Here is a 134,486-nt window from a genome sequence, read left to right on the forward strand (position 1 = left end):
GAGGATGGGAAAAATCTCAACTCCTTCCTTGTTAAGAAAGGATTGATTGCCTGTGGGTTCTGGCAGCTGGGAGGTGGGTAGGAAGACACAGAGCACAGATGGAGCTGGATATCTAACAGGGAGAAGGGGGACTTCCCTGGTGGTCCAGTGACTAAGGGTCTGTGCTCCCAATGCTGGGGGCCCGGGTTTGATCCCCAGTCAGGGAACTAGACACCAAATGTCCCAACTAAGACCCAGCGCAGCCTAATTAATTAATTAAAATATCTAAAATAAATAAGTAAATAAAGGCAAGGGAGGGGACAGGACAGGCCCCAAGGGGAACCTGAAAGTGACCCTGAATTTGGTCCCCTGGAATGAAGAGAGGGGAGGTAAAGTATCGGAACACTACTTTTTTTCCTTTTTCTATTTTCTCTGAAAAATGAACCAGGAGCTGCTCAGTACACAAAACCTAGAAATATGGAGGGATAAAAAGGAAAAAACATATCACTCATTGTCTCACCGCTACCCAGAGACCATCGTTACTGCATTTTGTTGTTTCTGTCCAGTTTTTTTTCTCCATATCACTTGCCGATGTGTTTTTAACAAATTATTTTGTCATACAATTTTATATCCTGTTTTTCATACTTAACTATTATATCATTAAGCATTCATGTTTTTGCATAAGGTTTTTACAAACATTTTCTAAATTAAAGTTTATTGGCTGCATAATATTTTATGTCAACTTATTTTAATTCCCTCTCACTAGATACTTGTTTCTCTTTTTGCTATTATAAATAACATCGTGGTGAATCTTCACACACTGCTTTGTCTGCATTTGGAGATTTCTTTCAGAAGGATTTGCTTATATGGACGTGCCAGGTCAGAGGGCATAAATATTTTGTTAATTACTGATACTCATCGCTGAACAGCTTTCAGAAATAGTAGAACCCATTTCAATCCCACCAGGGCCTGTCAGTCAGCATTTCTCAAAGTCCTCAATAGCCTCCACCCTTGCCCCTGTGGCTTTAGGAGGAGAAACCACTTATAATGCCCCAGAAGTGAGGGCCAAGGGGGCTGGGCAAGGTGGAGCCGATCTTATGATTCTAAGGAAACTCACCAGAAAGTGGCAGCCAGTGCAGGGTGGGAGTGGCGGGTGTCACATGGGGAGCACATCTTACCTTTTCCAAGTGGAAAGGGAGCCCCAGGTCTGAGCTCTGGGGACTCTGCCCAGGATCCTGGCACAGTGTGTGCCCAAATATTGGGGGAGATAGGAAGCAGTAAGTTACGGATGGTCTCAGAGAGACCTCAAAATTTCCTCCAAAGCAGGCTCCCCCCCATGATAAATCCCTCAGCTAGAGGCTGGTGAGAACGGGGGCTTCTCAGGAGGGAAAGAACCTTCCTGCCCTCTCAATCTGTCGCCTACAGCAGCCAGAGCTTTGGTGGGGACTCAGCCAAGTCATCACAGGCCCACCCCTTGCCTACTTTCAGACAGTGTTTCCACTAAAGAGATTTTATGTTTTTAAAAAATTACTTATTTATTTGGCTGCACTGAGTTTTAGTTGTGGCATGCAAACGTTCAGTTGAGGCATGTGGGATCTAGTTGCCTGACCAAGAATCAAACCTGGGCTTCCTGCATTGGGAGCTCAGAGTCTTAGCCACTGGACTGCCAGGGAAGTCCCAGACTTTATGTCTTTCAGAGGTAAAACTCTCTCCAAGGTAGCCTAGGATTGACATCCTCAAGATTCCAAGTTTCTATGGATTTATTAGAAACTTGAGCATCCTTCACAGACCCTGCCACACTGACCTAGCTCCCAGCACTGTCACAGAGCCAGCCTGGGCAGGGGAGGAAGTCCAGCTCCTCACCAGCTGTCACTCTGCAGTCCCTCAGCTTGATATAGCTTGGTTCTATATTTGTACACCCAAATCTTCAGCTCTGTGAGCTACGAGAGGCCCTTGAACAAAAGAATTGCAACAAGCCGCTGTTCACCCATCCTGAGAGGAAGAGTTTCCAGCCTGGGAACCTGCTGAGAGGTAAAAATTAGGGGAATGTCAACATGGCTCATGTTCTGTTTTGTCAAATTGGGACATTAACTATAATAATCAACTATCCTTTATCATCTCATTTGTTTCTTTCAGAGAAATATTTTAACACCAAAAAGAGTATTGATGGTGAAAATAAATGATTTAAGATTTAGGTCCTTCCCTAAACTACCCTTCTACAAAGATTGAGATGCTGTGATCCTAATCCACTGAAGCCTGAAGAGATTTTCTATAGTCTTTCTGTTACAGAAGGGGAAGGGTGAAGAGAGATAAATTAAGAATTTGGGATTAACAGATACACACTACTATATAGAAAAGAGGTAACAAGGATTCACAGTATAACACAGGGAACTATGCAGCGTTCAATATCTTATAATAATCTAGAATGGAAAAGAATCTGAAAAGAACATATATAATATATAGGAAATTGATGTTATACAGGGAATCCAAACACCTTCTTCCAACAACACAAGAGAAGACTCTACACACGGACATCACCAGATGGTTGACACCGAAATCAGATTGATTATATTCTTTAATACAGTCAGCAAAAACAAGACTGGGAGCTGACTGTGGCTCGGATCATGACCTCCTTATTGCCAAATTCAGACTGAAATTGAAGAAAGTGGAGAAAACCACGAGACCATTCAGGTATGACCTTAATCAAATCCCTTATGACTTCACAGTGGAAGTAAGAAATAGATTTAAGGGACTAGATCTGATAGACAGAGTGCCTGATGAACTATGGATGGAGGTTCGTGACATTGTACAGGAGACAGGAATCAAGACCATCCCCAAGAAAAAGAAATGCAAAACAGCAAAATGGCTGTCTGAGGAGGCCTTACAAACAGCTGTGAAAAGAAAAGACAAGAAAAGCAAAGGAGAAAAGGAAAGATATACTCATTTAAATGCAGAGTTCCAAAGAATAGCAAGGAGAGATAAAGCCTTCCTCAGTGATCAGTGCAAAGAAATAGAGGAAAACAATAGAATGAAAAAGACTAGAGATCTCTTCAAGAAAATTAGAGACACCAAGGGAACATTTCATGCAAAGATGGGCTCGATAAAGGACAGAAATGGTAGGGATCTAACAGAAGCAGATAGATATTAAGAGCCAGCCTGGGCAGGGGAAGAAGTCCAGCTCCTCACCAGCTGTCACTCTGTTAATAGATATTAACAGAAGATATTAAGAAGAGGTGGCAAGAATACACAGAAGAACTGTACAAAAAGGATCTTCACGACCCAGATAATCACAATGGTGTGATCACTCACCTAGAGCCAGACATCCTGGAATGTGAAGTCAAGTGGGCCTTAGGAAGCATCACTATCAATAAAGCTAGTGGAGGTGATGGAATTCCAGTTGAGCTATTTCAAATCCTGAAAGACCATGCTGTGAAAGTGCTGCACTCAATATGCCAGCAAATTTGGAAAACTCAGCAGTGGCCACAGGATTGGAAAAGGTCAGTTTTCATTCCAATCCCAAAGAAAGGCAATGCCAAAGAATGCTCAAACTACCGCACAATTGCACTCATCTCACACGCTGGTAAAGTAATGCTTAAAATTCTCCAAGCCAGGCTTCAGCAATACGTGAACCATGAACTTTCTGACGTTCAAGCTGGTTTTAGAAAAGGCAGAGGAACCAGAGATCAAATTGCCAACATCCGCTGGATCATGGAAACAGCAAGAAAGTTCCAGAAAAACATCTATTTCTGCTTTATTGACTATGCCAAAGCCTTTAACTCTGTGGATCACAATAAACTGTGGAAAATTCTGAAAGAGATGGGAATACCAGACCACCTGACCTGCCTCTTGAGAAACCCGTATGCAGGTCAGAAGCAACAGTTAGAACTGGACATGGAACAACAGACTGGTTCCAAATAGGAAAAGGAGTACGTCAAGGCTGTATATTGTCAACCTGCTTATTTAACTTATATGTAGTGTACCTCATGAGAAACGCTGGGCTGGAAGAAGCACAAGCTGGAATCAAGATTGCCGGGAGAAATATCAGTAACCTCAGATATGCAGATGATACCACCCTTATGGCAGAAAGTGAAGAAGAACTAAAGAGCCTCTTGATGAAAATGAAAGAGGAGAGTAAACAAGTTGGCTTAAAGCTCAACATTCAGAAAACTAAGATCATGGCATCCGGTCCCATCACTTCATGGAAAATAGATGGGGAAACAGTGGCTGACTTGATTTTTCTGTGCTCCAAAATCACTGCAGATGGTGATTGCTGCCATGAAATTAAAAGACGCTTACTCCTTGGAAGGAAAGTTATGACCAACCTAGATAGTGTATTAAAAAGCAGAGACGTTACTTTGCCAACAAAGGTCTGTCTAGTCAAGGCTATGGTTTTTCCAGTGGTCATGTTTGGATGTGAGAGTTGGACTATAAAGAAAGCTGAGCGCCGAAGAATTGATGCTTTTGAACTGCGGTGTTGGAGAAGACTCTTGAGAGTCCCTTGGACTGCAAGGAGATCCGACCAATCCATCCTAAAGGAAATCAGTCCTGGGTGTTCATTAGAAGGACTGATGTTGAAGTTGAAACTCCAGTACTCTGGCCACCTGATGTGAAGAGCTGACTCATTTGAAAACACCCTGATGCTGGGAAAGATTGAGGGCAGGAAGAGAAGGGGACGACAGAGGATGAGATGGTTGGATAGCATCACTGACTCGATGGACATGGGTTTGGGCGGACATGGGTTTGAGTTGGTGATGGACAGGGAGGCCTGGCATGGTGCGGTTCACGGGGTCACGAAGGGTCAGACACGACTGAGTGACTGAACTGAACTAATGCTGAGAAGTGTCCCTCATCTTCAATTTCCTGGAAGAGTTTATGTATAATTGGTACATGTTTTATATGTTTGGTAGAAATCATCGTGAAGACATCTGGGCCTAGAATTTTCTTTGTGGGAAGGTACAAACTAGACACTATTGCTCATCGCTATTTTACATAAACAACATTAACTTGGATTCTTACATATTAGCTTTTCTTTTTAAAACATCATGTAAATGGTAAAATCTGTCAGTTTTTATCTGAAAAACTCTATCAAAATTCTTGGAAGGATTTTGTTGGGTATACAGTCCTAGGTTTACAGCCATTTTCTCTCGGCATTCTGGAAATACTATTGTTTGGTTTTCTAGCTGTAAGTGTTGCTGGTGTCAGACTGAGCAATGTGCTCTTTTTTTTTCTCAGACTGTTTTTCTATTTCTTTTGGTGTCCTGAAGTTTTACTCCTGGCTGCAAACTTCAAATTTTAAAAATATGTATATTTACTTATTTGTTTGGCTGAGCTGGGTCTTAGTTGCAACACCAGGGATCTTTCTTGTGGTATGCAGGATCTTTTTAGTTGTGGCATGTGGGATCTAGTTCCCTGACCAGGGATTGAACCCAGGCCCCCTGCATTGGGAGCTCAGAGGCTAGGCCAGGGGCCACCAGGGAAGTCCCCAAATTTTTCTTGTTTGGTACAAATCCTTACATCTGTGAGTTCATATATTTCATCTGTTCTTGAAAAATATTTATCTTCAAATATTTTCTGTACTTCATTCTTTTTAAAAATGTCTCCATTGATCAGGATAAAAAATTTTAGACCTTACCTTTATACCTGCTTTTACCTTCTCATATTTCCCTTCTTATCTCTCTGTTATTCATTCTATTTTTTCAGCTCTATCTTCTAGTTTAGTACTTCTTAAACTTGAAAATGCCTATTAATTGCCAAAGAATCTTGTTAAACTACAAAATCCCTAAAAATATATATTTGTTTGGCTACACTGGGTCTCAGCTGCAGCACTCAGGACCTTCGATCTTCATTGGGGCACACAGAATTTTAAGTTGCGGCATGTTAGCTCCTACCTGTGGCACGTGGAACCTAGTTCCCTGACCAGGGATCGAATCTGGGACCCTTGCATTGGGAGTGTGGAGTCTTAGCTACTGGACCACTAGGGAAGTGTCTAAAATTCAAATTTGATTCAGTAGTTTTGGATAGGGCCTGAGAGTCTGCTTTTCTAACAAGTCCCCAGGGTGATGATGCTGCTAATCCAAGGACCATACTTCAGGGAGCAGCTTTTTTATTCATTCATCTCTTTTCAGCTGTGTTTGATTTGCTGTTAGCTCCCTCCGATTAGTTTTTGTTTTAATCATTGTATTTTTTTTTATTTCTATAAGTTCTGGATGGTTCTCTTTCAAAATTGACCATTCTAGTGTCTTGTTGCTTGTTAATTTTTATAATGCCATCTTTTATTTCATTAAACATTTACACACATGTGGTTAGTTTACATTTTGTGGCTAATATCAGAAGTCCTTGGACCTATAAATATATTGTTTATCTTGACTGTTGCGCATGGTGGTCTGTTTCTCTGTGTTTTGTGATCTCACGTTGTTGAGCTTGTGTTTGGATGAACCTATGGAAAATCTGGAGGCTGAAATTGAGGATACTTTCTTCCAGAAACAATTTGCATTTGCTTCTGTCCAGAGAGGTCCAGAATAGGATAGCAACTTGGGACCAGGTCCCTAACATACCAGAATCTTAGGTTGCCTTACCTTGACCCTGGGTTAATATCTAACTTACCAAATGTGATGCTAATATTGGCATTTGCCTTTAGCACAACTCCACCTTTCCTGTCCATTCACCATGCCCAAGAGGATTGTTTTGTTTTGTGGCCTCTTTGAGATTTCCCTTCCCACAAGTCCCAGCAATGCAATGAAAATTGTTTCACATTGGATCTCATTGTTTAAAAGCATAAGGCTCCCCTGAGTTTTGATGTCTTAGTGATTTAGGGCATAGAAGCTTAATTCATATTTTGAAGCAGATCCCTAAAACCTTGTCTGTATTTTCAAAACAACTGAGGATTTGTAGATATGAAGATACATGCAGAAGTGTACATGATGAGTCATGTCTGACTCTTTGTGACCCCTTGGACTGTAGCTCTTCTGTCAATGGGATTTCCCAGGCAAGAATACTGGAATGAGTTGCCATTTCCTCCTCCAGGGGATCTTGCGAACCCAGAAATCAAACCTGCCTCTCCTGCATTGCCGGCAGGTTCTTGACCACTGAGCCACTGGGAAACCCATGAAGATAGGTAGGGACCAGTCTGTAGCAGCAAGTACAAAGGGAAGGAAGAGCAGCTGGAGAGTGAGAGAAGGTTATTTTTTGTTTGCTGTGCTGGGTCTTCGTTGTAGCATGTGGGCTTTGTTGCCCCAAGGCATGTGGGATCTTAGTTCTCAGTTCCCGTACCAGGGATTGAACCCATGTCCAATGCATTAGAAGGGGGATTCTTTACCATTGGGCCACCAGGGAAGTCCCAAGAGAATTTGTTTTGCACATAACTTCTAACAAATGCTTGTGAACGTGCCTTAGCCATGCCCTGTAAGTGTCAAAATAAAGAGCACTCTAAAATTTAAAAATTAAATAAATAAATAAAAGCACTAGGTACCTTATTCACTCCACCTGAACTAAAACCCTGACTCATTTTCCAGGCACCACGTAAGGTCCTTTAATTTTTGTGCAACTCTAGGAAAGTGAAGAAACTCTCCAAAATAGGGTTGAGATCTCATTTCTTTCCACTCTGATGAGCAGGGATTCAGGGAAAGATTTTATTCAGGTTAGAAAAATAATGCAGTGTTTCTTAACATTAGTGTGTGATGAAATAAAATTCATAATCACCACAACACAGTAAAGGATAATCCTTAAAAGTAGATATATTCAGCTTAATGATAAACTTTCCTTTTGTTCTTAATTTTCTCATCTTGCTGCCAGTGAAATGGTCCACAAACCAACACTTGAGTACTAATACTACACAGCATGAGGGCAGGTTTATGGGAAACAGCAGAGAGAAAGGAAGACCTCTTTCTGGAAGGGAAACCAAGCCCCGATAAAAATAAAAATGGGTGGGAGCAGGCTGAAACACTCAGATTATTTGTGAAATTGTCAGGCACTGTGCCAAGACTTGCACACATGAAATAAGAGAGGAGACAAATATGAACACCCAGATACTGCCTACTCCTTGGTTGGGGACGGTGGTCAGAGGTGTACACTCATGCCTCACACCTGGCATATTTGGTCCCCACAGTGCACTGCGGCTCCAGGATGGCATTTTTCGAGGACATTCCGCTGCTCCCACGAGCTAGACTCCTGCCAACTGAAAGATGTCCTTGGTTAAGTGGGTTCAATGAACCCTCTTAATCGTCAGCTCCATCTTCAGGCAACTGTCCATACACCTCCCCCCAGGGCTCCCTTCCTGATGGCTTTTCTGCTTGATTCCTTAGCCTAGAATAATTTTTCTAATTCACTCATGGCTGAAGTCCTGAAAATGGCTATTGTTATTCATAACTATTACAGTCATTATTGAAATGAACAAGTAGATTGAAACATCTCTCTAGTTGACTGGACCCCTCCCTGGTGTGGGGATGTAGCTGGGAGTGTTTGTATGTGCCGTTAAAGTTTACCTAACTTGGGCCAAATGTAACTTTATCCTTTTGTGTTGTCCCAGAAAGGTCATACTTCAAGGTGTTTCTAAGTCCTTCTTCATGAATTTATGCTGAAGTTTTATTAAGTTATATGGTAATAAAAATAATGAAGTCTCTGTTCCTAACCAGTTTCAGAATTCAGAACTTACACACCCCGGGTCTACTTCCTCCCTGTAAAAGAGAGACATCACACTGCATGTTATAAAACCCTTTCCTGTTCAAAAGGACAGAGATCATTGCCCAACTCATAAATATTTAAGGGAAGAAAATGTCTACAGATGTCAGCCGATTGTTTTTATTTGTTCAAAGAAATGGTTTTCGCTTGATTATAATTGTATATATTAAGGCTTTGTGCCAAAGGACAAGAAAGCCTGGCCTCTGCCCTCTAGGAACTCTTAGTTATGGGGAAGCCAGAAACCATATAAACAATGACCACAGAGTCCAGATGGAGTGGATGGGGTTCTTGGAGGGTCACAGAGAAAGTGAACAGCAGGCACTTGAAACTGTGGCTTTGGGTCTTGGAAATTTTCTAAGGGACTTAGAAATTCTAAAGTTCTTCCAGGGACTTTCCTGGAGGTCCGGTGGTCAAGACTCCACACTCTCAATGAAGGGGGCATGAGTACAATCCCTGGTCGGGGAAGTAAGATTTCACATGCCACTCGGCACAGCCGACAAAAAGAAAAAAAAGAAGTTCATGTACGTGGAGATATGTCTCATGAGCAGTTGCAGATAGGGTTTGGGAGTCTTAAAGTATAACTGAAGCACACAGGGTAACTGCGGCTGTGGATCCACTGGCCCAGGACCCCATGTAGCAGAGAAGAAACGAGAGCTGAAGGCAGTATAACATTTCAGGGGTTGGTTTATGGGTAGTCTCATTTCTTCCCACTGTCTCTCTTAGAAGAACACAGCTTCATCTTCTGCATTAAGTAAGTATATGGAGACACACCTTAACCCCAACAGGCCATAAGAGGGGCAGTATCTTAATCCAGGAAGTCTGGGTATCTTAAGTCTGGCCCCAAACCAGGGTGGACTGACAAACGGGGAGGGACACTCCCTAACTGGGACGTTTGTGACTGGAAGGTAGAGGGGAATCAGTTCAGTGACCTGTGCCTTAAGCAAAAACTCCAGGACCACCATCCTCCCCTCACATATGTGCATACACACTCGGAGCCAGGATTCTGGAGTAGAAGAAATTCAATATCAAAAATACCAAAATACTTATCCTTTTCCAGGGTACAAGCATTCATTCATTCACTTAGTAAACATCCCCGTATGTTTAAGAGTTCACTCCAGCATCAGCACCTCTTGGAAATGCTTTTTGATGCCCCCATGGGTTGATTGAGTAGCCATTTCTTGGTGCTCCCATAACAGCTTCTCATTACAGAGTGCTAATCAGGACCTTCTTCCTATCCACTGCCTTAGACTCTGGGCCTCTGGATGTAGGGACCCTGTCTTGATCAATGGTTCTCATTAGATGGTTGTTGAATGAATACATCCACCCCAACCTTATCCATGGTTTTGATTACCTGTGGTCAACCATGGTCCAAAAATATTAAATGGGAAGCTCCAGAAATAAACAATCTTCAAGTTTTCAATTGCATGCCATTTTGAGAAGAGTGATGATGCCTGTCCCAGAGTATCTTAGCTGATAGTCATTAAGTAGCCTTCTAAACTAGATCGACTGTCTTGCTACCACATTGCTTGTGTTTATTTTTCTCCAAATCACCCCAAAGCATCAGAGAAGTGATGCTGGTTATTCAGGTTTGCCACAGAGAAGCTGTAAAACATTAATGCTTCCTTTAAGTGAAAAGGTGAATGTGCTCAACTTTAAAAGGAAAGAAAAAAAACAAACACTGTGGTTGCTAAGATGAACCTTCTATCCCAGAGATTGTGAAGAAGGAAAAAGAAATATATTCCAGCTTTGCTCTTGCACCTCAAAGTACAAAAGTTATGGCTACACTGCGTGATAAGTGCTCAGTTAAGATGGAAAAGGCATTAAATTAATACAATAAGATATTTTATGTATATGAGAGATCACATTCACATAACTTTTATTACAGTTGTTGTTAAGTCACTAAGGTGTATCTGACTCTTTTGCAACTCCATGGACTATAGCCCTCTGTCCATGGGACTTCCCAGGCAAGAATACTGGAGTGGGCTGCCATTTCCTTCCCTGGGGGATCTTCCCAAACCAGGAATCAAATCTGTGTCTCCTGCATTGGCAGGCAGGTTCTTTACCGCTGAGCCACTTGGGAGGCCCATTAGGATGAGTACAACTTCCCAAAGTGGTTTTTAACATGCTGAGTTTGAGACCCTCTGCTTTGAACACTTGCTAATTCACATGTGTTCCATGAAGAGTAGCACATGGGCGTGACCAGGAACTGTTTAGATATGCAAAATCTCTGGTCCCACGCAAGATCTACAGAATCAGAATGGACATTTATTACAGTACACTGATAAAATCATTTTACTTTATTATTATTGTTGTTGATCTCTTACTGTGCCTAACTTATAACTTGAACTTTACCATAGGTAAGTATATATAGGAAAAAATAGTATATATAGGGTTCAATACTATCACAGTTGCAGGCATCCACTGGGGGTCTTGGAACGTATCCCCCACAGATAATGGGTGACCACTGGACTTAACGTTCATGCTATAATTTTTAAAGGAACTGGATAATTTATTAGAAGGTATAATAGGGGGGAAAGTCTTGCACAATAGCAACCCCAGTGCAAAATACTCAGCAAAACGCAGGACACATATATAACTAAACCTAGCAAGGAATCTAATTCAAACTTTGAGATTTCACAGATCAGCAAAACTTCCAAAATATACATTATCAACTTGAGCATTCAGAAATAAGAAAATAATTCTAGGGACTTTCCTGGTGGAGGAACTTCTAAAAAAATTCTAATGTCAGAGCCCTTTTATAAAAGGAAGACCATTTTAACCCCAAAGAGTAGGGAGAGGAGAGAGAATCTTGAGACAAAGGGCAGTTTGTGTTGTTGTTGCTTCTCTGGACACACAGTGAGGCTGGTGGGACCTTAATTCTCCCACCAGCGGTTGAGCCCAGACCCGTGGCCGTGAGGCCACCGAGTCCTAATCACTGGACAACCAGTGAAGTGTTAGTCGCTAAGTCATGCTCAACTCTTTGCGACCCCATGGACTGCAGCCCACCAGGCTCCTCTGTCCATGGGGTTTTCCAGGCAAGGATACTAGGATGGGTTGCCATTTCCTTCTCCAGGGGATCTTCATGACCCAGGGATTGAACTTGGGTCTCCTGCACTGCAGGCAGATTCTCTGGACAACCAGAGAATTCCCAAAATGGCAGTTCTTTGAGAGGAATGAATTTCCTTTAATAAGAAAGTCACCATGTTGTCCTTTTTATCACATTGCCACTGCCTGGAAACACGCCGATCTAAACAGCATTGCCTAGCAGACAGGCCGCTGGCGACCCTGGGCTAGAGGGAGGCCTGAATATGTGGAGAGGCAGAACACAGTCCTGGATGGCAAGATTAAAGAGCCCTAATTCCTGCTAGATTGTTGTTCAGTCACTAAGTTATGTCTGGCTCTTTGAGACCCCGTGGGCTGCAGCACGCCAGGTCCCTCTGTCCTCCACCATCTCCTGGAGTTTGCTCAAATTCATGTCCATTGAGTCAGGGATGCTATCTAACCATCTCTTCCTCTGCCACCCCCTTCTCCTTTTGCCTTCAGTCTTTCCCAGCACCAAGGTCTTTTCCAATGAATCAGCTCTTCACATCAGGTGGCCAAAGTATTGAAGCTTCAGCTTCAGCACCAGCCCTTCCAATGAGTATTCAGAGTTGATTTCTTTAGGATTGACTGGTTTGGTCTCCTTGTTGTCTAAGGGACCCTCAAGAGTCTTCTCCAGCACCACAATTTGAAAGCATCAATTCTTTGGCTCTCAGCCTTCTTTATGGTCCACCTCTCACATCCGTACATGACTATTGGAAAAACCATAGCTTTGACTACAAGGGTGTTTGTCAGTAAAGTCACATCTCTGCTTTTTAATACCCTGTCTAGGTTTGTCATTGTGGATTATTTTAATGCAATTCCAGTTAAGATTGGAGAAGGCAATGGCACCCCACTCCAGTACTCTTGCCTGAAAAATCCATGTATGGAGGAGCCTGGTAGGCTGCAGTCCACGGGGTCGTGAAGAGCCGGACACGACTGAGCAACTTCACTTTCACTTTTCACTTTCATGCATTGGAGAAGGAAATGGCAACCCACTCCAGTGTTCTTGCCTGGAGAATCCCAGGGATGGGGAAGCCTGGTGGGCTCCTGTCTTTGGGGTCGCACAGAGTCGGACATGACTGAAGCGACTTAGCAGCAGCAGCAGTTAAGATCCCACTTGGAAGAAGGAATACTCTGACAAAATGAACCTGGAGCTTCCTCTTCTAGAATAAACAAGCAAGACTAAGAAAAAAAAATTAGAGAGTATCTTGAAACATTCCTTACGATTAGGTTGGTGCAAAAATAATTGTGGATTTGCATTGCTGAACTTTGCTGCTGTTTGACATTGAAATGCATTCTTGAATAAATGTGGTTATGTTACACATCATTTTAATGTGCATTTCCCATTTTGTGGGTCTTTTTTTTTTTTTTTTGCTAATGACATTACTTGCTGTTTATTTTACATTTGTTTTAGGCTAGAGGAATGATGTGAGACAAAAAACAAATTCAGGAAATCTTATCTGAGTTCAAACTGGGTCACAGAGCCTCAGAGACAACAAGCAACATCAACAAAGCACTTGAGCCAGGAACTGCTAATGAATGTACAGTGCAGTGACGGCTCAAGAAGTTTGGCAAAGGAGGCAAGAGCCTTGAAGATGAAGATCGCAGCGCCCAGTCATCAGAAGTTGGCAACGACCAATTGAGAAGATCATCGAAGCTGATCCTCTTACAACTACACGAGAAGTTGTCAAAGAATTCAGCGTCGACTGTTCTTTGGTCGTTTGGCATTCGAAGCAAATTGAAAAGGTGAAAAAGCTCCATAAGTGGATGCCTCATGAGGTGACTAAAAATCAAAAAAATGGTCATTTTGAAGTGTTGTCTTCTCTTACTCTTTGCAACAAACCATTTCTCAATTGGATTGTGATGTGCAATGAAAAGTGGATTTTATATGATAACTGCTGATGACCAGCTCACTGGCTGGACTGAGAAGAAGCTCCAAAGCACTTCCCAAAGCCAAACTTGCATCAAAAAAGTCATAGTCACTGTTTAGTGGTCTGCTGCCTATCTGATCCACTACAGCTTCTGAATCTCGGTGAAACCATTACATCTGAGAAGTATGCTCAGCCAATCAATGAGATGCGCTGAAAACTTCAATGCCTGCAGCTGGCCGTGGGCAACAGAATGGGCCCAATTCTCCACAACAACACCTGACCACACACTGCATAACCAAAACTTCAAAAGTTGAACTAATTGGCCTATGAAGTTTTGCCTCATTCGCCATACTTACCTGACTTTTCACCAACCGACTACCATTTCTTCAAGCATTTTGACAACTTTTTGCAGGGAAAACATTTCCACAACCAGCAGGAGGCAGGAAATACTTTCCAAGAGTTCACTGAATCCGGAAGTAGGGAGTTTAATGCAACAGGAATAAATAAACTTATTTCTCTTTGGCAAAAATGTGTTGGATGTAATGGTTCCTTTTTTGATTAATGAAGATGTGTTTGAGCCTAGTTATAATGATTATGAATTTCCCAGGTGGTGCTGGTGGTAAGGAATCCACCTGCAAATGCAGGAGACACAAGAGATACCAGTTCAATCCCTGGGTCAGGAAGATCCCCTGTAGTAGGAAATGGCAATCCGCTCCAGTATTTTTCCCTGGAAAATCCCATGGAGAGAGGAGCCTGGAAGTTTACAGTCTGTGGGGTTGCAAAGAGTTGAACACAACTGAACAACTGAGCATAGCACACGATATGATAAGAATCCTTTCTTCCCTTCGAAGCACAGGCTACTGTGCCAAGAGGGGAAAAGGATTAAAAAAAAAAACTGGCAGCAGAATTCCCTTTAGAAATTCAACTGTCAGGCTTCCCTTGTGGTTCAGCTGGTAAAGAATCTGGCTGCAATGTGGAAGACCTGGGTTCGCTCTCTGGGTTGGGAAGTTCCCCTGGAGAAGGAAAAGGCTACCCACTCCAGTATTCTGGCCTAGAGAATTCCATGGACTATACAGTCCATGGGGTCACAAAGAGTCGACATGACTGAGCGACTTAAAAAAAAAAAGAAAGAAATTCAACTGTCTTTATTAGGAAAATACTTTGGTGCCAATTTGGAGCTAAAAGGAAATTCCCTCCACCTGAAGGGTATGGGCAAAATAGACGGGCAGCAGCTGGCAGATTTGGCTACACATTATAATCACTAAATGGCAACCCACTCCAGTATTCTTGGCTGGAAAATCCCATGGACAGAGAGGAGCCTGACTACAGTCCACAGGGTTGCAAAGAGTCGGATACATCTGGGCAGCTAACACTTTCACTTAGAATCACTTGGGGCACTTTAAAACATACTGCATCCCAGGTTCCACTCTCAGCCTCAGAGAGGCTGGTTAGACCCTGTTTCCTCTTCCAGAGCACTGAGAAAGACTACATTTCCCAGCTTCCCTTGTAATAACCCAGGAGACTAGATCCCTGAATCATTGTTAGGAGTGCCACCCCATTTCCATCAGATGTGATGTGGACAAGAAAGGAATAATAAAGTTGTTAAACTATTAAGCTGTGATGTTCTGATTGTTAGTTACAGCTGATAGCCTTTCTTGAATTTCTGATTTAATTGCTCTGGACTGGCATCCAAACAATTGTGGTTTTTTTGTTTTTTTTTTTGTTTTTTAACTCTCCAGGCAATTTTTATGGGTAGCCAGTGCTGAGAACCACTGAGGTGGAGAGGAATACAAGTGCAGAGTTGCTGGTATAGTAAAGGACTGAGTTTCCAGGGGTGCCCCAGGAGATGGGATGAAGTTTGTCCACAGTGAGAGAAAGAAGCAGGAGAGGGACCAGCGACATGAAGGGAGGACCCAAGGAGGAAAAGTTGGCTAAGAAAACATTCCCTGAGCTGGCAATGGTCAACGGACATTTTGGAACTGGCGTGTTTACTATTCGGTTCTCAGTTCTCGTCAGAGCTGTTAGGTGGGTGACGTGAGGCCCCATGGCTGCCTCCAAATCACCAGTCAAGCTGTCCCCACACTAGTCCCTGGGTGAGTGGATGCTTTGGAGATATCAAAGGAAGGGAGCCAGTTCAACATTTGGTTGTCATAGAAGGGAACAGCCAAAGCCCTTCTTGAAAATGTTCAGTGAGCATCCTGGGATCCCCTGAGGAACTCAGGTGGGAAGGAAGCTGACCCCTCAACCACACACCCATGGAGACACTGGGATGATATTTTTTTTTTTTTTTTTTTGCTGGGTTGTGTGGGATGATATTTCAACCACTCTCTATGGCCCCTACTGCTGAGCACCTAGAACCAATCCTAGCATTACCCCGGGAGAAGCCATGACACCTTACAGAGGATGAACCTGAGGTCCAGAGGAGGAGAAGAACCTGCCTAAGACCACACAGCTAGTCCTGGGTAAAGCTGAGTGGATTAGCTATGGATTCCCTGAGTTCCCCAGCCCTCATGGATGCTCATAGACTCCTGGATACAAGCCTTTAACAAGAGCATCTTCTGGGGCTGGGGAGTGTGGAACAGTGGGACATCACAGAACACAAGACATGTCACTCCAGCTTCCATTCCAGAATCATCTATGCTGCGCTCCCCCAACTCTACACCTTTCCCGAAGCCATCCACTTGATCCCAACAAAAGACAGACAGAGCCTCGAACCTTTGCTTTCACATTTAATCAAAGGAAAGAAAACCAGTCAGAGAGAAAGCTCGGGAATTAGATGGCTGAGGGATGGGACGGGGAAGGATAGCTGGGCTGGGACTGGGTATGGACAGGCGGACGGGGTCCTCATTATCCTGAGGTTCCTCAATACAAGTGTCCACAGTGGGAGGGGGGAGGAGGAGCACACACACCTGTTCCAACCCAGCCCTGGTCCCTCAAGAGGGGCTGAGGCAGGGGAGGAAGGAAGCTGTTCAGAGAGGGATGGAGACAGGAAAGGAGGGGCCCAGCCCTGACCCTCGGGTGTCACCAGAGGTGAAGATGGAGATTCACCCTGAAGAACCAGGTACCAGCTCCTGGGCATGATGTCCAGTGCCCATTCCCATTCAAGAGGATGGTCTTCTAATCAGGGTGCTCTGGAGCGTTACCAAAGGGAGGGGGGTGGCTGCCTCTATTCCCAAGTCTTCTGGGTGAGGTGGGGATGGATGGACAAAGGGCACCATGGCCCCAGGCCAGCAGGAGAACACCCATTTTCCTCCCACTCCCAGTCTCCTTGGGCTAAGGGTGAGGGGGAAGCAAGGAAGAGCTAATGGAGGATAAATTAAAAGAACCGCTGACTACGGGAAAAGAGGAAAGCAGAGGTGCATAGTGGATGCAGAGCTATGCAAATGAGATGGGAGCAGGCTTGACCGGCACATCTCACTTGTATACCTAGGCAAATGCAAATGAGATCCCTAATATAATAAATATATTTCTAACTTTGTAATAAATATTCTGTTTCTTCTCCCTCCCCTTCCCTAAGAAATGGGCACACAGTGGTTCAGGGGCCAGCTTGGGCTGACACTGCAGCGAAGACAGACTAGACACTCAGAAGAACTGGGGAGCACAAAGGCTGGGGGTAGGGATAGTGGGGGAGGTCCCCTCCAAGGACAGGTTCACCCCAGGAAAGGTCACAGAGAAGGATGAGGGATGAGATGCCGGGGGAAGTCGAGGACAGCATTCTTTTCTTAAAAGGGATTCTCCTATTTTACACAATCGCCCTCCCAAGGACTGGAGGGCAAGCATTTAGGATCAGGAGGCCAAGCCTCTGGAATCCGGGATAAGCGTCTCATAAGAAATGGGGGCTGATGGTGAGCCCCAAAAAGGGGGGCCCCCAGAGAGTAACCTCCAAAGCAAAACTACCTTTTGCTTCTCCCTTTCCCAAAACAAAGCGTGACACACACACACACACCAGTGGCGGAAACAGACCAGACACCGCCGCAAGGCGAAACAGAAGCCGCAGACTACAGGGGGAATGGCGCCCCCTGGAGTCACGCAGGGAGCCTGCTGGGGCACGAATGTCCTCCGAGCCCACACCGCATGGCCCGGCCCTCACCCCGCCTCAGCCCTCAGGCAGCCCTCATGCCACCTGGACCCGGCCAGAGAGACCAAAATGGACAGCAACGACGGACAGGGGGCCCGGACATACCCCAGCCACGGGCCACGGAGGGCTGCGAGTTCTCCCGTCACAAGTTGCAGGCTCCTCTCCTCACAGGGCTTGGCCTCCAACCCACCCCAGGGGCCCATGGCCCCTGCCAGCCTTGCCCTGCAGGGAGCAAGAGCTGCCCTGTCAGGGTCACCTTGGAGAAGTCCGTGGAGAGACTTCGGCAGTGAAAAGCTGTGGATGAGGGAAGGACAGGGACCCAGCCCCGTTCCGAGGGGGCTGAGAGCTGCACGGGTCCCTGGCTGTGGCAACTAGCTGGTGCTTCGGCTCCTTCAACCTTTGGGATGGCACCAGGATGGCACCCCCACCCGGGCCTGCCTGGTTGCCAGGGAGTCATGTACTCCCCTTGGTCACAGGGAACCAGCCTAAGACCGGCTCCTAGGCTGCAGGGGTGAGAAGTAGGAGGAGCCTAGGAATGGGGAGGGGTGGGGCCAGTCCGGAGGAGGAAAAGTGATTGGAGAGGGGACTGGTGGGAGAGGGGCAGGCAGTGTACCTACGACCACGTGTGGTCCCAAAGTAGCTTTTCTCTCCTCTGGACTGAGCATTACGGAGGTGACTCTGACACCCTCCTGGGCACGGTCTGGCCCCCAGAGAGGGACATCTGGTGGCCAATGGATGAAGGGAGTGGGCAGCACCTGGGCACAGGGGTACCCCATGAACACCCACCTCCCTGGCAGTACTCGCCTCTGCGCTGAAGCCAGATGAAGGGCCGAGACCCAGGGAGAGCCAGAGAGCCAGGGACAGGAGCTGAGGATGGGGGCTGGGGGTCACGGGTGAGAAGGGGACGGATTCAGGGTTTGGTTATGACCCAGAGAGCGGAGGTCCAGGTGAACAGGCTCAGTACACCCAGCTGACAGGCACCCACTGGGGCTCCGTGCGCAGCTTCTCCATGGCGGCCTGGAGCTCACGGAAGGTCCTCTCCAGGTTGCTGTTGACCAGGCAGAGGTCGAAGTAGTGCCCATAGCCCCTCTGGATGCGGCTGCTCTCCTCCACTGTCCGCCTCAGGTCCGCCTCCTGCCAGCACAAGCAGGCCTACCACCCGTCAGTGTCTCCCAGACACCCCCCCCCCCCAACGTAGGGGACCCAGAGCCTGTATCATCTAGGCCCTTCCCCAGAGCCCAAAGTACCAACCACTGAGGCTCAGAGCCCCTGGCTTGGGAGACAGCAGCTCCTCCCTGCATGCCCCATGGCAGCTCTCCTGTAACCATGGACAGACAGGTGGGTAGAAGGAAGGAAGGACATAACCTTCAGGAAGTGACAAGTGCAACACTGAACACTTGTAACTTGCATAATCTTCACTACAGCTCTGCAAGTAGAACTAATTATTCCAATTTAAACAGAGAAAACTCAGACACACAGAGGCCACACAGACAGCCAGTGGCCGCACAGGGTCTGCCTGACTCCAAAACCAGTCCTCCCTTCAGTCTGACTAGGCCCCCTTACCTAGGCAGCCTGAAGGGCACATCCCTGTGTGGCCCAGGACAAACCTGGTCCCAGACCCAATCCAAGTTGGTGGGGCAGAGGTGGGAGGAGAACTTGAATACTGACTTAAATAACCCCAGGCAGGAGCTCAAGGACTGGCCCAGCTTTGTCTGAGGGGCTCCAGTAGGCCTTGCTTGTGTCCGGCGGTGGAGGCGGGGCAGGGGCTTGGTGCTGCAGCCCTGGGGAGCCCAGCCCAGACCTTGCTCCTGGGCCTGCATAGTGCTCCAAACTGAGTCTGGGAGCTGCAGTACTAGATATGGCCAGCAGAGGGACCCCTGGGTTCAACTCTGCAAACCCTGCACCTGAAGAGGAAGACTGTTCTCAGGGGTCCCTGGGAGCTGAAGGGTGCCCCGGAGTCGTGCAACACCTGACTTGAAGCCTCTCCTCCATGCACAGCCTCCTCCCTGATGCTACCTGGTCCCTCCAGCCAGCCTTCCAGTCTCTAGCTTCCTCCCTCCCTTCAGCCTTTTCCCCAGCTGTCAACAGCCCACCTCTGCCCTCCGGCCCTCTGGGCTCCCTAGAGTCAGCCTTCTGTTCCCACAAAGTGGACTGGGCAGGGCCTGGCAGAAGCTCCCGTGCCCCGGACTAGCTGCGTCCCTTCATTTCCTTGCTCAGACCTCCATGTCCACACTTATAAAGTGAGAATTGTTAGTCCTACCTCACTGGGTGGGTGCCTTGGGTGGGCGCCTCTCCCCTTGCAGACACCATCTCCTTCTCTTCCTCAGCTCTGGCTGGCCCCTACTCCCAGGCAGCCACTAGGCCCCTCCCACCATACCTCAGGCCCTCACCGTGAGCTGCTTGGTGGACACTCCACTCTCCAGCGCCGCCCGGTTCATGGCCCGCAGTGTCTCAAAGTCAGGGGCCTCGATGAACACCACATAAGGGACAAACTCAGCTGTTCTCAGCACCTTTACTGCCTGCAGAAGAGGAGGGCCAGGAGTATATCCCCATGTACATCTGGGGTGATGGGGTGAGGACAGGTACCTAGGAACAGAGGAGAATGAGGTACCTGGGCTTCTAGAACATGAAACCTGGGAGTGAATGAAGAACAGCTGGCTGGTGGCTGGGATGGGGTGAACTGGAGGAAACTAGAAGAGTGGGGGTGCAGGAGGCTGAGAAAGGGGTTCTGGGTGGGCTGTGGCCCTAGCAGTAATTGAGGGGTTATACTAGGATGTGTGGAAATATATGGGGAAATACTGGGGGCAAGCAGAGTACCCAGAGAGATACTGAGCAGGCTGGGAAGGAGCGGGCCAGCAGTACCTGGGGGTTGACATCCAGCACGCACACCCGGCCAGCAGCCACCACACCCCGGATGGAGTCGATACGTGTGCCGTACAGGTTGCCCTCGTATTCACCATGTTCCAGGTATCGCCCAGCACGGATATCGGCCTCCATCTCCGCACGGGACACAAAGCTGTAACCCTGGCCTTCCCGTTCTGAGTCCTTGGGCCTCCGGGATGTGTCTAGGGGGAAGGAGGGGCCGATGGGCACAGGCAGGATGCATCATCTCAGACATAAGGGCTCGTGTTCTCTGAGAGCCAAGAACCCCTGTGCCCTCTTGCACACCTGCCCCTAGCCCTCAGCACTGGCACCTACAGACTCAAGATGTCCATATTGAGAGGACCTGCAGAGATCACTGCTCTAACCCACTGTTCATAGATGCAGAGCTGAAGCCCAGAGAGGGCAATATGCAGCCCAAAGCCACACAGCAAGGCCAAGCACACCTGGGGTCAGCACTCAGGTTCCTGCCTCTAGGAGCCAGGAGCTTTCATACCCCAGCTGCCTCTGTCACCAAGAAGCCCTGTCTTATACAAGCCCATGCACAGCTCATAGCTCTGTTTCACTATGGGCTTTCAGCAAGTGAAACGTGAGGGAAGAGGAGGCAAGGCTAGCAACGTCCACCTGGCCAATGGGTCCTGAGACAGCTCTCTGCGCCCTCCCAGCCTGCAGTTCCCACACTCACCCATAGAGGGCGCACACCCTACACCTCGCCCAAAGGTATCACTTCACCTAGGGCAGATGCCCATTTAGAGGACCAGCCCTGGCCCCCAGGGCAGCCCCTGCTCCCTCGCCCCCAACCCCCTACCAAGCAGGACCCGGTTCCCACTCACAGGGCACTGTGGTGCCGTAGCGATCTGGATCCCACATGATGAGTTTGTTCTTCAGGCTGCGGCGGCCCACGCCCTGAGCCCCAATCAGCACCAGGGTTTTCCGGCGGAAGGGGGGCATGCGGGCCACCTCCTCATAAATGAGCAGCTCATGACGGTCAAACTCTGGACACAGGGAGATGGCACTGCTCATCAGATGGAGGGGGTGCGGTTGGGCTCTCAGGGAGGCTGAGAGTAAGAGGGCTGGGGCCAACGCAGCAGGGAGAAACCAGGCAGGGCTTAGGGACAGGACTGGCAGTCTCAGAACCAAGAGATGCACCAGTTATTGATGGGGAAAAGAGGGCATTAGAAGCGGACAGGGAGAAAGGGGCGCCCAACACCCACCTGCATTCTTGGTGGTCAAATACATCATTCGCTTCTTTTTCTTTCCTGAAAGGCTGCCACATAGGGTCCCTGGCCGTAAGGAGATGGACCAGTGAGGCCAGGCAGGGCCACGTCAGATCTCAGATTTGGGGTCTTGGGGAAAGACTGTACCTGAGGTGGGTGTCAGTTCCAGGTCCCGCTTGACAAAGGCTTTCCGCTTCTCCTCCAGCAGCTGGCTGGGAATGAGCCCTGCACTGCCCCCTTCCACATGGCATGCCTAAAATGACCACGGACAGAGATCTGCCTAAGTGAACCCTCACCTCAATGACACACTATGCCTGGGGAGACTACATGGGCGACCAGCACTCACCTGCCACCAGTTGGCATCGTCCTGGTTTACAATCTGAAGCAGGTCCCCAGCACTGAAGCGCAGGCCTGCCTCCTTGCAGGGGATCAGGCTGTCTCGGGTCGGGTCATAGTCAAAATGGCATTTCACAAATACCTGGCCAGGGATTTGCCGAGAAGAGTTAAGGGCAGAAGCAGGGGAAAGCTGGAGGGGTCGGAGCCCTGTCCCGTTGCCATCCCCTATGCCCAGAGTAGGAGCTGGGAGTGTCACACAGTCCTCCTCTTTTCACAAAGATGAGAGCCTGGCACTGCCCATCTAAAGGCATGATGCCTGAAGGCCTGCCCAGCCCACCCCTAGTACCTCCCTTTGCATCCAGAACAAAAGGACTCAGAAGCACAGGGGATCTGCTCGGGCCTGGGGTATGCATGACCCGAATGCAGGATCCCTCTGTCCCCTCTACACCCTCCCCTCCCCCAGAGGAGAGGGCTTTGACAAAAAGCCAGACAACCAATAGAAGAGATGGGCAGAGGAGCGAGACCTCCACAATCCACCAGCCAGGAGGCAGCTGTATGGGACACGGGACCACCCGACGCTGAGCACCCTCATACACATAGGCACATAGTGGGCTGCGGGCGATGCAGGAATTCACTTGTACACTTGGTACCCCAGGCTTTAGATGTGCGCATGTCCCTTGCACATGTGCATGAGTGCTCAAGACCAGGGCAAGCATGCAAGCGTGTTCACAAGGTGCACAGACCTGTATGTGGCTGGATCTGCCAGGTCCCGCCCCCTCTTGCCCTGAGCACACTGATTGGAGAGGAGCCGCTCCCACCCCGAGGCCGGTGACCCTGGCGGGTGGGAGGCTCAGCCACCCCCTGGGTCTTGTGCTGGGGGTAGAGCTTGGTGCAGGGGCCCACCTGGCGGGGCAGATGGGGCTCCTGGTAGCTGGGCAAGATCTTGAGGATGACGCTGCCGCTGGCGCTGCGCAGGAGCTCCTGCAGCGCGCGAGGGTCACTGCCTACCGGCTGCCCGTTCACCTCCTTGATGATGTCGCCCACGTGTAGGAGTCCTTGCTGGGCCACCATGCCCCCATGCAGAATGCGGGCGATCACCAACTCGCCACCCTCCACGCGGAATGTCACGCCCTGGGAGACGGAGGGCAGGCTCCAGGTCAGAATCTTCAAATGCGTGTCCTAGGAGCCCCTCCATTCTACCCTTCCACCTCCACCCTCATGGCCACTTTCTCTGCCATACTCTCCCCAAACTCTTCACCTCCAGGAGCACTAAAGGGCCAAAAGTGGGCAGAACAGAGATGTGTGCGCCCGACCCTGGACAAAGCTGACCTTGTCTTCAGACCTCCCCTGACCGGACTTGATCCCGCTGCTTACTCGTAACACCCTCCCCCCGAAGATTCCCTCTCTGGCGCGGCCGGGCATCCTCACCAGATGCTCTCCAGCTGTTTTGCGGATGCCCACCATGCGCACAGCGTCAGGAGGCACAGGCTGGTTGCTGAATGTGGGGTCCAGGCCAGGGCTAGGGGGTGGTGTCTCATAGGTCTTTGAGGCCACAGAGTCGTGCGTCTCCAGGAGGGACTGGAGAGATGGGAGGAAGAGGAGGAACCATGGGGAAGTGCCCTGAGGTCCCTTCCCATCCCAGTCCTAACTTCCCGATGGCCCCAGCCCGGGAACCTGGGAGAGGGCCAAACCTGGAAGTGGGGCTCCTGGAGGATGCGGGCCAGCTCGGCTGCGGTGCTGCTCTGCTCCGCCAGCTGCGCCAGGTCCCGCAGGATTTCCTGCACCAGCTCCAGGTTGTTGTCCCGCACTGCCTCCAGCTTCGTCTCCTCCAGCCGCTCATGGGCCTGGGGGTGGGGGTGGAGCAGGTGAGGTCTGATGCCTCCCCAAGGGCCCCAGGGTACCAAGCCATGCCCCATCCTCCATTCCCAGGCATCTTCCCACCCCCAGATCCGGACTTTAGACCCTACCGACAGTGCTGCTCGTGGTATTAGCCTCAGAGCCTCACTCATTGAGATATAAGCACACTCACAAATACGCACATGTGCCCTGCTATCTCCTTTCTCCCCCAAAAGCAATTGGGACCCAGTTTAGGGAAGAGAGAATCCAAAAGATAAAACCTCATTGCCATCTCTTGCCACAGAGAGCCATTAAAGTCATCAAACTGTCCCCAGCCACCAGAACTCCATAAGCATCTGAGTTCAAGGACACCTTCTCCCACCCAACATCATGGTAGGGTGGGGTGTTGGACACCCCATGGCCCAGGATAAGGAAGCCAGGGAAGTGGAGTAGCTTGTCCAGGATCACAGGGACTCATACCTGGGTCTCCAAGCCTTGAGCTCAGTGTTCCCAGTGAGGAAAGGGACAAGATGTCAGGACACGGCACCAGGAGAGGGCTCTGAACCTACTTGTTGCTCTACTGACTCTGGGCTCCATGAGAAAAGGGAAAAGGAAGTCTCTGCCAGTGACCAGCCCAGCAGGGAGAGTTATGTCAAGCGTGAAGAAAAGAGTCCCCTTTCAAGGATATATATGGAGACTTTCTTTGCCATCTGAATCATTTGGAAGATAGTTGCAGAGACAAAGTACTTCACCCCAAAGTACTTCAACATGCATCTCCTAAGAACAAACAGGAGATCTGGTATATAAACTATAATAACATTATCACAGGCAAGAAACTCAACATTTGCACACCAAGATAATATTATCTAATAGATAGTCCATGTTCATGTCACTATTGCCTTAAACATATTCTATAGGGCTTTATTTTTCTGATCCACAGTCTAATCAATATCAGATGTTAACTTAGGTTGTCATATCCTCTTAATTTCCTTTAACCTAGAACAGACCCTTTAGTCTTTCAGAACATTTTTAAAGAGTCCAGGTCAGTAGTTTGTGGAGTGCCCCACAGCTGGATTTATCTGTTGTTTCTACATGCTTAGACTCAAGTTAATCTTCGTGGCAAGAGTTCTATATAAGTGATCTTAAGGTTTCTCCACACTTTGAGACCATGTGACTATTCAGTTCCCAATAATCATTCACTGATGGATTTAGTCTCCATTTATGGCTTTTGCCTGAATCAATTGTTATTATGTCAGGGTTGCAAAATAGTCATTATCTAACCCCATTATTCCTTCCACATGCATTAGCTGGCGCTCTATTAGAAGAAAGAGCTTTTCCTTTCCCCTCCCACTCCTCCTCCTTCTCTCTCGTTCTGCATCACTATGAACTTTTTTATTCAGTGTGTTCTAATCCATCATCATTGGTATCTTCATTGTCTCAGTCTGCCCCAAATTTGTTCAGGGGAGTCTGCAGCGCGCCTTTTGACTTGTTCCCATTATGAGCACCTTCTTCCTTCCATCACCAGCTCACCTTGTACTTTCCCTACTCCAGATGTGGAATCAGCAATTTCCCCAAGGAAACCTGATTCCTTTTGCTGGGGAATGGTATTCAGAAGCCAAGATCTGGGCACTCAGTGCTCGCTGATTCTGGGTGTCATTACTTCAGTAGACGTTAGCTAATACTGACTGTTCTAATTAAAATCTAACTCTACCTGATTTTCCTTGCCTTCTCCTATTCCATATTTGTATCTCCCTTCTCCTTTGGTGAGAATTTTCTCCCAAGAACTTTAATATATTTACTTATTTATTCAGTCCTTCAATGTTCAGAAAGTTTCAGAATTGCTAAACTATTGCTACCTATCACCTTAGGTATCACCTTCTGTATATTTTACCCAAGTAAAAATCAAGATTTATCTGCATTCTTTTTGTCCCCAGAATAGTTTTTAAAAACTTACAGTGTTAATGTAAATATTCTATATCTGGGCTGTCTACTGTGGTAGCAACTAGCCACATGTGGCTGTTGAGAAATGTGACTAGTACAACTACGAAACTGAATTTTTAATTTTATATCAGCATTTTAGCTTAAGTATTTTAATTTAAGTAAAGTATTTAAATAAGTACCCACATGGGGCTGGCTAGTGGCTACTAATATTAAATAGTACAGGCTTACTAAATATCCCACTTAAGGCATATAGTCAGAAATTTGTGAAGTTACTTAATTCCTTTTTCTGTTCTGCTAACAATTTGATGGGAAATAGATGGGGAAACAGTGGAAGCAGTGTCAGACTTTATTTTCTTGGGCTCCAAAATCACTGCAGATGGTGACTGCAGCTATGAAATTAAAAGACGCTTACTCCTTGGAAGAAAAGTTATGACCAACCTAGATAGCATATCGAAAAGCAGAGACATTGCTTTGCCAACAAACTGTGAAAGTGTAGTCACTCAGTCATGTCCGACTCTTTGCAACCCCATGGACTGTAGCCTACGAGGCTTCTCCCTCCATGGGATTCTCCAGGCAAGAGTACTGGAGTGGGTTGCCATTTCTTTCTCCAGGGGATCTTCCCAACCAAGGGATCAAACCCAGGTCTCCTGCATTCCAGGTAGACACTTTAACCTCTGAGCCACCAGAGAAGTCCGACAAAGGTCCGTCTAATCAAGGCTATGGTTTTTTCCAGTGGTCATGTATGGATGTGAGAGTTGGACTGTAAAGAAGGCTGAGTGCCAAAGAATTGATGCTTTTGAACTGTGGTGTTGGAGAAGACTCTTGAGAGTCCCTTGGACTGCAAGGAGATCCAACCAGTCCATTCTGAAGGAGATCAGCCCTGGGATTTCTTTGGAGGGAATGATGCTGAAGCTGAAACTCCAGTACTTTGGCCACCTCATGTGAAGAGTTGACTCATTGGAAAAGACTCTGATGCTGGGAGGGATTAGGTGCAGGAGGAGAAGGGGACAACAGAGGATGAGATGGCTGGATGGCATCACTGACTCGATGGATGCGGAGTCTGAGTAAACTCTGGGAGTTGGTGATGGACAGGGAGGCCTGGCGTGCTGTGATTCATGGGGTCGCAAAGAGTCGGACACGACTGAGTGACTGAACTGAACTGAACAATTTGATATATGAATGGATTCACTTATCTGCACTTAATTTCAGGGTTAGATTTTTTTCACTTTTTAAATATAATCTTATTTTTAATATGTACAACATTCACATGGCTGCAATCTTAAATCTGTATAAAAAGTAAACTCGAAAAGTCTTATTTCCATCTCCATCCCTTCTACTACATTCATACCAACACTCTAAAAGGCATCATTTTCATTAGTTTCTGGTTTATTCAGTCTGCGTTTTTCCTTAAAAAATAAATAAATATTTCCCTTTCTCTCTTATATAAAAGCTATGTATACTCTTTGATACTTTGGGTTTTTTGTTTAAGAAGTGGTTTGGTTTGTTGTTTGGGTTTCTTTTTGCTGTTTGTTCTTGGTTTTGGGCTGCACCACACAGCATGCAGGATTTTAGTTCCTCAACCAGGGATCAAACCCATGCAATGGAAACAAGGTTTCTTAACCACTAGACCACCAGTGAAGGCCCTGTTTTTTCATTTAACAATATGTTCTGGAATCACTCTGTGCTGCTCCATGGAGATCTTCCTTTATTATCATCTTTCCATCACTGCATTTGCCTGATTTCATGACTGGAGTACCATAAGTTATTCAACGACTCTCCATAGGTATGGAGGTTGTTTCTAATATCTTACTATTGCAAATAAAACTGCAGTGAATAGCCTTGGCATAGCCATTCCATATTCGTGGAGTAGATCTTTCATGTAAATTCCTAGAAGTCTTGCTGGGTCAAGCAGTAAATAAATACGTGGTTTTGTTAGATACTGACAAACTCCCCTCCATGGGGCTTGTGCCACTTTGTCTTCCCACCAGCATTAGAAGAGAAACTTTCCTGAAGCCTTGCCACCAGAGTGTGTGATCAAACCCTTGAATTTCTGCCAATCACATAGATGAGAAGCCATCTCTCAGTGGGGCTTAATTTGCATTTTGCTTATTATGAGCAAAGCTGAGCATCTCTTCATATGTTTAAAGGCCATCTGTATATCTTTTTCTGTGATCTGTCTGTTCACATCTCCTGCCAATTTTTCCATCAGATCTTGTTTTTTCTTTTTCTCACTTCTTAAAACATTCTCTATATTAAGAAGATATGCCCTTTATCTGTAATACCTCTTGCAAATATTTTCCCCCAGTTTGTCATTTATCTTTTGACTCAGCTTATGTTTTTTTGTCACTGCAAAAACTATGTATTTAATTTAGTTAAATTTATTAATATTTTATGCATCCAAATTTCGAGGCATAGTTTAAAAAAAAAAAGGCTTTCCTTTACACACAGATCCATGTTATCTTCTAGGATGTATATAGTTTGTTTTTTCGATCTCTGACCTGCTTGGAAGTTTATTCTGATGAATGGTGTGAAGTATGGATCTGCTTTGACATCTTTCCAAATGACTGTCTAGGTATTACAACACCATTTAAAAAAAATCTGTAAGAAAATTATTGCTTAACTTTCTATGTGTAATAATGGTAGTGCAAATATTTTTGAAGAACTTTTAACTACAAATATTGAAATACAGATAAAATTATATCTGAAACTTGCTTCAAAATAATTCAAGAGAGAGAGAAGGAGGTGGAGGTATGGATGAAACAAGATTGTTCTTGAGTTGTTCAAGGTTGAAGTAGGGCAATGGATGATAGGGGTTCTGGAAACATTTTTTAAAATTTCTGTAACAGAAAGTTTTTCAAGTGCATAAGATGAGGAAATTTTAACATCTCATAAGGATACTCCGAGGAGTTGATGAGACGGACACAGTGCCTGGCACACAGCAGTTGCTCAATTAAGGCTCCTTTTCTGCCTTCTCTACCCTAAACAGCTTCCCATTTAGGGGGGCCCCTAAATCATCCTCCCTGGGAGGGCAGCCTTTCAGACTGACTCCCACAGCCCGGCTGGACAGAGCGTTCCTGCTGGGGAAACAGACAACTGAAGGGGCAAAGAAGTAGTACTCGGAGACCTGTTATGCCTTGATGATCCTCAGAAGCCAGAGGGCAGAGAAATGCCCCAGCAGTTTCTACCAAATGCTGTGTGATCTTCAGTCATTAACTCAGCACAGCCCACGGAGGACCTGGTTCTGTTACCAGTGTCTAGACAATGCTAAGAGCCCAGGACCCCAGGAACCATGTTTCAAGAATAAACGAAGGCACTCAGACCTGCAGCCCCCTCACCATGGCAACTCCGGCCAGACTCCTTCCAGTTAATGGGGGCTAGCTCTGGCCCAGGTGACATGAGCAGCCTAGAGATTGTCCATTTTAGCTTTAGCATCTTCTGCTCTATGGATGAGGGCATCAAGTTTCCCAAGGAGCCCTGACCTAACCAAGCAGGAAGCCAGTGTGTCTTCCAAGTCATTACCTCCCATCTTTTACTTAATGACCCCTCCCCCTAGGCTGATCCCTTCCTACCCCTGTGGCTGCCCCTGGAGATCTTCCCCACAGACAGAAGAACACAACTCTCCAAGCTCAGCCTTCATGGGCCAGAGGAAACTTGAAACATTTAATCATTCCTATACAAAAGAAACACTACCAGCAGGCTGATTGACCAATACTGAGGACACCCAACATATATCACAATTTGCAACACTCTTTCCGGGACTTTGAGAACTCAGAATTGGATTAATCATATCCTTCATTCATGACATGTTCTCATCCTTGGTTCCTGCATGACTTCTTTTTAGTTAGCTGCTATTAAACTGGCTTCCAGAAAAACATCTATTTCTCCTTTATTGACTATGCCAAAGCCTCTGACTCTGTGGATCACAATAAACTGTGGAAACTTCTGAAAGAGATGGGAATACCAGACCACCTGACCTGCCTCTTGAGAAACCTGTATGCAGGTCAGGAAGCAACAGTTAGAACTGGACATGGAACAACAGACTGGTTCCAAATAGGAAAAGGAGTACGTCAAGGCTGTATATTATCACCCTGCTTATTTAACTTCTATGCAGAGTACATCATGAGAAATGCTGGGCTGGAAGAAGCACAAGCTGGAATCAAGATTGCCGGGAGAAATATTAATAACCGCAGATATGCAGATGATACCACCCTTATGGCAGAAAGTGAAGAGGAACTCAAAAGCCTCTTGATGAAAGTGAAAGAGGAGAGTGAAAAAGTTGGCTTAAAGCTCAACATTCAGAAAACGAAGATCATGGCATCTGGTCCCATCACTTCATGGCAAATAGATGGGGAAACAGTGGAAACAGTGTCAGACTTAATTTTTTGGGGCTCCAAAATCACTGCAGATGGTGACTGCAGCCATGAAATTAAAAGACGCTTACTCCTTGGAAGGAAAGTTATGACCAACCTAGATAGCATATTCAAAAGCAGAGACATTACTTTGCCCACAAAGGTCCATCTAGTCAAGGCTATGGTTTTTCCTGTGGTCATGTATGGATGTGAGAGTTGGACTGTGAAGAAGACCGAGCGCCAAAGAATTGATGCTTTTGAACTATGGTGTTGGAGAAGACTCTTGAGAGTCCCTTGGACTGCAAGGAGATCCAACCAGTCCATTCTAAAGGAGATCGGTCCTGGGTGTTTTTTGGAAGGAATGATGCTAAAGCTGAAACTCCAGTACTTTGGCCACCTCATGTGAAGGGTTGACTCACTGGAAAAGACTCTGATGTTGGGAGGGATTGGGGGCAAGAGGAGAAGGGGGCGACAGAGGATAAGATGGCTGGATGGCATCACTGACTCAATGGACGTGAGTTTGAGTGAACTCCGGAAGTTGGTGATGGACAAGGAGGCCTGGCGTGCTGCGATTCATGGGGTCACAAAGAGTCAGACACAACTGAGCAACTGAACTGAACTGAACTGAACTGAAACTGTGTACTTTTGTAATAATATAACAAGGATGCAAGAACCCACCACTTAAACCATAAATAAGGATCTTGACACTATCCTACATCTAAGCACATGTCCCCCACACCCATCCACCCACCTCCCCCACTCAGAAACCACATCTTGATTCCCTGTGTTCATCATGCCCTGGCTTCTCATTTTATATAGTTTTATTGTATCTATAGATATTAAATATATTCCTAAAATAAGTACTGTTTTTAGTTATTTTTACCTTTTAAAAAAAGGGAATTGTGCTATATATAATTCCCAAAGGCCTGATTTTTTTAACTTATTATTAAGTAAAAAACTATTTCACTTACAATTTTTTTGCAAAAATTTGTTATTTTTCATATTAAGTGAAAACATATTCACTTAATATTATTTTCCATTTAATGTCATTTTGCTATGATCCATTCTTTTTGCCCATATCCCATTAGTTTGTTCATTTTAATGGCTATATTATATTCCATCATGTGCCTATGCCATATTTGATTCATCTCCTCTCTCTCTGAGAGGCCTCCGGGTCATTTCAGGTTTTTACCATTCCAAATGGCAATGAACAAAACTACTATGAATACTCTGGTCTGTGTCTCCTGTTGCACACATGAGAGTTTCTCGCAGAAGCAGAATTGCTGGGCCATAGGAAGTACTGACTGAAGCAACTTAGCAGCAGCAGCAGGAAGTACCGAGGGCTCAGTCATGTCTGACTCTTTGCAACCCCATGGACTGTAGCCCGCCCAGCTCCTCTGTCCATGGAATTCTCCAGGCAAGAATACGGAGTGGGTAGCCATTCCCTTCTCCAATGTATGAAAGTGAAAGTGAAGTCGCTCAGTCGTATCTGACTCTTCGCGACCCCATGGACTGCACCCCACCAGGCTCCTCCATCTATGGGAGTTTCCAGGCAAGAGTACTGGAGTGGGGTGCCATTGCCTTCTCCGCACATGGAATAGTCCCCAAAACAGGCAATGTTTGGGATCATAAAACAAATCTCAAATGATTCCATTTCTTAAACATTTAGTCATATCTAATATGTTCTCTGACACATGGAGTTAAATTAGTAACCAATGCTTACAATAGCCAAGACATGGAAGCAACTTAAGTGTCCATTAATAGATGAATGGATAAACATGTGGCACATATAAACAACAGAATATTACTCAGTCATAAAAAAAAAAACCAATGCCATTTGCAGCAACATGGATGAATCTAGAGATTATCACACTAAGTGAAGTTAAGTTAAACAAAGACAAATATTAGATGATGTCACTTATATGTGGAATCTTAAAAAATCTGACAAATGAACTGATTTACAAAACAGAAACAGACTCATAGACATAGAAAACAACCTTATGGTTATTGGAGGGGAAGGGGAGCAGAGATAAATTGGGAACTATGGGATTAATAGACACACACTACCATGCAAAAAACAGATAAAGAACAAGGATTTACTGCATAGCAAAGGAAACTATGTTCAATATCTTGTAATGAATAACTATAATGAAAAAGAATAAAAAAGAATTAGAGATATACATAGTGAGATAGATAAAACTGAATCACTTTGCTGTACACCTAGAACTATCACAATATTGTAAATCAATTATACTTCAATAGACATCTCATTTAAATGTCAAAATGATGGTAAGAGTAACAGTATAAAGGCCATTTTCTCAATAAAGAATCTGAGGCTTTAGCAGGTAAAATGAATTCCTTTTCACAAACTCCTGGGTGTAGAGCAGAGATGCAAGTCAAAGTTTCCTGAGCACCCCCACAGCTGTGGTGTCACTATCTGGGCGCCGGTTTTTAGAAAGTGTTCTCTTGCACAGCACACACTATAATATTAGGAGCACGAGGGCCCACACCAGGATAGCAGTTTTGAATTTCTGTGGTAACCATTTGCTTAATTCTGCTCTGAAAAATCACCCTCAGCACAGCACACCCTCAAGCTCCTTACAGACCAGAAACTTGGGCCAGGTTCATACCCGGCTGATGGAAGAGCTAGTTCTTAATCCCAAATCTGCCAGCTCCCCATGCAGAGCCAGATGTAAACTGCAAATGCAGAAACACGCCACAGCCTTTCCTTGGAAAACTTTTCCCTCCACCTTTCCACTCCAACTTCTCTGATCAGGAGACAGAATTCCCACTTGAAGCCCAGGCTCATAATTAAGTAATTCAAAATCTGAAAGTAATTCAAAATCTGAAAGCATGGTGAGCCAGAAGGTAAAGGGACTCTTCCACCTGAATTTGGTCACATGATTTGCTTTGGCCAATGAGATGTAAAAGCAGAGGCTTGAAAAGTGCCTAGGACTGGGGGCTGGTCTTTCATTACTGCTGAGACCACCATGTGAAGCAACCTGGGCCACGCTCCTAGAGAATGAGAGACCACACTGTCCCAGACAGTGCAGCCTTCCCAGCTGCGTCACCAGTCACATGACTGAGGCTGTCCAACCCCATCCCAACTGAGCAAGCCCAGACCAGAAAACCACCCAGTCAATCCACAAAATCACGAGACACAAGTCACACCACTATGCTGTGGGGTAGTTTGTTACACAGCAAAAGCTAACTGATGCACTAGGCTCCCCACCATGTCCCCTGGTCAGAGTCTCCATCTTGGTGACCCTCCTGGCCCCCCATTCTTTTAAGACCCTGCCTTTCTTTGCCAACTATCTCACCTTCCCACCACCACCACCACAGGACTGGCTCTTCCCTCTGAATTCCAGTCCAATGGCCAAACTCTTCCATATCCATGACCTCCCCTCTCCTGACCACAACTCTGAGAGGTAAGTATTGTCATCCCCATTTCTCAGAAGTAATGGCTGAAGCTCAGAGAGGTTGTCAGCCCTACTAAGGTCACACAGCTGGTCAATGAATCGGACTTCAAAGGCTGTTTATTTTCATCTTCATCTCATGTGGATAAGTTCACAGGCCTCCAAACTGGCCGCTGTCCCCACTGATAACAGTTTGCCTAAATTTCTGAATGTCATCTGCCTTTGATTCCTCACTGTGGCCCTGCCTGTTGCTGGAACACCTGCTACTGGGTCCACGTCAGTGCTCCCAGACGTCACCCACCTGCCAGGACTGCACCTGCTCTCTGTAGCCAACCCTCTGGATTTCCGAGCTGCCTGCCAGATTTGACTTTCTTCAGTGCCTGTAACTCTCTGGGCTTGTCCCCTCAGGGCCTGCTCCTCCCTGGTTCCAGATCTACCTAAGGCAGCCCCTCTCGCATTGTCTGGCACCTCCCCAGAGAGGAGAGGAGAGTCCGTGTCATCAGGGAAAGGGAAGGAGGTGAATAACTACCACATCGGTTTCTACTTGGGCTCTACTCCTGTGGGTTTCTGAGCTTCTAAAGCTTTTGCTGCTATATCTTTGATAAAATACTTTGTCTAATAGGTTAGAAATTGACCTGTGTATACGTAATCATTAAAATGGGTGAGAAGGAGTAAGATGTAGGTCTGGTAGTCCAAAGCAAGTCATGTGGTCAAGCCCAGATTGAAGAGTGGAGAAAGTTTACCTTTTGATGAGAGGACTGGCAAAGTTGTATTGCAAAGGGTCACATATATAGGGGTTGGAGGAATTTTTCCTGAGCTGACTCTTTGCAACCCCATGGACCATAGTCCGCCAGGCTCCTCTATCCATGGGGATTCTCCAGGCCAGAATACTGGAGTGGACTGCCATGCCTTCCTCTAGGGGATCTTCCCAAACCAGGGATCAAAACCAAGTCTCCCACATTATAGGCAGATTCTTTACTGTCTGAGCCACCAAGGAAGTCCTTACTGAGCTCAGATGCTCCCTTATGGAGATTCATTTCCTGTTTGTTTCACAGCTAGATGGAGAGAACATTCCTGGAGAAGGAAGTTTACTTATGTAAACTGACAGTGCATTGGTAGCTTTTCCATCAGGCTGTGGTCCCAGGACTAGGACATTGCTGAGCTCAGTGAGAAAACGACAGGCTCGGGGCTCCCTCAGGAGAAGAATAAACTATCTGACGTTTCATTGCCACCGTCCTAGCACTGCGCCTGGCCTTGGTGAGCACGCAAGAGATATCTGTTGACTAGAGGACGGATGACGGAATAACCAGGTGAACGACAGAGCCATCCAGCCATCAGCCTCACCTTTGGAGCGCTGCCAGGTGGGTTCTAAGAGGCCACTAGAGAGGAATGCTGTGGAGGTGGGGATGCGGGTGGGGGCGCGTCCCACTCTAGAGGGCTCTGGCTAAAGAACCTTCTAACCCTGAGGTTCTGCATCCCAAGAGAGCCTCCTTATTTCACTGGCTGTCACACTATAGAAGCAATAGCTAGCGTGACTCAGAGATGGTGTGGTTAAATAAATCCAACTGTGAAGTCAGCTTTGGAAGGTTATCGATGTTGAGGTTCAAATGCAGGTCCTCAGCAATTCCGCTGCCAAGTGTCCACCCTAGAGAAACTCTAACCCAGGTGTAGAAGCAGATGGATGTAAGGATCTTCACTGCCGCACTGTGCTTAACAGCGATAAGTCAGCAACAGTGTACCTGTCTCTCAGTAGGGGGACCAGAAAATGAATACACTGGGCTCTGTTCACATATTGGAGTACTACACAACAGTCCAAATGAATCTATATCTCTATGCATGTCAGTAACTGTATTACTTATATGAACTAGAGATCTCAAAAAACATAGCTGCTTCCACTATCATTCCATTATGTAAAGTTTAAAAACACATATAACAGGGGCATGTGGTTTACATCTAAATACATATGTAGTCAAGATGGGCAAATATTCAGGGGCATGGTATCATCAACTCCAGCCACTGGTCACCTGTGGGCAGGGATAGCAGTGGAAATGAAAAGGGGAGAGGCATTTACTGGGCACACTTTTTATTTCTTAAAAAGAAAGAGCAAGAACGAAAGCAAATGTGATCAGCATTCACATCCTGGAGGTGGGTACTTTTTCTGCACACTTTCTTGTATTCATTCATTCAACAAACATTCAGTGAGGACCTATTATGTGCCAGGCACCGTTCTAGGCTCTGGGGACAGAGTAGTAAACAAAGCCGGCATTGCTGTCCTCAAGGAGCTCATATTCTCTCTGTTTGAAACATGCATAACTCCTCGTTTTGATTTTTATTACCTAAGTCCAGGCCTTAACCACTGACTGAGAGGCAACCTGCCTTTTTCCAATCTCCTCCAATCTGCTCGGTTTTCTCTTCCCCAGAGCCTCCCACTAGCATCTGGTCCCCTTCCAAGCCCCATGTCAGGAAAGGCCACAGCTGTCCTGTGACAGAGTCCCCACCTCACCCTGGGGAAGGCCCACCTCCTAGCTGTACTGCCCCACCCCCCACCCTTGCCATCACCATCATCCAACTTCCTGGTCACACCCACCACCATTTACCGGAGACCCTGGGGCTGCCTCCAGCGTCTCCCCACCCTCATGGCCGTGTAGACACCCCATCCCACACTCGACCCATCCATTCCTAGAATTCTTTAACACTGATGGCCTCTTTGCCCCCCATAGCCACATTCAAAATGTCATCCCTAGAACTATCCTCCTTGGAAACCTTTCACTTCCCACCTCCCTCTCTGACCTCGGCCTTCTCCTCTTCCAGCTGTACACTCTCTCGCTACTGACCCCAGAGAGCCCCCAGGCCTTTGCCTCCATGTTCTCCCTGCCCTTCTGTTTCTTCCTGGCCACTCTCCCCTCCCCTCCCAGCCTCGGCCCCAGAGGTAGTGCTCTGAGGCACTCTCACCTCTTCCTGCACCTCAGCCTCCCACAGCCCCCATCTGGCACAAGCCCTGGACCAAAGCCACCCTCAGTGTCTCTGGACTGAATCATCCTCACCCTGGATTAATGATCTGGGGCCCTGTTGATCCTGCTCCCTGACTTTTGGTGGGTTCCCTCTCTCCTCTTTAGTAATTAATTATTAGTTGAACCTTCACTTCTAAATCCCACCCTCCACCCCCACTCTACTCAACCCCTGATCCTTAATTCTCAGCTGAAGACCGCCCACCCCCCTGAGAAACCTGAGCAATTAACACGATTCCCTGTGACTCCCAGCCTTGCCTCCAACACAGCTATTGGCATCATTCTCACCTCCTCTCCTCCTACTCAGCAAAGGGGTCGCCCCCTCCCCTGGTCCATCCTTGCTTGTTGCCTCAGTTGAAGGTGGCACCAGCCCTTCCCCAGTACAGAATCCCAGGTGCCTGGCTACCCCCACCCCTGACCGTCCACACCCGAGCATCAAGTACTGCTGATTTATTTCCTAAATATTTCTTTTATCATCCCCTCCCTCAAGTACTGTTACCACAAGTCTAATTCAGGACGATCACTGACTCCAGTCTCTCCAACTCCAGTCATGACCCTCCAACCATCCTCCCTGTGGCTACCAGAGGGAGGCTCCCAAAACACCCATGTGCCATCATCACACGCCTGCTTAAAATCCACAAAAGGCTCCAAGTTGCTCACAGGGCATCACAGGACGATGCCTAAACCCCAAGCACAGCTCCTAGGGCCCTTCATCAGCTGCCAACAGCTGCCAACATCTCCACAGCTCACACTCCCTGTCTCACACCTAAAGCTCCAGCCTCACAGCACCACTTACAGCCCTTGTACATTTCTAGCTCTCAACACTTACAGCCCCTGTACGTTTCTAGCTCTCTCACCTCTGTTCCTGTTGAAGTTCTTCTCGTGGCCTGCAATGTACTGCCCCTCCTCCTCAATCTTCAAGACTCAACACAAGTGACCCTTCCTCCAGGGTAGCTTCCCTGCCCACCCTGGGTTGGGTCAGGCGTCTGTCCTTTACCCTCCCCAAACACCTAGTGCATCTGCCTCTATCAAAGTCATTACCAAACCGGTTTATAACTTTCTCTTTCAGTGAGTCTGTCCCCTGCCTGGTATGTGGCAGGTGACCTTAGAAAGATGTCTGCACAAAATGTCCAGAGGCAGAAAGATAAGCAGGCTGAACTTCAGAGATTCTACAGCACAAGCATGCTCGTTCCCAACCAAGCATACCCTCCATAAGCTGGCAGTCACCAAACATCCATCCACATGGGCATGTCTCCGCACTCGTCAGGAGTGGAGGTGGGCCCCCACCACCTGCAGTGGTTCAGATTGATCAGCCGGGCATGGATGTCCATGCATATCCCCCTCCCAGGGTCTCGGATGCCACCTGTCCCATTCCCAGGGCTCCCTGTGGCTAACATCCCACCCCCGCTATGCCATCCCAGGCACAGCACCCTTGTGTCCACCTCCCTGGAGCACACTACCTTGGCCAGGGATCTCACTATAGGACTTTCCATAATGCCGCGAAGGAAGATCAGGTCCAGTTCGGCTGCTCCCGTGGCATTGGGGAGAGATCCTAGGTTGTCCAGGACTTGCTGCATGGCTGGAGGGAAGGAGCAGACAGTGAGACACACAGGTGCCAGCTGAGCACCCAAACGCACCATAGAAATCCCACCCCTCTTACCCTCCATCCCACAGAAGACAGCCCCTCCCCACAGCACATCCTTCCCTGCCTGGCACTCCAGGTGCTAGAATGCCTGTGGCAGAGGTCCTAAGAGGGGAAGGGCAATTTCCTTGGCCTGTTCTCTAGGCCCTAGGTAATACTAGCCTGGGCAGGTGGAAGGCTCCCAGCACCAGGAAGTGGACTTTGAGGTGGGGGAGGGGAGAAACGGAAGCAGATGTCAGGTTCCAGTTTCTGCCCTAAACCAGAGAACCACATAATTCAATCTCTGGACGGGCTGAAGCCCCAGGACTCAGCCACCCGCACGTGGCAGGCTCAGGGATGAGAGAGATGGCGCTTGGAACACGTCCCTGGAGTGTGAGCCTGGAGTCAGCAGGCAGCCATGCAGGAGGTCAGGGCCTACCCGCCATCCACTACCAGCTGTGCCACTAATTCAGGGTGATTTTGCACAAGTCACCATCCGTCACAGGCCTCAGTCTTTCTTTCCTGTAAAATGGGTGGATTAAATTGGGCAGTATCTACAGGCCCTTCAGCTCTGAAAGACAATCACCTGGAAATTAATACAAATCATAGGAAGCCAAAGCTGAGGCCCAGGACACTGGTAGAAGCTGGGGGAAATAGGCACTCTGGGGCTTGGGATGGCTGTGGACACCCAGGGGTAGAGGTCAGACCAAGTCACCCTAGGGATCACCAAACCCTCAGCTGGGGATGGGACATCAGCAAGGGGAGAGCACCTGAAGCTGGGCCACTGCTTAGGGGCTCAGCCTCAGGTAAGGGCTGTCTTCCCCCACCAGCAGAGGTGGGAGCTACTGGCTGTGGCAGGTTCTGGGGGAAGGGAGGCAGAAGCAGAGTGTGCCCAGCTGGGGGTAGAGATGGGCAGGGGGTATCATTACTCTGCCACCCTGCCACCCACGCCTACATCTGCATAACAGCACCCAAGCTGGGAAGGAGGAGGGTGGGTACAGTCCCTGGCACCTCTCACTGTTCTCAGCCATGCCCCTTCCTCCAGGAAGGAATGAGGGTGGGCTGCAGGAGGCTCTGAGATTGGAAGCTGGCATCCACTGGTCAGGGACCCTTGGCTTCCCACTCTCTTCCCTCTCATTCTCCCCACCTTTTCCACAAATGACATTCATGCCTGCCCTCCAGACCCCTCCTGCTCATGTCTGGGCTTGGCATCGGTCAGAAACCTGCAAGATCCTTAGTGGACTCAGAAAGAGGCCAGGGCAAGAACCCTTCAGACTCTGCCAGGATATCCTGGGACCCTTCCTCTCCTGTCATCTTCATACACAGATTCCCCAGCCTGCCAGCTATGGGAGGGGATTGAGCCAAGGGAGTTGGTGCCCTCAGTACAGGTCAGCCCTCCTGGGGGACCGCGCCCCGAGACCCTTAGGCTCCGGAGAGCCCGCTTCTAGGGTACCCTCTCCAGATGCCCTAAACCCCTCAGGACCAGACCCCAGCCTCGCCACTCCACCTTTCCCTACCTTCCCTCCGTAGCTCAGCTTCCTCAGAGGAGCCCAGGGATATACCCTCCAAAGAGGCCCCGCTCCCTGGGCTGCCGGCCATGGCTGACCCCGTCTGGGACCTGGGCTGTGGAGTAGCCTCCACCCCGCCGCAGCCTTCCCAGCCAGAGGTGGGCAGCGCTGGAGGAGGTGGGACTCAGGGAGCGCCCTCTGCAGGATCAGCCAATTGTAAGGCTCAGCAGCCTGACCGCCTTGTTGATTGGCCAAAGCCCAGACTGGGAGCAGACAGGCGGGAGGGGGCTGTGAAAGAGCAGGGAGGGGGCCGTGGAAGGGTCCTCGTCCCACGGTGGCCAGATTCCCGTTTGAATACCTACCACTAAAAGGCAAGGAGGCGGCTGAGGAAAGGTATCCGGCCGGGGGGTGGGGGTGGGGGTGTTGTTAAGCTTGCCCCCCATCAAGACTGGAGCGGTGCTCAGAGACCCTCCCCTCCCAGAAACCCAAGGTGGGTGGGGACTTGGCCCCATCTTATTCCAGTCCCTCTCTTCTAGAAGTCCCTCCTCAATTACACCGCCTGCCACCTCCTCCTCGAGACTTCCAACCGCTCCTCTCGGTCCCCTCACCAAGCCCAGTTTCTTTACAGTGACCCCCTCAGGGTCAAAGGAAGCCCCCAAGAACGACTCTCATGAGGAGGCAGTTGGCACAGCCCTCAGACCCCACATCTCAGGAGTAGCTTCTCCATCCCCATCTCCAATTGCGCCCCCCCTCCAACTTGCTTCAGGGGCGATGCCTGTGGGCAAGTCAGGCATCTTGGGACTAGGGTACTGGGGACTTGGGAAAGGTGAGGGAGTATTCATGCAGAAGAGACTAGCGTGGGCAGGAAAGGAGGGGTTTTGAAAGTTACCCCAGCCCAGAGCCACCATTCCTTCCCCTGAGACCCTGCACCCTTGAGGCCACCACTAGGCACTGCTGCTGCCACCAGACTGCCATTCCCTGAGGAGTGGCACAGGGTCACAGCACACCATGGTTGCCATGGCAGCAAGCAGGATTACACACTAGAACATTAACCCAGAGATTTAAAGGGACAGCTCCACCTGAAAGCCCCACATCCCAGCCTTAATTCAAAGAAAGGAGGGAACCCGGTGCTGAGGCAGAACTTCAGGTCTGGAGTCCAGGGGCAAGGCGTCCAAACTCGCAGCCCATGCCAACACCCACACATCTCCAACCCTCAGGGAAAGAGCTCCTCCTCCTTACTAGAAATGGAGTTAGGGTCTCTCTGCAAGAGGAAAACATCCACACCATCTCGCTCCCTTCATGATGATAGTGGCTATATTGATACGTGGATCAGGGTAGAAAGACCCTGCTAGCTTCAATCTCTGCAGAGGCCAAGGCAAGGATCTCCGGGGGAAGGTAAAGGGGAAGGGCGGGGGTGAACTTGACCTTAGAGGCAAGGGTACAGCTGTCTATCAGACCCATGGGAAGTGTAATGACCACCAAATGAGAAGGGGCAGAAGCCACCATTAGAGTTTTGAGGCCAGGAGCCAGTTCAACCCCGGGGCAGGCACAGAGGGCCACCTGAAGGAAAGACAAAGCTTCTGGCCTTTGAGTCGCCCATAACCTCTTTTCAGAGGAAGAAATGCAGCCTCCAAGAGGTTAAGCAACTTGCTTTGCTTAAGTTGCTTTAAGCAACTTTCTTCCTTTGGATACAGAAAGCCCGTTGGATACACAACACCCAGGGGAGCAGGTACCCCAGGAGTCCTCAGAAGAAGCAGACCCTCACACCTATCTCCTGAACTCCACTCCCTACCCTGTCCCCCACCCCACCAGGGCCCATCAAGCGGCCTGCAGCAGGGAAACCAAAGCGCTGGGCCTTCCCCTCCCTCTACACCCCTGCCAGGCACCATTAATGGGTTTACTGGACAGCCCCAGATTGACAGGCCTTTAATCACAGGCTCAGGGATGGGCTTAATTAACCCCTAAGCAGCTTACAGAGGGGCCCAGGCAGGCTGGAGCAGTGGGGAATGCACTGAACCCTCCAAGGCTGCAGCAGCTAGGGGACATTGGGACAGTCTGGCCACTGCATGGAGAAGAGGCCTTTCCTGGGGGGACAAGGGTGTCACAGTTTAGTTCTGGCCCCTCACAGCAGCCTTCACTTTCCTGCTTCAGCTTTTCAGAGGGGAGGGCACAGAGAAGTCACTCTAACTGAACTGGGAGGCCTGGAACAGCTTGCAGAAGCAATAGCAGCGCCTAGAGAGACAGAAGGGGCTACACGGTCAGGAGGCACCCAAACGGGGATCAACGAGAGAAAAACAAGAATGGTTCACAATTGTTAGGGCCCTCTGAGAGCCTGAGTACAGGGCACTTCACCTGGTGGGTCTCTGCATACACTCAGGGTGTGATCCCTGAACCCCTGGAGCAGAATGCAGACTTCGTGCATAGAAGTCTTTGTCTATGATTAAGGCCCTCGGTTTGCATCAGATTCTCAATAGGATCCAGGACCAATACAAGTTAAAAACGCTGATCCTGTCCTATCACCTCATTCTACAGATGCGGAAACCTAGGTCCAGGTTAAAGAGGTAACAACAACTCAGTAGCACAGCAAAGCTGTGAATATCCCTAATGGTAACATGCTTTCCCTATTATAGCCTTTGAGTTTCACATCACCTCTTGACAGAAGAAGAGACACAGCCTCCAAGAATCTAAGCAGATCATTCCTGAGGCGTCCTAGCTTGTCTGGGTGGCCCACAACCTTGCCCTAAAACCTCCTACAGAACTAAGCCAAGGCTTCCTGACCTGGCATTCACACAGTCCAGCACACACACACTCCCATGTGTTGGTCCACGTTACCTATCTGGGGGGCACTGCACTGTGGAAGTCTCCAGAGCATGCATCCCCCTCCATGGAGGTGAGTTGTGCCCTGTCTCCAGCCCCACCCTGGGGCAGGTGCAGCAGGGTGATAGAAGTTGCCCAGAGGAATGGCTGAGCAGCTGGATGGAACAGCTGCAGCAGGGTCAGTTTGCTCTTACAGGGAGCTGTGGCAGTGGCTGACTGTGCTCCCCAACCTGCCTGGAATCCCCTGAACCACTGATATAACTGACATCCCAACCCCCACTTCTTACCAGTCTCGGAGTTGGTGGCTGCGACCGGCATGGTGAAATCAGCAAGGGCTCCTGAAGAAAGGGAGAGAGGAGGTTGAGAAGGCAGAAGGGCAAAATAATGGGGAAGGAATTAGGAAGGACCTCCCCCTCAGGAGGAGCCAGTGGGGTAGGGGAGAGGGCACCGCCCTGATACTAAACTATCCCTTAGTTCTGGGAGGCAAGAAGGGCAGACATGACGCATCCATCTCTCCAAGGAGGAGGAGACAGAGGATCAGAGAGGTTAGTTGATTTGTCCAAGGTCACAAAGCTAATAAAGAGAGCTATGGGGACTTCCCTGGTGGTCCAATGGCTAAAATGTTGGGTTCCCGATGCTAGGGGCCTGGGTTCGATCCCTGGCCAGGGAACTAAAACCCACATGTCAAAACTGAAAATTCCACATGTATAAGTAAGACTCGGTGCAGCCAAATAAATGAATAAAAATATTTTTTTAAAGAAAAGGAGAGCTACAATGAAACTCCAGGTTTTATGACTCAAAAAAAATTTATTTCTGCCTACCATCTGTCTTTTTTATTTTATTTATTTTGAGAGAGAGAGAGGATGGGGAAAAGTCCAATGTGAGTAAAAAGGTAAAAAGTAAGAAAATGGGTGTTCCCTGACTTTAAGCTCCATGGGTCAAGAATCACAGCTGTTTTATTTTGCCTCTGGATCCTAGACCCAGCACAGTGAAGATGCTCTACAAACATCTGTTCATCTGTCTAGCAGAAATGATGTCATACCTCACTAGGGCCTCTCTTGCTTTCTCCTTCTCCCTTTACCCCTTCTTAGCCCAGAGCTGGGACAAGGAGAGCAGGGGGCTCTGGGCAAAACCCATCATGGAACTTATAGACCCAGTTTGCATCCCAGGTCCTCCTGGAATGGAGTTGGATCCCTTATTCTCCAAGGAAGGGTGCAGGTGGGTAACCCACCATCCTTCATCCCTTTGCCTTTCTGGGCCTGTGCCACTGGAGAAAACCCTAATTCCCAGTTGCCATGACAACAGGAGGCGCGGTGGCTCCCAGCAGGGGTGGGGGAGTGGAAGAAAGCATCTGGCAGTGCGCACTTTAGGACTGACTGCTACTGGGCCCTGGGGGTGGGGGAGCCACGATTTCACCTCCTCCCCCTAAAAAGGTCCCTAGAGGGACCACTACCTGATTTTAATGAAATCCTCTCTCTTCCTATCACCTTCCCAGGCCTGAGCAGGTCATCTGTGCTCCCTGCTACTTGTAATTTCAAGTAGCAGAAATTACAAAAGTGGAAGGATGACTCCCCTTCCTCCTGGATCTGCCCCGAGGACAAGGAAGAAAGGAGCTTTAGGGGAAAGGGAGGACATCCCCTGTCAGGCTAGCACCCAGAGTGGGAGCAATGCCCAGGATCCACTGTGCCAGCTAGTGCCCTGGGCACAACCCCTGCCACCCCTATTCCTAGAGAGCATCAGAGAGGGATCCCTTTCTCCCCACCCCCCAACCCCACCCCCGGCCCGCCCGGGTCCTGAGGACCTGGAGCCTGCAGCTCTCTCCAGCTGGCACTACTCTCCCAAGTCCTCCTTCCCCAGAGGGTGGAGGGTGGGAAGAGGCAGGGAGGATCCGGTCCCCAGAAGTCTTGCCCAGCCTGCCTGGGTTTTCTCCCTGAGAAGTCGATTCCCACGGCATCGGCTAGCTCTGCCCTACCCCCACCCAAGCCTCTGGGAGGGCGGGGCCAGCTGTGCCCACAGGAGAACAGCAGTGCCAGGCAAACCAGCCTGGCTCCGAGTCAAGGTCCAGAGCCCAGGCATCTGAGAACTCGCACCTCAAGCTTCCAAAACCCTGGGCCCACGTGCCCTCTCACCCCTATCTCCAGGCTACCCACACCACCCAGGGTCGGTAGCCGATGTGGGCCCACAGAGAAAGGGAGAGGTTTCCTCCGAGCTCTGTCAATACGCGTACAAAGAGATATAGAGGAGAAAGGTCTGACAAAAGAGCTTTGAAGATCTACAGGTCGTGGGGAGCGGTAGGCAGACTGCAGGATGGGGTCTAGTGGCCAGGAGGGCCTGCACGCACCGACGATCGGAGCGCCCCCGCCCCAAGAGCCCGGTCCTAAAAAGCTGGGCGCTAGGACCTGGGAGGAGGGGGGTGTGTTGCGAGCCATCAAAGAAGACTCTCTGCGTGCGCGCCCGGCGGAGACTAGGGGATGAGGTCACTGAATGGCTGCACACCCCGCACCCCCGCCCGCGTCCTCACGCTCCCCGCTCTGAGTTGACCTAACTTTCTGGCCCTGACTCCTCGCTCCTGTCACCGACCCATTCCCAGGTCTCCAGATCCTAGTCCTGGCCCCCGACCCAGACCCGCCCCCTCTACAACCTGGGAGGCGAAGCAGCAGCACACCCCCTTCGCAGGACCCTCTCCCAGGAGAGATTGAGGTGTTGGCCTCAATCTCAATCCCCCAAGGTGGCAGGGGAGCCAAGGGGACCCACACAACCTCCGCCTTGCGCCCCCACCCCCGGAAGAGCTAATAACACGGTTCTTACGTAATGCCCGGCTCCGAAGTCCCCAGAATCCGCACAGTCCCCGGAGAAGCCGCACGGACACTCGGGCCCCGGCACAGCTCACCAGGCTCTGTGCCTGACGTCACTTAGGAGCCCTCACCGCAGGGGCGGGGGTCCAGTGTCCACGGGCAGCGAGGTCTGATCTTTCTCTAGGAGCCCGGAGAAAAGGGGAGTGGGGGCGGGAGGGTGAGAGGGAGAGAAGGGGCGGGAGGGTGAGAGGGAGGGGAGGGGCCAGAGGGAAGAGGCCAGGAGAGGTGTAACGCAGAGAAAGGGCCCCAAGTGCCGTTCCAGGACCAAGAGGGCCCTCGGGTGGGTGCTGGCCAGGGGGCCGGGGGGCGCCTACCTGCGCCCGGAGAGGCCCCTAGCTCCGGGTGGCTCCCGCGCAGCCGGGCGCTCGGCGTTTATTGCTTGTCAATCGCTACTCCGGCTCTTAAAGCGGCGAGGCCTCCTCTGCGCGAAGGGGCGGAGACCGAGAGAGGAGAGGAAGAGGGTAAGGACGCCGCGGGACCACCCGCAGAAAGTACCCTTTCCGAGCAGCTAGTGGGTAGGCAGGGAGGTGGTGACTTAGGAGACACTACACAGCCCACGATTCTCCGACCCGCAGCTGGCTTCCTACCCGGGGAAGCAAGGACTGGGACCTGTACCCACTAGTCTCTCGGCGCCCAGTGATTCCCTTAAAAGGGCGATGGTAAGAGACCCGACCCCTTCTCTCAGCTTTAGACCCGCGTTCCAGTTCAAGGTTTGCCTCACCTTTCCTCATTATCCTGCTTCCCAACTGGGTAAGGGAGCAGAAGTTTAGGGAGACCCCTCAAGGAGCAGGAGAGCCACCCCCATAGGACCTCAAACTCAGGAGCAGCTTTTAAGAATTCTTTGGTGGATACCTGGATCCCAGACTCGCTAGGCGAATTTGCAAAAAAAAAGGCGGGGGGGGGGGCGGTGGGGAGCGGGGCGCGCTGAGACTCTATTTCAAGCCTGGACAGGAGAGCTGGTCCATACCCCAGTTTACGGAATACAGAACAAGGTGACTCGCCATCCTTCTTCGTAGTTCCATCTCAAGAAATAAAGACAAACCCAGTTGCCCGCCGTCACCCTAGCTTCTGGCTCCACTGTAGACCTGCACTTAGTTCTAGCCGTGGAGTACTGAAAGCTCAGCCGGATGACTATGACGTGCGCGGTGCACTCAGGGTCAGCCGAGGTACTACTCTGGCAGCGGTATTCCCCACCCTGCACCTTCTCCAACTGTTCTCTAGAATATGAAGGTCTCCTAAGATCAGAAAGGCACTGCATTCTGGAAACTTGCTTGGAAATCTCAGAAATGGGTTTGACTTGGAAATTGATCCTGGAAGCAGGGGGGACTGGTCCCCTTGTTGCAGGAGACTCAGCTTGCCCTGAGCTCCGGCAATCATACGTTTCAGTACCGTTGTTGTTTAGTCACTAAGTCTTGTCCGACTCCTTTCCGAACCCGTGGACTGTAGCCCGACCGGCTCCTCTGTCCATGGGATTTCCCAGTCAAGAACACTGGAGTGGGTTGCCATTTCCTTCTTCAGGAAATCTTCCCAACCCAGGGATCAAACCTGCGTCTCCTGCATTGCAGGCGGATTCTTTACCACTGAGCCACGGGGGAAAGCCAGGTTTGAGTATAGCTAAAGAGTTTGCCTGCGGTGCAGGAGACCTCGGTTCGATCCCTTATTACTGAGCAAGGAGAAGAAAGTTAGTTAGCGACCCCAGATGGCAGGGACTGGAATTACAGGCTTCTGTCTCCAACCAAAGAACTTGCTGGAACAAAATGCTTTCTGCCCTCTCTTCTGCCTTCAAGCCAAAAGATCTTCCTAATTCAATTTAGGAAGAAGTCCCCTGGAGTTCCCTGGTAGTCGAGTGGCTAGGACTCTGCGTTCCCAATGCAGGGGGCCCGGGGTTCGATCCCTGGTCGGGGAAATAGATCCACATGCTACAACAAAGAACAGGAGTAGCCAAACAAATTTTTTTAAAAAAGAGAAGTCTTCTTCCCATCATGAAAGTTACCCTCTACTCTAGCCTGTCCACCTGGCTATTTGGTGGTGGGGAAGTGTAAGCATCTTGAATCTCTCCATAGTATTACTTCTCAGTCAGGCAACTATTACCCCATAGCAACATACAGCAAACTTTTAGTTTCATTCAAGATCCCCAGAACAAGGATCCCTGATTTTGGCCCTCTAGGAAATGGAGCCCAACTCATTACTCTTACCAGCTGCCTCCTCGCACTCCCCCCACCCTGCCCCCTGCCCCATTAGTCAGCAAGCATCTCTCTTATAAGGGCCTTATAGAATGCCAGCTCCTCACATCTGTTCAAGACCTTACAATTGATAAATTGTTTAATTCTCACAACAGCCCCATGAGGTTACAGAGAGAGGAGAAACATTTCCTGATACAGAGTAGGATGCTCTTATTCTGGTCCAGATAGGGTGCCAGCCTCACTGATACCGTCAGATACCAGCTATGGGGCCAGCATCAGTGATTCCTGAAGGTGGAGGTCCGGAAGCGGGAATGTCAGACACACAAATCACTTTCTAGCGGTACAACTGAATGTCATAATAGACGTGCTGTGTTCTAAGCAGGGCCCCAAAGAATGAGGATATTACTGATGGGGTATAGGGTAGCTGGGGCAGGAAGCAGGTTGGAGGGGTCCACACGCATTCCATGGCAGTTAAAGGCTGCCCCCTCTGCCGGTGGGATGGAGGAACAGGGGGAGTAAGGAGAAATGAGGCGGTGGGGCTGGGGAGGAGGTAGGTGGAAAAGAGAGGAATGTGTCCTCTTCCTCTGAGATCTGTCTTCTTCCCTGCCTGCGCCCCAGAGGTCACAACGGTGTAGGCAGTGTCTCTGCTTACCCTCAAATCAAGATATTCCTCTAGTGGATATTCATTCCAAGGCGTTGGGATTCAACGCACAGAAAGAGATAAAACTCGGAGCTGCTGCTGCTAAGTCACTTCAGCCGTGTCCGACTGTTCTAAATTTTCAGCAGAAGTGAAGTGAAGTGAAATAAGTCCCTCCGTCGTGTCCGACTCTAGTCCATGGAATTCTCCAGGTCAGAATACTGGAGAAGGAAGCCTTTCCCGTCTCCAGGGGATCTTCCCCATTCAGGGATCGAATCCAGGGATCGAAGCCAGGTCTCGCGCATTGCAGGCGGATTCTTTACCCGCTGAGCTATCAGGGAAGCCCTAAAAGAGCCCGTGCTATATTGAGTGATGTTGCATTTCCGGTAATGACCAGCATGGGCCGCCAACAGTTACCCCGAGTCTCTGTTTCTTCACCCACCCGCTCCGATCTCTTAGCCCACTACCGCAGCAATTCACCAGTCTTGTTCTAGAAGCCTTTTCTACTGTCTGTATCTCTCAGTTAAAACAAAAAAGTTTGGAGCCATCACTGTAAGTATACTTATATTTATATATTATTATATGAAGTGAAGTGAAGTCGCCCAGTCATGTCTGACTGCGACCCCATGGACTCTAGCCTATCAGGCTCCTTCGTCCATGGGATTTTCCAGGCAAGAGTACTGGAGTGGGGTGCCATTTCCTTCTCCAGGGGCTCTTTCCAACCCAGGGATCAAACCTGGGTCCCCTGCATTGCAGGCAGACGCTTTACCATCTGAGCCACCAGGGAAGCCATATTATTATATATATGCTACTAAATAATCATTAGAATTTTCGAGTGTGATTTTTAATATACACAGTTACTATTAATATGTATATTAAAAATCACACTCAAAAATTCTAATGATTATTTTTAAACTATAAATAGAAGTTCCAGTATTTTCTTACCACACCCTAAAGGATCATCTGATGCACCCCTAGGTGCACTCCCCACTTCGAAAACCAAATTTCTAAAGAAAACCAAATTTCTATGAGAAAGGCTGCTCTTATTCTGTTCCAGATAGGGTGCCAGCTTCACGGATACTGAGTCAGATACCAACTTCAGCACTAGCTTAACCCAAGCCTCAACAGGGCATCTGGACAGCTAGCTGTGGCCCCCCTCCCCACCCCTCAACCCCAGCCTCCAGGATCAAACCAAATTCTCCCTGGAGAACCAAATGTTCTGGGCCCTGATTCCCATCACAACCTCAGACATTCTGAAACCCCCTCCACCATCATCATCACCCACCAGCCACACACCAACCGGCCCTGCCCCCACATCACATACCGGTCTAGAGGTCCAAAACTTCTCCCAGAAGCCGCTGCACTGCCCTCCCCTCCTTACCCCACCCCTGGCCCAACACTTCCACTTTGCCCTGCCTCCTTGCTTTACTCTGCCACAACCCCATGGGGTGGGATGTTCTGGAACTAGAGAGCTCTGCGTTGAAATCCTGGCTCTGCCACGTGGTATATGTGTCCTAGGTCAGTTACATAACCTCTCTGAGCCTCAGTTTCCTCATCTGCACAATAGGGATAACAGCCTCCACCTTGGGAGAGGGCACAGAGTGGATGCCACAGTACCAGGCACACAGAAAATGCCCTATAACTGTGGCTCCTTCCTGGGAGTAGGTCTGAGCAGGCCCTCACTAGGTGCCAGCTGAGCAGTGGGTGGTTAGTCTCTCTCTCTGGCTGTCTGATGTGCCCATAACTGACCTCGGGTCCTCCTGGGGAAGACAGCGGCCCCCCCAGGGCTTCTGGAGCCCCAGGTATCTGCTACAGACAGCATGTCCTCTTCCTTCCTGCCCACCTGTTAGTGGCATCCTGCCTAGTCCTAACTGTGCCACCCACCACACTTATCCTCTTTCCAGCGCCCGATCGAGGTGGCAAGAGCTTTGCTTCAGGCACCATGTAAGGGGACCAGGCATAAGTAGTCCATCGATAAGAGTAGGCACGAGCTCACAAAAGGCTTCCCTGGTGGCTCAGATGGTAAAGTATCTGTCTGCAACGTGGGAGACTTGGGTTCAATCCCTGGGTTGGGAAGATTCCCTGGAGGCTACCCAATCCAGTATTTTGGCCTGGAGAATTCCATGGACTGTATAGTCCATGGGTTCACAGAGTCAGACACGACTGATCGACTTTCACTTTCTTTAACTTCACAAAAGGCAGTGCAGGCTCTGGGCATGGGAGGAAGTCCTGCTATCCACCCCCATAAGCCAGTGTCTATGGCTGGAGACTCCCACACGCCAACTGGGCCTTGGAGTGCCCCTGCAGACCCTGGACAAGGCAGGAAGGCGGAAGGGTCAAAGATGAAGGAATCAAAGGAGGCTGAGTTTAGGAGAAATGAGAGAGATCTTTTTCATCTGAGTCTGACGCACCTGCCTCCTCACAATTCACCCCACCGGTTAGATCTGCATTCTTCGATTTTCAGAAAGCTTGCTCATAATTCAAAATTTTATCTTGCAATTGTGGGTTGATGCTCTGTGCTCTAAACATCATCCCCGCCAGAGCCACTGTTTGTAAGCACACTGCCAGGCACAATTCCTGTCTCTTCACATGTGTTCATTTCTTTGATCCTCATAATTACATACCAAGGTGGGGAATTCTATCACCCCAGTTTACAGATGAAGAAACTGCACACAGAGACGTTAAGCAATTTGCCCAAAGGCATTACACTGCTAAGTGGTAGAGCTGGTATTTGACCCCAGGTCATCTTGGCTCTGCTGTACGCACAGTGCTCCTCACTTCATAGCTACTATTATTAGCTTCCTTTTATAAATGAAGAAACTGAAAGCCAGAGAAGTTCAGTGACTTGCCCAATATCACCCAGCAAGCAAGTGGCAGAATCTGGCTTAGTAGGTTTGGTTAGTAAAGAGATTTGCTTGGTTTCTCACCAATTATTCTTCAATTTCCAAAAACATGGTAAGTCGCAAAAAGAGCTGAACTTAAATAACATTTAAATTGGACTTAGTTTAAGATCACTCATATAATAATCAGCCTTAAAAGAAATAAATACTTAAAAGCAATTGTAATCTTCCTTGCTAATCCTTAGCTGTTATTCATCACAGCTTAATCTAATCTTTAATTTATCTAAACTTGATTATAATACTAATGCGCCTTAAATCTTTTATTAACTTGGCATCAGATACTGGATTGAGAAAGGCTTAGCGGCTCTCGAGAGCACCTGGCAGGGATACCATACTGCAAGCAAGAGTCTTCTAGTTTTTGGAGAACAGCTTCCACCTCATACACAGAAAACATGGCCATTTGGCCTTGGTTTTCTCATCTGTAAAATGGGAGGATTAGTTAACCAAAATCTCTTCTGACTCCATCCATCCATATATCTAAAGAGATCACCTTCCACTCTGCTCATAAAGGAGATAAAAACCTTTCCAACAGGGATTTCCAAAAAGTAGCCTCTTGATAGATATTTTTTTGAAATATTAATTATTCTACTAAATAAGTACCTATTCCCATTCCCTTATAGCTCAGTCAGTAAAGAACCTGGGTGCAGTGCAGGAGACCGGGGTTCGATTCCTGGGTCGGGAAGATCCACTGGAGAAGGAAATGGCAACCCACTCCAGTATTCTTGCCTGGAGAATCCCATGGACAGAGGAGCCTGGCGGGCTACAGTCCATGGGGTTACAACAGTCAGACACGACTTAGCGAATAAACCACCGCCACCGCCCACTACTGTAAAGTTCTTTGAAGATATTTTTTGAAATATTAATTATTCCACTAAGTACCTATTCCTACTACTGTAAAGTTCTTTGAAGATGTTGACTTCATCTTACTAACCACTGTAATTCCAGCATCTAGTGAAGCGCCTGATGTCAAGTGAATGCTCTGCTAACATGCATACAGGCTCTGAGGGAGGGGTCACATAAAAGAAGTTTGAAAAGTTCCCAGGGTATTCCAACATACAGCCAAGGCTGGGAACAGGTTCGAGGCAGGGATTGTCAGCAGGAGATGTGGCCTGAGGCCCTTGGGTGTGAGACTGGGGCTACGGTGTGGACAGGTGAGGACTTCCAGGTGACTAGATGCAGAGATGACCCCCAAAGTCTCTTTGCTGAGAAGGCAGCTGTGAATGAGGCAGGCACTGGGGACAGCAGGAGGAGCTGAGGGAACCCAGGAGAGGGAGATGAATGGACCCCCAGAACCAAGAGAAGAAAAGAGGCCACCCAGAACTGATGCTTCCCTCTGTGCTCTCTAGTGCCCACCCTGTGAGGGGAGCTTAAGTTTGGTGTCTAAGGACTCAGGAGCCCAGAGAGGTCCACGACTAGTCTCTGGCCACACCCAGCTGGGAGCTGCAAGGCCTCTGGTCCTCACTGTCCCTGGCACAGCATCTGAGAGCAGGGGCAGAGCCGATGCCCTCAAGAGGAGTCAACTCCGTTCCTTCACTCAGGAAGACTGTCTCTCCTTCCAAAACTGAAAGTGAAAGTCCTACTCTTTGCCATTCCATGGACTGTAGCCCGTCAGGCTCCTCTGTCCATGGAATTCTCTACGCAAGAATACTGGAGTGGGTAGCCATGCCCTTCTCCAGGGCATCTTCCCAACCCAGTGATGGAACTCAGGTCTCCCGAATTGCAGGCAGGTTCTTTACTGTCTGAGCCACCAGGGAAGCCCTCCTTCCAAAGAGACATGCAAAAATGGTTGATCGATATCTGCATGATGAAAGATGTTTCTCTTTGTATCTTGCTTTGTGTGAAAACTGTATAATCTTAATTATGTTGAGTTGGTTAAAAAAGATATTTCTTTTTATGAATTTTAAGAATATATGCTTTCATGTTTCATCAGACTTTTTTTTTTTATTTGAGGTATGGGCTTCCCTGGTGGCTCAGACAATAAAGAATCTGCCTGCAAAGCAAGAGACCCTGGTTCAATCCCTGGATCAGGAAGATCCCCTGAAGAAGGGAATGGCAACCCACATCAGTATTCTTGTCTGGAGAATTCCATGGACAGAGGAGCCTGGCAGGCTAGAGTCCATGGGGTCAATAAGAGTCGGACATGACTGAGAGACTAACACTTCCACTTCTGTAGTTGGTTTACACTGTTATATTAGTTTCTGTCGTACTGCAAAGTGATTCAGTTGTAAATATATTCTTTTCCATTATAGGTTATTACAAGATATTGAATATAGCCCCCTGTACCTTAGAGTAGGTCCTTGTTGTTTACCTATTTAGCAGACATTTTTATTAAGTCAATGCCAAATTCTCTCCCACTTCTCCTGGGTCTGATGTGAAGCTAACATTCCTCTTAGGGCACCCCCATTTGGATGGGAGAGGGGGGCTGGGAAAGGGACACATTAGGCATTCGTTAGTTTGTGATACTATGATAAGGGAGCTGTCTTCCTTCTCTTCTAGGGTCTAAGGATGAAGGATAGGAGGGACTTCTCTGCCAGCAAAAATTCGATCAAAATAGCTCCTCCTCCATGTATTGTGCTGTGTGCTAAGTCGCTTCAGTTGTGTCCAACTCTTTTTGACCCTATGAACTATAGCCAGCCAGACTCTTATCCATGGAATTCTCTAGGCAAGGACACTGGAGTGGGTTGCCATGCCCTCCTCCAGGGGAATCTTCCCAACCCAGGGACCAAACTCCTCCATATATTAAGTTAACCTTAAAAATGCATTCCAACACACACTGGGTGTGGACAAATATTGTTTGATTCCACTTATACGAGGTATTGGGCTTTCCTGGTGGCCCAGACAGTAAAGAATCCCCCTGCAATGTGGAAGACCTGGGTTGGATCCCTGGGTTGGGAAGATCCCATGGAGGAGGGCATGGCAACCCACTCCAGTATTCTTGCCATTCTCCCATGGACAGAGGAGCCTGGTGGGCTATAGTCCATGGGGTCACAAAGAGTCAGACATGACTGAGTGACTAAGCACAGCACACACACGAGGTACTAAAGTAGACTAGACTAGTTGACTAGAATATAGTCAACTTCATAGAGTCAGAAAGTACATTGGTCAATCCCTGAGGCTGGGCCCAGGTTAAGGAAGAAGGGAGAGGGAATGGGGAGTTAGTGTTTAATGGAGACAGAGTTTCAGTTTAGGAAGGTGAAAATTTTGGGAGACAGATGATGGTGAGAGTTCTACAACAATGTGAACATACTTAGTGCCACTGAACCATAAAGCTAAACATGGTTAAAATAGTATGTTTAACATTATGCGACTTTTATCACAATTAAAAAAAAACTTTTTAAAAAATAAATAAAATATAATTAAAAAAAAGAAAAAACAACCCAGGGATTTCCCTGGTGGTCCAGGAGTTAAGAATCTGCCTTGCAATGCAGGGGATGCAGGTTCAAATCCCTTGTGGGGTAGCTGAGATCTCACATGCAGCTGGGCAACCAAGCCCGCACACCACAGTCTGCAACTAAGACCCAGCGCAACCAAAATAAATAATAAATATTTTTTTAAAAACCCAGCTCCTTCTCGTCCTCTGCCTGCACAGGCCTCAGGAGTCACGCACATGGGCATCTCACCACTGCTCACGCTGACAATGAAGCCAGAACCGGGCATCCCCTGGGACTGAGAATGTGGCCCAAAATGGAAGGTTCTGGAGGAAACAGTTGTCTGTGGTGGTTTATGAGAGAATGTAGCTATCAGGTTAAGAAATCAAGTAGGTTATATATTGACCCTTCAGTAGTAGACTAAATATTCGAATGACAAGAATGCAAATAATATTATCTTAAATTGAGGCTAGGAAACTAAACTCTGGTTGGGAAATTACTGGTATTTTGTCTTACAGGAAAGATGACATCAGCTCACTAGTTCTCACTCTGGTCTGGCCCAGGGGAGCCTCCCTCAGTGAGAGTGCATAGAACCAATGGTGCAGCAGCCCCGTGGGACACAGTCTGGCAGTTCCTCAAAACGCTGAACAAAGACCCATATGATCCAGCGATTCCACTCCTAGGTGTGGACTCAAAAGAAATGAAAACCTGGGGTCCACATATAGCAGTTATTCATTATAGCCAAAAAGTGGAAACAAACCAAGTATATATCAATTGATGGATGGATACACAAAATGTGGTATAGCCATGAAATGGAATGTTTTTCAGCTATAAAAGTTGACTGCTGGCTGTCTAGGGCTGGGAAGGATAGAAGGTGACTGCCAAAGGGCATGGAGTATCTTTTGGGAGGTGATTAAAAAAAATACTCTGAAATTGATTGTGATGGCAACTGCACAGTTCTGTGAATATACCAGAAACCAGTGAACTGTATTCAGTAAATGGGTGAATTTTATGATATATGAATTATATCTCAATGAAACCTTTGAAAGTGAAAGTGACAGTTGCTCAGTTGTCTCTGACCTTTTGTGACCCCATGGACTGTATCTCACCAGGCTCCTCTGTCCATGGAATTTTCTAGGCAAGAATACTGGAGTGAGTAGCCATTCCCTTCTCCAGGGGGTCTTCCCGACCCAGGGATGGAACCCCTGTCTCCTGAATTGCAGGTGGATTCTTTACTCTCTGAGCCACCATCCCCCAATAAGAGTGTGAGTGGGACTGAAGCTCCTAGAAGGGGAACTTTATTGATTTCATGATGTGCCCCAGTGCCTACAACCCCTGCAGGCAGACAGGTGCTCCATAAACACTGTGCAATAAACATGCCAAGTGGGGACTTCCCTAGTGGTTCAGTGGCTAAGACTCCATGCTTCCAATGGAGGTAGTCCAGGTTCAATCCCTGGTCAGGGAACTAGATACCATGTGCCACAACTAAGACCCGATGCGACCAAATAAATATTTTTTTACTAGCTTGCTGCTAGAAAAAAAGCACTCTCTGCCCCCTTCTGATGTCTATGTCAGAAGATTTTCTATCCCTTTTTCACTGTAATAAAACTTCTACCACACGGGAAACAAAAAAAAAATGCTAAGTGACCTCTTGAACTAAAGCAGGACCCTGAGGGCTTCCCGTCTGGGATTTTCCAGAACACTCCCCTTTGCATAAACAAGAACTGTTTTTAGAACACCTGCACCCCTGCTCTGCTTTGGGATCCAGTCAAAAGGCTTAGCTAGATCAGGTCAAAGCCTGTGGCCTAAGAGTGAGGTCAAGACAAAGAGGATGGAAGGACATCAAGAAGATTGAGCTACTGAGTCCCAGGCATGGGAGCAGCTCCGCCAGCCTCCCATGAGTTAGCCCAGATACCCACATCATCAAACAGATTCCTTAAGGCAAAAGATTTGAGTCTGAAGCTCTCAGCTCCACAGGCTGTGAGGAGAGAGCTAGGCCGGCCCCCTTTGGAAGGAGTCTCTGCTGCTGCTGCTGCTGCTGCTGCTAAGTCGCTTCAGTTGTGTCCAACTCTGTGAGACCCCATAGACGGCAGCCCACCAGGCTCCCCCATCCCTGAGATTCTCCAGGCAAGAACACTGGAGTGTGTTGCCATTTCCTTCTCCAATGCATGAAAGTGAAAAGTGAAAGTGAAGTTGCTCAGTTGTGTCCGACTCTGTGCGACCCCATGGACTGCAGCCTACCAGGCTCCTCCGTCCATGGGATTTTCCAGGCAAGAGTACTGGAGTGGGGTGCCATTGCCTTCTCCAGCTTGAGCAAAAGGGTATTGGATGTCCCTGCCAAGCTCAGGCAAGAAGAAACAGACTCAAGAACTGGCTCCCCCATTTCTCTCCAAGGTTCTCTGATCCTTCCCCGGGCAGCTTTGGCCCCTTTTGGGAGGTGGCCTGCCCTGCCCCTCCTCCTCATCCCTCTAGGAATATTCAAAGAAGTGAAACTCACATCCTGATTTTTCATATTCTGTTACTCAGGCAAGGTAGTTAACACACGTTCTCCCAACTAACCCCAGGAATCTGTTCTCCAGGCACTGGGCCCTATCCGTGGGATGGGGAATGACTAAGGCACTGTTCCCTCTGCTGGAGTTCAGGCTGGCACAAGAACCAGACGTGGGCATCACCTGTCAGCAGACCCCATAAACACCATCACAGTCACCAGAGCAGAAAAAGAAGCCCCAGGAGCCCAGGGCAGGGCAGGGCAGGGAGGGGATCAGGGAGGCAAAGCGGAATTGCCCCCGGGGCTGGGGGGCAGGGGTGTTTTACCAGGCAGAGGAGGAGAAACAATTCATTCCAGACAAGCAGCAGCACAAGCAAAGGAGGAGGAATGTGAAAGTGCGAGGCTGTCTAGGAGACCATTGGAATGTAGCAGGCAGAGGGCTAGACAGGTGCAATGAGCCAGGAACAGTGGGAAGGTGGCTGAAGAAAGTGGACTGAAATGCAAATGGCGAGAACAGGGGAAGATAAACAAACTGTGATACATCTCACAAAGGAAGAGTACCATTCAACAAGAAGAGAGATCAAATGGCCAAGACGCCTAACACTACACAGAAATGTCAAAAACGTCACACTGAAGGAAAGAAGCCAGACACAAAGAGAACACACTGTTTGATGCCATTTATATGAATGGTGAGGGACAGGGAGGCCTGGCGTGCTGCAGTCCATGGGGTTGCAAAAAGTCAGATAGGACTTGGCGACTGAACAACAATAGTATGATGGCAAAACTAAAATAAAATAGGCAACACTAACCGATGGAAATCAGATCAGCGCTGGCCTGGGGCCAGAGGAACTGAAAAGGAGCAAGAGGGAACTTGCTGGGTGGCGGAAATGTTCTGAATCTATGTGGGGGTGACTACATATTTGTCAAAATGCATCTATTATCTATTTAAAATGGGCAGATTTTTGTGTTTAAATTCTTCTATAAAGTTTTTACAGGTTTTTTCTTTTTTTTTTTTAAAGTAGGTTGAGTTCCAATTGTGAAGGACTTGAGTTCAAACTGTGAAGACATCATGCTAAGAAGATTAGACTTTATCCAGGAAGTAATGGGAAGTTTCTCAATTTTCTTTGGTTTGGTTCTGTTAGGTAGGTAGAATAGGGAAAAGGAGTCCAAAATGGCAGTGGCTAAAAGACAAGGAAGGGAAAAGCCCGCAAAAATAAAACAAAAGAAGGTCCGAGGACCGGAGTGAGGACCTCAGGTAAAACAAACAACATTCCTGGCTGGCCCAATTTACACAGGACAGGCCCAGGGAGAGATAAACGTATAAATAGAGGAGCCAAAGCCAGCTCTCTCTCCTACGCGTTGGGGCGCTCTTCTCCTCTTTGGATCGACGTGCCTCGAAGATGGATTTTCCTGCTATCTTCTAAATAAAATAGAGCTGTAACACTGATTTGTCTAAGAGCTATAACATGGTCCATTCGAGACCTGAGAGCTGTAACACGGTCTATCCAAGACCTGAGAGCTGTGACACGCTGAGGGGGCTTTAATGTTTGTCACTGCAAATCTTTGTTGTGACGAGACAAAGAACTGAGGAACGTACCCTCGCGTGACAGTTCGCTAGTCGCTCAGTCGTGTTGGACTCTTTGCGTCCCCATGGACTGTAGCCCACCAAGCTCTTCTGTTCATGGAATTCGCCAGGCAAGAATACTGGAGTTGGTGGCCATTTCCTTCTCCAGGGGATCTTCCTAACCCAGGGATGGAACCCAGGTCTCCAGCACTGCAGGCAGATTCTTTACCATCTGAGCCACCAGGGAAGACTTTGGTTGCAAGTAAAAGTCCAACTCAAGCCAGTTTAAGCAAAAGAGGGAATTTCTCTGAAGGGTCTGGGGGCGACTCACAGAATTCAAGGCAGATTTGTAGCTTAACGCCTGAGGAGCTTCCTCTCAGCTTTGCCTCCCAATAACCCCGTGACCTAGCTGTGTGTACTGGCCATAGCTGAGGACATCATGCTCAGAGAAGCAAAGTGACTTATCCAGAAACACACAGTCAGCAGGCAGCACAGCAAACCTGGAGCCCAGGTCAGTCTGATGCCGATGCCTGTGTCTGGCCTGGAGGAGCAGGGAAGCAATCACTCGAAAAGGCCCCTGGGAAAAACAGCCAAGCAGATGGAAGGGGACTGGGGAGGGGAGGGGTACAGAAGGTGACCAGCCCCCCTGCGGGAGTTAGGAGCACTAGATGGGCGAAGGAACTGGGAGGCAATGGAGCGGGACTCAGGACAGCAGATGGTTGGAGGCCTGAGGGAAAGACAGGCATGTACCTGGCTAGGGGCAGCTTTCCAAGAAGATGGGACTGCTCCTCCAGATCCAATTAGGTAGGTCTCAGAACTTCTCTGACTCCTCAAATGTGAAAGCAGTTAACAACGCCTGCATGGATCATCAAAATTATAGCTGCTGTACCAGAACGCTCCTCCTGGCGGCACTGAGCAGCTGCAATGATTATTAGTTATCAGTATGTAACTCTGTACTCACAGAACTACTGTTATTGATAATAACACAGCGTTCTTTAGGCCTCCTCCCCCAACCTGCTCACCCCATCAAGCATTTTCTTTTATCCTGGCTGAGGAAGGAGGGGAGTCAAGCACCAGCCCTCAGAACTTGAGGGTTCCTGGAATGAACTGAACCCAGAAGAGTGAGGGACTGAAGGCCCTGGTGCCTGAGGAGGAGCCCAGGGATGTGTAAGGGCAGCCTGGGTTCTCACAGCCAGTGCTACAAGAAGACACATATTGGAGCTCTTTTGGAGACGGGGTATCAGAGCTGGGCTTGTGCGTGCATGCTAAGTCACTTCAATCATGTCCAACTCTTTGTGACCCCATGGACTGCAGCCCGCCAAGGCCCTCTGTCCATGGGATTCTTCAGGCAAGAATATTGGAGTGGGTGGTAATGCCCTCCTCCAGGGGATCTTCCCAACCCAGGGACTGAAACCATGCCTCTTATGTCTCTTGCATCAGCAGGCAGGTTCTTTACCACTAGTGTCACCTGCGAAGCCCCGGGCCTGTGCCTAAACGGAATAAATAATAGCCTGTTTGTTGGGATTTGAGGTATACTGGCCTCTATATCTCACCTCTCATCTGTACTGTGGAATTTTATCATAGGAATCTCATTTCTTCTCCTGGAGATCCTTGGCTCCATGGAAGTGTAGTCCTGGTCTCACTTGGCTACTGAGCCATCCCATAAATTTCTATTATGTTGACACTGAGTTTCTCACCACTTCCCCTGAGGGAGAAAGGCAGATGGAGGTTGGGGGAGTGGGGGAGCATATCTCGGAGTGGGAGGCCTCATACTGGCTAGTCGCTTATTTATGCCAGGAGTTGTCCAAGGGCTTCAGCTGCATCATCGGACTCAGTTTTCACAACAGCTCTGTGCTGTAGGTGTAGCCAGCTCCATCGCACAGACAAGGCTGCGGAGGCTCAGGGGAAATAATGTCCTTTGATCACAGTCACATGGCCAGGAAGTAATGAAATCAGGATTCCTACCCAGAAGCCCCTATTCTTCCTACTGTGCCCCTTCTGGGGATAGGGTAGGCATGAAAAAGCATCAGTCTATATTTCACAACCTTACCCCAGAAAAGCAGCAATGCTGAGCAGTTGGAGAGGCCCTGACAGGTCCAGACAGCCAAAACTCTGTGACCCGAGGCAACCCAAGACCTGAGTTCCTCCTTCAAGCAAGTAGCCAAGACCAACCACCCTTCAGAATGCTCTGCGGATCATACAGCAGGGGCTCCAAAGTGGCTGAGCAGGCCAGAAAATCCTCCAGGATGAGCAGAGAGGTCTGTGATCCTGAAGGCAGAAACCTCAGCTTCACTGCCACCCACCTCCCGAGGCCAGAGGCCCAGAAGCCAGCAGCTGAGGCCTCACAGTAGCCCTGTGGGGAAGGGAGGCACCCTGGAGGCTGCTAGAAGGTAAGGGGCACCTAGCTTCCCTCCTGTGCTTAGTCGCTCAGTCGTGTCCGACTGTTTGCAACCCCATGGACTGTAGCCCACCAGGCTCCTCTGTCCTTGGGGATTCTCCAGGCAAGAATACTGGAGTGGGTTGCCATGCCCTCCTCCATGGGATCTCCCCAACCCAGGGATCAAACCCAGGTCTCCCGCATTGCAGGCTGATTCTTTACCACCTGAGCCACCAGGAAAGCCCTCCTATCCCTGAAAATAGCCTCTGGGAAAAGCACTGCCCCATTTCAACCCCAGAGACAGTTCCTCCCTGGGATCTGTAGGCTTGGAGCAAAATTACCTTACTCCCCAGTGCCTCTGCCTCTGCCACCCACACCTCTGGGCCTCTGGCAGGCACTGTGCCCTGCTCAGGACGGCTGGCAGCCCATGTGCTTCCACCCCCAGCCTCTCCCTGTTCCCAATTCGCAGGTTATTACACAGGGCAGGAGGAGGGGTGGAGCCTTAGAGGGAAAGAGGGCATGGATGCCGAAGAATATAAAGAGCCAGGGAGGTCCTGGGCAGAGATACTTTTGCCGTGCCGCTCTGCACCTGCCCAGCACCATGGTAATGTCTGGTGGTCCCTGTCAGCTGTGCTCTCCTGGAGCTTGGGATGGAGACTGGCACTCAGGGGCCCTCCTCAAGCCATTGAGGGCATGAAGGAGTGAGGCCAGGGCAGCCCCCTCTGCCAGGACAGCTGCCAGGGTTGCCTGCTTTGGGTGGTGGGGAGGAGGGGAGTTCCTGGCCAAGAGAGGGTTAACGGTCTCACAGGCTCCAGCCATAAGCAGCATGTATATGGGCATCACAGTGTATCAATCACTGGATCCGCCTGAGTGTTGCCAGCACAAAATTCTCTGTGTGTGACAGGTGTTCATGGGGACTCTTGGACTATCATTGCTGTATGCAACTGTGTTAAGTCTTTCATTTAACATGTACTATTGAGCACCTGGGATTCCCTGGTGGCTCAGATGGTAAAGAATACGCCTGCAATTCAGGAGACTCGGGTTCAATCCTTGGGTGGGGAAGATTCCCTGAAGTAGGAAAAGGCAACCCACAACAGTATTCTTGCCTGGAGAATCCCAGGGGACACCTACTAAGCATCAGGCATTGTTCTAGGTGCTTGTGATACATCAGTAAACAAAACAGGCAAAGGGCCCAGTTGCCCATCCCCTTAGCTGCCAGGTGCTTACACTGGTAGAGGGGTTACCACTGAGGATTTACTCATTTTTAAAAAAGGCATAGAATATAGTAAGTTAGAAGTTGCAAGAGAGGGAGAATAGAACAGGATGAAGAGATGAGTTGCAATGTTAAGTAGGGGCATCCCAGTAGGGTCCGTTAGAAGGTGAATTTTGAGATGATTTTTGAATTTTGAGATGAAGAAGGGGAGGAAGTTGGTCATATGGATACCTGGAGGAAGGCTCCAGGCAGAGTGAATGGCATGTCTGACACTTTTGGGGAACAGCAAGGAGGCCGCAGAGCCAAGAGTGAGGCGAAAAGGAGTTGAAGAAGTCAGTGAGGTCACGGAGCTGGCCAATGGCTCTATACCATCCCGGTGTGTCCATCTCAGGGTGTACCTCCCAGTCCATCGCCAGGGTCCCCGTGTACCTGGTGCTTTGTGTCCATCACTGTGCGTGGCCAGGTGCGCACCATTCGGCCTGGGTACCTGGAAGTCCCTTATGGCGCTCGTGTACCTGTCTACGTCCCACGTCTCGGGTCTAGACGTCACGTGACCGCCCCTCCTCTGTCTGCCCCGCCCCCTCAAGCCCACGGCTCTGCGCTGCGCGTGCGCACTAGCCCTGGTTTGCCTAGTGGTGCTTCGGCGACCGGACGGGGCCGTGGGGGAGGAGCTGCAAGGACAACAGCATTGGATGTCCCGGGCCGCCCGTTGGCTGTCCAACTTAGGCCAGTTCAACAAGTACATAGAGAAGCTCTTCAATAGCAGGTGGGCAAGGAGGAAGGGAAAGGGATGGAAGGAAACAGACGCCGCCTGCCCCCCTGGCCCACCCCACCCCACCCAGCTCCCTGCTCATCGCAGCCGGGAACTGGGCTCTCAGAGCAGCCCCAGGCTTCTGAAAAGACGTGTTCCTCAGCATGAAGTCCAAGAACACCAAGAACTCTAGTGACGCGAACCCCAGGAATAGTACGAAACCCCTATCAGCGAACGCTACGAAACCTCTGCCTACGAACGCGACGAAACTCCGCGGACGGAAAACCACGAACCCCTAGCCGCGGAACACCCCGAAACCCCAACCACCAGCCTCCTCCCAGGGCCCCAGGTAGGAGAGCCTGGGCGCGGCTGGCCCCAGTCGGGGTCCTCGGAAGTAGGGGCAGGTTGGGCGGGAGCGAAAGGAGGGCTGGGGGGACCCAGGAGATTCCCGGGGACTTCCTTCTCCAGGCTGGGCTTTGACTTCCGAAGTTTAACTCAAGTCTCCCCGCCCATCGACCCTCTTTATACTATGAGAGGGGCCCTAACTCCTGCCCAGCCCGCCCTCAGTGAGAACAATAAAGAGAAACGGAATCTCTGTTGCTTCCTTGACTTCTGTGAGCCCTGGGCGGGAAAGGATCTGTCCTTGGAGGGGAAAGCGGGGTTCCTGGAGCTCCTACCGTAGGAAGGAAAGACCTGGGTTTAGGGGTCTTCCCTGCCTCCTTCCTGCAACCCATCCACCTTCCCACACCCCAGGCACTTACTCTACTTGGGGGTTGGGGAGGCGGCTGTGGAGGCCCTAGCCAAGAGGGTTTGATTTTGAACGCGATTGCGCTGCTCCTTCCGTGTTGCTGAGGCTTCTTCTTTGCCTTTGAACATAGGGTATCTGATGCTGGGAAAGATCGCGGGCAGGAGGAGTAGGAGACAGAGGATGAGATGTTTGGATGGCATCACCGATTCAATGGACATGAGTTTGAGCAAACTCCAGGAGATAGTGAAGGACAGGGAAGCCTGGCAGTGCTGCAGTCCATGGGGTCACAAAGAATTGGACACGACTGAGCAACTGAACAGCAACCAAGAGGGAGAGCATAGGTGAGGGAAGTGGATCCCAGCCACCTCAGAGGAGGGGCTCCAGCCAGATTTAACACCCGCCCCCCTCAAGTTTCTACACAGAGCAGGGCAGCCGTGATGCCAGCCTGCAAACAAGCACCCACCCACCCCACCCCCCACAGTGTGCAGAGCATAAGTCCTGCCTTGGCTTCAGGGATCATCTTGGCCCCTCTGGCTGTGAGCAGAGCAAAGGGAAGGCAGGAGCTTACCTAGGCCTGTCCCTAAGAAGCTGTCTCCTCTGGGAACTGGGGACCATCAGAGAGGCCTGGGCAGGGGCAGAGGCCCCATCCTCATCCAACTCTCACACAGGGATGTTCTGAGTAGAATCCCAATTCCTGCCTCTGGGAAGTATCTACACCTCTCCCCACTCAGAACCCATCCCCTTAGCTGCCAGAGAAAATTCTGGGACTTCCAGCTCCATCATCCAAACTGTTCTTCTGCTGAAACCAGCATTCCTCCCAGACACCCCCTTGCCTGAGCCATGCACTTGCCCAGTGTGGCATCCTTGCTAGCCCTTTGACTTTTAGGGCCTAGGTCCACTTTTGAGTTGTTTGCACAGCCAGAACTTGAGGGGAACCACGACTCTGGTGTCATTGCCATGCGTTCAGTATGAGGTGCTGAGCCCAGGAAAGTGGATCCCCTCATTCCCCAAACCCACAGGCTTCATCCCTTCAGGCAGAGCATGTGAGAGAAGCAGAAGGAGGCATTCCAGGAACCAGACAGATTTGCATTCTCTCACTTCTTGCTCCCAGCCCCACCGTGACGGTCCCTTATCCACAGGTGCTCCTAGGCCAGGAAAAGAGGAGAGAGATGAGGGCGCTCCCTCTCAGTCACACATAGACACACATCCCACCCCCCGTATTCAAGATGCCCGAGGAGAGGAGGGCTGGCAAAGGCCACTAAGACCCCTCCGCAGCCCATGCCTCCCCAGGCAGAGTCCGGCTTCTCTCCCTCCCTGAACTGGAGCATGCAGACCACAGATTGGTCTCCTGGAGGTGGCCATCACTCAGCTAATCCAACCTCCTCCCTGTAAGGTCAGCTTCCTCCTGCAGCCTCCCTTCTGCGACTTGGCTTGAGTAACCCTTAAATGTCCAGGAGTTCACTGCCTCTCAGAACAAGTTCTTCCCAGCTTTCTGGTTCTTCAGTGATGCTTCCTTACAGTCCAGCAATGTCTGCCTTCTGGAGCCCTTTTCTGGAGGCACGTGGAGGTAACCCTAACCCTCCATAAGCTGAAGCTGTGTTTGTTTGAAGACCAGTCATCCCTCTGCTCATGTCTTTCCGCCACACTTCATGGAAACAGCTGCTTGGCTGCAAGTCTGCCCCTCAGAAGCTCTGGTCTGCTGAGCGTGTTCCTGGGTTAAGGGCCATGCTAAAAACTTCACGTGCATCATTTCATGTCCTGCTCACTACAACCCTATCATTCTTTCCATTTTACAGATGAGGAACCTGAGACTCAGAGAGGTTATGGATCTGCCCAAAAGCACACAGAGGGAATATGGCCAATCCGGGATTCAAACCCAGGTTCATCTGACTCTAAAATCGATGCTGTGTCCCTGTATTGGATTACCATCTGCTGCCCGACCTTGGACAAAATGCTGGACCTCTCTGAGCCTCGGTTTCCTCCTTTGCAGAGTGAGGATAACAGTATCTCCCCCCTCACAGAGTCGTTGAGAGGGTTAAATGCCCCTGGCACACAGACGCTCATTTTCCCAACAATTTCACGTGACACTATCTCCAGACCCCTCCCCATCTCTGTCCCCCTCTTCCGGCCATGCTTCTGCTGTGTGGTGTGCCTGTGAGGGGCCACACTTCAGCCCATCATGTACAGTGACCCACCTCTCACCGCCCCAAGGAGGGCAACTCCAATGGCCCCAGTGTAAACCGTGACTGTCTTAACCCCAGTTGTTCCTCTGGGCTGGACTCTCTCTAGAACAAACTAGCACTTCACCTACTGCCTAGGCTATAAGAACACATTGGTGGGGATCCATTTGGGGGCAGGGCTGCCATCAAGCCAATGATTGGGAGGGTCTAGAGGTGTGAAATGGGACGATTGAAGTTTCACTGACTTTCTGAATGACCTTGGGGGAGTCCCTGTCTCCCCCTGGGCCACAACTTGCCCCTCTGTGAAGTGGACAGGATGAATTAAATGGCTCTGATGACCCTCCAGACGTTCTGGATCCGTCATAACACCCTCGGTTCCCTTCTCTCTGCCTGCCCCTTTCTTCCTGTGCATTTGGCCTGCTTCTGCCCCAACCAGGGGTCCACAGAGACACAGAGACAGTGAGGCTAAGAACTTTGATTTGCTTTATTTAGCCAATATGGAAGCAGGGAGCAAGCTACAGCCAGAGCCAAGGGTGCAGGTGGGAGAGCTGGGCCAGCCTCACCCTGGAGTCAGAGGAGCAGGAGGTGGCATTATGAGTCCATTGTACTGATCTCCCTGCAAGAAGAGGGCAAAACATGGCAGTGTGAGTGAGTAGTCCTTGTGCCCTCTGGAGACCTCAGGCACCTGTTCTCCCCCATTCTACACACCCCCATTTCCTGCCCCAGGCATCTGGGCACACAGGACAAAGAACAAAACCCACCTGGGGACCGCTGAGTGGGGAGACCCACACTCCAAGAAGTCCAGCATGCCTTCTTTGTCTCTTTTCCCATACCTGGGAGGGGAGAGACAGCTGGGGCCAGCCCTATGGCCAGGTACCAGTTCACCTGCCTCATGCCTATCCCTGGGCACCATCCTGCCCAGGGCACAGGGGCCTGGGCCAGACTGTAGAGATACTCTGCTCCCGAAGAACATGGAAGTGGCTGGGCCTGGGGTCTTGGCTGGGGCCTCTCTCCCCGTCTCACACTCACCTGGGCCTGGTCAGCATGTTGATGTATCTGCGGAGCTCAGCCGCATACTGGGCCATTTGCTCTGGCGTGGCATTGTCCCCCGGATACTCTGGCTCCAGCGAGGCTCCCAGGGCACCCAGGGGTGGCTGCAGCAACAGAGCCATGCACGTGGACAGAAGGAGCAGGAAGAGGCAGCGGTGCGCGGCAGCCATCTGAGGAGCCAGGATCAGGGAGATAGAGGGAGCAGAGCCCACCCCGCCCCCCTCCCCGTAGCCCATCACCCATTTCTCCAAGCCTGGAGACCAAGGGGCAGAGCAAAGGGCTACTGGGAGCTGATCACCCCACCTCCTAGATCTGCCCTGGAGAGCTCACCAGCCCCCTCTTCAGAGCAGAACAGCAGCTGGAGCTCAGCTAGGGCCTCGGCAAAGCAGAAAAGTGTAGCAGAGAAGTGGGGGGTTGGGACTTGGGTAGGAGACCCAGGACTCCAGACACCAGGGCCTGATGGCTCTGAAGAGGCAGCTACGGGTGAGAGTTGGAGGGGAGGGGCTGTGGGAAGTAGGGGTGCTCCAGCTCCCCTACAGGGTGGGGGCACACAGAAGGGACTTGTGAACCAAGGGGCAGAAATCCACAGCCTTCCACCCCACTTTCCCTCAGCCACTCTGCCAGGGGTAGACACGCAGATGCAGGTCCTGGAGAGGACACCGCAGCCCGTGTCACCAGGAGGGATGGCCACACACACGGACTTGTGTTCACAGCCACCACCCCCTGCCTGGCGCACACCTGCAGGCTTCTAGCCAGCAGGCTGCTCTCCCAAAGTAATGGATTTGTCCAAGTGTAGAGCTAGACCCAAGCAGGACCTCAGGCCTCTGGAGGCCCCCAGCCCTGCAAAGCACCATATCCTTCCACACAACCCACCCTTGGCCCCTCTGAGCCCCCCGGCCCCAGAGCTAGGAACAGGCTGAGCCCACTTACCCTGAGTCCTGAGCGAGTGGGCGCTGGACAAAATCAGTGCCTGCCTCAGGCTGGATGGACCCCACTCTATCCTTGACCACGGCCCTTTTATAGTCCTCAGCCCCCCGAGTCCCCGCCTCCTGTCAGCCTCTCTCCCTCCCCAGCCCTCACCCCCTCCTCCCACCATCTCCCTGGTGCCTGCAACACCAGCACCAGGACCAGGGACAGGAGGGGGACAGGGCAGTGTTGTGGGTGTCACACTGGCAGCATAATGGGTTAAAGTGGGCCACGATCAGTCTCCTGCAGGCCCTCGTCTGCCTTCGGGCGCCAGAGCAGGCTTAGTTCAAGAAGGATGGGGTCCTGGGAATGCAGGATAACTGAAAGGTTCTGATTGCAGAACTCAGAACAGCCCTGCCTGCCTCCCCAGGGTTAACCCAAATACTCAAGCAGATTCCCTCTGGGCAGAAGATTGAGGCTGTGGCTCTGAGACTCCAGGGATGAAGGCTGGAGACTCAGGACTTCCTGTGCATCTGTGATTAGAACAAGATGGAACGGGAGAGATGCCTCAGGGAACCGGGGAATGTGAAAAGGAGTGGGGACCCAGGTAGGGAGAAACCTCTCCCTGGATAGCAGATAGATGCGCAATGAGAACTGGTGTGCCTGTTCTTATTCCTGGGTAGGGAGGCCAGTATCTGGTAGCCATTTCCCAGTGCCTCTATTCCAAGATAAAGATAAAAACCAGAATCACTTGTACAGCCTTGAATTTTCTAAAGTGCTCCCAGCTCAATCACCTCAGTGAGTTCCTACAACAATCCATTTTACAGATTCAAAACTGAGTCTCAGAGACATTAAGTAACTAGCCTCAAGCCACGTAACTAGTCAGTGGAGATCCAGGGTTTGAAACAAAGTCTAACTCCAAAATCTGTGCTCTTTTTTTCTTTTTTCTAAGTAAGGCTGTTAAAGTATTGCTATAATTTCCCATTTTTTGACTAAGAAACGTGAGGCTCAGAGAGGCAAAGATACTAGCCCAAGGTCACACAGCTGTCTAAGACTCAAGTTCTGACTTAGATTTCCAACCCCACCAGTGCCAGCAAACCACCACCACCTCCCCCTGCCCAGCCCCCCGCCCTGGTCCCAGGAGCCTCTGAGTCTTCCCTGCTCAGTGTCCCTTCCCCCACCCCTGGCTCCCTCCCCAGCTCAGGGGTAGGAGCATAACTGACTGTGTCTGAATGACTCAGTGAAGCCCTAGTAGTGGGCAAGGGACTTCTCACCCCCGAGGTTCTGCCATTTCAGATCACAACACCAAAAGAGTGTGTTGGGAGAGGACCACAGGCAAGGGTGGGGTGGGGATGAGGACTGGAGGTGATGCTGCACAGATCCAAGCTTTGATTTTCCTCATAGTAATGAGGATAAAGGAAGGCTCAGGAATTGCCAGAGTTCTGCCTTCCTCCTCTCAATTCTGATTTCTGGCAACAAGAACAATAACGCTCCACCCAATTCCGCAGAGCAGAATAGAGATCGTTCTGTCTCCAAAAGCCCTGCTGGCCCTTCCCTGGGCTTCGGGGTCCAACTTGATAAAATGAGGCTGGTGAATTAGTGGCTGGTCTCCTAATGGCTGGAGCTGCCCAGGTGGCACCTGTGGTAAAGAACGCACCTGCCAGTGCAGCAGACATAAGAGATATGGCTTCGATCGCTGGGTCATGGAGATTCCCTGGAGGAGAGCGTAGATACTCACTCCAGTATTCTTGCCTGGAGAATCCCACGGACAGAGGAGCCTGGCGGGTTACAGTCCATAGGATCGCGAAGAGTTGGACATAACTCAAGCGACTTAGCATATACACCCCAATAGGCGGGCCTCTAGTGAGGCCGGCAGGGGCTGCAGGGTGCCACCAGGGGGCGCCAGGCTCCAGCCATAGTACAAAGGGCTTGGGCTCCCACAGGACTGCAGCTGCTGTGGGACCGGTTATGGCCATTACCCAGGGCAGGTCCCAGCCCCTGCGGACAGATGGTAGATCTGGGGATTGGCTCAAAGCTGAGGCCATCTATAGTTGCGTCCTGTCACAGAGGTAAACAGCTTTGTCAGTGCCTACAAAAACGACAGTTACTCTACAATGTCAGCAGAACCTACAGCTTTCATTTTTCTCCGTTGTGAACAAGAGATTCTTCTTCTGGATCCTCTCAACGATGCTGTGACAACTGAGGAGGAGTGGGCAGTGGATGCGTTTTCTCAAACGTATGATCACATCCAGACTGGGTGATCCTTCTCACTCACCTTCATCTGTTCCCAGGGCTTGCCATGGAGCTCTGCTTCAAGAAGCACCAAGGACGTACCTGCAGACAGACTAAGTGAAAGTGGTCCGCCTCCCCTGCCCAACCCCACGCTCTCTGGGACAGGGACGGTGGCCACTGGGCAGTGTTAGGATGGAGTGAAGGCTGCAGTAAGACCAGGAAAGGAAGACCCCAGAAACACCTGAGGCCACAGGGTGAAGGTGGTCCTTACATACAGGACTGCAAAGGCAGGAATGCGATTAGCTTTACATAACCCCTCCAAAAATTCCTCCAAAGCAGCCTGGGCCAACTCTTAGGCCACTGTCTTATTCTCACACTGGGTTGGCAGCAGCAAGGAAGCAGGGAAAGGAAATGGTGGCCAGCCCCAGATACCAGGAACTCAGGGGGTCCCCCATTCCTTAGGGAAACCCTTGGGTTGAGGTTTATCTCTCTCTCTCTCTCTCACACACACACACACACACACACACAGACACACACACACACACACACCCCTGGGGTCCTTGTCCCACCCGCTCAGGCCCAACTAGGAGCTCGGGTCATTAATTTGCAACCTGGGCTCTGCCCCGACTTCTGTCCACCATGAGAAGTCCATCTGCCTCCAGGGTCCCCTAAAGGCTCAGGAGGGCTGAGTAGTCCTCCCTGCCCACAGTGCCTGCAAGAGCAAATCCTGTCATTTTCAGCTCAATTTTTTCCTGAGGAAGGCTTTTTTCTTTCTAAGAAACAGGCTAAACCAATCCATATAATAAATTACTGCAGGAGAAGAATAGTTGAATGGGGAGGAAAGAAAAACTGCGTGTGGGTCAAGTAAGGGCTTTGGGTCACATACGGGCTGGGTGTGGAAGGAGGGGAGTTTTTCCCTTGGGGTGGTTGGAAGGAAACAGTGTCAGAGCCGTTTTGAGATGGGTTAGGAGTGAGTTCTTCCCTGGTAGTTCAGCTGGTAAAGAATCTGCCTGCACTAACAAACACATGAAAAGATGCTCAATATCACTCATTATCAGAGAAATGCAAATCAAAACCACAATGAGGTACCATCTCACGCCGGTTAGAATGGCTGCCGTCAAAAAGTCTACAAACAATAAATGCTGGAGAGGGTGTGGAGAAAAGGGAACCCTCTTACACTGTTGATACCTACCACTCTGGAGACCAGAATGGAGATTCCTTAAAAAACTGGAAACAGAACTGTCATACAACCTAGCAATCCCACTTCTGGGCATACACACCAAGGAAACCAAAATTGAAAGAGACACATTTACCCCAATGTTCATTGCAGCACTGGTTACAATAGCTAGGACATGGAAGCAACCTAGGTGTACACTGGCAGAAGAGTGGATAAAGAAGTTGTGGCACATATACACAATGGAATATTACTCAGCAATAAAAAAGAAAGCATTTGAGTCAGTTCTAATGAGGTGGGTGAAACTGAAGCCTATTATACAAAGTGAAGTAAGTCAGAAAGAGAAACACTAATGCAGTATATTAACGCGTATATATGGAATTTATAAAGATGGTAATGGCGACCCTATAAGCAAGACTGCGTGAGAGACACAGATGTAAGGAATAGACTTTTGAACTCTGTTGGAGAAGGCAAGGGTGGGATGATTTGAGAGAATACCACTGAAAGATGTATATTACCATATGTAGAATAGATGACCAGTGCAAGTTCTATGCATGAAGCGGGGAACTCAAAGCTGGTGCTCTGGGACAACCCAGAGGAATGGGGTGAAGAGGGAGGTGGCAGGGGGTTCGGGATGGGGGATACATGTACACCTGTGGCTGATTCATGTCAATGTGTGGCAGAAGCCACCACAATATTATAAAGTAATTAGTCTCCAATTAAAATAAATTAATTTAAAAGGAAAAAAAAAAAGAATCTGCTGCAATGCAGGAGACATCAGTTCAATTCCTGTGTCAGAAAGTTCCCCTGGAGAAGAGATAGACTACCCATTCCAGTATTCTTGGGTTTCCCTGGTAGCTCAGATGGTAAAGAATCCAACTGCAATGCAGGAGACCTGGGTTCCATCCCTGGGTTGGGGAAATCCCCCGGAGGAGGGCATGGTAATCCACTCCAGTATTCTTGGAGAAGGAAATGGCAATCCACTCCAGTATTCTTGCCTGGAGAATCCCATGGACAGAGGAGTCTGGCAGGCTACAATCCATGGGGTCACAAAGAGTCAGACACGACTAAGGGATTAACACTTTCACTTTTCGGAGTGAGTAGGAGAAGAAAGGAAAAGAAGGGGGACATTCATAAGCATGTGCCAGGCTGTGTCAAGCTGACCTGTAGACTCAGCTCTTCCTCTCACTAGCTCTGACATTCATTAGCTGCGTGACTTTTGGCAGCTTACATCTCTCTGAGCCTTAAAATGGTGAACTAATATTATTGAATTGGCCAAAAGGTGTGTTAGAATTTTTCCATAAACTTACGGGAAAACCCAAATGAACTTTTTGGCCAATCCAATATTATTTAAGGTCTGAGGATCCCTGTTTCATCAGTGAAGAAATAAATGCAGTGACATGAAATGACTAGGCCAGTCACACAGCCAGGGAATGATGGACATGGGACTCAAATCCAGATCTTTTGTCTCTGAGGCTTCTGCAGCAACTGTGGGGTTCCTGCCCTTGAAAGACTCATGGTGTAAGACAGAGCTGCTTTTAGGATATCTTGCTGTACAGGACAATAACCGGCACAGCTACCCTTTCTCCTTCCCTCCCTTCCCAGTGGCTAGAACTGGGATGCTGCTATGAGCCTGATGGGTTATCTTCAGTCATTTAGATGAGGGCTTGGGAAAACCACAGGACAGGCAGCTGGGCTGTTAACAACCCCATCGAGCAGAGCTGCCAATGCCCCAGATGAAACTGGCATTTTATGTAAGAGAGAAATAAATTCCTTTCTTAAGGAATTTTTAATTACATCTCAAGTTTAAAAGCCAGATCAATACCGTGGCCATATGATGTATGTAAAACAATTAGCTTATTGTCTAACACATAAGTAAGTGCTTTTTTTGGCTGTGTTACGCAACTTGCAGAATCTTAGTTTCCTGACCAGGGATCAAACCCAAGCCCCTGCAGTGAAGTGCTGAGTCCTAACCACTGCACCACAAGCGAATTCTCAGTAAAGTGCCTTTTTTTTTTCAAGTAACTATTGATATTGGCATCATTAATGTTACATCTAAGGTTCCCTCCAGCTCCAGCATTGGTTGAGTCTGATCAGCAGTGGAGTAATCATCTCTCAACACTTCCTCCAGTGGACTTGAAGCAAACCCTTGTCACCTATGGTGAACCAGACATGTCAAGCTGGGCAGAAATTGTCTGTGGCCGTATAATTTATACCAGGGCTCTCTTCTATTAGCTTCAAACTGACCACAGCTCTCCCAGCAGACCAACAGATAGGAGACCATGGACACAAACACAGATTCACATCCTCCCACACCTCCAACCACAAAATGAACCAAAGTCTGTAGCAGCCGTTGCATGATCCCATCCTACCTCTCCTGAGGTTGGGCCTGGGACTTGATCAACTGGTTAGAATGGTTAGAGTAGAGGAGTGGTTAGAGTAGAGGAGAGAAGACAGGAGGAATTGTGATGGAAAGTGAGTCTCAGAAGGTAGACTGTTGTAGGAAGAGGAAACCAGAGAGATCCAACTCCACCCCCAAGCAATCAGGGCAGGCTTCTGGGAGGAGGTAGCCACTACCCTGAAGCTCATCCCCAGACTGAGGAGAGGGAAAGGGATCTACAGCAGGGGAAGTGGCCAGGCCGAAGGCTTAGAGCACTGGAGTCTACACGGCCTGTAACCTGACCAGGCCCTCCACCTGCTTCCCTCTCCCCCTTCCACCCTACCTTCTAGGAGACTAGAGGGAAGTGCAGGGAAGGGAAGGTGCTAGAGCCCCAGGGACCCCAGGGCAGGTGGTGTCTGACCAGGGGCCTCTCCTCCAGCGATGGCAGAGCCAGCTTGAGGCTCCTCTCCCAGAGCCACCTCAGGAGGGCATCCCTCTCATGACCTTGTCCCCAGGACACCATGCTTGGTGACTTATCTCCTGAGTGTGAATTCAGAAAGGGGAAGGGGGCAGCAGAGAGAAAGGGCAGCCTCCACACTCCCACTGCTCCTGCCCAGGCATTGGGGGTATTGGAAGTGACCCCTTGCCCCAGCACACACACCCATCTCACCCCACAAATGACTCTCCCTCCACAGCCCCAGCTGGGGTCCCATCTCCACTCCCAGCCACTACAGCCCCCGGGGTTAGTGATACATCTCCTCGGGGTAACCTGGGGTGTTGGTGCCAAGCCTATTCTCCAGACACTTCCCTCTTTGGGGGATGGCGCAGCTCTGTCCCCAGCTACTCTGCTGGGCTGCCTAGCTTGCTCCTTTCCACACCCTTCACCCTCCAGCAGCAATTCTTCCTGCTCCTCCCTAACCCTTTGGAAGAACTTTCAACCTGCCCCCACCCCACCTGCCTAGAGCGCCAGAGGACCCTTGTCTGGGTGCCATCCACTCCTCACACTGGGGGGTAGTTTTCTCTTAGTTCAGAGCAGAGAGGGCCCCTCACTCCACCCCAGCCCTGGCCTCGGGCTCCTTTGGTCTCAGGCGTCATCTTCTATCCTCTCAGCTTTCTCCCCTCCACCCTCCACTCCCACCTGGATGCCACCTCCACGAAGGACAAGAGACAAGATGTAGAAACGCACCATTTCCAGTTCAGTGAAATTTGCACTTTATTTAGAGATCAAGGAAGGACCACATCCGGCCCCTCCAGCCCAGGGGCGGGGACAGGGAGAAATGGAAAAAAGGACCCCAAATAAGGACTTCAGAGCCAGCAAGCCCTGAGAGGAATCCAGGCTCCGGGGTCAGGAGCAAACATGGAAATGGGGTTGGTGTCTTAGCACATGTCTCTCTCTCGAGGCCGTCGGGGTCTTCACCACAGGTAGGCTCCTTCTGGCCTGTAGGAGGGAAAGGAAAGGAGTCATACGGAGCCAAGCCCGGCGTCGGATCTGGGTAGGCGAGATTGGGGAAAAGTACGAGGCGGCGGGAATAGGGTGGAAGGAGGACCAGGCCACCCCCCATGGGACAGCGGTCCGGCGGGGCGCTTTTACCGCGACTTGACCGGCGGGTCCTCGCGATCTGGAAAGAGCAGTATAGACAGAAGAGCTTCTGAGAAGTCTCGTTTCCCAAACCTGCGGGGCGGAGCCAGAGATGGGTGGGGTCGAGTCTGGCCACGCCCCTGGTGGCCGCCAGGCCCCGCCCACCCCGCACCCGTTCTCACCGTTGCCGAGTGACCAGGTTGAGGTAGTGGCGCAGCGAGGTGTAGTAGCGGTTCAGCTCATCTGGCGAGGCGTGCTCTCCCGGAGCTTGGGGTTTGGCGGGGTAGGCGTCGACCAGCTCCCCCAGGCAGACGAGCAGGGTCAGCAGCACTGTGGCCATCGCAGGCCGCGATCTGCGCCCCGCCATCATCTGCAGAGGGGCACTAGAGTCAGTCCGAGTATCTACTCGGAAGCGGGAAGCTGAGGTTGCCACCTAGCCGAGGCTTCAGCGACCTGTCTGGGGCTGGTTCCCGACCAAGGCTTAGCCACCTGCTGGCTGTGTGTTCTCAGGCACTGCACCATCTCTGGCCTCAGTTTCCTCATCTTTTAAGAGCATACGCCCTGCCTGCCTCCACCAGAAGGGCAGATGGAGGAACAAGGCTATGCTGGCAGCAGGGACTCCCCGGCTTTTCTCCTTCCCACTTCCACTGACCCCCTTCTAAACCAGCTTCTCACCACTCAGTCCGTTTCCACCTTGCTAGCCTCAGTTTTCCCACAGACTAGCCTGGGATCCCCCGACCAGACCATTGCTGGGTCCCAGGCCACTCACAGCGACAGCTCCAGAGGCAGGGTGGTCAGGAGATGGAAGGCCAGAGGAGTCCGAAGGGCTGGACTGCTGCAGGTGGGGCTGCGGCCTCCTCAGCTCAGTGCGTTCCATGTGGGGCTTATATCCTGGTCTGAAAGGGGAGGGGAACTAGAGGGGGGAGGGCTCTCCTTCCTCACGCCACCCAGGGGCAGATCGCTGAGCTTACATTCAGACAGTAAGTGATGTCTCCACCTCCAAGGAGCCAAGGCGGAGCCCCCAACACTTGTACTCAGGGTACCTCTGGACAGGATGCCTAGTCAGAACCCCATCTTCACCCTTCAGCACCCCAACAGCAGGTGTAGCCTCCTGAGGAAGTGAGCCATTCGGTCTAGATTCCTGGGAAGACCCCTAGGACCAGGGTTGACATTCCTTCTTTCCTAGCCTGTCCATGGTGGGGGAGAGGAGATGCAGGCAGGAGGCCAGATTCATATTTTCCAGCCTGTGGGACTTATGACCACTCCTTCCAAAAGCCAACCTTTTCAGCCTCTTCTCCATAATGCATTGACAGGAACTGTGGGGAAAACCTCTTGCTACTGGAGGCAGAACGCGAGCTATAACCTTGGCTCTTGACCTGCTGTCTGTGAAGTCTTGGAGGATGGACCCCTCTGGACACTCCACTATGTCTCCCTCTGTTCAAGAGTTGGGAGAGGGGTGGGAGGGGGCAAAGGTCAGTCCTCTCCCCAGAAGCAGCTGAGTCAGCCACCTGTACACCCAGCCTGACACATACATGTTCAGGTCCAGCAGGCCTGGTATACAGACCCCTTGCAAGGCAGTGTGCCCCCATTTCCATCCAGGGGTCACTTGGGCACTGGGGTCTTACAGGATTGAGTGATGCCAGGAATGCCCAACTACATGCCACCATCCCTAGCCCATTACAATCTCCACTGGGCTCAGGGTCAAAGATCCCCACCAAGGGAAAGACTCCTGTTTGTTAAGCACCTACTGTGTAGTGGGCAGTACATGATTTCAGGCACAATAACACAATGAGCTGCGTTTCTCCCCACATTACAGATGAGGAAACTAATGCTCTAAGAGGTAAGGAAACAACAGCCAAGGTCACCCGGGATTCAAACCAGAGAAAAGGGCTGAGGCTGACCCCAGGGAGAGGCCCACTCAATCACGATGGACAGAAAGCCTTACTATCTCAGACAACCGTGAGGCTTAGGAGTCAGGCATGCAGGGAGGGGAAGGGAAGCTAAGTAAGTATGGAGTCTACCAACCCCATCAGACCCACCTGCCTCCGACAGGAAAAAAGAGTGCTACAAGGAAGTCTCCAATGAACATTTCCAGCTCCCTTTCTCTGCCCTGGCTGGAACCTCCAGTGCTTGCAGACTTCCCATCAGCCCATGAGAGCAGGAGGGACCCTCTTGTTCAGTCCCCTAGTTCTGGGCCAGCCCTTCCACCCTCAGGACAGATGGCCATGGGTGTTATTTTTAGAGCTCTGGAAGTGGAGCCCACGGCTCTCTCAATCACCTTTTTATGGGTTCAGTCACCTGTACTCTCCGGAAATGGCTGCTTATCAGCTAGTTGGGCCCTCTGGGCCCCACACGTCCCAAGAAAGGCCAGGTGGGCACACTGAGCATGGACATGAACCCTATCCTCAGTGCGGGGAGAAAAATCTTTTTTTCTTAGGACGTCATGTCTAGAGGGTGAAGCCCAACTCTGTTCTCCAGAAATCCCAGATCACATCCCTGGGGATTCCCTGTCTGTGGTGAGAGGAGCAGCAGTTTCACTGGGGAGCCCTCATCTGAGGGCAGAGATACTCCGTCATCCCTGTGCAGCCCCAACTGGAGTAGTTCCCGCAACACAGGGACAGACAAAAACATGGGAACAAGCCTGTGTCCAGTTTGGAGAGGAAACAGCAGCAATAAAAGAACTCCACCCTTCCAGAGGCCTTGGGAAGACAAAGACAGGTGCTCACCGTAGCGATGGAGAGGGTGGCCACAGAGCTGGTGAGGACAGCTACAGTCCCAGGATCAAGGCCTAGACAAGGAGCCTGCAAGCTAAAGGGGTCAGGGACATCTGAGCTAATACCGCAGCACCAGCTAGGGTGGTGACAGGGTGTTTGTAGCATTCTGACCAAGGCAGAGAGTGATGACATGAGCTGTGAGATGCCCACAGGGAATTTGTGGCATCCCTGGAACCCCCTGATATCTTGGGGAGGGTGGAGTCTGAGGGTAGAGGGCAGAAGTTAAGAAGGCATGGGCAAAGACCCAGATTCAGGTTCAACCTCTCAATAAATCATTTTCCCCTCTACTATTAGAGTGAAAGCAAATGGGACCAGAAGAGGTCCCTCAGGGTGGGCCAGAAGTCAGACTCCCACTGCACAATTATAGGGCCAGCCAATTGACTCATTAATCACCACTCCCTCATTGAAGAGTGTATTAACTTGTTGATTGGTGGAGAGGATGTCTCAGCCATCGATCAGTGGGCTCAGCTATCCCCCAACTCACACACCCACCATCACTGACACTTGATTCAGTCGCCATGAGACCTGTCTGGATGGTGGGGAACTGACATCTGAGAGAGGAGAAACTTCCAAATAACTGTTATTGTAGACTTGGGATCAGCACCTTCCTCCAACTTGTCCTCAAAGGGAAGTGGGGACAGAAACACTGACGTTCCCTTGATCCCCATTCTCGGAACACCTAGCAAGGCCACCCTAGGGGTCAAGGAGGCTTATGGACTTGGACCCCTGTTGACCATTGCTCTTGCCCAATGGGCTCAAGGGCTACTCATCAGGAGAGGGTAGCCCATGCCATTCATCCCTAGAGTCTTAATTCCATATATCCCATCACCTGCCCACCTCCCCTACACAAGACCTCTGTCTGATATCCCATCCACTGGGCAGCACTAGCCCATTACCTTCCACCCTTGGGTGGGGCCTCATGTCCAAGGGTCTACACACAGTACATGGCCATGTAGCAAGAGTAATCAGTCCTCACTCAATGAACACTTCTTAGGTCCCTACTATGAACAAGACATCCTTCTAAGCACCAGGGACCGAGCAGCAAACAAACAGGCAAAATCCATACCCTCGTGGAGTTTACATTCTAGTGGAAGATGTCAATTACAAATTGGCACTTGCTATCTACCTCTACAAGGATTATCATGTACTGCTGCGGCTGCTGATCTTCAACGCCCCCTGAAAGGAGCTCAGGGTGGAGAGCAGAAGTGAGGCACTCTGTGCTCAGGGAAAAACCGACAGAACAGTTCTTCAGATAGACATTTTCAGGAGCCGATTTTATGAGACCAATTCCTCATATCTAGAAAAGCACTAAAGTCCTTTGTGGTAACATCTGCCCTTTGTGACTAGCAGAAACTTTTTGTCAAAAAACACATGCTTGACTGTTTGTACTCCCCCTTCACCAAATTCACATGTATATAGACCTTCTTTCTCTCTCACACACACACACAAACACACATACACTCACTTCTTTGGAGCAGTTTTTCAGAGCTATCTGAAATGCTGCCTCAAATAAAACTTAACTCATGGAACTCACATTTACATTTTTCAAGAAGTCAGCTGTTATGGAAACCATGAGGAAGGGACCCAGAGTGGAATTCTGTACTTTGCCTGAACTCTGTGAGGATCCAGAGCCCTCATACCAGCAGAGGTCCCTTGTGCCCATCTGCCTCCTTGGAGAATCCAGACCCATTTGGGTAAGTCTCTGAATGAGATGGGAATACCCGACCACTTAACCTGCCTCTTGAGAAACCTGTATGCAGGTCAGGAAGCAACAGTTAGAACTGGACATGGAACAACAGACTGGTTCCAAATAGGAAAAGGAGTACATCAAGGCTGTATATTGTCACCCTGCTTATTTAACTTCTATGCAGAGTACATCATGAGAAACGCTGGGCTGGAAGAAACACAAGCTGGAATCAAGATTGCTGGGAGAAATATCAATAACCTCAGATATGCAGATGACACCACCCTTATGGCAGAAAGTGAAGAGGAGCTAAAAAGCCTCTTGATGAAAGTGAAAGAGGAGAGCAAAAAAGTTGGCTTAAAGCTCAACATTCAGAAAACGAAGATCATGGCATCTGGTCCCATCACTTCATGGCAAATAGATGGGGAAATAGTGGAAACAGTGTCAGACTTTATTATTTTGGGCTCCAAAATCACTGCAGATGGTGACTGCAGCCATGAAATTAAAAGACGCTTACTCCTTGGAAGAAAAGTTATGACCAACCTAGATAGTATATTCAAAAGCAGAAACATTACTTTGCCGACTAAGGTCTGTCTAGTCAAGGCTATGGTTTTTCCCGTGGTCATGTATGGATGTGAGAGTTGGACTGTGAAGAAGGAAGAGCGCCGAAGAATTGATGCTTTTGAACTGTGGTGTTGGAGAAGACTCTTGAGAGTCCCTTGGACTGCAAGGAGATCCAACCAGTCCATTCTGAAGGAGATCATCTCTGGGATTTCTTTGGAAGGAATGATGCTAAAGCTGAAGCTCCAGTACTTTGGCCACCTCATGCGAAGAGTTGACTCATTGGAAAAGACTCTGATGCTGGGAGGGATTGGGGGCAGGAGTAGAAGGGGACGACCGAGGATGAGATGGCTGGATGGCATCACTGACTGGATGGACGTGAGTCTGAGTGAACTCCGGGAGTTGGTGATGGACAGGGAGGCCTGGCGTGCTGCGATTCATGGGGTCACAAAGAGTCGGACACGACTGAGCGACTGAACGGAACTCCTGGTTCTCGGGTCTGCCATACTTGTTGATGATCCTGAGTCTTATGTAGCGGTGTGTAGCAGGTACCTAGGACTCCCCTGACAACTCAGTTGGTAAAGAATCCTCCTGCAGTGTGGTAGACCCCGGTTCAATTTCCGGGTCAGGAAGATCCGCTGGAAAAGGGATAGGCTACCCACTCCAGTATTCCTGGGCTTCCCTTGTGGCTCAGCCAGTAAAGAATCTGCCTGCTATTCAGGAGACCTGGATTTGATCCCAGCCTTTCCTTAGAGAAGGGAAAGACTACTCACTCCAGTATTCTGGCCTAGAGAATTCTATGGGCTATACAGTCCATGGGGTCCCAAAGAATCAGACACGACTGAGTGACAGGTAGCTGCCCCACTCCAGTGAAGGATACTGGTGAGGTGGGGTGGGAAGGATGCCAGGGTTTGCTCAGTTGTAAGAAACTGAGTGGTCTGTGCTGGATGGTGAGGTAAGAGCCTGATCTGATGTTTTCCTCCATTTGACTGCCTTAATAGAATTTGTTGGAATAAAAGTGAAGATATTACATGAAAGCCCCAAAGAAAAGGGATAAGACTCCTTCCAGCCGGTTATGGCTTTCTCAAGAGACTGAGAAATTTACAGGAGTGGTGGAGGCAGAGCCCTCATACCATGCAGTGGTCCCATAGGGAAATCCCATTCATTAATTAAAATATTTGCTCACTGAGGGTCACGAACAAGAATTGGACAGTCAGTGATCTGAGCACCCATGTTGGTTTTAGGCCACCAAAAGAAGCAGCTAAGACATGCAAGAGGACTGAAACAACGCTAGGGCAACACTTGCGGGAGTTACCCTCACAAGCAGCACGCTGGCCCATCACACAATTTCACTAGCAAATTTTGTCCCTGACAAATAAATTCAGTTTTAAAAATGGGAAATAGAGCCTCTCAAACACAGAAACAAGGGGCATCAGAAAGCCAGTCTCTAACTAACACCCCAGCCAGAGTTATGTATATACAAAACTCACAGTTACAAGTATGTAATTAATTGGCAAATCATACTAAAGGAGATCTCAACCTAAAATGGCCAAATCGGAGTTTTCAGATATTCCAAAATCGCTAATTTTTGTGCACACAGTTAGAAAAGGCCTAGGATCAAATAGACAGAATGGAATGCTTACATTGATTGGTACCTAGAAGATCCTAAAAGAGAAATGATAGCGTAACTTCTTTGCAGGAAATCAACAATTAACTGCTTGAAACTATAGCAGAACTTGAAAAGGTTGCTAGCACTCTGCCTCTGGCTCTGCCTCTCCGTCTGCTCCCCCCACATATGCTCTTCTATCTGAATTGCCTGTCCCAGACACTGTCTTTTTCTCTTCCAATTCTTTCACCTCTTCCCTTTTCTAGTAAAGGAAGATTTTTTTAAAAATCGGAAGTGATTATAGCTACCTTTAAGAAGAAACCTATTATAGCAAGAGATAAACCATCCTTGGTGTACACACTCTGGACCAAGCAGAACTTAGAACCTTAGTTAAGGAATTTCCAAGGAAATTAGAATTCCTTAGTTAAGGAATCCAAGTCAGGATCTATTGAGATTTGCTACAGAATTTATATTTAATATATATAGTAAGGAATCCAGTTAACCATCCTGACCTACGAGCCTAAGTTTTCAGTTAATACATCAGTTATTTTCTGAAAGCAAAGTGTTAGTCGCTCAGTCATGTCTGAGTATTTGCAACTCCATAGACCGCCTTTGGTTCCTCTGTCCTTGGGATTTTCCAGGCAAGAATACTGGAGTGGGTTGCCATTGCCTCCTCCAGGGGATCTTCCCAACCCAGGGATCGAACCCATACCTCCTGTGTCTCCTACACTGCAAGCAGATTCTTTACCTGCTGAGCCATCAGAAAGCAAGGGAATAAAGAAAGAAAGCAGAATGGAAACACCTCTTAAAGGATTTTGAACCACAAACTCACACTGAATGCAAGGAATTAGCCAGAAATTGCTCAAACTTATCCCAGAGCTTTCCCCCAAAACTGTAGACTAGACAGAGATTCAGCAGTTCAAGCGAAGATCATACAAATCCATTTTGGACTATTATGAAAGATTTGAAAAAACCTTTAAGTAGTATTCTGGTTTGACACCTGAATCATTCTCTAAGCACCATAATGAGCCTTTGCTTGGCTTCACATTTTTAGATGACTTAGAGGATATGGCTACTCTAGGCAAAAGGCACAACTTAGGTTGGTCTGAGTTACACACACTCTTGTTACACAGGCTGACCAACTTTACAAATCATTAAAAAGAAAGTAAGGGGCTATCTATGAAAATTATGAACCTTCAGTGATGCCAATTAAGTACATAATGCTAGCTGAACTTTAACCTACCCCTGCTTAATTCCCAACCAGCAGAGAAAGCCAGATTGAAGGGGGGAAATATATCTCTCTAGAATTCTGACCCTGTGGGAGTAAGTCCTTCTAGAAGACTCTGATTTTTCTCTCCCTGAGACCTGAGCTCTCAGGATAAAGTATCTTATCTAGATAATCTCTGATTTCTGAGACTGAGAAAATAAATGAAAAGAGGAGAGAAAAAATTATTTTAAATTTAACTTCTTCCAATTATTATTTACAACAAGTGAGTCATATTGTGATAGCTGCTTCATGACTAAGTTTAGAAAATGGATCAATGAGATCTCTCCTTGTGTCTGCCTGCATATATGTATGTCTCAATAGGTGTATTTGGAGAACATTGCTGAGGTTGATTTGTAAGTGAGCTCTACCTGGTTGGATTTAAGAAAATTAAGTATGTATATAAATTCTGGAATATACAGAAGACAACTGGCCAGGGACTCCCTTGTGATCCAGTGGCTAAGACTCAGCACTCTCAATGCAAGGGATTGCAGTTGGATTTCTGGTCAGGGAACCAGATCCCGCATGCTACAACTAAGTCTTCGCATGCCCCAACTAAAGAACACATATGCCCCAACTAAAACATTTCAACTAAAGCTCCCACATGCCACACCTAGAAAAAAAAATTCTGCCTGCTGCATGCATGCTCAGCTTGCAACCTTATGAACTGTAGCCCTCCAGTCTTCTCTGTCCATGGAATTATCTTGCAAGAATACTGGAGTGGGTTGCCATTTCCTTCTCTAGGGGATTTCCCAACCCTAGGATAGAAATCGCATCTCCTATAGCTCTTGCATTGGCAGTTGGATTCTTAACGACTGCTCCATCTGGGAAACCCCCAGCATGCTGCAATGAACATCAAAGATCCTGCTTGCTGCAACTAAGACTCAGCCCAGCCAAATAAATTAATTAAATAATTAAAGAAAAAAAGATGCTATATGACTTCTGAGGCCAGGTCACAAAAGGTAATTATTATGAATTAAAGTGTGTTCTGCTCTCCTCGCTTTCCAATTCATGTGTTGAAATCCTAACCCACAGTACTTCAGAAATGTGACATTACTTGGAAATAACGTCATTGCAGATGTCATTCATTAAGGTGAGGTACTTCCCTGGTGGCTCAGATGGTAAAGCGTCTGCCTACAATGCGGGAGACCCGGGTTCGATTCCTAGGTCAGAAAGATCCCCTGGAGAAGGAAATGGCAACCCATTCCAGTACTCCTGCCCGGAAAATCCCATAGACAGAGGAGCCTGGTAGGCTACAGTCCATGGGGTCACAAAGAGTAGGACACGACTGAGTGACTTTACTTCACTATACTGCAGTATAGTGAGCTCCTAATCCAACATGACTATTGTCATTCCAAAAAGAGAAATTTGGACACAGAAGCAGACAGGCATACAGGGAAGATGATGTGAAGAGACATGGGGTAAAGACCCCCATCTAGAAGCCACAGAGGGAAGCCGGGCACACCTCCTTCGCTCACAGATCTCCAAAGGAATAAACCCTGCCAACACCTTGATTTCAGACTTCCAGCCTCCAGAACTGTTGTGAAACCACTCAGTTTGTGGGACTTTGTAATGGCAGCCCCAGCAAACTAATACAGCAAGGCAGTCAACCTCCTGGTTCTCTTGGACCACTAGCTCTAGGAGCCACTGTTCTGTAAGTCCAACCACCCCAAGACATCAGGCTGGAGATGACACGTGTAGGGGTCAGCATGAGCTCCCAGCTAACACCCACCAGAACCCACCAGACATATGAATGAGGCTTCTTGGGTATCAGACTCAGACAGCTTCTGACAGTTACTGCATGAGACACTCCGCGTCACAACAGCCTAGTCAGGTCCTTCTCAATCCTGACCCACAAAATCATGAGTGAAATACAACGGTTAAGTCACTAAGTTTTAGGTTTAATTGTTACACAGCATAGTAAGCGGCACACCTGCTCTTTCTCCTTTCCTCCCTCCCTGGTGGCTAAAATACAGCTTCAGTGATTGTGGACCAGGTGAGCCATCTTCATTCATGTAGATGAGGGCATACGGAAGCCACAGAATAGGAAACTGGGCTGTTGGACATTCTCAGTGGAGAAGAGCTGCCAGCTCCCTGGATACTACTCACATTTTATACAAGAAAAATAAAATACTTTCTTGTTTAAGTCATTCTTAATTCTGTCTCGATTATTAAAATCAGATCAATACCTTAGCAATATAATGTATATAAAACAAATAGCTAGTGTCTAGCACATAAGTAAGTGCTTTTTGTTTCTTTTTTTGGATAAGCTGCACAGCTTGTAGGATGTTAGTTTCCTGACCAGTGATCAAACCTAGGCCCCTGCAGTGAAAATGCCAAGTACTAACAACTGGACCACCAGTGAATTCCGAGCAAGTGTTTTTGTTTTTTTTTTTTGAAAGGGTAGCTATTGATATTATCGTCATCAATATTACATCTAAGCTTCCCTCTGACCCTTAATATTGGTTAAATCTGATCAGCAATGGATTAACCACCTCTCAACACTCCCCACAGTGGACTTGAGGCAAACCCATGTCAAGCTGGGCATAAATTGTCCGTGGTTATATAATTTATACCAGAGTTCTCATCTACAAGCCTCAAACTGACCACAGCTCTTCCATGCAGACCAACAGACAGAAAACCATGGACACCAACACAGATTCACATCGTCCCATGCCTCCAACCACAAAATGAACCAAAACTTGAGGCAGCCATGGCATGGAGTGGTTTTAGGGGTTGGTTAGAGTAGAGGAAAGAAGACAGAGGAACAGTGGCAGGAAATGGGTCTCAGATAGTGGAATGCTTTAGGAAGAGGAAACCAGAGAAAAGAACTAACTCTACCTTTCAAAGCAGTCAGGGCAGGCTTCTAGGAGGAGGTAGCCACTACCCTGAAACTGATCTCCAGAATGAAATGAGAAAGGGATCTACAGAAGGGGAAGTGGCCAGGCCGAAGGCTTAGAGCACTGGAGTCTACACGGCCTGCGACCTGACCAGGCCCTCCACCTGCTTCCCTCTCCCCCTTCCACCCTACCTTCTAGGAGGCTAGAGGGAAGTGCAGGGAAGGGAAGGTGCTAGAGCCCCAGGGACCCCAGGGCAGGTGGTGTCTGACCAGGGGCCTCTCCTCCAGCGATGGCAGAGCCAGCTTGAGGCTCCTCTCCCAGAGCCACCTCAGGAGGGCATCCCTCTCATGACCTTGTCCCCAGGACACCATGCTTGGTGACTTATCTCCTGAGTGTGAATGCAGAAAGGGGAGGGCGGCAGCGGAGAAAAAGGGCAGCCTCCACACTCCCACTGCTCCTGCCCAGGCATTGGGGGTATTGGAAGTGACCCCTTCCCCCAGCACACACACCCATCTCACCCCACAAATGACTCTCCCTCCACAGCCTCAGCTGGGGTCCCATCTCCGCTCCTAGCCACTACAGCCCCCGGGGTTAGTGATACATCTCCTTGGGGTAACCTGGGGTGTTGGTGCCAAGCCCATTCTCCAGACACTTCCCTCTTTGGGGGATGGCGCAGCTCTGTCCCCAGCTACTCTGCTGGGCTGCCTAGCTTGCTCCTTTCCGCACCCTTCACCCTCCAGCAGCAATTCTTCCTGCTCCTCCCTAACCTTTTGGAAGAACTTTCAACCTGCCTCCACCCCACCTGCCTAGAGCGCCAGAGGACCCTTGTCTGGGTGCCATTCACTCCCCTTGCAGGGCGGTAACATTTTCTCTTAGGTCCGAGCAGAGAGAGACCCAGCCTGAACTCTGCCCCAGCCCTGACCTCCAGCTCCTTTTGTCTTAGGCGTCATCTTCTACCCTCTCAGCTCTATCTTCCCCTCCACCCTACAACTCCCACCTGATGCCACTTCCAGGAAGGATTAGGTAAAGGAAATAGATAATCACACTTTCCATTTCAAAGAAATTTGCACTTTATTTAGGGAACAAGGAAGGACCATTCATAGCCCTCCACCCCAAGGGAAGGGACACCGAGAAAAGGAATGAGGACCCCACCCCCAACACTCCTCAGACACAGCAAGCCTGGAGAGGAATCCAGGTTCCGGGGTCAGGAGCAAACATGGAAATGGGGTCGGTGTCTTAGCATATCTCTCTCTGGGGGCCGTGGTGGTCTTCACCACAGTTAACGGCTCCTCTGGCCTGCAGGAGAGAAAGGAAAGGAACCAAGCTCGGCGTCGGATCTGGGTAGATGAGACTGGGGGAAAGTAGTAGGTGGCGGGGCTAGGGTGGCAGAAGGATCAGGCCGCGCTCCAGGGGACAGCCGTGTGGCGGGGCACTTTTACCGCTACTTGACTGGGCGATTCGCATGATCACTGATCCGTTTGGAGAGGAAAGATCCTAAGAGTTTAGGATCCACAAGTCTGTGGGGCGGGGCCAGAAACGGGCGGGGTCATGAGTGATCACGCCCTTGTCATAGACCCTGCCCCGCCCACCCCGCGCGCTCGCTCACCGCTACCGATTGGCCAGCTTGGCATAGTGGCTCAGCGAGAAGTGGTGCTTTTCCCATGAGGCTTTTTCACCTGAAGGCTGGGGTTTGGAGTCGGCGTCGACCAGCTCCCCCAGGCAGACAAGCAGGGCCAGCAGCACTATGGCCATGGCGGGCCACGATCTGCGCCCCGCCATCATCTGCAGAGGGGCACTAGATTCAGCTAGAGCAACTGCTCCTGAGGCGGGAGTCTGAGGCTGCCATCTGGTCCAAGCTTCAGCGACCTGTCTGGGGCTGGTTCCCGACCAAGGCTTAGCCACCTGCTGGCTGTGTGTTCTCAGGCACTGCACCATCTCTGGCCTCAGTTTCCTCATCTTTTAAAAGGGCATAAGCCCTGCCTTCCTCCACCATGTTTACCCAGAAGGGCAAATGGAGGAAAAAGACTATGCTGGCAGCAGGGACTCCCCGGCTTTTCTCCTTCCCACTTCTACTGACCCCCTTCTAAACCAGCTTCTCACCACTCAGTCCGTTTCCACCTTGCTAGCCTCAGTTTTCCCACAAACTAGCCTGGGATCCCCCGACCAGACCATTGCTGGGTCCCAGGCCACTCACAGCGACAGCTCCAGAGGCAGGGTGGTCAGGAGATGGAAGGCCAGAGGAGTCCGAAGGGCTGGACTGCTGCAGGTGGGGCTGCGGCCTCCTCAGCTCAGTGCGTTTCATGTGGGGCTTATATCCTGGTCTGAAAGGGGAGGGGAGTTGAAGGGAGGGGGTTCTTCCTTTTTCCTCCCCCCACCCCACAGCAGATCGCTGAGATTACACTCAGACAGTACATGATGTCTCCACCTCCAAGGAGCCCAGGGAGGAGCCCCCACACTTGGATTCAGGGTACCTCTGGACAGGATGCCTAGTCAGAACCCCATCTTCACCCTTCAGCACCCCAACAGCAGGTGTAGCCTCCTGAGGAAGTGAACCATTCGGTCTAGATTCCTGGGAAGACCCCTAGGACCAGGGTTGACACTCTGTCTTTTCTAGCCTGTCCATGGTGGGGGAGAGGAGATGCAGGCAGGAGGCCAGAATATATTTTCCAGCCTGTGGGACCTGTAGCCTCACCTTCCAAAAGCCAGTCTTTTCATCCCCTGCTTCATAATATGTTGGAGGAGAACTGAGGAGTGACAAGACCTGTGGGGGAAAAATCTCTCTCCACTGGGGACAGGATGGGAGCAATAACCTTGGCTCTTGACCTGCTGTCTGTGAAGTCTTGGAGGAGGGACTCCTCTGGACACTCCACGATGTCTCCCTCTGTTCAAGAGTTGGGAGAGGGGTGGGAGGGGGCAAAGGTCAGTTCTCTCCCAGAAGCAGCTGAGTCAGCCACCTGTACACCCAGCCTGACACATACACGTTCGGGTCCAGCAGGCCTGGTATGCAGACCCCTTGCAAGGCAGTGTGCCCCCATTTCCATCTAGGGGTCACTTGGGTACTGGAGTCTTACAGGATTGAGTGATGCCAGGAATGCCCAACAACATGCCACCATCCCTAGCCCATTACAATCTCCTCTGGGCTCAGGGTCAAAGATTCCCACCAAGGGAAAGACTCCTGTTTGTTAAGCACCTACTGTGTACTGGGCAGTACATGATTTCAGGCACAATAACACAATGAGCTGCGTTTCTCCCCACATTACAGATGAGGAAACTAATGCTCTGAGAGGTGAGGAAGCAACAGCCAAGGTCACCTGGGATACAAACCAGAGAAAAGGGCTGAGGCTGACCCCAGGGAGAGGCCCACTCAGTCATGATGGACAGAAAGGCTTACTATCTTGTATAATCATGGGGCTTAGGAGTCAGGTATGGGAGTAGAATTAGGGAAGCTAAGTAAGTATGGGGTCTACCAACCCCATCTGATCCACCTGCCCATACCACTAAAAGAGAGGGAAAGAGCCAGACTGCCACTCCACAATTACAGGATCAACCTATTGATTCATTAATCACCACCGCCTCATTGAAGAGTATTAACTTTCTGATTAGTGGAGAGGATGTCCTAGCCCTTGATCAATGGGCTCAGCTGCCCCCCCACACACTCTCAACGCTATCACTGACCCATGATTCAGTCACTATGAGATATGTCTGGAGGATGGGGGACTGACATCTGTGAGTGGAGAAACTTCCAAATGGTTGTTATTATAGACTCGTATCCAGCACCTGCCTCCAATGTGTCCTCAAAGGAAAGTAGGGACAGAATCACTAGGGTTCCCTTGATCCCCATTTTCAGAACACCTAGCAAGGCCACCTTAGGGGTCAAGGAGGCCATGGTCTTAGACCCCAGTTGACTATTGCTCTTGCCCAGTGGTTGACTCAAGGGCTACTCATCAGGAGAGGGTAGTCCATGCCATCCCTGCCCTAAGTCTTAATTTTGTACATCCCACCACCTGCCCACCCTCCGCTATCTCCCTCACTCTCTGATATCCCATCCATTGAGCAGCACTAGTCCACTACCTTCCAGCCTCAGGCAGGGCCTCATACCGAGGAATCTAAACACAGCAAATGGCCATGCAGCAAGAGTGATCAATCCTCACTCAACGAGCACTTATTGGGCCCCTACTCTCTGTCAGACACTCTTCTAAGCACCCAGGACTGAGCAGTGAATGAACAGGCAAATCCATACCCTCTTGGAGTTTACATTCTAGTGGTAGGTATCACCTATATGGCACTTGCCATCTGCACTTGACATTTACCTCTACAAGGATTTAAATCATGTACTGCTGCAGCTGCTGACCTTCAACATCCCCCAGATAGGAATTCAGGGTGGAGCAGAAATGAGGCACTCTGTGCTCTGGAAAAATCTGGCAGAACAGATCTTCAGATAGTTAGATATTTTCAGGAGCCGATTTTATGAGCCCAATTCTCATATCTCCTTATATCTAGAAAAGCACGAAAAATCCTTCATGGTGACGACTGTGTCTTGTGACCTACAGAAACCTTCTGCAGAGAAATATGTGCTTGATTATATGTACTCCCTTTTTACCAAAATCACATACTTACTGACCTTCCCCTCCTACCTCTTTGGAGCAGTTTCTAAGAGCTACTTGAAATGTTGCCTCCCAGGCTATAGTCTTTATTTTGCCCCAGGATAAGGTAACTTGCAAATCTCATGTTGTGCATTTTTTAAAAAGTTAGCCCAGGAAATGAATAAACAAGAAATCATGTATTAATAGTATGTCTGATTTCAAGAAGTGCTGTAAAGTAATTAGCCTTCAATTAAAATAAATTTTAAAAAGAGAGAGAGAAAATAAGTGCTATAGAAAACAAATCCAGGTAAGGATAGAGTGCAGGGTGCAGGGGACTTGCTTTATGTTGGATGGTCAGGGAAGACCTCACCATAAGATGGCGTTTGAAGGATGTAAGGAAGCAAACCATGAGTCTACCCTAGGAGGAATGTTCCAGGTGGGGGAAAGAGCAAGTGCAAAGGCCCTGAGGTTGAAGTCAGGTTGACAGTTTGAGGAATGGTGAGGAGGCCTGTAGGGCTGGAGTGAAGTGAAGTGAAGTCGCTCAGTCGTGTCCGACTCTTTGCGGCCCCATGGACTGTAGTTTACCAGGCTCCCCAGTCCATGGATTTTTCCAGGCAAGAGTACTGGAGTGGCTTGCCATTTCCTTCTATGAGCAATGAGAAGAGTCAGAAGGAGCTGAGCTAGGGAGGCCGTTTCAGACCTTGCATCTGTGATTCCTGAAGTTTCACGTGGAACTGGCATATCATGGGCATCTAGGAAATGGTCATTGAATCAATCAGTGATTCAGCTAGTTAAGATGAACGCGTGCTCAGTCGCTTCACTCGTGTCTGATTCTTTGCGACCTATGGACTGTAGCCTGCCAAGCTCCTCTGTCAATAGGATTCCCCAGGCAAGAACACTGGAGTGGGTTGCCATGCCCTCCTCCAGGGGATCTTCCTGACCCAGGGATCGAACCAACGTCTCCTGCGGCTCCTGCATTGCCAGCAGATTCTTTGCTGCTGAACCACCAGGGAAGCCCATTAGTTAAGATAGAGATGCCTTATAGAGACCAAATAACCGTAGCTTAAATACCACTGAGGTTTATTTCTCTCTGACATAAGACTCCAAGCTGTACACCTGAAACTAACACATCATTGTAAATCAACTATGAAGTGAAACAAAGTGAAAGTCACTCAGTCGTGTCTGACTCTTGGTAACCCCAAGTGCTATACAGTCCATGGCGTTCTCCAGGCCAGAATACTGGAGTGGGTAGCCTCTCCCTTCTTCAGTGGATCTTCCTAATCCAGGGATTAAATCCAGGTCTCCTGCCTTGCAGGCAGATTCTTTTACCAGCTGAGCCACCAGGGAAGCCCAAGAACACTGGAGTGGGTAGCCTACCCCTTCCCCAGAGGATCTTCCCAACCCAGGAATTGAACCATGGTTGCAGGTGGATTCTTTACCAGCTAAGCTACCAGGGAAGCCTTCCCTTAATAGAGACCAGATAACAGTAGGTTAAACACCACCAAGTTTTATTTTTCTCTTTCATAAGAATCCAAGCTGTATACCTGAAACTAACACATTATTGTAAATCAATTCTACCTTAATTAAAAAAAAAAAAGAGAGAGAAGAATTTAAAGTCTTTCCTGATCTACAGGATATACCAAAACATGTCCACAGACTACAGTTTGCTGACCCTCAGTGTGAAAAAACAGGACTCTCTCTGTATTGAATTGTCTGTTTACCAAGAGTAAGATGGGTGTGTTCTCTTGCTGTTTATACCAGGTATACTTTCACTGATATCATATAACAGTATAATCTATTACTACACACACTGATGAAATGTGAGTGCATAAACAATCAGTTCCCAGAAAACTAAGTTGAATGCTTTGGAAAGACTCAACAAAGGGAATGACTGAAATGTGAGATTAGGTGTGAAAGATGACTGCAAAATAGTCAAGGAAAGTCCTAACAAATCAAGGCAATTCTATGTGGGAGAATTTCACATGTGTCTTTAGATTCTCAGCCCATTTAGCGAAACACGAAATAGTAGTGATGGATTGCGGGACTGTCAGTGGGATTTACGCAGGAAAGACAAGAGGAGCTTGAGTCAGGAGATCCAGAGAGAGGTGGATATCTGAATGCGCATGATATGTTTGAAGTCCAAAGAAAATGAATAAGGCATGTTTGAGTCTCTTTTTCTGATTGCCCAACTTTAACTGAGATTTTTAAACCCAAGGCCCCAGTATGTTATCCACTTTCTATTTATAGTTTGCCAGCAAAGGTCCATCTAGTCAAAGCTACGGTTTTTCCAGTAGTCACGAGTGGATGTGAGAGTTGGACCATAAAGAAAGCTGAGCACCAAAGGACTGATGCTTTTGAACTGTAGTGTTGGAGAGGACTCTTAAGAGTTCCTTGGACTGCAAGGAGATCCAACCAGCCCATCCTAAAGGAAATCAGTCCTGAATATTCACTGGAAGGACTGATGCTGAAGCTGAAACTCCAATGCTTTGGCCACCTGATGCAAAGAACTGACTCACTGGAAAAGATTCTGATGCTGGGAAAGATTGAAGACAGGAAGAGAAAGGGACAACAGAGGATGAGATGGTTGGATAGCATCACCAACTCAATGGACATGAGTTTGAGCAAGTTCTGGGAGTTGGTGATGGACAGGGAAGCCTGTTGTGCTGCAGTCCATAGGGTCACAAAGAGTCGGACATGACTGAGTGACTAAACTGACTGATCTATAGCTTTGATGTTCTTATAGGGTGTATATACATTACTTTAGTAATTGAAATCACAGTTACATTTTTTTTTTAACTAAAATTTTTTTTAATGCTGGCCTTTGTGCTGAATCCTGGAACAAGATACAGTAAGGAGCCCGGGCTCCAGCCCCACCCCACCCCCTGGGTCCCTGTGTGCTTCGCTAACACGTAAGCACTCCTGTTCTCAGGAATGAGACTCCTGTCTGAGTCTGAAACTCCTCAGGGGCTAACAGCCACAGGAAACTTGCGCTGCTGGTACAGAAACTCACGTCCTGAAAACGGTGTGAACTGAAGGACAGTCAGCTCCCTGATCGCCCAGCATTTCAGACCTTGTATCTGTGATCAACGATGTTTCACATGGGCTAGTAAATCGTTGGCACTAGGAAATGGTCATTGAATCAATCAACAGCGAACACATTAATTAAGATATAGCTGCCTTAATAGAGATCAAATAGCAGTAGCTTAAATACCACCGAAGTTTAATTTTCTCTCACATAATGGTCCACGCTGGCAGACAGTCCAAAGGGTGGATGCCTCTGATCCACAGGGAGCCCAGACCCCTTCTGTCTTGTTACCCCAAGATTGTTGCACCCATCTGCATGGCTGAAGAACACTCATCCCCCCACATCCTCATTCTAGCTATGGAAATGAGAAAAGAGGAAGTAGAAGGCAAGCATTTTCCTTTAAAAAATCTGATAGGAAAGCTGCACACCTTCCTTCTGCCCCACCCCAGTGGTCAGAACTTGGCTGCATCCACACCAAGCTTGGAGGGAGACTGGGGTGTATAGTTCCCACCATGAAGGTATTATCTACCCCTATGGTTTTAACCACCTCTGGGATGTTTTCAGTACCAACAACCAATTTTCTGATTCTCCTGACACTGACTGGATGTTCAACAGTTTGATTCGATCCTGACAGTAACTACCTGAAGTTAACACAGACCCAGAACTTACGAGCTCCATCCCACAAGACTGTCCTCCCCATACCCCTCGAGAAGCATCACAACTCTTGGGCCTCTTGTACTTCTGGCCACCTGGTTGTAAATTGAGAATTCCCTCACCCGCTCCTCAGGTTTGATAATTTGGTAAAAGAGCTCAAAGAACTCAGGAACACACTTTACTTTTACATACTGATTTATTATAGAGGACGTTATAAGGAACACAGATAAAGAGGTACACAGGGTGAGGTCTGGCATGTCCCAAGCGCAAGACATTTTGTTCTATGGAGTTGGGGTGTGCCACCCTCCTGGCACATGAATGCTGTCATCAACTCGGAACCTCTCCAAACCCCATCATTTAGAGAGTTTTGTGACCACATTAGGAGGTGGGGGCCTTTGGTGGGTGATGAGGTCATGAGTCATGAGGGTGGAGCTCTTATAAATGGGATCAGTACCCTTATAAAAGCGACTCCAAAGAGCTCCCTCCCCTCTCTGCCATATGAGGACTCAGTGAGAAGATAGCCTTCTTTGAACTAGGAAGGGGGCCCTCACCAAAGACTGAATTTGTAAGTGCCTTGATCTTGGACTTTTCAGTCTCTAGAACCATGAGAAATTTTAAAAAAAAATTTTTTTTTTTGTCTGCATTGTATAGCATGTGAAGTCTTTTTCCCCCACCAGGGATCAAACCTATACCTCCTGGAGCAGAAGCACCGAGTCTGAACCACTGGACCACCAGGGAAGTCCCTACATTTTGCTTTTTAAGCCACTAAGTTTGCAGTAATTTGTTACAGTAGGCTGAACCAACTAAGATCCTACTAGAATGTTGGTTCCAAGAGGAAAGAGGTTTGTCTGTTTTCTTCAGAGACATATGTATATCTAGAGTAGGGTCTGCCACATAGTGGGGGTCTAGCAATACTTGAATGAATGAATTCACATCCTTACTTTCAGTGGCAGCACAGTTTCCACAAAATCACACATATAAATGTATATACACCCATACATGAGTTGCTCAGGGGCCCTCCCTGTGATCCTCACAGCATAGCCCTCCATACCCCACATCAGGAGGACAGAGGCATCTGTCCATCTGGACCCTCGACCGTGGCACCTTACATGCAATGCCTTTGACTTATTCCTCTCCATCCTGGCCACAGCCCAGTGCCAGGTCAGGGAAAAGCCTCAGTAAGTGTGTGTCAGATGAAGACATGAATAAGTCCCCATTTCACAAAGATAAGAGACACACGGAAGTTAGCTGACTTGCATAACCTGAGGTCAGCTAATCTTAACTATTGACCCTGGGCTCCCACTTCCTGTGCAGACAGGGTGGGGTGTGCTCTTTGGCTCTTCCTGGTGACCCCCAGTTCTCTTCTTCATGAGTCAGAGAACTCCTAACTTAGCTGTCACCTGGTCATCCAGAAAAGAACAGTCTCAGCCTCATTTGCAGTTAGTTTTGTATTTGTAACCTAGTTCTGGCCAATCAATTGCAAATGGAAGTGCTGATTATAATTATAATTTCCAGGAAGTTTCTTTAAAGACATTTTAAGGCACCATAACGACATGGGTTTTAGGGTTTTTCTGATTTTTGGTTTTTTTCCTGCTTCTTCCTCTTTCCTGTTTGCTGGAGGAAGACCTGATGGTTGGAGCTCAAGCAGCCATAATGAACCATGAGGCAAGTGACACATGAGGAGGCCAGAAAGAAAAGTTTAAAGTATCCTGGGTCCCTGACAACCCACTGCCACACCACTTGGGTTGCCAACCTCTGGGCTTTTTATATGAAAGAATAAAACCTTGTGTATTTATGGCAGTCATTTTCAAAGTGCAGTTTCCAGATAATAGCAACATTATCACCTGACAACTTGTTAAAACTATAGTCTCAAGGCCCATCCTAGACCTACTGAATCAGAATCTTGGGATGGGGTCCAGAAATATGATTTTTTTTTAAATCTCACACTGTTTATTTTATTGTTTTAACTTAAAAAAATTGAGATATAGTTGATTTACAATAGGTAATCTGTGTTTTAACAAATCCTCTATGTGATTCTGATGCATGCTCTAGTTTAAGGACCACTGGTTTAAGGCATTGCTGATTTGAGTTTATCTTCACTCAAAGTGAACCTAATTCCAACTGATAAAATATCAAATGGGAAATAAGACTTCCAGGCAAGGATTGCACTTGCCTATACAGCATCTTTGTGAACCATAAATTTAAAGCATTCCTTCCTCTAACAAAAAAAATTAATATATTTGGATATAATTATATGACCTGAGCAACCAGAAGCAGGCTGGTCCTGGAGGAAATGAGAATGTGGGCATCTAGATGAGGACCAAGAGGAGAAGAGGGCAAGAGGATGGGGGTGGGGACAGAGCAGAGAGAGTTGAATCAGTGGTGCAGAGCTGAAATTCATCCAAACAGGAGCTCCATAAATGTTAAAAAAAAAAATCCACTTTTTATTTGAGAATAGTACCCACACATTAATATGTACAAATTGTAAATGTTCACTTCAATGTGTTTTCTTTTTTTTTTAATTTATTTATTTGTCTGTGCCAGGTCTTAGTTTCAGCATGTGGGATCTCAGGTGGAATCTAGTTCCCTGAACAGAGATTGAAGCTGCGGCCCCTGCATTGGGACCTCAGAGTCTTAGCCATCGGACCACTAGGGAAGTCCCTCAGTGGGTTTTCAAAAACTAAACACACCAGTGTAACTTGCACCCAGCACAACAAAGGAGCATATTACCATCACCCTCCCCGAGAAGTCCTACTAGTGCCCCCTCCCATCACGTCCCTGCCTGGTCACTTTACTTCTTACACAGCAACAGAATCACATAGGTATTCTTTTATGTCCAGTTTCTTTCACTAAACATTATGCTTGTGACATTCATTCTTGTGTGTAATTAGTTTGTTCATTCTCATCTCTATATAATATTCTGTGAATATTGTGTGAATTTGTCACAATTTATTTCTTCATTCTACTGCTGATGGGTATTTGAGTAGTTTCGAGTTTGAGGACATAATGAAAACTGAGGTTATGAACACATCCTTGGAAGTGTCTTTGGGTGACTGTGTACACAAACATTTCTTTTTTAAATTTATTTTTGGCTGTGCTGGGTCTTTGTTATTGCACACAGGCTTTCTGTAGTTGCAGTGAGCGGGGCTACTCTCTAGCTGTGAAACAAGTGACCTAGGGTAGGCAGGACCCAACCGTTGTGGCGTACAGGCTCTAGAGCACAGGCTCAGTGGTTGCGGTGCAGGGGCTTAGTTGCTCTGTGGCATGTGGAATCTCCCCAGACCAGGGACAAACCTGTGTCCTCTGCATTGGCGGGCAGATTCTTAACCACTGGACCACCAGGCAAGTCCTGTGTGTACACATTTCTGTTGAGTGTATATCCTTAGGAGTAGAACTGCTGGATTATAGGGTGCATATGTTAAGCTTTAGTAGAAAGGGAAGACAAACAGTTTTGCCAAAATGTCTGTACCAGTTTATGCTCCCACCAGCAGGATAAGAGTCCTGGTTGCTCCACATTCCTGTCAATACATAGCATTTTGGCCATTCTGATGGATGTGTAGTAGTAGCTCATTGTGGTCTTAATTTGCATTTGCCTTTGACTGTGTAGATCACAATAAACTGTGGAAAATTCTTCAAGAGATGGGAATATCAGACCATCTGACCTGTCTCTTGAGAAACCTGTATGCAGGTCAGGAAGCAACAGTTAGAACTGGACATGGAACAACAGACTGGTTCCAAATAGGAAGAGGAGTACGTCAAGGCTGTATATTGTCACCCTGCTTATTTAACTTATATGCAGAGTACATCATGAGAAACGCTGGGCTGGAAGAAACACAAGCTGGAATCAAGATTGCCGGGAGAAATATCAATAACCTCAGATATGCAGATGACACCACCTTATGGCAGAAAGTGAAGAGGAACTAAAAAGCCTCTTATGCAAATGAAAGAGGAGAGTGAAAAGTTGGATCAAAGCTCAACATTCAGAAAACTAAGATCATGGCATCTGGTCCCATCACTTCATGGCAAATAGATGGGGAAACAGTGTCAGACTTTATTATTTTGGGCTCCAAAATCACTGCAGATGGTGACTGCAGCCATGAAATTAAAAGACGCTTACTCCTTGAAAGGAAAGTTATGACCAGCCTAGACAGCATATTGAAAAGCAGAGACATTACTTTGCCAACAAAGGTCCGTCTAGTCAAGGCTATGGTTTTTCCACTGGTCATGTATGGATGTGAGAGTTGGACTGTGAAGAAAGCTGAGCACCAAAGAATTGATGCTTTTGAACTGTGGTGTTGGAGAAGACTCCTGAGAGTCCCTTGGACTGCAAGGAGATCCAACCAGTCCATTCTAAAGGAGATCAGCCCTGGGTGTTCTTTGGAAGGAATGATGTTAAAGCTGAAACTTCAGTATGTTGGCCACCTCATGCGAAGAGTTGACTCACTGGAAAAGACTCTGATGCTGGGAGGGATTGGGGGCAGGAGGAGAAGGGGACGACAGAGGATGAGATGGCCGGATGGCATCACCGACTCGATGGATGTGAGTTTGAGTGAACTCTGGGAATTGGTGATGGACAGGGAGGCCTGGCATGCTGCGATTCATGGGGTCGCAAAGAGTCGGACACGACTGAGTGACTGAACTGAATGACTAATAAGGTCTTCCCCTGTGGCTCAGTGGTAAAGAATCAGCCTGCCAATGCAGGAGACTCCAGTTCGATGCCTGAGTCAGGAAGATTCCTCTGGAAAATGAAACGAAAACCCACTCCAGTATTCTTGCCTGGGAAATCCCATGGACAGAGGAGCCTGGCAGGCAACAATCCATGGGGCCACAAAGAGTCGGGCACTACTTAGCAACTAAGCAACCATAACAACAATCACTAATAAAGTTGAACATCTATTCATATGTTTATTGACTTCTTTTGTGAAATTCCTGTTCATGCCTTCTATCCAATTTTTTAAATCAAATTGTCTTTTTCTTATTGATTTGTACAAGTTCTTTATATATATTTGGATATGAGTCCTGTACAAATCTCTTCTTCCACTCTGTTGCTTGCTTTTCCACTCTCTTAGTGGTATGATCACTACAGTCCAATGTTATCAATTTCTATAAACATTTTAAGTCGGCAGTCAAAAAACATATGCATTCTTTAAGGAACTGGATGAAATTATCACTGCATAGACACCCTCCAGCTCTGTCCAGCTCTGCCTGGGCAGGGACGGGGTCTCCAGAACCCCAGAGGATGGAAGCTCTAGCCACATGCACACTTGAACCCACTTTCTCACCCACACACATTTCCCCAACGCTGAGGTTGAATGGCAGGTCAGCACTAATTGGCAAGCATCCCCACTTCAGAGTGAATGGGCTGAGAATTACATCTCAGAGTGGCAGGCTGTCAGAAAAGGCCAGAAGACTCTGGAGCACAGATTGGATGGGGTCAAACCATTTGTGCGTGTGTGAGCCATTAGTGTGTTCTCCCATGCATACACATGGCCCTGGGTACCTGTGTGGCCTCCCCTTCTGATCAAGGACTTCATGGGGAGGCTGCCGTATGCTCATATACACCACTCTATGTCTACAATGTGAACGGTGCCCCTGAGAGTCAATGCTCTTGTGCAGTGCACAACCTGGATCCTAGTACTTGGCGGTCTTGCTTTCAAGCAGGAATAGAGCAAAATCAGAGAAAGTTTGAGCCATGGCTCAAGCCAAAGTAAGGAAATACAAAAACAGACCTAAGTACGTGGCAGGCTCCTGCGTCTGCTCAGACATGACTGGACAGAATTGGACCATCTTTCAACCTAATCAGAGGTCAGTAAGGCTCTGTTGCTGCTGTTTAGTCGCCAAGCTGTGTCCAACTCTTCTGGCCAGCTTGGGCCAAACTGGATTCTGTACTCAACTGGGAATCTGGGCTGTATGCCTATGATCCATCTATGTTTGGCAGGTTTCCCTGGTCTGGGGCAGCTGCTCATTTTGTCCTAGATAAGATGATTTCTTCCGCAGACAACCCTGGGCAGGGGGTGCCCTGAGGAGGAAGAGCAGGGTTGTGGCCCCAAGTCTGAGGTCCCCAGCAGTATGTTGAGATTCTGAAGGCAGCTTGGAGTGGAAGATGGGGGCCAAAGGAGGGATGTGGGGACGGAGCTGACAGCCCTGGGACAAAGGAGGAAGTGAAACATGGGCGTGGCTTTCCCGGGGCTCTCTGGCCCTGACCCCTGACTGGTGACACCCCCAACTCTGGGGTCTGCTCAGTGTCCCCCAGTCCCAGCCCTGCTGGAACACAGGCAGCCTGAGCCTCCCACTCCTGGAAACCCACGGGTGTGGGTGCCTGTCCCCAAGGGCAGGAAGGTGAGGTTTGTCAAGGGGCAGTGGACAAGTAGGTCCCCGCAGGCTGGCTGGAGGGGACGTGCTGGATGTGAGCCTGTGCCCTGGGGGCTCACACTCCACAGGAGGCCTACTAGCTCCCACTGCCAACTCCCCCGCAAGCTCGGGCACCCAGCTCTCACCCTCAGGAACATGGACAGAGCACACACGCTTCCACTCTGACCCACACACCCCCCCCCCCCCGCCCCACCCCGGGCTCAGGGGGACACACTCCAGAAACTGACAACGCCCCACAGTTTGCCCCATGCCCCTCCATGCTCTCCCATCCCCCACACTGCTCAACCCTGGCCAGGAAGCCACAGTCGCGCCTGCCCAGGGTCCTGAGCAGCCAGGCGAGCGGCGCCTGTTTGTGCAACTAAGTGGCGTCTGTGTACAAAGCTTCGCGCTTATCTCTTATCTCTCGCAAACACGGCACCCACTGCCTGCCTACATTAGGCCCGGGCCCGGAACCCTTAGTTCTGTGCGCTCATCCGGCCATCACTGATAAAGAGCGGGTCGAGTGGAGGGCACTGCCCCTCCCCGGCACCCCACGGCCTCCAATCGCCCCGTGGGGCCAGGAAAAGTGACCGGATCCCTATCAGTGGAGCTCCAACCCCCGGGAGGCCCGAGCCCTTCCAGCGCCTCCCCCGCAGCTGCCCCATACCTGCTCGGTCAGCCCTGATCCCTTCCTCTCCAGACAGCCGGGACTGTGGCCTGATATCAGCCTGGCTGCCCCTTAGACGCCTGGCTGTGCTGGCCTCCTTCCCCTTGTGGTACCCACATCTTGACCTGGATTCTCAATGAAGCAGGAGACTCAACAGGAATCCCTAAATGTTACCCCACCCCCCCCACCCCCCACTGCTGCTGCTGCTGCTGCTGCTCCAACTACTACTACTACTAAATAATATCATCATCAAAATAATATCTAATGTGACCAAAGCTTAACTGGGGCACAGGGCTGCCTGAGAAGCATCACTATCATCTGATTTCATCTTCCCAGCCATTGTCCAACAATTGAGTGAGGAAGGCATTGTTATTCGCCCCTGTTTACAGAGGTGGAAGGGTGTCCCTTGTAGCTCAGCTGGTAAAGAATCTGCCTGCAATGCAGGAGATCCTGTTTCGATTCCTGGGTCGGGAAAATCTGCTGGAGAAGGGATAGGCTACTCACTCCAGTATTCTCCAGCTTCTCTGGTGGCTCAGCTGATGAAGAATCTGCCCACGATGTGGGAGACCTGGGATTGATCCCTGGGTTGGGAAGGTCCCCTGGAGAAGGGAACCCACTCCAGTATTCTGGCCTGGAGAATTTGCAAAGAGTGGGACACAACTGAGTGACTTTCACTTCACAGAAGTGGAAACTACTGACTTAGAGAAGTTGAAAAGCTTAGCACCCAGCGCTTGAACCTGATGCTGCCTGAATCCGGAGCCTGCACCCACCCCCTCACAAGAAACCAGAGGGTTCATCCAGCTTCCTGAGCCTACCAATGGAGAAACTGAGGCACGATCAGGAAGACAATTCCCAGGTAGCCCGCGGTGTGCCACGTCTGTGCCCTGCCCATTGCATTCAGGCCTCAGGCAGCAGGTTGGCTCTGGGGTTGCTGATATTGATCATCTAAGTCTAGATCTGGACCTGCGACATTGTTACATCTCGGTTTTGCTCTTAATTAAATCCAGTCCAGTTAAATAAGTCCATGAAAAAAGTCAGAGACCCCTGTTTTAAACTGTGAGGAAGGATAATGCACAAATAACTTACAAATGGGAATTGATTCTATTCCACTATTAATCAAAAAATGCAAATTAAAACAAACAGATGTTTTTTTTCTATTAAGAATTTTTGGCAAAGTTTTTTTTTTTTTTTTTAATGATAATGCCCAGTGCTGCTCAGGCCCTTTTGCAAACACTAGAGATAAGACTACAAGAGAACTTTCAGAAGGCTGGTAACATGTATATAATCTTTCATCCAGAGTTTCCATTTCTGTGAATGTAACCATTGGATACATCCAGGAATAAGCACCTGGATACACATCACAGCCGCAATTAACAACAGCACACACACAATAAGGGAAACACAAATCCCCTAAAATGTCCAGCAACAGGCAAATTATAGTATGTAGGAAATATGTACCATTTTAATGGAGCCATTAAAAATGATGTTTTAGAAAAATGTTAAGTGATATGGAAATGCTTATGTGCTTAAGGGGGGGAAAAGCAGAGTACAAAAATCATTCATATAGAATGATTCTGAGTTTGTAACTATGTTATGTATATATACATACTTGTATATACATAACCCAGGTTCAGGACCTGGATTGGGAATATCCCCTGGAGGAGCACATGTGGACAGAGGACCCTGTCAGGCTACAGTCCATGGGGTCGAAAAAAGTTGGACACAACTGAGCGACTAACACATACATATATATTTATAGAAAGAAATGTTTCTATATATCTATTTCTAGGAAGAAATCCTGCAGGGATATACTATACATTAAAATGTTCATCTATGTATAAATGATTCATTTTGCTGACACCTGAAACTAACACAATATTATAAATCAACTATATTCCATTAGAACTTCTTTAAAAATTAAAATTAAAACAAATATGAAGAGTAAACATCTCTTGGGATGGAATTATAGATTTTTTTTCTTTACGTTTCTCTACTTTTTCTAGCTTACAATGAATATGTATTTAGAGTCAGAAAAGTGCTAGTCGAAAAAATTAAAAACAAACAAAAGAAATGAGAACAAAAAATGTGGCCCAGCGTCAAAGTCCAGGCCCCTCTCCCACCTCCTCCAATCTCTGGTCAGGAATGAGGAGCCTGAGTTAGGACCAGACCCCAGAGGGGCTGTGGTCTCAGCTGGGAAACAGTAGCGACCAGACTCCGGACCGGGGAGGAGGAAAGACCCATGATTCGCCAGGATTAGGTAACAGGGTAGGTACACCCCCAAGGCCCATAGAGAAGTGAGTATCCAGCTCTTTTTCTCCTGCAGACACATGCCCAAGTGTATGTCCAGGAAGAAGGCCTTTTGGGTGACTGAGGAGGAGGCTGGGTGCCCCATCACTCCCCATGGAAGTGATGGGGCCTTGTGAACCCCAAGTTTCTATAGCCTTTCAGCCTAAAGGAAAGGGTTATTTGAGGAATACGGTACCAGACAGGCCTAAGCTAGAATCCCAGCTCACAACCCTCTGGTTTTCAGTAAGCCACTTTGCCTCTCTGAGCCTCAGTTTCCTCATCTGAAAACAGGCATGAGAACACCCTTACAAAGATCATTGCAGGGACCACACATAATGGATGTGGTCCCATTATATTTGCCATTATATTTTTCACATAATGGGAAAACAAACAAACAAACCAAAAACCACAGAGTAAGTGTCTGTTAGCAGTACCCGGGGCTGTTGTGCCTGCCCCAGGACTCAGAACACAGACCACCGTCAGGGCAGCCTGCGAGTTCCCTACTCCTCGCCCAGTCATCTGCTCCCCCGGGGACTCTCACACCCAGCTGTCACAAACTACTTTTTGGATCCCAGCTCTACATGTGTGTGCTGCTTGCTAAACACTCTGCTCATTGTTTCACCTTTATTCTGCAGAGCAGTCCTGTGAGGTCCAAGTTATTAGCTCCATTCTACTGATGAGGAAACAGGCTCAGAGAAGTGAAGCACCTTGCCCCAGGTCCCACTCCAAGCAGGTGGCCATGCCAGTCTAGTAGGGCCAGAGCTCATTTCTCTGCTTCAGGCTGCCTCATGGAGCCAGGTGCCAGCACACTCCTGGGCCCCTGCCCCTCTGGTGTCATCACAATCATGGGTGACTGAGGCCGTGAAGCCGTGTCTCTATTACCTATATTCCCAGACTGGGCAGAGCTCTGCCTTCCTGTGCCCTGATTAATTATACCGAGAGCCTCCTGAGAAAATCAGGCCCTTCTCCCCCCACCCTTGCTCTTCTCTGGCTTAATTACTTCTCCTCCTGGCTGTAATGAATGTCTCGGAGCCCCCAGACAGGAAACTTCATCAGGACTGGCCGCCTCCATGACTCAGCCCCGCCCCCCAGCCTCGTCCCTTCAGACCCAGACACAGGCCCAGCCTCTGCCTCTGACCCGCTTTAGCTACAGAGAGCATCTGTGAGAGGGAGACCCCCAGCGCCTCCACCTCCCTGCCCCTGATCAAATGCAGACCCGAAAACCAGACACAATAGATCTTCCCCAGGTGAGGGGGAGGTTGGATCTTCAGTGTGCCCCCAAACAATCTGCCCTCTGGCTTTGGAGCAGATGCTCTGAATGGCAGCTCCTCCTGGCCCCCTACCTGCCCACACCCCGCCATAGGACCAGCCCAAAGAGGCCAACCTTCCTTCATTCACCCAATACTCCCTGAGCACCTGTTTGGTGCCGATCCCTGTTCCCACCACTGGGAACACGACAAGGAGCAAGGGAGACAAGCTATGCATGTCCTCTAGGAGCTCACAGTCTAGCAGGAACACAGCCCCAAACCAGCAAACAAACAGATAAATACAATTATTTCTGAGGAGGTGGAGAGTGGGAGCAGAGAGAGAACGATAGCGTGGGTGGCAGGGAATGGACAAGGACAGACGACACAGACACCTCCTCCCCATCTTGCTTGATCCTTATCCTGGAAGTTCTTAACAGCAGTCTGCTCTGCATCTCTCATCCTGTTAGGCCAACATGGTCTTACTGGATCGTCACCTCCAATGGCCCAATGCTTCAGTCACACACCCACCCCAGCTACCACCTAAAAGAACCACAGGGAGTAGAGGGTGACCTGCGGGAGCCCGGGAGCCACCATGTCAGGAATTGAAGGCAGGGTTCCCTGCAGCCACCCAACCTCCCCTGTCGGTCCCTTGGTCCTTCCACTGGGGTCTCTGATCCCTACATCAACCACCAAAATAATTTCCAGGTAGATCAGAGAGTTAAATGCAAAAATAGACTGAACCCTAGGAAACCAGGAAGAAACAGGATGATCAGACCTCTTGAGGAAAGAGCTCTTTACGAGCGAGCATAAAAGCACTGGAAGAAATCACAGAGAGAAAGGTCAACAGCAGCCGTGCCCACGGAAGCGTTAAGCGTGTGTGCCTGTCATAAAAGCATAGCCAATATTATGGCTCGGATCACCTCCCTCTGCCAGGCTAACTCCTAATGTGTTCTAGATTCAGCCCCGCAAGGAAACTTCCCTGACCCCCACCCTACCACTCACCCACTCTGGGTGAGCTGTCACCCTTGACTGCTCCCTGCACCCCAGCTGCTCAACCCTCTATCACAGCAGAGATGAAGCTATGCTGAGAACAGTGATTTCTACTTTGATCTTCATGGTCCGTGGGCACCTTGATGTCTTCTTGTGTTTATTTTTATTTTTGATGTTGCTGTTCAGTTGCTAAGTCAGGTCTGACTCTTTGCAACCCTGTGGACTGCAGCATGCCAGGCTTCCCGGTCCATAGGATTCTTCAGGGAAGTCCTAGGACATTATTTATAATTGTATGTAAATTGGATGCAGATTAGGCATTTAATAATAGAAAGCTGATTAAGTCATAAATGAAAAAATTTTACCCTTGTTGAAGTCTTAAGCAGTCACTACAAGGCACCATTAAGAAGTGCTATGGGTTGAACTGTGTCCCCAAAAGAAATGTTTAAATTCTAACCCCTGTACCTCAGAATGTAGCCTTATTGGATCACATTATAGGATGGTTATCAGTTCAGTTCAGTTCAGTCGCTCAGTCGCGTCCAACTCTTTGTGACTCTGTGAACCGCATAATGCCAGGCCTCCCTGTCCATCACCAACTCCCGGAGTCCACCCAAACCCATGTCCATTGAGTCGGTGATGCCATCCAACCATCTCATCCTCTGTTGTCCCCTTCTCCTCCTGCCCTCAATCTTTCCTAGCATCAGGGTCTTTTCAAATGAGTCAGCTCTTCGCATCAGGTGGCCAAAGTATTGGAGCCTCAGCCTTAGCTTCAGCATCAGTCCTTCCAATGAATATTCAGGATTGATTTCCTTTAGGATTAACTGATCTCCTTGCAGTCCAAGGGACTCAAGAGTCTTCTCCACCACCACAGTTCGAAAGCATCAATTCTTCAGCGCTCAGCCTTCTTTATGGTCCAATTCTCACATCCATACATGACTTCTTCCAAGAGCCTGGCTAGGATCTAGCCCCTTTCCTCCTCAAAAGTCCTTCACTGGCTACTCAGGCTCTTTAATCTGCACCCACAGCACCGGCCTCAACCCATCCTGGAGCTGAGCCCTTCCCTCCCCTTCGCCCGCCCCACCACACTAACAGTCCAGGCGGCAACACTGGTACTTTCCCCAGGGCGTCTCAGTCGACCTGGGCTGAGTTTTTAGGGAAGAGGGCTGGAGTAACTGGATCCGAGAGAAGCGCGCTAAGATGGGGTGGCTCTGAGAAGGTGCTGGCTCGGTGGCCAGCTTGGTGGCCAGAACTCGGAGAGAGGGGGCGTAAGTCGGGCCACGAAGGACCCCGGGGTCCACCCCCAGACCCACCGCTCAAGGGTGTGCTCCCACTGGCCCCTCACGCAGATCGCTTTACTGAGGAGATCGCTGCACAGGCGGATGGGACGCGGCCTGTCGGAGGCTCACCAGGGTCTCGTACCGCGTGGCCGGGCCGGCGTCACCCCCTCGTGGCAACAGTGTGTAATTACAGCCTGAGGGCGCACAGGGAAATCCGCGTCCACCGCCCGCGGAGGACCAGGCGCGAAGTTTGGGGTGTGGAGCTGTGCCCTGAGTTCGCTGAGTCCGGAAGGCTGACTATTCACCCTTAGGACAGTTTCCTGAACCTTGCTGCCTCTTAACCCGCTATCTACACGTTAACCTCACCTCTAAACAGGTACATCTCAGGATTAACCCCAAGAAATTTCCATTAGTTGACCTTTTTAACATATAAAGAACACACAAAAACATCTCAGTACAAATGACACGTATGGACTCTGTCCCACATCTTATCTTCATACATGCAACACACACACACACACACACACACACACACACACACACATTCCTGTCTCCTCTGGAGAATACAGGAGCTTTCAGCCAAATGACACAGGAATACCAAGTAGCACCACAATACCTTAGCCCTGAGTGCCACACAATACCTCAGTCCCCTGACGCCCATAGGCACACACACAACACACCTCGGTCCAGCTCCCCAGCCCCAGCCTCTTCACCTCTCCCTCTCCTCCTCCTCAAACTCACTAGGGACCTCCCCATATCGAAAACCACCACTCCAGCCCATGTCTCTACAACACTACTTTCCACACTTTAATGCCCATAGAATCCCCTAGGGGTCCTGTTAAACTGCAGATTGTCACTTGGTAGGCCTAAAGTGGACCCCAGACTGGGCATCTCTAACCATCTCCCAGGTGATGCCACGGACCACACTTTGAATTCCATGGCCCTGCTTTTTTCTCCAGCCTCATTTTCTCTAGGACTTCCATGCTATGGTCTTATCCCATGCCCCTTCCCAACTCCCTGCCACTTGACTGCCCCCCCCACCTCTCCACCACCCCTCTGAACAGTCACAGATGAGTAAAGCCAATGGTCCTTTCTCAGGCTTTGGGACATCTACACAGAGGGCTGCCCCTTCCTTCTTGAAACATGGATTCAGGGTGACTCCTGGTGGGCCTCCTGCCCTGCACCACCTCTAACCTCTCCTCTTCCTGCAGCCCTCCTTGGCAGCTCATGCCCAGGCCCAGGGGCTCATATATAACCCTCTCTGTGCCTCTCCAGCCCTGACCTCTCTCCTGAGTTCCAGACCCCTTTTCCAATTGTCTGCTAGGAAGCTCTGCCTGTGCCCTGAAAGCACCTTACGTCCACTTGTCTGAAACCAGCCTCGTAGGATCTCTGTAATAATGGTGGGAATTCCCTGGTGTCCAGTGGTTAGGACTCTGTGCTTTCACTGCCAAGGGCATGGGTTTAGTCACTGGTCAAGGAAATAAGTTCCCCTAAGCTGGGTGGCATGGCCAAAACAAAGTAATGCCTAACTTCCTGGCCTTGTGTGAGAATCAAGTTAATACATATCACATGCCTAGATCAGGAAGAGTTTGCTTTATTTGTTTTGCTGCGCTGCACAGCTGGTGGGATCTTAGTTCCAGGCCACAGCAATGAAAGCACCAAGTCCTAACCCCTGGGGTACCTGAGCATTCCCAGAATTCGCTATTATTATAGTGCGTGCTCAGTCACTCAGCCGTGTCTGACTCTTGGCAACCCTATGGACTAATAGCCCTCCTTTGTCCAAGTGAGAATCTATAGGGCTCTTTTGTCCATGGGATTCTCCAGGCAAGAATACTGGAGTGGGTTGTCATGCCCTCCTCCAGGGAATCTTCCCGACCCAGGGAATGAACCTGCCTCTCTGAGGTGGGGGTCTTTACCACTAGTGCTACCTAGGAAGTCCATTATTATAGTAGCCCTTCCTGAAATAAATATCCTCGATACCTAGAGATTATAAACTCAAGAAAGACCCTTCTTATCATAAGGTTATGGACAAAGCCTTCTTTCTCCCTCTGTTTCCTTCTGTCATCTCAGATAGAGAGGCTCTATCAGATGTTAACATGTCTGCATGCCAGCCTCATCTTTCTTAAACGGCCGATCGTTTATTCCTTTTAACAAATCCCCAGGACAGCAGGGTGAGCGAGGCAGAGAGTAGAGAGCCCCCTGCTGGACAAGAGGCTCATGACACACTTAGAACTGAAAATCTTAAATCCATAAATCTGTGGGTTTCCTCCTCCACCTTGTATTATGTATTTATGGAGTATTTATTATTTCACATATTTATGCCTTGGAGGAAAACTGCTTGGAAGGAAAAAACTAGTTTTTATTAAGTGTTTACATTATGTCAGACTGGGAACATACACATGTGGGAATTCATTAAATCTTGTATTTTGCAAATGTCCAAGCATTCATAGAGAAGGCAATGACAACCCACTTCAGTACTCTTGCCTGGAAAATCCCATGGATGGAGGAACCTGGTAGGCTGCAGTCCATGGGGTCGCTAAGAGTCAGACACGACTGAAGTGACTTAGCAGCAGCAGCAAGCATTCATAAAAGTTGAGATTGTATAGTGAATCCCCTGGAGCCATCACCCAGCTTCAACAAGTGTCAGCTCCTAACTCATGGTCAGTCTTGTGGCTTTGTTCCTCCACCCCACTTTCTGTTCTCTTGGCTTTTTTGAAGCAAATTCAAGGCATCTTATCATTTCATTTATAAATATCCCATATGTACACTAAAAAACATGGAATCATTTTTAAAACATTAATGCACAATCAAATAACACCTAAAAATTAAAATACAAAATATCTTTTGTGCTCCAATTTCCCTGATTGTCAAAACGCTTACTGTTTGTTTGAATCAGAATCCAAATAAGAAACAACAAGGTCCTATTGTATAGTACAAGGAACTATATTCAATACCTTATGATAAACCAGAATAGAAAAGAATATGAAAAAGAATATATACATGGCTACCCACTCCAGTATTCTTGCCTGGAGAATCCCATGGACAGAGAAGACTGGCGGGCTACAGTCCATGGGGTCACAAAGAGTTGGACATGATTGAGTGACTAACACACACACACACATATAACTGAATCACTTTCCTGTATAGCAGAAATTGACACAACATTGTAAATCAACTATACTTCAATTTTTTTAAAAAAGGAATCCAAATAAGGACGAAAAGGGACTTTCAAAATACATCTTTTGACTTATGTGTTCGTCCTTTCCCCTCCTCCTCTTTTCCTTGAAATTTGTTGAACAAATCGGGTTGTTTGTCCTACAAAATTTACCAGGAATTAGCTGACTGCATGCCCACCGAGAGCTTTACATCTTCACCATGATGCAGTGAGATCAAGTTTTATGATCTTTCCCCCATTTTACAGGTGAGAAAACTGAGGCTCAGAGAATACATGCCTTGCCAAAACCTCTATAATCAAAGAAGCAGCAGAGCCCAGGCCGCCTGTCTTCCATCCAGAAAAGAAAAAAAAAAAAAAAAAAAGGAACCTCATCCTCAGAGCCCCTAGTTCAGTACCTGGCATGTACACACTGAACAGTGAAGAGGGCTGCCTCAGGGCAGCCTGTGAACACAGATTCCACAGACCTGGCAAACCATGAAGCCAACCTTTCCTTGCCATGGGTTCTGCTTTTTATTTTTATTTTTTGCCACACTACAAGGCCTGTGGGATCTTAGTCCTCTGACCAGGATGAGATCTGCCCCCCCTGCTTTGGAAGCACAGAGTCCTTAACCACTGGACCGCCAGTGAAGTCTCATACAGCCTCTGCTTCTTTCTCTCTGTTCTCTCTTCAATAATTCATCCAATAAGTAGTTGCTGGACACTTCTCACATGCCAGATGCCATCACAGCATGTGAATGAGTGCGGCTGCGTGCCTCTGTACATGGGTAGATGGGTGTGGTCTCAAGGAGGAGTGGGTTGGGCGTCTAACTCTGGATGTTGTGTGTGTGTGTGCATGTGTGTGTGCACAAGTCTGTGTACATTTGAATCTCCGGATCTACACGTCCCTGAAACTGTCCACGACTACAGCTAGGTGTATACCTACGTGCTCTCAGTACCTTTGCACATATATGTGCGTGTGTTTCTATGTATGACAGTTGCTGAGAAAGTCTCTGCAAATGTGCAAACGTGTGTCTGAGCAGAACTCTCTCTCTCTCTCTCCATCTGTGTGTCTGCACTGTGTATCCATGTGCACATGTGTGTCCGTGAGACTGTAGATGCTGGGAGTCTCCAGGTTATGTACTCTGTGTCTGCATACCTGTGTGCATCTTAACGGATGGTGTGGGTCTCTGCTTTTGTCTGATCTGTGTATCTATGTGTGTGTTTCTTCCTGTGCTATGATTGAGACTGTCAGCTGTCAACCCTGGCCCCTCACCTGCCCAGATTCCTGTTGCCTCCATGTCCACATATACTAAGTGGCAGCCAAGGAGGACTCTAACGGGAGGGAAAACCTTGACCCTCCAAACCTGCCCCTGTGTCCAGGGCTGAGGCCCCTGCTGAGGGGAGGTGTCTGGAGGAGTTAGAAGGTTATTTCTGCTCCCAGCATCTTGAGGACCCAAGACCTGATAAGTGCCCTGGGACTTCCTTGATGGTCTAGTAGTTAAGAATCCACCTTGCATTGCAGGGGATGCAGGTTGCATCCCTGGGCAGGGAACTAAGATCCCACATGCCTTGTAGCAACTAAGTGTAGCTTGCTGCAACTACTGAGTCCCCATGCTACAACACCACATGATGCTCCCACATGATGCAACAGAGATACTATGCGCTGCAAGTAGGCCTTACACAGTCAAATAAATAAATATTTTTTTAAAAAAAAAGATAGGAGCCCAGTTCTGAGCCCATTGACAACAGATCTTGCTCTGAAAAATGAGGGAAAAACAAAATTCAAGCTGGAATCATAGACCAACAGTGATCCTGCAGGCCTTCAGGTCAGAGGGCGGGTTAGGCGAGGGTGCTGACCCCACACACCCACAGACGTCTCCTCCAGAAGGCAGGGTCGGTTTCCAACCATAGGCTGGCCTGCCCCAGGGATAGTGACCCCAGGGTCATCTGGCCTGGAGTTAATCATCTACTTGGGGTATCCCTGGGTCCCATTGGCTGTCTGCGGACACAGCCCTCTGGGCTGAAGCCCAAGAAGAGGGAAGGAGATCCCCAGCCAGGGTCAGCCCCACCAGCCAGGGGAAATGGGGTGGATGCTCTTGGCTACTGGTCCTGGTGGGCCCTCGGGAAGCCCCCCAGCTGAAGAGAGAGACACCAACCCTGCCCTCAGGGAGCCCAATCTGAAAAGAGAGGTCATCCTTGCCCTCACAAAGGCCCCGAGTTGGCAAGAGGCAGGACTCAACTGCAGCTGGCGGGGAAAGACCTGGAAGAATTGATGAGGGGCCAGGACAGAGGCAGGGATCCAGAGCAGCAAAGGCAGGAGAGACCCAGAACCGGGAAACTGAGTAGGGAGGTGTTGAGGAGGCACTCTGAGGAGGGGCTTGGATGGAGAGACCAGGAAGGGAAAGCACATTTGAGGGTGGGGCTCTCTGAGAGCAGAAAGAAGGAAAATCAAGATGCCCCAGTGGATTCTGGGAAGTGGGGGGCGGGCGGCAGCAGTAAGGAGAGAAGAGAAAGGCAGCCCTGGAGTTGGCCCCACAGGGCAAGGTGTACAAACCCTCCCTCTCATTGCTTCACTCTCTGTTGGAACTCAGAATTTCGAAGCAGGGAAATGGAAAAGTGAGCGGAAATCACAGAGGTCAGCTCCTGTCTCCTGCTGACAGGAGTCTCCTGCCCGGGACAGTACGTGCATGTACTGTGCTGTGTGCGTGTGTGCCTGCTTGTATAACGTGCACCTGTTCACGGGAAAGTGTCTTTTAATGGGGGAGGCCCAGGAAGGACTGGTGCATTCAGCTGGCATCCTCTGCAGTACTCAGGAGAGAAGAACCCAGACTATGCTCCCCACGCAAGCAAAGCCCCAGGAGTCCTGAGTTCCAGCACAGGGAACACAGAGCTGTGCAGGGGTGGGGCGGTGGGGGGGGCCCAAGGGTGCCAAGGGTCTGGCCGTGACACTAACAAGCTGTGTGACCTCAGCCAATTTGTCACCCCTCTGCAGTTGGTTTCACCCTCCATAAGGACAGAGGGTGGGACCCCATCAGAGGATAGTGTCCCCGAGGGCAGGATGTGTACCAGATTGCGCACTGGGTGTTTTTAAGCAGCACACGTATACAGTATTAAGCAATAATGAATCACATCCTATGAAAGTTTTCAAGTCCTTTGCACATCTTGCTTAATAACATGAATCAGGAACAAAACTGCTTTGCCTCAAAGACCACCTCCACTGCTAATGAACTGAATGACCTTGGCCCTCACACATTTCTGTGCCTCAGTCTCCTCATCTATAAAATGGGTATAATAAAAGTGTCCATTCTGGAGTCATTGTAAGGCTTCAGTGAGTTACTATTTGTGAAGTGCTTTGCATAGGGCCTGGTGTTCTGCATGTGTCAGCAGCTATTCTACCAAGGAAGAAGCCTCAAGCTTGCTATGGGATCTCTACCTTCCTAACCATCTTTGTTTCCAACAGAAGCAGTCAACACTATCCAGCTGGAATTTATAACATTTTTTAACCTGTTTATTTGTAAGGCTTTCTTACAAGTGACATCAGCTTTCTAGTTACAGTCCTGATGTGGATAAATTTAAAATTTATCCACAAAGACAAAATTCTTCAAGGTGGCACCCAGTGGCTGGGGTTTGGCAAACCCTGGTAACCTCCACGTGATTCCATCTTCTTTGAGCTCAAACGGGGCAGAGGCTTGCCCTACCCCCGGGCTTTCACTCTTGCCCCATAAGCCTCCTTCCTTAGTCAGGTGGCTGCTCTGCCCTCTTGCCCTAGTCAGACTCCTCCTTGGTTGTTCAAGACCCCGCTGAGCGCCAGAGCCACCTGTGGGGCCCCTGAACCCTTCTGAAACCGGCCTTGGCAGTAGCTTAGACACGCAGCCACCCTTTATCTCGGCCTCGTGACCCTCGCTAGTGGGTTCCGTCACCCCCCTCCAGGGGCGGGGAATCCTGTCAGCGCCGCCCTCTGACCCATGGCCCGACCCGCGGCCCCCTACCCCGTCGTCGCCCCGCCCCGAACGGCCCAGCCCCGCCCCGCGGCAGGTTAAGAGGCCCCTGAAGGCAGGAGCTCCTGACAGACGGTCACTAGTGGGGGGGCGATTCGGTCTGGTTGTCATGGCGACGGTGCGTATGGCCTGGGCCCTCTGGGCAGCGCCTGTGGGCGGGAGGCTCCGGGGACCCCGAGGCACGGGGAGCACCAGGAGGCTGAGCTGCGGCGCGCGGCGGCAGGCGACCAGGGGTACCAGCCCGGGACGCCGGCTCAGCACGGCTTGGAGGCCGGCCCAGCTAGCCCGAGAGGAGGCCGAGGGAGCCAAGGACGACGTCCATCCGTCTGCAGCGGAGGAGCCGTTGTGGACGCAGCCCCCCGCGCCCCCGGTGCCCCCCGATTCCCCGGGGCCCCCCGCCGGCCGCTCGCTGGTGCAGCGAGACATCCAGACCTTCCTGAACCAGTGCGGGGCCAGTCCCGGGGAGGCGCACCACTGGCTCACGCAGTTCCAGGCCTGCCATCACTGCGCCGACAGGCCCTTCGCCGTCATCGAGGTGAGCCGAGCCCGGCGTCTGGCTGGGTCGCAGACCGTGGGTGGGGGCTGTGTGCCGATGTGTCGCCGGGTCTGGCAGGACGGGCTGTCGATCGGGGAGGGGAACCAGGAAGGGGATCAACTGAGCCCTAACGAGCGCCCGGGACTGGGAGAGGCCGCGGCCCTCGAAAAGCCTGGCTCCTAGCCCGATGAGGAGTCTGGGGTCTCCAGCCGGTGGAATAAGATGCGCCAGAGTAGTCCTCCCACCCTGGGCACAGTTAGGGGTTCAGTTGGCCATCGGGGAACCTGGAGAGAAGCTGCCTGTGTCACCCCTCCCCCTAAGGTGTCCTAGAGTCCAAGGTCGCAGGGAGCAGCCGAGCGACTAACGCTAGTGTGAGATAAGAGGATGATGGCAAGACCCAATGGGGCAAAGGGCAGAGCAGGTGGGCGCAGGTGACCAGAAATGGGGTCTGATAACTCCTGGGCAGGATGGGGACGCCCCCTCAGAGGGGACCCTGAGGACCAGGCTGGAGGAACGAGCAGGTGAGGAAGGAGTCAGCGTGGGCGTCGTGCCCCCTGAACGCCCACGCCTCCGCAGGTGGAGGAGGAGGTGATCAAGTGCCCGAAGGCAGTATCCAGTCTGGCCTTCGCCCTGGCCTTCCTGCAGCGCATGGACATGAAGCCATTGGTGGTCTTGGGGCAGCCTGCTCCCACGGCGCCCTCGGGCTGTCTTTCCTTCTGGGAGGCCAAGGCACAGCTCGCCCAGAGATGCACGGTGCTGGTGGACGCCCTGCGGCACAATGCGGCAGCCGCCGTGCCTTTTTTTGGCGGCGGGTCTGTGCTGAGCGCTGCTGAGCCAGCCCCTCACGCCAGGTGAGTGCCGATCCTGCCTGTCCCGGCTCCTCGGATCACGCCGCTCGGCCTGCGCAGCCCCAGCCCCGCGGGCCCGGAGGCGATCTCCTTGAGCCCCGCGTCTGGCCCACAGCTACGGTGGCATCGTCTCTGTGGAGACCGATCTGCTCCAGTGGTGCCTGGAGTCCGGAAGCATCCCCATCCTGTGTCCCATTGGGGAGACCGCCGCGCGCCGCTCGGTGCTCCTGGACTCGCTGGAGGTGACCGCGTCTCTGGCTAAGGCGCTGCGGCCCACCAAAATCATCTTCCTCAACACCACAGGCGGCCTGCACGACGGCAGTCACAAGGTATGTCTCTTCCTTTCGGGCTCCAGTCCCTGCGCCTCCGCACCTCCGCTGAGTGTCTCTCTTGCGGCCCCTGCACGCCTCCCTTATGGGCCCCAGAGTCAGTCTCTTCGAAGCCGCATGGGTCGGGAATGGAGTGTCAGGGAGGGATTCAGCCTATGGTGTTCAGATCTGAGCCCTCCCTGGTGGAGGACTCCGGGAGGAAGTAAGGGAAAAGGGGTTAAGTGAGGAGAGGTCCGTAGGGCGGGACGCAGTCCTGGTGCGGCTGCAGGTCGGAGGCTCACCCCCTAGTCCGGGACACAGGTCCTGAGTAACGTGAACCTGCCCGCCGACCTGGACCTGGTGACCAATGCCGACTGGGTGAGCACTAAAGAACGCCAGCAGATTCGGCTCATCGTGGACATACTCAGTCGCCTGCCCCATCACTCCTCCGCCGTCATCACCGCTGCCAGCATGTTCCTCACCGAGCTCTTCAGCAACAAGGGTGAGGGCGAGGGCAGGGGCGCGCCGGGTTTGGGGGCGCGCGGGGCAGGAGAAGCCACAGTAAAGGCTTCCTGCCCTTGCCAAACCTGGGGGAGGTTTGCAAGGAGGTGGACCGGCCTGGGCTGGAACTTGGGTGAAACTAGGCAGGTGGGCGGGACTTGGCTGGGGTGGGAGGAACCACAGACCCAGCGGACCCAAGTGGAATGAGTAGCTCAGCTGGTAAAGAATCCGCCTGCAAGGCAGGAGACCCCAGTTCGATTCCTGGATCGGGAAGATACGCTGCACAAGGGATAGGCTACCCACTCCAATATTCTCGGGCTTCCCTAGTGGCTCAGACGGTAAAGAATCCGTCTGCAATGCGGGAGATCTGGGTTCGGAAGATCCCCTGGAGAGGGCTGGTAACCCATTCCAGTATTCTTGCCTGGAGAATCCCAATGAACAGAGGAGCCTGGTGGTCTCCCTCCAAGGGGTCGCAAAGAGTCCAACACGACTAAGCGACTAAGTACACACGCAGCACAGGAGAGGTGGGCGGGGCCAGGAGCCGGGTGGGCAGGGATGGGCGGGACTAGGGGAAGTAGGTGGAACCACAGGTGAGTGGGAGGGCGGGGTAGGGGGCGGGGGAACTCCAGGGACGAACTGCCTAGGAAACGCATCTCCTTGAGTGAAGAGCACAGACAACTCTATACAGACCATAGGAAGCATCTTATCGTGGAGAGCTCCCAAAGAAGGTAACTGTCCCACCAGCCACCTTCCTATCTGGAACCTCCACCAGGCTGCGCAAACTTAGGAGTGGAGGGGACCTGGATCTCGGGCTGAACGAACCGCTCCTCCTTCATCCCACCCCCAGGTTCGGGGACGCTGTTCAAGACTGGCGAGCGGATGCTGCGAGTGCGTTGCTTGGACAGCCTGGACCAGCGCCGCCTCGTGAACCTGGTCAACGCTAGCTTCGGCAAAAAGCTCCGAGACGACTACTTGGCCTCGTTGCGCCCGAGGCTGCACTCTGTCTACTTCTCTGAGGGGTGAGCCTGAGGCCCCAGAGGGCAGGGGCCACGGGACAAGCCGGAGAGATTTGGGTCAAGAAGAGGTCCCAGCCTGCCTCTCCCCCGCTGCGCCAGGTACAACGCGGCCGCCATTCTGACCACGGAGCCCGTACTGGGGGGGACCCCGTATCTAGACAAGTTTGTGGTGAGCTCCAGCCGCCAGGGCCAAGGCTCCGGCCAGATGCTGTGGGAGTGCCTGCGGCGGGACCTGAAGACGCTTTTCTGGCGCTCCCGGGTCACCAACCCCATCAATCCCTGGTAGGTTCTGCCCTTCCTGGCTCCCTCTCCACCTTTCACCAGCCATGCCAGGAATCCACCAGCCTGGAAGGCTGGGCTTCCCCTTCTTTTATTAGCCACCTTTCCCCCATGAGAGATGGCCGGCACATCAGTGTGGCCCCATATTCCCCAGGGAGCAGACCACACATGGAGCCTGAGATTTCCCTAGAGGCAGAGCACACTTAACTCTGCTTTGTCCTGTTAAGGTAGATGCCTTGAAGACAGTCTGCACCGGGGACACAGCCTGCCTCTCCTAGGGTCTGGAGAAATTCAGCCCCTTACCGTTTTAGTCCAGGCCATTGTCAAGCTCTGACCCCATTGCATCTCCAGTGGGACACCCCCTCCTCTCTTTCCTTCTGCAGTTATCTCCTCATTCCCCTACTACTCTGCTCTGTGGGCACCAAGAACAGAACAAGAACCCCTCCTCCGGCTGCACAGCCAAGGCAGTGTGGAGAGGAAAAGGCGGCCTCACTCTAACCCTCCTAGCTGTGTGACTCTGGCTAGTTAGCTAACTTCTCTGAGCCTTGGCTGCTCCTCTGTGAAAATAGCATAACACCAGGCTATTGGCCGGTGCTATGAGAATAAAATCCGATTACAAACCTCAGGTTCTAGCAGAGTGTTCAGCACATACAAGCATACCCCAGAGATATTACCAGTTTGGTTCCAGACCTCCACTATAAAGTGAATATTGCAATGAAGCAAATCACATGAATTTTTTGGTTTCCTGGTATATATGAATGTTTACACTATATTACAGCCTAAGTGTGAAATACAATTATGTCTAAAAAAACAATGTACATACCTCAAATTTAAAATAGTTTTATTGCTAAAAACTGCTAACCATCACTTGAGCCTTCAGTGAACAGTCATCTTTTTGCTGGTGGAGGGTTTGAAATATTTCAAAAATTACCAAATGAAACAGAGACATGAAGTGAGCAAACGTCTGTTGGAAAAATGACACTGATAGACTTGCTCCACAAGGTTTGCTTTACAAACCTTCGATTTGTAAAAAAACACAGTATCTGCAAAGCGCAATGTGCTAAGTTGCTTCAGTCGTGTCTGACTGTTTGAAACTCTGTGGATGGTAGCCTGCCAGGCTCCTCTGTCCTTAGGATTCTCCAGGCAAGAGTACTGGAGTGGGCTGCCATACCCTCCCCCAGGGGATCCTCCAGACCCAGGGATTGAACCCAGGTCTCTTATGTCTCCTGCACTCACAGGCGGGTTCTTTACCACTAGCGCCACCTTAGTGAAACACAAAACGTGGTATGCCAGTAGTAGGTTCTCAATAAATGAACCAGTGAGTAGTGAGCCCTGCTGCTGCTGCTGCTAAGTCGCTTCAGTCGTGTCCGACTCTGTGCTACCCCACAGACGGCAGCCCACCAGGCTCCCCGTCCCTGGGATTCTCCAGGCAAGAACACTGGAGTGGGTTGCCATTTCCTTCTCCAATGCATGAAAGTGAAAAGTCAAAGTGAAGTCTCTCAGTAGTGTCCGACCCTCAGCGACACCATGGACTGCAGCTTTCCAGGCTTCTCTGTCCATGGGGTTTTCCAGGCAAGAGTACTGGAGTGGGGTGCCACTGCCTTCTCCAGTAGTGAGCCCTGGCCTTGCCTAAAACCTATCTCCCACCCCCGCCAGGTACTTCAAACACAGCGATGGCAGCTTCTCCAACAAGCAGTGGATCTTCTTCTGGTTTGGCCTGGCCGATATTCGGGACTCTTATGAGCTGGTCAACCATGCCAAGGGGATACCAGACTCCTTCTGCAAGCCAGCTTCTGACCCAGGCAGCTGACCCTCTCTACCAGCCCTTCAGGCCCTGGGACAGCCAGTGTGGACTAAAGGCCATGCCTGCTGGAGGAGACCCAAGGCAGCCACAGGCCGGACCAGGCATGCTGGCTGAGTGAACTGCAGGGGAAGCAGCAGCCGTTACTCTACCCTGCCGAGAAGGGCACCCAACGGAGGACAAGCACAGGAAGGAAAAGGGCCTGCCCAAGACCCCCTACTTGCTCCAAAGCCACAACCAGATGGCCCTGAATTTTCAGTCTAGGAATTTGGAGGGAGGAGGGCTTGCCTTTAAGGGCTCTACTCAAGGCTGAGGGTGGGCCAGTATCTTTGACCACTGTGCTGTTTTGAGGCTTCCTTGCCCAAAATATCACCCATATCTGCCTTATAGTCCACCATTCATTTTAATTCCTTTGGGTCTTGAAACATCTCAGGAGGCCTTGATTAAAATGCAAGTACTTGTCTGAAAGTCAGCTCACACTTGAAATTAGCATTGACCCTCTGGGAGCAACATCTTGAGGGATGGGGAACCAGGGGACTCCTAGAGGAAGAGAGGAGCTAAATGAGGCCAAGGCCCCGAGACCTCCCTCAGCCAACTGTCAGCAGCCCCCAGAGGGGCTCACCTATCCCTTAGTTAGGAAACATCTTCCATTCCACAAACCGGACTGACAGCAGCCCCATCTCCCTTACCAGGCAGGGCTCAGAGCCAAGCCCAGACTCAGAGGTCTTCCCCTCGGCCCCTCTGGAGTTGTGTCTCCATCTTTGCAGGAGCAGGACATTTCAGACAGGTGAAAGTCCAAAGCCTGAGGCTGCATTCAACATTTCTGACCCCTATGATGTGCCAGGCTCCATACTGGCTGCTGAGGCTACTTTCTGTCAGGAGGTGTGTGGATGTGTAGGGAGGGACCAGGGGCTGTTGAGACCAACCCCCGCTAGAGCAGCCTGTCTTCCCTGAGGAGAGGGGTGGTGTTGAGCAAACAGCTTGGTGTAGGCTTTAATCAGACCTGGCCTGGAATCCAGATCTGTGGCTTCAGGCTAGCAGCTCAATCTTCTCTGAGCCTCCATTTCCTCATCTGTGAAATGAAAATTCCTCGGCCTCAGAGTGGACCCTTAATCAGTCCTCTCCCTCTAGCTGCCCTCGCCAAAGATTTCTCTCAAAAGAGCTGGCATCAAATGGGGAGGAAAAGACAAGCCACAAGAGGGACTGAGTGAAAGGTCGAAGCGTGTACTGCAGGGAGCATTTGCAGACTTGAAGAGAGAGCCCAGTGGGGACTCTCAGGACAGGAGCAAGGTCATGGGCGGGTCAAGGTGGGGCTTACCCGAGTATGGGCTTTCAAGAAACCCAAGAGCAATCCCAGCCAATGGCAAAGTGCCCCGTGGGGAGAACAGAGAAGCAAAGCCGAACGTCTATATAAAATGTTTAATTTTGGAGGACTGTGTGGTCTGGTGTTTGGGAGGGCACTCACCCACAGCAGGCCAACCACGGAGCTGGAAACAGAAGGCCAGAGGCAGGAAGTTGGCCCCTGCCTGCCCCACCCCTGCACACTCCAGAGTAGACTGGGGCCTGCTCTGCCCTTGAGGTGGGTGACAGCTAGTGCTGTGTCTGCTCCTGGCACACCCTGAGAGCCCACAACTTCCGTAGTGCCCAGCCCCTCTACTCCACCTGGGCCTGATCCATGTGTCAATACTCGGTGTCAGTCTCAGAAGAGCACTGCAGAGCCTAGCTGCATCTGCCAGGCTCAAAGAGGGATCTTTCACACTGGCTCACTTCCGGTTCTTGGTCTTCCTCCCTCTGTCTCCCACTCTCAGTGTCCCCTGCCCTCAACCCCTGCCCCCACAGCCCTGCCTTACTCCGTTTCCTGGGACAGGAGACCCAGGAGAACAGCTGGCCTCAGCTCTCCTCAGAACAAACAGGAAAAGGAAACCCGTAGGGCAGAGTCATCAGGGCTCCCACCCCACCAAGGCCTGAGCCCAGGAACTGGGGAAGAGACCTGCCTCTTGCCAACATACACACACACACACATGCACATAACGCAAAGGATCAAACAACAGACCAAAAAGCATAAATAAACATAACTGGGCCAGCAAGGAGGAATGGAGGGTGGCCTTCAGTGGCTCCCTGCACCCAATTCTCAGACTCGCGCTGCACAACTCAGCCGTCAGTGGCCAGGATGACAGCGGCCCCGAAGATGCCCACACTCTCTCCAAGGAGCTTCATCTGGTTCCAGAATTCAACGCGTCGCGTGTTGTGCCAGTAGGCCACATTGCCGTCAATGAGCAGCATGACCGGGGGCAGCAGGACAGCCAAAATCTGGGCAGCCAGGGTCACGTAGTAGCCTGACAGGAAGGCCAGGGCCAGGACGCCATAGAGCACGAAGAAGAGCTGGACCATCAGCTCCCCGCCCGGGAGATGGTTCAGATACGCCAGCCGGTCCTCCTTGCTGTGCTGCAGTGAGTAGGCCTAGAGACACACCGTCCTCTGAGGCTCCGAATAGGCTGAGAAGCCTATTCTGGGAAGGCCACCCCTGAGATGCAAGCCAGCCCCTACCAGGTGGGCTTTGGACTCCCCTCTCAGACTTGGGGCTTTCTGAAAGTAAGACCTGTGTCTCCCCTCAGACGAGGGAGCTCCGTGAGGCCAGGGTCTCTGTCTCTCCTGACCCTGGGGGCTCAGAAGGAAAGAGGGTCCACAGTCAGGCTAGGGCTCTCACCTCTGAATACAGAGCTCTGCACATGGGAGATGGTGCTCTGTATCTAAGATGAAGCTAAGTGACCTGAGGCCCACTGACATTCCCTTCCACACTTGCCCCACTCCCAGCACCAGGGAGAATGTAACTGGCTCTGCCAGGCAGCCCCATCAGCTCTAACTGGCAAAGCCCCAGGTGGGACCTGAACTCTACCAAACCTCTCCTTTGTTCCCTCTCTCAGTCCTCTGGGGGGTGAAGCCATGAGAGGCCCAGTCCCTCTTGTCCTCCTGGCTCTCAGGCTTGGGACTGAATGGTCAATTCACCCTCTTCTCTCCCTGGTAGCAATAATGTTGGAAGAAGGGACTCTCAGCCAGGTCTCAGGCACTTGAAAGGCTCCCAAGGCCCAGAAGCTGGAGGGGGCAACTGCTGGGAGTCAAGCCCTCAGGAACTACATGCAAGCCTTGTTCTGTCCACCTCCCTGGGTTCTGCCAGGCACCAGGCATCGGTTCACAGCTCACTCCCAGTAAAGCACCTCCAGTCAACAATCCCCCAACCTACCACACAGACGAGGTAGATGCCCAGGAAGACCTGGCCGGTGGACTGGAGGGAACGGCTGCGGGGTTTCCGACGGTACAGCTCCCCAGCACCGCTGGCCAGCACAAGAAAGCCACCGATGATGGCAACTGTACGTGAGTACATACGGACCTAGGCCAAGGCGAGGGGACCCCGATCAGAAACTGAAGGCATTGCACTTCTCCTGGCTGCTCGGAGCACAGAACTGCCCATCTCTACACATCCTGGTTCATCTGATGAACCCTCTTACCATTACCATGAGCAGGTAGAGCAGAGAAAGATAATTCTTTTTATCAGAAGTGGAAATTGAGGCCCAGAGGGGTTAATAAACTTGTCCAAGGTCCTACAGAAAGTGGCAGAACCCAGATACCAAGTGTTGCCCCTCTACCCATCCCCAGGTCTGCACATTCAAAGTTCAATATTCTTTCTGCCATAGGGTATACTTTGTTCCCCAAACTAACCAATGATCTCACTGTCCAGTAGCTATTCTCACACCTGCCTCCCCTAATTGACTGCCAGTCCATTCCTTGCCAGTAATGCCTTGGTCCAGGCCCATCTCCAAGCCTGTAGTGCCTGGCACAAGTCCTGGAATCTACAGGATTGAATGCTGCCCTCGGATTAGATAAATTTCATAAAATGTGATGGGTGGACTAGGTACTCTCTAAGGTTCCTTTCTCCCTGGTTCTGATAACTAATGGTGTAGAGTTCTGGGAACCAGGTGACCTGGGTTCTGGTCCCACCTGTAATGCTAACTGCGGTGTAATTTTGGAAAGTCTGTTTCCCATCTCTGGACCTCAATTTCTGCACTCTGAGGGGGAGGTTTGCTGGTCTCTAAGGTCCTTCTTGTGGTCTGTAATAACCGCTACAAATCAAGGGGTTCAACCTTCCCAAGCTTCGCACTGTGCTCCTGGCTAATAACAGGCAATGTCCAGCTGTCCCAGGCACCGGCTTCCCCAGCACTACAGCCAAATCCCACCTAGGGGCGAGGTGCTCACCTTCAGCCAGTCCCCGTAGTGGACGTAACCCCCGATGTAGGCGGCATAGGTGCTAATGGCAAGCTGGAGTGCGGCCCCCAGCGCGAACCAGCGCCGCTTCACTCCAAAGGACATGAAGCTAGCGCACAGCACGGCTGCCCCCATGTCGAAGTACAGGTAGGGTACTGGGATGTCGGGCTTCCTGCGAGTAGGGAAGGGGGAAGGAACGAGGACAGAGGGAAGCAAAGGATGAAGCGGGAAGAAGAGTCTTGAGACTCCTCGGGTTCCCGCAAGCTCCACTGCTTCTCCAAACCTGAGCCCCCTCTCATGGCTAGGACCCCCGCACTAAGCTCGATGCCCATCATGCTCCAGACCACAGTCCCTAACAAGTCCGAGGTCCCAGTTCCTTCCAGTCCAAGGGTCCCAACTTCTAGGCCACAACTTCTTCCCCACCTCACCGCACCCCCATTCTTAGGACGGGCCGGACCGCCCCCACCACATTCGGCGACCGCACGGACCCGCTCACCGGCGCGCCTCGGCCCTCTCAGCATACAGCATGAGCTGGCTGAAGCAGCCCCAGAAGGGGCAGCGTGTGAGCAACACAGAACCCAACTGCATGATCAGCTGCAACATCCACCGTCGCGAACCCATCTTCGACGCCATCTTGAGAAAGGGCAGTCCGCCGCAGCCTCACCCGGCGGCCAGGGAAAAGCCGGCGCGAGGATGCGACGCGCAACTTCCGGGTCTCGCGGTTTTTATTCCCCGCCCCCCCCGGCTTCCGTCGGGAAACAAAGCTCTCACTCTCTAGTTCTGGACTGAAGAAAGTATTGTAGCTGCAGGATTCCGTTTTTCTTTCTGCCGAGGGAGCCTCAGGGTCCTTTCTTTTAGCTGCAAAACTGAAAACTAGAGTAGAGGAAGGAATAGTAAGCGAACTAGCCTTTGAATACAGCTAAACCTGGGCTCCAACTCTAATGCAACTCTGTGACTTTCAACATATCTGCTATACTTCCCAAGATTCATCTGGGAAACTGGAATGACATCGACGTCACCGTGTTGGTCCCAGCACACAGTAGGGGTTCAGTGAATGGTGTACACAACACACACACACACACACAGAGGAAATCACACACACGAAATCCCTCTGCTTCTGTTTTAGGTTTAGAGTAAGAGGGTCTGCTCAGAGCCACTTGTAGACAACTTTGGTCTTGATTTGCCTTTCTTCTGTCCCCTGAGAGGAGAGACCTGACGAGGAAATATGGGTCATCTCAAGCAGTCCATCCCTCCAGCTCTAGTGCTCCGACTCTAGCCCAAGCTACACTTTTTTCAGTTTAGCTGCATCAGGCTTCCGACTGGTCTCCCCCACTTTTTCTTTGGACTTGTTTGTTCTCAGATCCCTATCTTGTTCTCATAACCATCAGGCACCTCTCCCTTGACTCAGTACATTAGCGATTGTATATTTGTGACTTGTCTATTGATGACTAGATTAACACTAGATTGTGAACTCCATTATGGCACGGACAATGTCTGGTTTCTGCCTACTATTATATCGACAGGGCCAGGTAGACGAGATGCATTCAGATGTGTGCCAAATAGATAAGTAAATGAACAAAACGTGTTACCACTATGTCGTCTCGGTAACTTCGTTGAACAAATGAGCAAAAGTTTGAGGCACTCTGGGATTGTCACCACACAGCCACCCCCACCTAATCTTCCTGCACCCCATCTACCACCCTGCAACATACAAATTCATCTTCTAATATTGAAGACTCTGTAAGCACTTTTGTAAGGTCCTTTTGTAAGGTGTGTTTCTTCCCTGGGGAAGGGAGGAGCTTATGTTCAAGTAGCATTTCTGAAGATAGGAATTTAAAATTCCCAATCAGCCAGTGAAAGCTGGACAACAAAACACTTTTCACATCTTGTTATTTTGCCTACCCTTCCTACCCCCTCCCACCACATGAGGCAAGTTTTTACCAAAATACAGGCACACATGCACACACACAATACAGGCACATACTACAGCATCAACTTTCCGACTGTTTTTCTTTTTCCAATCTCCTCAGCTATCCCCGATTCAAATGAGTCAAAATGCACAGCCATCAGGAAGGAGCAAAGTGCTGAGAACTGGGATCAGTATATGCCCACAAAATAGTTCTAGAAGCCTGCCTGGCTTGTGCCCATGGGAACAATACCCTTACCCACCCAACCTCCATCATAATTTTTGCAACCAGCTTCTGATCAAGTCCCCAGCAGCAGAGGCCAGGAACATGTGTGAGCAAGAGAAAGGAGACAAAGATGAATGCTTTCCTTATAGGGCTTCCCTGGTGGCTCAGATGGTTAAGAATCTGCCTGCAATGCAGGAGGCCTGGGTTCGATCCCTGGGTCAGGAAGATCCCCTGGAGAAGGGAATGGCAACCCACTCCAGTATTCTTGCCTGGAGCATTCCATGGATAGAGGAGCCTAGTGGGCTACAGTCCATGGGGTCGCAAAGAGTGGGACACAACTGAGCAACTTTGACTGTATCCATCCCACCCGTTCCCTCTGGTCTTTCTACCTTTTAGTTCCCTCTTCCCCAAAGAGGTGTTGAGGACTAGGGGCCAGACTGCTCTTCCCAGGGCTGGGAAAGATGAGAGCATTATGCTAGATCAGGGGTAAATAGGGAGGGGTGGTCGGTCCTAGGCCCTGAGAGTTGAACACAGCCATTTCTCTCTCCCCTCCCACCGCTCCTCCAACCTGCCTGGGCAGACAACTGAGCCCCAAAGACCTCGAAGGACCATCCCTTTTCCTTTAGCACAGCTCCATCTTCTCTCCCTCCCTCAGCTGCCTCTTGAGGGCTCCCCTGCTCTCTGGTTCTCCCAGGGCCTCGCCTGCACTTGCACTCAACCATAACCATGGTCATAGCCACAGTGACCAGCCCAGCTGGGAATCCACACTGCTCAGCACCACCCCATCAGCTGCCCAGGGCTACAAGTCAAGTAACCCAGGCTGGCTACACACAAGTGCCACAGGTCATCCAGGTTCCCAACGGCCTGTTGCAGGCCACAGTCACATACTCAGGGGTTTGAGGCAGCAGCAGCAGCATCATGCCTGCTGTCCAAATGCCCATCATATCTTGAACTTGAGATGCTGCAGTCGGTTGCCTACAATAGAGAGGAGACCCAGTGCTCACGGGGCTACAAAGGCCTCGGCCTCCAGCTGACTAATGTCAGTCCCAGCCAGGGAGCACTTCCAGGCTGGCATGGGGGCCAGGGCTGCACCCCTGACTTGCTGTGCTGGTTCCCAGCCAGCTCTGCCAGCACAGGTGGAAGAGGCTCCTGACCCCAGCGGTGCCCAGCTCAGCTGGGTTGTGGCTCAGGTCTGGCTGCCCCAGGTTCCCAGGCTCCACAGGCTGCAGGGGTCCAGGCTGGCAAGCAGGTTCTGAGAGGTCTAGACAGAGTAGAGAGCACGGAGTGAAGGAAAAGTCTGGGCGCAGGGGGGGCCAGCTGGTGTGGCTGACATACAGCTGCTCCAGAACACCTAGGCCCCCTAGGGCTCCACCAGCCAAGTCCCACAGGACACTGGGAGACAGCAACAGCCGCAGTCCACACAGGCCCTGGAAGGAGCCATCTGCTGAGTGGCTGAGACCACTGTGGCTCAGCTCTGACAGCCAAACTATCAGTCAGTCAGTTCAGTTCAGTTGCTCAGTCATGTCCGACTCTTTGAGACCCCATGAATTGCAGCACGCCAGGCCTCCTTGTCCATCACCATCTCCCGGAGTTCACTCAGACTCACGTCCATCGAGTCAGTGATGCCATCCAGCCATCTCATCCTCGGTCTTCCCCTTCTCCTCCTGCCCCCAATCCCTCCCAGCATCAGAGTCTTTTCCAATGAGTCAACTCTTCGCATGAGGTGGCCAAAGTACTGGAGTTTCAGTTTTAGCATCATTCCCTCCAAAGAAATCCCAGGGCTGATCTCCTTCAGAATGGACTGGTTGGATCTCCTTGCAGTCCAAGGGACTCTCAAGAGTCTTCTCCAACACCACAGTTCAAAAGCATCAATTCTTCAGCGCCCAGCCTTCTTCACAGTCCAACTCTCACATTCATACATGACCACAGGAAAAACCATAGCCTTGACTAGATGGACCTTAGTCGCCAAACTATCAGGGAACCTGGAAAGGGGCTAAGCAGGTGGAGGCCTCCACAGCCCACACAGTGCCCAAGGCTGGGCAGTTTCATGGTGCTGGCCACCTGCCAGCAGACCGCAAGCAAAACTGATGCCCCACTGTGGCTGTGGCCAACCTGCTCCACCCTTGCCCCATGACGGGATGGAGTGAGGATGGCACCAGGCAGTCATGGATGCTGAGAGCTTGTGTTACTCTCCTCCATCCAAGATACTGGGAAGCGTGGTGATGCTAGGAGAGAAAAATTAATGCAGACATGACTCAGGACCTCACTGTAGGCCAGGTCCCCAATGTGGTCTTAAGGACACCTTCCCTCCATCTCTCAAGATCTTACCTGCTTACCTAGCAGGTAACAGCTAGGTACATAGCAAAAGCTATTTCAGCCTGGGATCCCAGCCTCCTGACCCTCCCATCCCCAGCCACCCATCCTATTATTCCTACTAGGATGAAAGGCAATCAGGGAAGATCACCCTTTTAAATTCTCTAGACCTTTTTTACTCCCACTCCACACTCCACCTCACTTATTTCCCACACAATCACAGAAACTCCCCCTCCTCCTGCAAAGAGCTTCAACTAGATCTTGGCCTAATCTGACCACCGAGGTCAAGACCTCCAGCAGAACCCCTGTGTACTCCTCTATTCCTGGCACTATATTTGCTGAGTGCAGCAGCAGCTCAGGAATGGAAGAGGAATCTCAGCTCTAGTTACCTGCCTGCCTGCCTCCTGCTAAGCCCCACCGCCCAATGCAGGAGCAGTCAGCTCTCAGGAAGCCATCATCGTGAGGGTGGGGATAGGGGACAGGTTGAGGAAGTCTCCAAGCCCTTTTGGCCTTCTATCCAGGGGAGCAGGACCCTGCCCTGCTTTTCTAAGAGCAGGTGTTCCCCCTTCCACCTCCTTCTCTCTTCTGGAGCCCCGGCCCTCCTCTATTTCTTGTCAACCATGATAACTAGGATAAGCCTTGGAGCCCTCTCTCAAGTCATAAAGCAGACAGGTGTCTTTTTTTCATTCCTACTTCCTGCCTAAGACAACTGGACACAAAGGAGGGGAATGTTCTCTCTTGTTCTCACTAGGCCAAAGTACTCCTCTCTGGCCCTCAAGGAGTGCCCAGCCTTTCCTTCTGAAACAGGGGACGGGTCCAGGGTACCCAGTGTTTCTGCCTTGCCCTGGGAGGCCAAATATTTACTTTCTCTCTGGGTTCCTGTGTGCTCAGGAGCTCCACCCAGCAAACTCTTTAAGAGAATAATAACGGCCATATGGAAGAAATGGTTACCAAGAGCCAAGCTTCATTAGAGGCTTCATTTAATCCTCAAGTGAGACACTCATTTCACAGATGAGGGAACTGATGCTTGGCAAGGTTAGGTAAGTTGCCAAGTCATACTGCTCATTAGTGGCCGAGGTGAAATCTGACATGACTCAGGCCTGTCTGAATCCAGGCAAGCACCTAACCACTAAGCTACAGTGACCCAAAGAGTGGGCCATCATCCCTCATGCCATCCAAACACCCCCCCTAAGATGTCAAGGTCATAATAGGTGAATAGTACATATGATGCCCAGAATGGTAAGGGCAGCTGAGCCACCACCAACCTAGGATATTATTCTCAGCTTGTGGTTGATCAGACTTGAGCCCCTTTGATTTAATTCAAGTGATCTGGTTCGAGCAAATTATACCGGAGAAACTTCATTATCAATAATCTTTGAGAAAACATTACAAACAGAAGGTTGCCAGAGACTAGAATGGAACACAAGTATCAATTTTTAAAATTCAGTTGAGTGTAACAACTGTTAACAAAATTCAGAGGGCTCATGCAAGTCTCACCAGTTACCTAACGTGATGGCCCCTAGGTGCCCACATGAGTCCACTAAAAACAAGTTATACCCAGACAACTTTATTTCTCTTTTTGATAGAGTTGCTAGATGGCTATCACAAACATCTGGATCCTATTAAAGTCTCTTATACTATCCCTTTGCTGCTGCTGCTAAGTCACTTCAGTCATGTCCGACTCTATGCCACCCCATAGACGGCAGCCCATAGGGCTCCCCCGTTCCTGGGATTCTCCAAGCAAGAACACTGGAGTGGGTTGCCATTTCCTTCTCCAATGCATGAAAGTGAAAAGTAAAAGTGAAGTTGCTCAGTCGTGTCTGACTCTTAGCAACCCCATGGACTGCAGCCTACCAGGCTCCTCCGTCCATGGGATTTTCCAGGCAAGAGTACTGGAGTGGGGTGCCATTGCCTTCTCCTATACTATCCCTTTAGATAATATGAAAACACAGTTTATAAAAACTAGAACTCAACACTGGGATAGATAAGTTGTACACCGGATTGTAGCACCAAGATTTTTTGAAAGTTCTTAGAAGAGGCTGGAATAGTTGGCTTAAAGACTACTTCACTGGAGAGAGCAAGACAGCTCCCAGTCATATCTGCCTGTTTGGGTGCTTCAGTGCCCCTCACTCATGGGAATGAAGAGCAAGGACCAGAGCGCAGGAGACAGGAGCTCTTGCCTCGGTTCTAGAGCCGCTGCAGGGAGGACAAAAGGGTGTGGTACAGCTAGTACATGTTGCTTCTCAAAGTAATGAGCTCCCCACCAATGAAGGTGTTCAAGTAGGGGCAGCCAGGCAAGGATGCTGTAAGCGAGGGAGGCTGTAAACTGGGAGGCAGTTTAAATATCCATAGAAGCTCCAAGATCATGGTCATTTCTAAGTGCTAGGATACCTGTGCTGAGCTTCATATACCACACACGGGCCACTCTGGGAACTAGAAGCATGCTGTCTGCACACTGTTCACATAGTGCCTTCTGGAGTTACGTGGCTGCATACCCTTCCCATAGCCAGCGCATGTGACTAATGGCAAGACACTTTCATAAAGGCTAATCTGAACTAGAACTGAACTGTGTTTGACACCAGCCATGCACCTGGCTTCCCTTGTGGCCCAGACGGTAAAGAGTCTGCCTACAATGCGGGAGACCAGGTTCGATCCCCGGGTCGGGAAGATCCCCTGGAGAAGAGAATGGCAACCCACTCCAGTACTCCTGCCTGGAAAATCCCATGGATGGAGAAGCCTGGCAGGCTATAGTCCATGGGGTCTCAAAGAGTTGGACATGACTGAGCAACTTTCACTTTCACTTATGCACCTGGAGGGGTCAAGGGGCCACTGCTATAATCACCCTCTCTCGCAAACATCTTCAGTTGAACTCCCTGATAAACCTATTCTGCTCATACCAAAGAATCCACTTGTCTACACCAAGTCACGCTCAGTACAGCTCACCCAGTGGCCACGTGGTTACAGCATAACACACCAGCATGCACCTCTAAAGGGCACTCATCAACTTATGGGAGTTCCCTTGTGTGTCTACTGAGCCACCAGCTACATACTCTTTCACCCTTGTCTCCCTGCCAAATCCACAGACACACCTGCGATGGTACTGTCTTCTCCTGCCTTCCTGTTTATTATGGAGGAAAGGCCCCATTCAATCAGAGGCCAAAACCCCTACTATGGCCATGGATCTCACCCATTTCTCAGCGTTCAGGACAAGGGCACGACTCCTAAATGTCTAGCTCGTCTGGTCCTATCCTCTGAACTCAAAGCTCATTACCCATTCGCCATCTATTCTTCAGTTTCATGGGTGAGACAACAAAACAGAAGCCCATTTTCCCACAAGCCTCTTCCTCTCCACTGTTGACCATTCACCGAGAAGTCATCCTTAGTTCCTCTTTCCCTGACCACCTTGTCCTCACGTCCAGTCCGTCAGCCAGTCCAGTCTTGCACTCACCTTTGCCACCACTCTCGCCTGAACCACTGCAAAAGCCTCATAGTGCCAAGAGTCTTTTTTTCTTAATTCTTATCTTGCAATATAGTTGAACGAAGTCTTTCTACTTCCACTGTTGCCACTTAACATTAGCCTAAATTCCCTGACAGCTTGAAACCCTTTAACAGCTCCCACTGTGTCAAGAACAAATTTTGCTCCCTAAGACAATGGTTTCAAGGCCCTGCCTAATCTGGCTCCTGCCAATTTCTGTCTTACTCACCAGGCTTCAGCTGCCTATAGTCTAGCAGTTCCTAAACATCCCAAGGGCTTCCCAAGTGGCATAGTGGTTAAGAATCCACCTGCCAATGCAAGAGACACAGTTTCCATCCCTGGATCAGGAAGATTCCCTAGTGGAGGAAATGGCAAGCTGCTCCAGTATTCTTGTCTGGAAAATTCCACAGACAGAGGAGCCTGGAGGGCCACAGTCCATAGGATCACAAATTTAATAGGATGCAACTGAGCACACATACACACAAACATCCCAAATTCCTGTCAACCTCAACTTTAGTTCCTGCTGGTCCCTCTGTTCAAGCACCCTTGGCTGGCTCCTTGTTCTTCATATTTCAGCTTAAATCACACCTCAGAGGCCATTCCAGAATATTTTCTTTAGAGTAGTACACAGACCTCCCTACAGTAAGCATAAGCAACTACTTTAACCTAGGAGACAGAAGAGAAAGGAGGCCAGATCAGAAAAAGCAGCCACCACTTTTTAGTCCCTATGCTAAAGACTAACTGCTGGAGTCAGCATGAGGATTAGTTTAGGGAAAGAGAGGCTGGCTGAAAAGTCAGTAGAGAACTGCCTTAACCACACCTTACTCTATTGTCTTTTCAACAAAACTAGAAAGATGGGAGGCCACAGTCCAACCTGCCTTGGTCCTAGCTACCAGTCTCCTCTTGAGAAACCTGCTGCTTTTCAAGCTGAAACTAAGTATACCCACCTTCCCAGTTCCTTCCGTGTTCTTTACTGGTCCCTCATCAGTTTTCTAAACTTGACTCCAAGCTTTCCTCAAAACTCAGTCAGCCTGGACCACTTTTCATCTTGACTCAGGCAACTCATCCAGTTATTAAAATGGTGACAAAATGACTTCAGTTACATCAATGGCTGAAAGCTAGGGAATACTACATTATCCTTATCTTACGGCCTCAAAATTCCCCATCAGACCATAAACCAAAATAATTACGATGCAAGTCATAAATGCCATGTAATACAAATTTTAGGAATCACTTTCCATTTCCACTGTCAAGGATGGCTTCACAGGTGGCACTGAAGCAAGGCATTGTAGGAAAAGACAGAGAAGATAAAACTGAAGATTATTGAGGCTGTAAGTCATCTTAGAGGTCACCTAGCCTCCAAGCCTTTCATCTGTTAATTCTAAGATGTCCACAGATTAGAGTGCACCTGTGGACTGGGGATGAGGGAATTGGTTGGCAGGTTTCTTTTGACACAGCAAAGCATGCTGTGTTTTCAGAAATGTAAGGGGTAGGGAGAAGGGTGTTAACATCAAGGGGATATGAAAGATGTCAATAATGTTCTGGGTGATCCTGGATGGAACGTGTTTGCCTTGCTTTCTTGTGTGCCTGTAATGAGCCATGTAAGGCTTTTATATTAAAAAAAGAAACTCATTTTGAAACTTTATTACCCAGCAGCAATCTACCACCAGTGGACGGCAGCCCCATAGCACCCCTTTCTCACCTGTAAGGTACGTCATGCCGTTACATTAAACCCCTGAAGTCGAGGCAGTACATGCTGAATTCAAGTTTCTTAAAGGGGAATGCTCTGGCACCAGTGGCCTCTAACAGTGATGGGAAAGCAAATCTGCTATGTAAACAATGACCATCCTCCAACCCACATGACCAATCCCAGTTCCCAAACTCTGGTCCCCACCACTCGACCTATACAGTGCAGCTTCTAACATTCTCATTATACATTCTCAGCATCTGCCATACTGGCAGGACAGGCGTCTCTATGTATGACTGAAAGCGTCCTTGATCTTCCTTTATGTCTTAGGGGAAAACAGATTTTGACACAATTTGTAGCTTCAAAAACGTCAAGGAGCCTTTACCTTGAATTAGTGGTTCCCAAGCTGCAGCCCTTTAACTAATATTGAAGTGCTTGAGCAACTTTCAAAACACCAAACAAAAATCAGCAATGAGCTGTTCATTTACACAGTACAGATTCAGTATCAACTCATTGTGGGAAGGCTGTTTATGCCGTACTGACCAGATGTTCTAAATAGAAGAAAACCCAAAGGCACAGATGTGGCTGTGGGGTGGTGACCAGGCACTGGGATATAAGGGTTTGTGTGTGTGTTTGAGGAGAAAAGAGAATGCCTCAAAACCAAGGAGACACTGCAACACGACCAGTTCGTGTTCTATCAGAGATGCAAGCCCTCAACACTGTGTCATTTCTTCAAATCTAGGTGGCAATTCTTACCACACTCACCAGTCTTCTCTGTACTCCACCCCAAACCTGGCTAATAGAAATGAGCAATACAAAATGCCATCAGTTCGCCCAAGTCCCAAGGCAACATTAAAGAGCCCATGAGTGCATAAAGCCTAGGGTTCATTCCAGCTCTGCCACTGTGGGCAGCGGCGGTACTGGTACTCTCAGCAAGTCACTTAAGCCCTGGTGGAACCAATTCACTTTCTGTAAAATGAGTGGTTTTCATATAATCAAATTCCTCAGAAGCTTCAGTGAAGAGGTAGAGATGAGATCTGAGAGGCAGAGAGGGCAGGGTTCTTAGGACCCCAAATGTTTTACCTATCAGTCTCACTTAAAATGACATCTAGACAAAGACTTCTAAAACAAAGTTGGAGCTTCTGAAAACGAGTTAATCCAGTCTCATCTCCAG

General features: G+C 49.7%; 6 protein-coding genes and 2 long non-coding RNA genes across 17 annotated transcripts; 3 read left to right on the top strand and 5 right to left on the bottom strand.

The window, feature by feature from the left end:
• Positions 1-1,916: 1,916 nt before the first annotated feature.
• LOC138415230 (uncharacterized) lies at positions 1,917-14,136 on the top strand. The gene is made up of 2 exons (XR_011247160.1): positions 1,917-2,010; positions 13,151-14,136. It is a non-coding gene; the product is annotated as an uncharacterized lncRNA (long non-coding RNA).
• A 2,185-nt stretch (positions 14,137-16,321) lies between these two features.
• MPP2 (MAGUK p55 scaffold protein 2) lies at positions 16,322-62,766 on the bottom strand. 6 transcript variants are annotated; one of them, XM_069543529.1, is made up of 17 exons: positions 62,629-62,755; positions 60,163-60,314; positions 59,360-59,528; positions 45,784-45,890; positions 45,423-45,589; positions 42,902-42,952; positions 38,129-38,247; positions 23,810-23,962; positions 23,547-23,696; positions 23,022-23,249; positions 22,129-22,260; positions 21,930-22,035; positions 21,780-21,848; positions 21,399-21,560; positions 20,548-20,750; positions 20,076-20,204; positions 16,322-18,819 (listed from the first exon to the last, which is right to left on the bottom strand). In XM_069543529.1, the coding sequence occupies exons 6-17, from the start codon at positions 42,930-42,932 to the stop codon at positions 18,643-18,645; spliced, it is 1,659 nt and encodes a 552-aa protein (XP_069399630.1). In that variant the 5' UTR covers positions 42,933-42,952; positions 45,423-45,589; positions 45,784-45,890; positions 59,360-59,528; positions 60,163-60,314; positions 62,629-62,755; the 3' UTR covers positions 16,322-18,642. The 6 variants fall into 6 exon arrangements, with proteins under 6 accessions (XP_069399630.1, XP_069399632.1, XP_069399634.1 ...); XM_069543531.1 differs by lacking the exon at positions 45,423-45,589 and having other exon boundaries at positions 62,629-62,766; XM_069543533.1 differs by lacking the exons at positions 45,423-45,589; positions 60,163-60,314 and having other exon boundaries at positions 59,360-59,465.
• Positions 62,767-62,858: 92 nt separating this feature from the next.
• LOC138415232 (uncharacterized) lies at positions 62,859-63,545 on the top strand. The gene is made up of 2 exons (XR_011247161.1): positions 62,859-62,965; positions 63,114-63,545. It is a non-coding gene; the product is annotated as an uncharacterized lncRNA (long non-coding RNA).
• A 2,924-nt stretch (positions 63,546-66,469) lies between these two features.
• PPY (pancreatic polypeptide) lies at positions 66,470-67,098 on the bottom strand. The gene is made up of 3 exons (XM_069544100.1): positions 66,908-67,098; positions 66,640-66,711; positions 66,470-66,494 (listed from the first exon to the last, which is right to left on the bottom strand). Exons 1-3 carry the CDS (start codon positions 67,096-67,098, stop codon positions 66,470-66,472), a joined length of 288 nt encoding a protein of 95 aa, XP_069400201.1.
• A 7,717-nt stretch (positions 67,099-74,815) lies between these two features.
• On the bottom strand, positions 74,816-77,383 carry LOC138415233 (peptide YY). Its single transcript, XM_069543535.1, has 4 exons — positions 75,969-77,383; positions 75,382-75,569; positions 75,212-75,292; positions 74,816-75,058 (listed from the first exon to the last, which is right to left on the bottom strand). The coding sequence occupies exons 1-4, from the start codon at positions 76,074-76,076 to the stop codon at positions 75,034-75,036; spliced, it is 402 nt and encodes a 133-aa protein (XP_069399636.1). The 5' UTR covers positions 76,077-77,383; the 3' UTR covers positions 74,816-75,033.
• Positions 77,384-86,980: 9,597 nt separating this feature from the next.
• On the bottom strand, positions 86,981-88,803 carry LOC138415234 (caltrin-like). Of its 3 annotated transcripts, none has more exons than XM_069543538.1 (5): positions 88,739-88,803; positions 88,123-88,249; positions 87,541-87,710; positions 87,368-87,445; positions 86,981-87,224 (listed from the first exon to the last, which is right to left on the bottom strand). In XM_069543538.1, exons 2-4 carry the CDS (start codon positions 88,228-88,230, stop codon positions 87,370-87,372), a joined length of 354 nt encoding a protein of 117 aa, XP_069399639.1. In that variant the 5' UTR covers positions 88,231-88,249; positions 88,739-88,803; the 3' UTR covers positions 86,981-87,224; positions 87,368-87,369. The 3 variants fall into 3 exon arrangements, with proteins under 3 accessions (XP_069399639.1, XP_069399637.1, XP_069399640.1); XM_069543536.1 differs by having other exon boundaries at positions 88,621-88,803; XM_069543539.1 differs by lacking the exon at positions 87,368-87,445 and having other exon boundaries at positions 87,535-87,710; positions 88,621-88,803.
• Positions 88,804-113,646: 24,843 nt separating this feature from the next.
• NAGS (N-acetylglutamate synthase) lies at positions 113,647-120,873 on the top strand. Of its 2 annotated transcripts, none has more exons than XM_069543553.1 (7): positions 113,647-114,692; positions 115,269-115,543; positions 115,656-115,869; positions 116,170-116,350; positions 117,197-117,368; positions 117,465-117,647; positions 119,301-120,873. In XM_069543553.1, the coding sequence occupies exons 1-7, from the start codon at positions 114,267-114,269 to the stop codon at positions 119,452-119,454; spliced, it is 1,605 nt and encodes a 534-aa protein (XP_069399654.1). In that variant the 5' UTR covers positions 113,647-114,266; the 3' UTR covers positions 119,455-120,873. The 2 variants fall into 2 exon arrangements, with proteins under 2 accessions (XP_069399654.1, XP_069399655.1); XM_069543554.1 differs by lacking the exon at positions 119,301-120,873 and adding an exon at positions 118,028-118,269.
• Positions 120,851-124,439, bottom strand: TMEM101 (transmembrane protein 101). Of its 2 annotated transcripts, none has more exons than XM_069543557.1 (4): positions 124,202-124,439; positions 123,697-123,877; positions 122,687-122,833; positions 120,851-121,905 (listed from the first exon to the last, which is right to left on the bottom strand). In XM_069543557.1, the coding sequence occupies exons 1-4, from the start codon at positions 124,336-124,338 to the stop codon at positions 121,597-121,599; spliced, it is 774 nt and encodes a 257-aa protein (XP_069399658.1). In that variant the 5' UTR covers positions 124,339-124,439; the 3' UTR covers positions 120,851-121,596. The 2 variants fall into 2 exon arrangements, with proteins under 2 accessions (XP_069399658.1, XP_069399659.1); XM_069543558.1 differs by having other exon boundaries at positions 124,194-124,407.
• Positions 124,440-134,486: the final 10,047 nt, after the last annotated feature.

This window comes from Ovis canadensis, chromosome 11 (genome assembly GCF_042477335.2).
Source record: "Ovis canadensis isolate MfBH-ARS-UI-01 breed Bighorn chromosome 11, ARS-UI_OviCan_v2, whole genome shotgun sequence".
NCBI classification, from domain to species: domain Eukaryota; kingdom Metazoa; phylum Chordata; class Mammalia; order Artiodactyla; family Bovidae; genus Ovis; species Ovis canadensis.

What these genes read in the sequence shown, in the direction of transcription:
- MPP2 (XM_069543531.1), bottom strand. Translation starts at nt 42,932, where the DNA reads ATGCCGGTCGCAGCCACCAACTCCGAGACTG. An exon ending in TAGTGAGATCCCTGGCCAAG is followed by an intron (nt 23,963 to 38,128) that starts GTAGTGTGCTCC and finishes CCCCACCCCCAG; the next exon opens with GCCCATGAGCGGCTGGAGGA. An exon ending in TCCAGGAGCCCCACTTCCAG is followed by an intron (nt 23,697 to 23,809) that starts GTTTGGCCCTCT and finishes CCATCTCTCCAG; the next exon opens with TCCCTCCTGGAGACGCACGA.
- PPY (XM_069544100.1), bottom strand. Translation starts at nt 67,098, where the DNA reads ATGGCTGCCGCGCACCGCTGCCTCTTCCTGCTCCTTCTGTCCACGTGC. An exon ending in AACATGCTGACCAGGCCCAG is followed by an intron (nt 66,712 to 66,907) that starts GTGAGTGTGAGA and finishes CTCCCCTCCCAG; the next exon opens with GTATGGGAAAAGAGACAAAG. An exon ending in CCCCACTCAGCGGTCCCCAG is followed by an intron (nt 66,495 to 66,639) that starts GTGGGTTTTGTT and finishes CTCTTCTTGCAG; the next exon opens with GGAGATCAGTACAATGGACT.
- LOC138415233 (XM_069543535.1), bottom strand. Translation starts at nt 76,076, where the DNA reads ATGGAACGCACTGAGCTGAGGAGGCCGCAGCCCCACCTGCAGCAGTCC. An exon ending in CTGCCTCTGGAGCTGTCGCT is followed by an intron (nt 75,570 to 75,968) that starts GTGAGTGGCCTG and finishes GCCCCTCTGCAG; the next exon opens with ATGATGGCGGGGCGCAGATC. An exon ending in GACCCGCCGGTCAAGTCGCG is followed by an intron (nt 75,059 to 75,211) that starts GTAAAAGCGCCC and finishes TCCCTCCTACAG; the next exon opens with GCCAGAAGGAGCCTACCTGT.
- LOC138415234 (XM_069543536.1), bottom strand. Translation starts at nt 88,655, where the DNA reads ATGAAGCAGGGGATGAAAAGACTGGCTTTTGGAAG. An exon ending in AAAAGACTGGCTTTTGGAAG is followed by an intron (nt 88,250 to 88,620) that starts GTGAGGCTACAG and finishes CTCCCCTTTCAG; the next exon opens with ACCAGGATATAAGCCCCACA. An exon ending in TATGCCAAGCTGGCCAATCG is followed by an intron (nt 87,446 to 87,540) that starts GTAGCGGTGAGC and finishes CCCGCCCCACAG; the next exon opens with ACTTGTGGATCCTAAACTCT.
- NAGS (XM_069543553.1), top strand. Translation starts at nt 114,267, where the DNA reads ATGGCGACGGTGCGTATGGCCTGGGCCCTCTGGGCAGCGCCTGTGGGC. An exon ending in TGCACGACGGCAGTCACAAG is followed by an intron (nt 115,870 to 116,169) that starts GTATGTCTCTTC and finishes TCCGGGACACAG; the next exon opens with GTCCTGAGTAACGTGAACCT. An exon ending in TCTGTCTACTTCTCTGAGGG is followed by an intron (nt 117,369 to 117,464) that starts GTGAGCCTGAGG and finishes CCGCTGCGCCAG; the next exon opens with GTACAACGCGGCCGCCATTC.
- TMEM101 (XM_069543557.1), bottom strand. Translation starts at nt 124,338, where the DNA reads ATGGCGTCGAAGATGGGTTCGCGACGGTGGATGTTGCAGCTGATCATG. An exon ending in ACTACGGGGACTGGCTGAAG is followed by an intron (nt 122,834 to 123,696) that starts GTGAGCACCTCG and finishes GCCTTGGCCTAG; the next exon opens with GTCCGTATGTACTCACGTAC. An exon ending in GCATCTACCTCGTCTGTGTG is followed by an intron (nt 121,906 to 122,686) that starts GTAGGTTGGGGG and finishes GTGTGTCTCTAG; the next exon opens with GCCTACTCACTGCAGCACAG.